Below are 144,179 nucleotides of genomic sequence, written 5' to 3'. Positions count from 1 at the left end.
TAATTTAGAAACATTTAGTATACGATAAAATTTTTTTACTCGTCTAATTACAAATGCAGATTGTTCCATTGAATGAATGAATTATGTTTGAAACTTTAAATGATTGAGAGAAGTTCTACACATTGAATGAACATGTGCAGTTTGTTGCAGTGAATGAATGCGTTCAGCTGGTGGTATTGAATAAATGGCAAAAGATCTACTCATTGAATTAACACATGCCGTGTGTTTCTTTGAAATAAAGTGTGCAGTTTGTTTCACGAACTAAATGAATAAAGTTTGTTTCATTGACTGAATGATTTGTCTCTACTCATTGGAATAGCATGTTCAGTGTGTTTCAGTGAATGAATGATTGCCGGCTGATTCATTGAATGAATGAATGCTGTTGGAGTGAAACTATGAAAACCGTTTGAGCAATTGTTTCAATGATTGAAGATGGATTTATTGACTACATGAATGCAGTTAGTTTGATTGAATGAAAGTATTAATTTCAAGGTTTTGTATAAATGCGAGAAGCTCTTCCCGTTACATTAAAACGTGCAGTTAGTTTCATTGAATGTTTGAGTTAAGCTTGACACTATGAATGAATGAGAGAGCTCTCCTCTTTGAATTAACAAGTGCAGTCATTTTCATTGAATGAATGCATGCAGTTAGTTTCTTTGAATGAATCCGTTTAGCATGTGGCAATGAATGAATGACAAAATCTCCAATCATTGAATTAAAACAAGCAGTGTGTTTCATTGAATGTAAGAGTGCCGTTTGATTCACTAAATAAAGGAGTTAATCAGTATTGTTCGTTAACTAAATGAGTAAAGTTTATTTCATTGACTGAATGAATTATCTCTACTCATTGGAATAGCACGACCAGTGTGTTTCATTGAATGAATGATTGCCGGCTCATTCATTGCATGAATGAATGCTGTTGGATTCATTAAATAAATAAATTACGTTTGCTTCATTGAATCTATGAAAACCGTTTGTTTCACTGAATCAATCATTGAAGTTGGATTTATTGACTATATGAATGCAGTTAGTTTGATTGAATGAAAGCGTAAAGTTCGAGGTTTTGTATAAATTAGAGAAGCTCTTCTCGTTACATTCTAACGTGCAGTTTGTTCATTGAATGAATCTGTTAAGTTTAACACTATGAATGAAGGAGAGACGCTCTACTCTTTGAATTAACAAGTGCAGTTTCTTTCATTGAATGAATGCGTTTAGCATGTGGCGATGAATGAATGGCAAAAGATCTAGTCATTGAATTAACACAAGCAGTGAGTATCGTTGATTCACTAAATAAAAGAGTTAATTTATTTCGTTGAATCAATGAATACCGTTTGATGCATTGAATCAATTATTTGACTTTAATACAACGATGCAGTTTGTCAACTGTTAATTTAGAAACATTTAGTATACGACAGAATGTTTACTCGGCTAATTACAAATGCAGATTGTTCCATTGAATGAATGAATTATGTTTGAAACTTTAAATGATTGAGAGAAGTTCTACACATTGAATGAACATGTGCAGTTTGTTGCAGTGAATGAATGCGTTCAGCTGGTGGTATTGAATAAATGGCAAAAGATCTACTCATTGAATTAACACATGCCGTGTGTTTCTTTGAAATAAAGTGTGCAGTTTGTTTCACGAACTAAATGAATAAAGTTTGTTTCATTGACCGAATGATTTGTCTCTACTCATTGGAATAGCATGTTCAGTGTGTTTCAGTGAATGAATGATTGCCGGCTGATTCATTGAATGAATGAATGCTGTTGGATTCATTAAATAAATAAATTACGTTTGCTTCATTGAAACTATGAAAACCGTTTGAGCAATTGTTTCAATGATTGAAGATGGATGTATTGACTAATGAATGCAGTTAGTTTGATTGAATGAAAGTATTAATTTCAAGGTTTTGTATAAATGCGAGAAGCTCTTCCCGTTACATTAAAACGTGCAGTTAGTTTCATTGAATGTTTGAGTTAAGCTTGACACTATGAATGAATGAGAGAGCTCTCCTCTTTGAATTAACAGGTGCAGTCATTTTCATTGAATGAATGCATGCAGTTTGTTTCTTTGAATGAATCTGGTTAGCATGTGGCAATGAATGAATGACAAAATCTCCAATCATTGAATTAAAACATGCAGTGTGTTTCATTGAATGTAAGAGTGCCGTTTGATTCACTAAATAAAGGAGTTAATCAGTATTGTTCGTTAACTAAATGAGTAAAGTTTGTTTCATTGACTGAATGAATTATCTCTACTCATTGGAATAGCACGACCAGTGTGTTTCATTGAATGAATGATTGCCGGCTCATTCATTGCATGAATGAATGCTGTTGGATTCATTAAATAAATAAATTACGTTTGCTTCATTGAATCTATGAAAACCGTTTGTTTCACTGAATCAATCATTGAAGTTGGATTTATTGACTATATGAATGCAGTTAGTTTGATTGAATGAAAGCGTAAAGTTCGAGGTTTTGTATAAATTAGAGAAGCTCTTCTCGTTACATTCTAACGTGCAGTTTGTTCATTGAATGAATCTGTTAAGTTTAACACTATGAATGAAAGAGAGACGCTCTACTCTTTGAATTAACAAGTGCAGTTTCTTTCATTGAATGAATGCGTTTAGCATGTGGCGATGAATGAATGGCAAAAGATCTAGTCATTGAATTAACACAAGCAGTGAGTATCGTTGATTCACTAAATAAAAGAGTTAATTTATTTCGTTGAATCAATGAATACCGTTTGATGCATTGAATCAATTATTTGACTTTAATACAACGATGCAGTTTGTAAACTGTTAATTTAGAAACATTTAGTATACGACAGAATGTTTACTCGTCTAATTACAAATGCAGATTGTTCCATTGAATGAATGAATTATGTTTGAAACTTTAAATGATTGAGAGAAGTTCTACACATTGAATGAACATGTGCAGTTTGTTGCAGTGAATGAATGCGTTCAGCTGGTGGTATTGAATAAATGGCAAAAGATCTACTCATTGAATTAACACATGCCGTGTGTTTCTTTGAAATAAAGTGTGCAGTTTGTTTCACGAACTAAATGAATAAAGTTTGTTTCATTGACTGAATGATTTGTCTCTACTCATTGGAATAGCATGTTCAGTGTGTTTCAGTGAATGAATGATTGCCGGCTGATTCATTGAATGAATGAATGCTGTTGGATTCATTAAATAAATAAATTACGTTTGCTTCATTGAAACTATGAAAACCGTTTGAGCAATTGTTTCAATGATTGAAGATGGATTTATTGACTACATGAATGCAGTTAGTTTGATTGAATGAAAGTATTAATTTCAAGGTTTTGTATAAATGCGAGAAGCTCTTCCCGTTACATTAAAACGTGCAGTTAGTTTCATTGAATGTTTGAGTTAAGCTTGACACTATGAATGAATGAGAGAGCTCTCCTCTTTGAATTAACAAGTGCAGTCATTTTCATTGAATGAATGCATGCAGTTTGTTTCTTTGAATGAATCCGTTTAGCATGTGGCAATGAATGAATGACAAAATCTCCAATCATTGAATTAAAACATGCAGTGTGTTTCATTGAATGTAAGAGTGCCGTTTGATTCACTAAATAAAGGAGTTAATCAGTATTGTTCGTTAACTAAATGAGTAAAGTTTGTTTCATTGACTGAATGAATTATCTCTACTCATTGGAATAGCACGACCAGTGTGTTTCATTGAATGAATGATTGCCGGCTCATTCATTGCATGAATGAATGCTGTTGGATTCATTAAATAAATAAATTACGTTTGCTTCATTGAATCTATGAAAACCGTTTGTTTCACTGAATCAATCATTGAAGTTGGATTTATTGACTATATGAATGCAGTTAGTTTGATTGAATGAAAGCGTAAAGTTCGAGGTTTTGTATAAATTAGAGAAGCTCTTCTCGTTACATTCTAACGTGCAGTTTGTTCATTGAATGAATCTGTTAAGTTTAACACTATGAATGAAGGAGAGACGCTCTACTCTTTGAATTAACAAGTGCAGTTTCTTTCATTGAATGAATGCGTTTAGCATGTGGCGATGAATGAATGGCAAAAGATCTAGTCATTGAATTAACACAAGCAGTGAGTATCGTTGATTCACTAAATAAAAGAGTTAATTTATTTCGTTGAATAAATGAATACAGTTTGATGCATTGAATCAATTATTTGACTTTAATACAACGATGCAGTTTGTAAACTGTTAATTTAGAAACATTTAGTATACGACAGAATGTTTACTCGTCTAATTACAAATGCAGATTGTTCCATTGAATGAATGAATTATGTTTGAAACTTTAAATGATTGTGAGAAGTTCTACACATTGAATGAACATGTGCAGTTTGTTGCAGTGAATGAATGCGTTTAGCATGTGGCGATGAATGAATGGCAAAAGATCTAGTCATTGAATTAACACAAGCAGTGAGTATCGTTGATTCACTAAATAAAAGAGTTAATTTATTTCGTTGAATCAATGAATACCGTTTGATGCATTGAATCAATTATTTGACTTTAATACAACGATGCAGTTTGTCAACTGTTAATTTAGAAACATTTAGTATACGAGAGAATGTTTACTCGTCTAATTACAAATGCAGATTGTTCCATTGAATGAATGAATTATGTTTGAAACTTTAAATGATTGTGAGAAGTTCTACACATTGAATGAACATGTGCAGTTTGTTGCAGTGAATGAATGCGTTCAGCTGGTGGTATTGAATAAATGGCAAAAGATCTACTCATTGAATTAACACATGCCGTGTGTTTCTTTGAAATAAAGTGTGCAGTTTGTTTCACGAACTAAATGAATAAAGTTTGTTTCATTGACTGAATGATTTGTCTCTACTCATTGGAATAGCATGTTCAGTGTGATTCAGTGAATGAATGATTGCCGGCTGATTCATTGAATGAATGAATGCTGTTGGATTCATTAAATAAATAAATTACGTTTGCTTCATTGAAACTATGAAAACCGTTTGAGCAATTGTTTCAATGATTGAAGATGGATTTATTGACTACATGAATGCAGTTAGTTTGATTGAATGAAAGTATTAATTTCAAGGTTTTGTATAAATGCGAGAAGCTCTTCCCGTTACATTAAAACGTGCAGTTAGTTTCATTGAATGTTTGAGTTAAGCTTGACACTATGAATGAATGAGAGAGCTCTCCTCTTTGAATTAACAAGTGCAGTCATTTTCATTGAATGAATGCATGCAGTTTGTTTCTTTGAATGAATCCGTTTAGCATGTGGCAATGAATGAATGACAAAATCTCCAATCATTGAATTAAAACATGCAGTGTGTTTCATTGAATGTAAGAGTGCCGTTTGATTCACTAAATAAAGGAGTTAATCAGTATTGTTCGTTAACTAAATGAGTAAAGTTTGTTTCATTGACTGAATGAATTATCTCTACTCATTGGAATAGCACGACCAGTGTGTTTCATTGAATGAATGATTGCCGGCTCATTCATTGCATGAATGAATGCTGTTGGATTCATTAAATAAATAAATTACGTTTGCTTCATTGAATCTATGAAAACCGTTTGTTTCACTGAATCAATCATTGAAGTTGGATTTATTGACTATATGAATGCAGTTAGTTTGATTGAATGAAAGCGTAAAGTTCGAGGTTTTGTATAAATTAGAGAAGCTCTTCTCGTTACATTCTAACGTGCAGTTTGTTCATTGAATGAATCTGTTAAGTTTAACACTATGAATGAAGGAGAGACGCTCTACTCTTTGAATTAACAAGTGCAGTTTCTTTCATTGAATGAATGCGTTTAGCATGTGGCGATGAATGAATGGCAAAAGATCTAGTCATTGAATTAACACAAGCAGTGAGTATCGTTGATTCACTAAATAAAAGAGTTAATTTATTTCGTTGAATCAATGAATACCGTTTGATGCATTGAATCAATTATTTGACTTTAATACAACGATGCAGTTTGTAAACTGTTAATTTAGAAACATTTAGTATACGACAGAATGTTTACTCGTCTAATTACAAATGCAGATTGTTCCATTGAATGAATGAATTATGTTTGAAACTTTAAATGATTGTGAGAAGTTCTACACATTGAATGAACATGTGCAGTTTGTTGCAGTGAATGAATGCGTTTAGCATGTGGCGATGAATGAATGGCAAAAGATCTTGTCATTGAATTAACACAAGCAGTGAGTATCGTTGATTCACTAAATAAAAGAGTTAATTTATTTCCTTGAATCAATGGATACCGTTTGATGCATTGAATCAATTATTTGACTTTAATACAACGATGCAGTTTGTAAACTGTTAATTTAGAAACATTTAGTATACGACAGAATGTTTACTCGTCTAATTACAAATGCAGATTGTTCCATTGAATGAATGAATTATGTTTGAAACGTTAAATGATTGAGAGAAGTTCTACACATTGAATGAACGTTAATCAGTATTGTTCGTTAACTAAATGAGTAAAGTTTGTTTCATTGACTGAATGAATTGTCTCTACTCATTGGAATAGCACGACCAGTGTGTTTCATTGAATGAATGCTTGCCGGCTCATTCATTGCATGAATGAATGCTGTTGGATTCATTAAATAAATAAATTACGTTTGCTTCATTGAATCTATGAAAACCGTTTGTTTCACTGAATCAATCATTGAAGTTGGATTTATTGACTATATGAATGCAGTTAGTTTGATTGAATGAAAGCGTAAAGTTCGAGGTTTTGTATAAATTAGAGAAGCTCTTCTCGTTACATTCTAACGTGCAGTTTGTTCATTGAATGAATCTGTTAAGTTTAACACTATGAATGAAGGAGAGACGCTCTACTCTTTGAATTAACAAGTGCAGTTTCTTTCATTGAATGAATGCGTTTAGCATGTGGCGATGAATGAATGGCAAAAGATCTAGTCATTGAATTAACACAAGCAGTGAGTATCGTTGATTCACTGAATAAAAGAGTTAATTTATTTCGTTGAATCAATGAATACCGTTTGATGCATTGAATCAATTATTTGACTTTAATACAACGATGCAGTTTGTCAACTGTTAATTTAGAAACATTTAGTATACGACAGAATGTTTACTCGTCTAATTACAAATGCAGATTGTTCCATTGAATGAATGAATTATGTTTGAAACTTTAAATGATTGAGAGAAGTTCTACACATTGAATGAACATGTGCAGTTTGTTGCAGTGAATGAATGCGTTCAGCTGGTGGTATTGAATAAATGGCAAAAGATCTACTCATTGAATTAACACATGCCGTGTGTTTCTTTGAAATAAAGTGTGCAGTTTGTTTCACGAACTAAATGAATAAAGTTTGTTTCATTGACCGAATGATTTGTCTCTACTCATTGGAATAGCATGTTCAGTGTGTTTCAGTGAATGAATGATTGCCGGCTGATTCATTGAATGAATGAATGCTGTTGGATTCATTAAATAAATAAATTACGTTTGCTTCATTGAAACTATGAAAACCGTTTGAGCAATTGTTTCAATGATTGAAGATGGATGTATTGACTAATGAATGCAGTTAGTTTGATTGAATGAAAGTATTAATTTCAAGGTTTTGTATAAATGCGAGAAGCTCTTCCCGTTACATTAAAACGTGCAGTTAGTTTCATTGAATGTTTGAGTTAAGCTTGACACTATGAATGAATGAGAGAGCTCTCCTCTTTGAATTAACAGGTGCAGTCATTTTCATTGAATGAATGCATGCAGTTTGTTTCTTTGAATGAATCTGGTTAGCATGTGGCAATGAATGAATGACAAAATCTCCAATCATTGAATTAAAACATGCAGTGTGTTTCATTGAATGTAAGAGTGCCGTTTGATTCACTAAATAAAGGAGTTAATCAGTATTGTTCGTTAACTAAATGAGTAAAGTTTGTTTCATTGACTGAATGAATTATCTCTACTCATTGGAATAGCACGACCAGTGTGTTTCATTGAATGAATGATTGCCGGCTCATTCATTGCATGAATGAATGCTGTTGGATTCATTAAATAAATAAATTACGTTTGCTTCATTGAATCTATGAAAACCGTTTGTTTCACTCAATCAATCATTGAAGTTGGATTTATTGACTATATGAATGCAGTTAGTTTGATTGAATGAAAGCGTAAAGTTCGAGGTTTTGTATAAATTAGAGAAGCTCTTCTCGTTACATTCTAACGTGCAGTTTGTTCATTGAATGAATCTGTTAAGTTTAACACTATGAATGAAAGAGAGACGCTCTACTCTTTGAATTAACAAGTGCAGTTTCTTTCATTGAATGAATGCGTTTAGCATGTGGCGATGAATGAATGGCAAAAGATCTAGTCATTGAATTAACACAAGCAGTGAGTATCGTTGATTCACTGAATAAAAGAGTTAATTTATTTCGTTGAATCAATGAATACCGTTTGATGCATTGAATCAATTATTTGACTTTAATACAACGATGCAGTTTGTAAACTGTTAATTTAGAAACATTTAGTATACGACAGAATGTTTACTCGTCTAATTACAAATGCAGATTGTTCCATTGAATGAATGAATTATGTTTGAAACTTTAAATGATTGTGAGAAGTTCTACACATTGAATGAACATGTGCAGTTTGTTGCAGTGAATGAATGCGTTCAGCTGGTGGTATTGAATAAATGGCAAAAGATCTACTCATTGAATTAACACATGCCGTGTGTTTCTTTGAAATAAAGTGTGCAGTTTGTTTCACGAACTAAATGAATAAAGTTTGTTTCATTGACCGAATGATTTGTCTCTACTCATTGGAATAGCATGTTCAGTGTGTTTCAGTGAATGAATGATTGCCGGCTGATTCATTGAATGAATGAATGCTGTTGGATTCATTAAATAAATAAATTACGTTTGCTTCATTGAAACTATGAAAACCGTTTGAGCAATTGTTTCAATGATTGAAGATGGATGTATTGACTAATGAATGCAGTTAGTTTGATTGAATGAAAGTATTAATTTCAAGGTTTTGTATAAATGCGAGAAGCTCTTCCCGTTACATTAAAACGTGCAGTTAGTTTCATTGAATGTTTGAGTTAAGCTTGACACTATGAATGAATGAGAGAGCTCTCCTCTTTGAATTAACAGGTGCAGTCATTTTCATTGAATGAATGCATGCAGTTTGTTTCTTTGAATGAATCTGGTTAGCATGTGGCAATGAATGAATGACAAAATCTCCAATCATTGAATTAAAACATGCAGTGTGTTTCATTGAATGTAAGAGTGCCGTTTGATTCACTAAATAAAGGAGTTAATCAGTATTGTTCGTTAACTAAATGAGTAAAGTTTGTTTCATTGACTGAATGAATTATCTCTACTCATTGGAATAGCACGACCAGTGTGTTTCATTGAATGAATGATTGCCGGCTCATTCATTGCATGAATGAATGCTGTTGGATTCATTAAATAAATAAATTACGTTTGCTTCATTGAATCTATGAAAACCGTTTGTTTCACTCAATCAATCATTGAAGTTGGATTTATTGACTATATGAATGCAGTTAGTTTGATTGAATGAAAGCGTAAAGTTCGAGGTTTTGTATAAATTAGAGAAGCTCTTCTCGTTACATTCTAACGTGCAGTTTGTTCATTGAATGAATCTGTTAAGTTTAACACTATGAATGAAAGAGAGACGCTCTACTCTTTGAATTAACAAGTGCAGTTTCTTTCATTGAATGAATGCGTTTAGCATGTGGCGATGAATGAATGGCAAAAGATCTAGTCATTGAATTAACACAAGCAGTGAGTATCGTTGATTCACTGAATAAAAGAGTTAATTTATTTCGTTGAATCAATGAATACCGTTTGATGCATTGAATCAATTATTTGACTTTAATACAACGATGCAGTTTGTAAACTGTTAATTTAGAAACATTTAGTATACGACAGAATGTTTACTCGTCTAATTACAAATGCAGATTGTTCCATTGAATGAATGAATTATGTTTGAAACTTTAAATGATTGAGAGAAGTTCTACACATTGAATGAACATGTGCAGTTTGTTGCAGTGAATGAATGCGTTCAGCTGGTGGTATTGAATAAATGGCAAAAGATCTACTCATTGAATTAACACATGCCGTGTGTTTCTTTGAAATAAAGTGTGCAGTTTGTTTCACGAACTAAATGAATAAAGTTTGTTTCATTGACTGAATGATTTGTCTCTACTCATTGGAATAGCATGTTCAGTGTGTTTCAGTGAATGAATGATTGCCGGCTGATTCATTGAATGAATGAATGCTGTTGGATTCATTAAATAAATAAATTACGTTTGCTTCATTGAAACTATGAAAACCGTTTGAGCAATTGTTTCAATGATTGAAGATGGATTTATTGACTACAGGAATGCAGTTAGTTTGATTGAATGAAAGTATTAATTTCAAGGTTTTGTATAAATGCGAGAAGCTCTTCCCGTTACATTAAAACGTGCAGTTAGTTTCATTGAATGTTTGAGTTAAGCTTGACACTATGAATGAATGAGAGAGCTCTCCTCTTTGAATTAACAAGTGCAGTCATTTTCATTGAATGAATGCATGCAGTTTGTTTCTTTGAATGAATCCGTTTAGCATGTGGCAATGAATGAATGACAAAATCTCCAATCATTGAATTAAAACATGCAGTGTGTTTCATTGAATGTAAGAGTGCCGTTTGATTCACTAAATAAAATAAAGGAGTTAATCAGTATTGTTCGTTAACTAAATGAGTAAAGTTTGTTTCATTGACTGAATGAATTATCTCTACTCATTGGAATAGCACGACCAGTGTGTTTCATTGAATGAATGATTGCCGGCTCATTCATTGCATGAATGAATGCTGTTGGATTCATTAAATAAATAAATTACGTTTGCTTCATTGAATCTATGAAAACCGTTTGTTTCACTGAATCAATCATTGAAGTTGGATTTATTGACTATATGAATGCAGTTAGTTTGATTGAATGAAAGCGTAAAGTTCGAGGTTTTGTATAAATTAGAGAAGCTCTTCTCGTTACATTCTAACGTGCAGTTTGTTCATTGAATGAATCTGTTAAGTTTAACACTATGAATGAAGGAGAGACGCTCTACTCTTTGAATTAACAAGTGCAGTTTCTTTCATTGAATGAATGCGTTTAGCATGTGGCGATGAATGAATGGCAAAAGATCTAGTCATTGAATTAACACAAGCAGTGAGTATCGTTGATTCACTAAATAAAAGAGTTAATTTATTTCGTTGAATCAATGAATACCGTTTGATGCATTGAATCAATTATTTGACTTTAATACAACGATGCAGTTTGTAAACTGTTAATTTAGAAACATTTAGTATACGACAGAATGTTTACTCGTCTAATTACAAATGCAGATTGTTCCATTGAATGAATGAATTATGTTTGAAACTTTAAATGATTGTGAGAAGTTCTACACATTGAATGAACATGTGCAGTTTGTTGCAGTGAATGAATGCGTTTAGCATGTGGCGATGAATGAATGGCAAAAGATCTAGTCATTGAATTAACACAAGCAGTGAGTATCGTTGATTCACTAAATAAAAGAGTTAATTTATTTCGTTGAATCAATGAATACCGTTTGATGCATTGAATCAATTATTTGACTTTAATACAACGATGCAGTTTGTAAACTGTTAATTTAGAAACATTTAGTATACGACAGAATGTTTACTCGTCTAATTACAAATGCAGATTGTTCCATTGAATGAATGAATTATGTTTGAAACTTTAAATGATTGTGAGAAGTTCTACACATTGAATGAACATGTGCAGTTTGTTGCAGTGAATGAATGCGTTCAGCTGGTGGTATTGAATAAATGGCAAAAGATCTACTCATTGAATTAACACATGCCGTGTGTTTCTTTGAAATAAAGTGTGCAGTTTGTTTCACGAACTAAATGAATAAAGTTTGTTTCATTGACTGAATGATTTGTCTCTACTCATTGGAATAGCATGTTCAGTGTGTTTCAGTGAATGAATGATTGCCGGCTGATTCATTGAATGAATGAATGCTGTTGGATTCATTAAATAAATAAATTACGTTTGCTTCATTGAAACTATGAAAACCGTTTGAGCAATTGTTTCAATGATTGAAGATGGATTTATTGACTACATGAATGCAGTTAGTTTGATTGAATGAAAGTATTAATTTCAAGGTTTTGTATAAATGCGAGAAGCTCTTCCCGTTACATGAAAACGTGCAGTTAGTTTCATTGAATGTTTGAGTTAAGCTTGACACTATGAATGAATGAGAGAGCTCTCCTCTTTGAATTAACAAGTGCAGTCATTTTCATTGAATGAATGCATGCAGTTTGTTTCTTTGAATGAATCCGTTTAGCATGTGGCAATGAATGAATGACAAAATCTCCAATCATTGAATTAAAACATGCAGTGTGTTTCATTGAATGTAAGAGTGCCGTTTGATTCACTAAATAAAGGAGTTAATCAGTATTGTTCGTTAACTAAATGAGTAAAGTTTGTTTCATTGACTGAATGAATTATCTCTACTCATTGGAATAGCACGACCAGTGTGTTTCATTGAATGAATGATTGCCGGCTCATTCATTGCATGAATGAATGCTGTTGGATTCATTAAATAAATAAATTACGTTTGCTTCATTGAATCTATGAAAACCGTTTGTTTCACTGAATCAATCATTGAAGTTGGATTTATTGACTATATGAATGCAGTTAGTTTGATTGAATGAAAGCGTAAAGTTCGAGGTTTTGTATAAATTAGAGAAGCTCTTCTCGTTACATTCTAACGTGCAGTTTGTTCATTGAATGAATCTGTTAAGTTTAACACTATGAATGAAGGAGAGACGCTCTACTCTTTGAATTAACAAGTGCAGTTTCTTTCATTGAATGAATGCGTTTAGCATGTGGCGATGAATGAATGGCAAAAGATCTAGTCATTGAATTAACACAAGCAGTGAGTATCGTTGATTCACTAAATAAAAGAGTTAATTTATTTCGTTGAATCAATGAATACCGTTTGATGCATTGAATCAATTATTTGACTTTAATACAACGATGCAGTTTGTAAACTGTTAATTTAGAAACATTTAGTATACGACAGAATGTTTACTCGTCTAATTACAAATGCAGATTGTTCCATTGAATGAATGAATTATGTTTGAAACTTTAAATGATTGTGAGAAGTTCTACACATTGAATGAACATGTGCAGTTTGTTGCAGTGAATGAATGCGTTTAGCATGTGGCGATGAATGAATGGCAAAAGATCTTGTCTTTGAATTAACACAAGCAGTGAGTATCGTTGATTCACTAAATAAAAGAGTTAATTTATTTCCTTGAATCAATGGATACCGTTTGATGCATTGAATCAATTATTTGACTTTAATACAACGATGCAGTTTGTAAACTGTTAATTTAGAAACATTTAGTATACGACAGAATGTTTACTCGTCTAATTACAAATGCAGATTGTTCCATTGAATGAATGAATTATGTTTGAAACGTTAAATGATTGAGAGAAGTTCTACACATTGAATGAACGTTAATCAGTATTGTTCGTTAACTAAATGAGTAAAGTTTGTTTCATTGACTGAATGAATTGTCTCTACTCATTGGAAGAGCACGACCAGTGTGTTTCATTGAATGAATGCTTGCCGGCTCATTCATTGCATGAATGAATGCTGTTGGATTCATTAAATAAATAAATTACGTTTGCTTCATTGAATCTATGAAAACCGTTTGTTTCACTGAATCAATCATTGAAGTTGGATTTATTGACTATATGAATGCAGTTAGTTTGATTGAATGAAAGCGTCAAGTTCGAGGTTTTGTATAAATTAGAGAAGCTCTTCTCGTTACATTCTAACGTGCAGTTTGTTCATTGAATGAATCTGTTAAGTTTAACACTATGAATGAAGGAGAGACGCTCTACTCTTTGAATTAACAAGTGCAGTTTCTTTCATTGAATGAATGCGTTTAGCATGTGGCGATGAATGAATGGCAAAAGATCTAGTCATTGAATTAACACAAGCAGTGAGTATCGTTGATTCACTAAATAAAAGAGTTAATTTATTTCGTTGAATCAATGAATACCGTTTGATGCATTGAATCAATTATTTGACTTTAATACAACGATGCAGTTTGTCAACTGTTAATTTAGAAACATTTAGTATACGACAGAATGTTTACTCGTCTAATTACAAATGCAGATTGTTCCATTGAATGAATGAATTATGTTTGAAACTTTAAATGATTGAGAGAAGTTCTACACATTGAATGAACATGTGCAGTTTGTTGCAGTGAATGAATGCGTTCAGCTGGTGGTATTGAATAAATGGCAAAAGATCTACTCATTGAATTAACACATGCCGTGTGTTTCTTTGAAATAAAGTGTGCAGTTTGTTTCACGAACTAAATGAATAAAGTTTGTTTCATTGACTGAATGATTTGTCTCTACTCATTGGAATAGCATGTTCAGTGTGTTTCAGTGAATGAATGATTGCCGGCTGATTCATTGAATGAATGAATGCTGTTGGATTCATTAAATAAATAAATTACGTTTGCTTCATTGAAACTATGAAAACCGTTTGAGCAATTGTTTCAATGATTGAAGATGGATGTATTGACTAATGAATGCAGTTAGTTTGATTGAATGAAAGTATTAATTTCAAGGTTTTGTATAAATGCGAGAAGCTCTTCCCGTTACATTAAAACGTGCAGTTAGTTTCATTGAATGTTTGAGTTAAGCTTGACACTATGAATGAATGAGAGAGCTCTCCTCTTTGAATTAACAAGTGCAGTCATTTTCATTGAATGAATGCATGCAGTTTGTTTCTTTGAATGAATCCGTTTAGCATGTGGCAATGAATGAATGACAAAATCTCCAATCATTGAATTAAAACATGCAGTGTGTTTCATTGAATGTAAGAGTGCCGTTTGATTCACTAAATAAAGGAGTTAATCAGTATTGTTCGTTAACTAAATGAGTAAAGTTTGTTTCATTGACTGAATGAATTATCTCTACTCATTGGAATAGCACGACCAGTGTGTTTCATTGAATGAATGATTGCCGGCTCATTCATTGCATGAATGAATGCTGTTGGATTCATTAAATAAATAAATTACGTTTGCTTCATTGAATCTATGAAAACCGTTTGTTTCACTGAATCAATCATTGAAGTTGGATTTATTGACTATATGAATGCAGTTAGTTTGATTGAATGAAAGCGTAAAGTTCGAGGTTTTGTATAAATTAGAGAAGCTCTTCTCGTTACATTCTAACGTGCAGTTTGTTCATTGAATGAATCTGTTAAGTTTAACACTATGAATGAAGGAGAGACGCTCTACTCTTTGAATTAACAAGTGCAGTTTCTTTCATTGAATGAATGCGTTTAGCATGTGGCGATGAATGAATGGCAAAAGATCTAGTCATTGAATTAACACAAGCAGTGAGTATCGTTGATTCACTAAATAAAAGAGTTAATTTATTTCGTTGAATCAATGAATACCGTTTGATGCATTGAATCAATTATTTGACTTTAATACAACGATGCAGTTTGTAAACTGTTAATTTAGAAACATTTAGTATACGACAGAATGTTTACTCGTCTAATTACAAATGCAGATTGTTCCATTGAATGAATGAATTATGTTTGAAACTTTAAATGATTGTGAGAAGTTCTACACATTGAATGAACATGTGCAGTTTGTTGCAGTGAATGAATGCGTTTAGCATGTGGCGATGAATGAATGGCAAAAGATCTTGTCTTTGAATTAACACAAGCAGTGAGTATCGTTGATTCACTAAATAAAAGAGTTAATTTATTTCCTTGAATCAATGGATACCGTTTGATGCATTGAATCAATTATTTGACTTTAATACAACGATGCAGTTTGTAAACTGTTAATTTAGAAACATTTAGTATACGACAGAATGTTTACTCGTCTAATTACAAATGCAGATTGTTCCATTGAATGAATGAATTATGTTTGAAACGTTAAATGATTGAGAGAAGTTCTACACATTGAATGAACGTTAATCAGTATTGTTCGTTAACTAAATGAGTAAAGTTTGTTTCATTGACTGAATGAATTGTCTCTACTCATTGGAAGAGCACGACCAGTGTGTTTCATTGAATGAATGCTTGCCGGCTCATTCATTGCATGAATGAATGCTGTTGGATTCATTAAATAAATAAATTACGTTTGCTTCATTGAATCTATGAAAACCGTTTGTTTCACTGAATCAATCATTGAAGTTGGATTTATTGACTATATGAATGCAGTTAGTTTGATTGAATGAAAGCGTAAAGTTCGAGGTTTTGTATAAATTAGAGAAGCTCTTCTCGTTACATTCTAACGTGCAGTTTGTTCATTGAATGAATCTGTTAAGTTTAACACTATGAATGAAGGAGAGACGCTCTACTCTTTGAATTAACAAGTGCAGTTTCTTTCATTGAATGAATGCGTTTAGCATGTGGCGATGAATGAATGGCAAAAGATCTAGTCATTGAATTAACACAAGCAGTGAGTATCGTTGATTCACTAAATAAAAGAGTTAATTTATTTCGTTGAATCAATGAATACCGTTTGATGCATTGAATCAATTATTTGACTTTAATACAACGATGCAGTTTGTCAACTGTTAATTTAGAAACATTTAGTATACGACAGAATGTTTACTCGTCTAATTACAAATGCAGATTGTTCCATTGAATGAATGAATTATGTTTGAAACTTTAAATGATTGAGAGAAGTTCTACACATTGAATGAACATGTGCAGTTTGTTGCAGTGAATGAATGCGTTCAGCTGGTGGTATTGAATAAATGGCAAAAGATCTACTCATTGAATTAACACATGCCGTGTGTTTCTTTGAAATAAAGTGTGCAGTTTGTTTCACGAACTAAATGAATAAAGTTTGTTTCATTGACTGAATGATTTGTCTCTACTCATTGGAATAGCATGTTCAGTGTGTTTCAGTGAATGAATGATTGCCGGCTGATTCATTGAATGAATGAATGCTGTTGGATTCATTAAATAAATAAATTACGTTTGCTTCATTGAAACTATGAAAACCGTTTGAGCAATTGTTTCAATGATTGAAGATGGATGTATTGACTAATGAATGCAGTTAGTTTGATTGAATGAAAGTATTAATTTCAAGGTTTTGTATAAATGCGAGAAGCTCTTCCCGTTACATTAAAACGTGCAGTTAGTTTCATTGAATGTTTGAGTTAAGCTTGACACTATGAATGAATGAGGGAGCTCTCCTCTTTGAATTAACAAGTGCAGTCATTTTCATTGAATGAATGCATGCAGTTTGTTTCTTTGAATGAATCCGTTTAGCATGTGGCAATGAATGAATGACAAAATCTCCAATCATTGAATTAAAACATGCAGTGTGTTTCATTGAATGTAAGAGTGCCGTTTGATTCACTAAATAAAGGAGTTAATCAGTATTGTTCGTTAACTAAATGAGTAAAGTTTGTTTCATTGACTGAATGAATTATCTCTACTCATTGGAATAGCACGACCAGTGTGTTTCATTGAATGAATGATTGCCGGCTCATTCATTGCATGAATGAATGCTGTTGGATTCATTAAATAAATAAATTACGTTTGCTTCATTGAATCTATGAAAACCGTTTGTTTCACTGAATCAATCATTGAAGTTGGATTTATTGACTATATGAATGCAGTTAGTTTGATTGAATGAAAGCGTAAAGTTCGAGGTTTTGTATAAATTAGAGAAGCTCTTCTCGTTACATTCTAACGTGCAGTTTGTTCATTGAATGAATCTGTTAAGTTTAACACTATGAATGAAGGAGAGACGCTCTACTCTTTGAATTAACAAGTGCAGTTTCTTTCATTGAATGAATGCGTTTAGCATGTGGCGATGAATGAATGGCAAAAGATCTAGTCATTGAATTAACACAAGCAGTGAGTATCGTTGATTCACTAAATAAAAGAGTTAATTTATTTCGTTGAATCAATGAATACCGTTTGATGCATTGAATCAATTATTTGACTTTAATACAACGATGCAGTTTGTCAACTGTTAATTTAGAAACATTTAGTATACGACAGAATGTTTACTCGTCTAATTACAAATGCAGATTGTTCCATTGAATGAATGAATTATGTTTGAAACTTTAAATGATTGTGAGAAGTTCTACACATTGAATGAACATGTGCAGTTTGTTGCAGTGAATGAATGCGTTTAGCATGTGGCGATGAATGAATGGCAAAAGATCTAGTCATTGAATTAACACAAGCAGTGAGTATCGTTGATTCACTAAATAAAAGAGTTAATTTATTTCGTTGAATCAATGAATACCGTTTGATGCATTGAATCAATTATTTGACTTTAATACAACGATGCAGTTTGTAAACTGTTAATTTAGAAACATTTAGTATACGACAGAATGTTTACTCGTCTAATTACAAATGCAGATTGTTCCATTCAATGAATGAATTATGTTTGAAACTTTAAATGATTGTGAGAAGTTCTACACATTGAATGAACATGTGCAGTTTGTTGCAGTGAATGAATGCGTTCAGCTGGTGGTATTGAATAAATGGCAAAAGATCTACTCATTGAATTAACACATGCCGTGTGTTTCTTTGAAATAAAGTGTGCAGTTTGTTTCACGAACTAAATGAATAAAGTTTGTTTCATTGACTGAATGATTTGTCTCTACTCATTGGAATAGCATGTTCAGTGTGTTTCAGTGAATGAATGATTGCCGGCTGATTCATTGAATGAATGAATGCTGTTGGATTCATTAAATAAATAAATTACGTTTGCTTCATTGAAACTATGAAAACCGTTTGAGCAATTGTTTCAATGATTGAAGATGGATTTATTGACTACATGAATGCAGTTAGTTTGATTGAATGAAAGTATTAATTTCAAGGTTTTGTATAAATGCGAGAAGCTCTTCCCGTTACATTAAAACGTGCAGTTAGTTTCATTGAATGTTTGAGTTAAGCTTGACACTATGAATGAATGAGAGAGCTCTCCTCTTTGAATTAACAAGTGCAGTCATTTTCATTGAATGAATGCATGCAGTTTGTTTCTTTGAATGAATCCGTTTAGCATGTGGCAATGAATGAATGACAAAATCTCCAATCATTGAATTAAAACATGCAGTGTGTTTCATTGAATGTAAGAGTGCCGTTTGATTCACTAAATAAAGGAGTTAATCAGTATTGTTCGTTAACTAAATGAGTAAAGTTTGTTTCATTGACTGAATGAATTATCTCTACTCATTGGAATAGCACGACCAGTGTGTTTCATTGAATGAATGATTGCCGGCTCATTCATTGCATGAATGAATGCTGTTGGATTCATTAAATAAATAAATTATGTTTGCTTCATTGAATCTATGAAAACCGTTTGTTTCACTGAATCAATCATTGAAGTTGGATTTATTGACTATATGAATGCAGTTAGTTTGATTGAATGAAAGCGTAAAGTTCGAGGTTTTGTATAAATTAGAGAAGCTCTTCTCGTTACATTCTAACGTGCAGTTTGTTCATTGAATGAATCTGTTAAGTTTAACACTATGAATGAAGGAGAGACGCTCTACTCTTTGAATTAACAAGTGCAGTTTCTTTCATTGAATGAATGCGTTTAGCATGTGGCGATGAATGAATGGCAAAAGATCTAGTCATTGAATTAACACAAGCAGTGAGTATCGTTGATTCACTGAATAAAAGAGTTAATTTATTTCGTTGAATCAATGAATACCGTTTGATGCATTGAATCAATTATTTGACTTTAATACAACGATGCAGTTTGTAAACTGTTAATTTAGAAACATTTAGTATACGACAGAATGTTTACTCGTCTAATTACAAATGCAGATTGTTCCATTGAATGAATGAATTATGTTTGAAACTTTAAATGATTGTGAGAAGTTCTACACATTGAATGAACATGTGCAGTTTGTTGCAGTGAATGAATGCGTTTAGCATGTGGCGATGAATGAATGGCAAAAGATCTTGTCATTGAATTAACACAAGCAGTGAGTATCGTTGATTCACTAAATAAAAGAGTTAATTTATTTCCTTGAATCAATGGATACCGTTTGATGCATTGAATCAATTATTTGACTTTAATACAACGATGCAGTTTGTCAACTGTTTATTTAGAAACATTTAGTAAACGACAGAATGTTTACTCGTCTAATTACAAATGCAGATTGTTCCATTGAATGAATGAATTATGTTTGAAACTTTAAATGATTGAGAGAAGTTCTACACATTGAATGAACATGTGCAGTTTGTTGCAGTGAATGAATGCGTTCAGCTGGTGGTATTGAATAAATGGCAAAAGATCTACTCATTGAATTAACACATGCCGTGTGTTTCTTTGAAATAAAGTGTGCAGTTTGTTTCACGAACTAAATGAATAAGGTTTGTTTCATTGACTGAATGATTTGTCTCTACTCATTGGAATAGCATGTTCAGTGTGTTTCAGTGAATGAATGATTGCCGGCTGATTCATTGAATGAATGAATGCTGTTGGATTCATTAAATAAATAAATTACGTTTGCTTCATTGAAACTATGAAAACCGTTTGAGCAATTGTTTCAATGATTGAAGATGGATTTATTGACTACATGAATGCAGTTAGTTTGATTGAATGAAAGTATTAATTTCAAGGTTTTGTATAAATGCGAGAAGCTCTTCCCGTTACATTAAAACGTGCAGTTAGTTTCATTGAATGTTTGAGTTAAGCTTGACACTATGAATGAATGAGAGAGCTCTCCTCTTTGAATTAACAAGTGCAGTCATTTTCATTGAATGAATGCATGCAGTTTGTTTCTTTGAATGAATCCGGTTAGCATGTGGCAATGAATGAATGACAAAATCTCCAATCATTGAATTAAAACATGCAGTGTGTTTCATTGAATGTAAGAGTGCCGTTTGATTCACTAAATAAAGGAGTTAATCAGTATTGTTCGTTAACTAAATGAGTAAAGTTTGTTTCATTGACTGAATGAATTATCGCTACTCATTGGAATAGCACGACCAGTGTGTTTCATTGAATGAATGATTGCCGGCTCATTCATTGCATGAATGAATGCTGTTGGATTCATTAAATAAATAAATTACGTTTGCTTCATTGAATCTATGAAAACCGTTTGTTTCACTGAATCAATCATTGAAGTTGGATTTATTGACTATATGAATGCAGTTAGTTTGATTGAATGAAAGCGTAAAGTTCGAGGTTTTGTATAAATTAGAGAAGCTCTTCTCGTTACATTCTAACGTGCAGTTTGTTCATTGAATGAATCTGTTAAGTTTAACACTATGAATGAAGGAGAGACGCTCTACTCTTTGAATTAACAAGTGCAGTTTCTTTCATTGAATGAATGCGTTTAGCATGTGGCGATGAATGAATGGCAAAAGATCTAGTCATTGAATTAACACAAGCAGTGAGTATCGTTGATTCACTAAATAAAAGAGTTAATTTATTTCGTTGAATCAATGAATACCGTTTGATGCATTGAATCAATTATTTGACTTTAATACAACGATGCAGTTTGTAAACTGTTAATTTAGAAACATTTAGTATACGACAGAATGTTTACTCGTCTAATTACAAATGCAGATTGTTCCATTCAATGAATGAATTATGTTTGAAACTTTAAATGATTGTGAGAAGTTCTACACATTGAATGAACATGTGCAGTTTGTTGCAGTGAATGAATGCGTTCAGCTGGTGGTATTGAATAAATGGCAAAAGATCTACTCATTGAATTAACACATGCCGTGTGTTTCTTTGAAATAAAGTGTGCAGTTTGTTTCACGAACTAAATGAATAAAGTTTGTTTCATTGACTGAATGATTTGTCTCTACTCATTGGAATAGCATGTTCAGTGTGTTTCAGTGAATGAATGATTGCCGGCTGATTCATTGAATGAATGAATGCTGTTGGATTCATTAAATAAATAAATTACGTTTGCTTCATTGAAACTATGAAAACCGTTTGAGCAATTGTTTCAATGATTGAAGATGGATTTATTGACTACATGAATGCAGTTAGTTTGATTGAATGAAAGTATTAATTTCAAGGTTTTGTATAAATGCGAGAAGCTCTTCCCGTTACATTAAAACGTGCAGTTAGTTTCATTGAATGTTTGAGTTAAGCTTGACACTATGAATGAATGAGAGAGCTCTCCTCTTTGAATTAACAAGTGCAGTCATTTTCATTGAATGAATGCATGCAGTTTGTTTCTTTGAATGAATCCGTTTAGCATGTGGCAATGAATGAATGACAAAATCTCCAATCATTGAATTAAAACATGCAGTGTGTTTCATTGAATGTAAGAGTGCCGTTTGATTCACTAAATAAAGGAGTTAATCAGTATTGTTCGTTAACTAAATGAGTAAAGTTTGTTTCATTGACTGAATGAATTATCTCTACTCATTGGAATAGCACGACCAGTGTGTTTCATTGAATGAATGATTGCCGGCTCATTCATTGCATGAATGAATGCTGTTGGATTCATTAAATAAATAAATTATGTTTGCTTCATTGAATCTATGAAAACCGTTTGTTTCACTGAATCAATCATTGAAGTTGGATTTATTGACTATATGAATGCAGTTAGTTTGATTGAATGAAAGCGTAAAGTTCGAGGTTTTGTATAAATTAGAGAAGCTCTTCTCGTTACATTCTAACGTGCAGTTTGTTCATTGAATGAATCTGTTAAGTTTAACACTATGAATGAAGGAGAGACGCTCTACTCTTTGAATTAACAAGTGCAGTTTCTTTCATTGAATGAATGCGTTTAGCATGTGGCGATGAATGAATGGCAAAAGATCTAGTCATTGAATTAACACAAGCAGTGAGTATCGTTGATTCACTGAATAAAAGAGTTAATTTATTTCGTTGAATCAATGAATACCGTTTGATGCATTGAATCAATTATTTGACTTTAATACAACGATGCAGTTTGTAAACTGTTAATTTAGAAACATTTAGTATACGACAGAATGTTTACTCGTCTAATTACAAATGCAGATTGTTCCATTGAATGAATGAATTATGTTTGAAACTTTAAATGATTGTGAGAAGTTCTACACATTGAATGAACATGTGCAGTTTGTTGCAGTGAATGAATGCGTTTAGCATGTGGCGATGAATGAATGGCAAAAGATCTTGTCATTGAATTAACACAAGCAGTGAGTATCGTTGATTCACTAAATAAAAGAGTTAATTTATTTCCTTGAATCAATGGATACCGTTTGATGCATTGAATCAATTATTTGACTTTAATACAACGATGCAGTTTGTCAACTGTTTATTTAGAAACATTTAGTATACGACAGAATGTTTACTCGTCTAATTACAAATGCAGATTGTTCCATTGAATGAATGAATTATGTTTGAAACTTTAAATGATTGAGAGAAGTTCTACACATTGAATGAACATGTGCAGTTTGTTGCAGTGAATGAATGCGTTCAGCTGGTGGTATTGAATAAATGGCAAAAGATCTACTCATTGAATTAACACATGCCGTGTGTTTCTTTGAAATAAAGTGTGCAGTTTGTTTCACGAACTAAATGAATAAGGTTTGTTTCATTGACTGAATGATTTGTCTCTACTCATTGGAATAGCATGTTCAGTGTGTTTCAGTGAATGAATGATTGCCGGCTGATTCATTGAATGAATGAATGCTGTTGGATTCATTAAATAAATAAATTACGTTTGCTTCATTGAAACTATGAAAACCGTTTGAGCAATTGTTTCAATGATTGAAGATGGATTTATTGACTACATGAATGCAGTTAGTTTGATTGAATGAAAGTATTAATTTCAAGGTTTTGTATAAATGCGAGAAGCTCTTCCCGTTACATTAAAACGTGCAGTTAGTTTCATTGAATGTTTGAGTTAAGCTTGACACTATGAATGAATGAGAGAGCTCTCCTCTTTGAATTAACAAGTGCAGTCATTTTCATTGAATGAATGCATGCAGTTTGTTTCTTTGAATGAATCCGGTTAGCATGTGGCAATGAATGAATGACAAAATCTCCAATCATTGAATTAAAACATGCAGTGTGTTTCATTGAATGTAAGAGTGCCGTTTGATTCACTAAATAAAGGAGTTAATCAGTATTGTTCGTTAACTAAATGAGCAAAGTTTGTTTCATTGACTGAATGAATTATCGCTACTCATTGGAATAGCACGACCAGTGTGTTTCATTGAATGAATGATTGCCGGCTCATTCATTGCATGAATGAATGCTGTTGGATTCATTAAATAAATAAATTACGTTTGCTTCATTGAATCTATGAAAACCGTTTGTTTCACTGAATCAATCATTGAAGTTGGATTTATTGACTATATGAATGCAGTTAGTTTGATTGAATGAAAGCGTAAAGTTCGAGGTTTTGTATAAATTAGAGAAGCTCTTCTCGTTACATTCTAACGTGCAGTTTGTTCATTGAATGAATCTGTTAAGTTTAACACTATGAATGAAGGAGAGACGCTCTACTCTTTGAATTAACAAGTGCAGTTTCTTTCATTGAATGAATGCGTTTAGCATGTGGCGATGAATGAATGGCAAAAGATCTAGTCATTGAATTAACACAAGCAGTGAGTATCGTTGATTCACTAAATAAAAGAGTTAATTTATTTCGTTGAATCAATGAATACCGTTTGATGCATTGAATCAATTATTTGACTTTAATACAACGATGCAGTTTGTAAACTGTTAATTTAGAAACATTTAGTATACGACAGAATGTTTACTCGTCTAATTACAAATGCAGATTGTTCCATTGAATGAATGAATTATGTTTGAAACTTTAAATGATTGTGAGAAGTTCTACACATTGAATGAACATGTGCAGTTTGTTGCAGTGAATGAATGCGTTTAGCATGTGGCGATGAATGAATGGCAAAAGATCTAGTCATTGAATTAACACAAGCAGTGAGTATCGTTGATTCACTAAATAAAAGAGTTAATTTATTTCGTTGAATCAATGAATACCGTTTGATGCATTGAATCAATTATTTGACTTTAATACAACGATGCAGTTTGTAAACTGTTAATTTAGAAACATTTAGTATACGACAGAATGTTTACTCGTCTAATTACAAATGCAGATTGTTCCATTGAATGAATGAATTATGTTTGAAACTTTAAATGATTGTGAGAAGTTCTACACATTGAATGAACATGTGCAGTTTGTTGCAGTGAATGAATGCGTTCAGCTGGTGGTATTGAATAAATGGCAAAAGATCTACTCATTGAATTAACACATGCCGTGTGTTTCTTTGAAATAAAGTGTGCAGTTTGTTTCACGAACTAAATGAATCAAGTTTGTTTCATTGACTGAATGATTTGTCTCTACTCATTGGAATAGCATGTTCAGTGTGTTTCAGTGAATGAATGATTGCCGGCTGATTCATTGAATGAATGAATGCTGTTGGATTCATTAAATAAATAAATTACGTTTGCTTCATTGAAACTATGAAAACCGTTTGAGCAATTGTTTCAATGATTGAAGATGGATTTATTGACTACATGAATGCAGTTAGTTTGATTGAATGAAAGTATTAATTTCAAGGTTTTGTATAAATGCGAGAAGCTCTTCCCGTTACATTAAAACGTGCAGTTAGTTTCATTGAATGTTTGAGTTAAGCTTGACACTATGAATGAATGAGAGAGCTCTCCTCTTTGAATTAACAAGTGCAGTCATTTTCATTGAATGAATGCATGCAGTTTGTTTCTTTGAATGAATCCGTTTAGCATGTGGCAATGAATGAATGACAAAATCTCCAATCATTGAATTAAAACATGCAGTGTGTTTCATTGAATGTAAGAGTGCCGTTTGATTCACTAAATAAAGGAGTTAATCAGTATTGTTCGTTAACTAAATGAGTAAAGTTTGTTTCATTGACTGAATGAATTATCTCTACTCATTGGAATAGCACGACCAGTGTGTTTCATTGAATGAATGATTGCCGGCTCATTCATTGCATGAATGAATGCTGTTGGATTCATTAAATAAATAAATTACGTTTGCTTCATTGAATCTATGAAAACCGTTTGTTTCACTGAATCAATCATTGAAGTTGGATTTATTGACTATATGAATGCAGTTAGTTTGATTGAATGAAAGCGTAAAGTTCGAGGTTTTGTATAAATTAGAGAAGCTCTTCTCGTTACATTCTAACGTGCAGTTTGTTCATTGAATGAATCTGTTAAGTTTAACACTATGAATGAAGGAGAGACGCTCTACTCTTTGAATTAACAAGTGCAGTTTCTTTCATTGAATGAATGCGTTTAGCATGTGGCGATGAATGAATGGCAAAAGATCTAGTCATTGAATTAACACAAGCAGTGAGTATCGTTGATTCACTAAATAAAAGAGTTAATTTATTTCGTTGAATCAATGAATACCGTTTGATGCATTGAATCAATTATTTGACTTTAATACAACGATGCAGTTTGTAAACTGTTAATTTAGAAACATTTAGTATACGACAGAATGTTTACTCGTCTAATTACAAATGCAGATTGTTCCATTGAATGAATGAATTATGTTTGAAACTTTAAATGATTGTGAGAAGTTCTACACATTGAATGAACATGTGCAGTTTGTTGCAGTGAATGAATGCGTTTAGCATGTGGCGATGAATGAATGGCAAAAGATCTTGTCATTGAATTAACACAAGCAGTGAGTATCGTTGATTCACTAAATAAAAGAGTTAATTTATTTCCTTGAATCAATGGATACCGTTTGATGCATTGAATCAATTATTTGACTTTAATACAACGATGCAGTTTGTCAACTGTTTATTTAGAAACATTTAGTATACGACAGAATGTTTACTCGTCTAATTACAAATGCAGATTGTTCCATTGAATGAATGAATTATGTTTGAAACTTTAAATGATTGAGAGAAGTTCTACACATTGAATGAACATGTGCAGTTTGTTGCAGTGAATGAATGCGTTCAGCTGGTGGTAGTGAATAAATGGCAAAAGATCTACTCATTGAATTAACACATGCCGTGTGTTTCTTTGAAATAAAGTGTGCAGTTTGTTTCACGAACTAAATGAATAAGGTTTGTTTCATTGACTGAATGATTTGTCTCTACTCATTGGAATAGCATGTTCAGTGTGTTTCAGTGAATGAATGATTGCCGGCTGATTCATTGAATGAATGAATGCTGTTGGATTCATTAAATAAATAAATTACGTTTGCTTCATTGAAACTATGAAAACCGTTTGAGCAATTGTTTCAATGATTGAAGATGGATTTATTGACTACATGAATGCAGTTAGTTTGATTGAATGAAAGTATTAATTTCAAGGTTTTGTATAAATGCGAGAAGCTCTTCCCGTTACATTAAAACGTGCAGTTAGTTTCATTGAATGTTTGAGTTAAGCTTGACACTATGAATGAATGAGAGAGCTCTCCTCTTTGAATTAACAAGTGCAGTCATTTTCATTGAATGAATGCATGCAGTTTGTTTCTTTGAATGAATCCGGTTAGCATGTGGCAATGAATGAATGACAAAATCTCCAATCATTGAATTAAAACATGCAGTGTGTTTCATTGAATGTAAGAGTGCCGTTTGATTCACTAAATAAAGGAGTTAATCAGTATTGTTCGTTAACTAAATGAGCAAAGTTTGTTTCATTGACTGAATGAATTATCTCTACTCATTGGAATAGCACGACCAGTGTGTTTCATTGAATGAATGATTGCCGGCTCATTCATTGCATGAATGAATGCTGTTGGATTCATTAAATAAATAAATTACGTTTGCTTCATTGAATCTATGAAAACCGTTTGTTTCACTGAATCAATCATTGAAGTTGGATTTATTGACTATATGAATGCAGTTAGTTTGATTGAATGAAAGCGTAAAGTTCGAGGTTTTGTATAAATTAGAGAAGCTCTTCTCGTTACATTCTAACGTGCAGTTTGTTCATTGAATGAATCTGTTAAGTTTAACACTATGAATGAAGGAGAGACGCTCTACTCTTTGAATTAACAAGTGCAGTTTCTTTCATTGAATGAATGCGTTTAGCATGTGGCGATGAATGAATGGCAAAAGATCTAGTCATTGAATTAACACAAGCAGTGAGTATCGTTGATTCACTAAATAAAAGAGTTAATTTATTTCGTTGAATCAATGAATACCGTTTGATGCATTGAATCAATTATTTGACTTTAATACAACGATGCAGTTTGTAAACTGTTAATTTAGAAACATTTAGTATACGACAGAATGTTTACTCGTCTAATTACAAATGCAGATTGTTCCATTCAATGAATGAATTATGTTTGAAACTTTAAATGATTGTGAGAAGTTCTACACATTGAATGAACATGTGCAGTTTGTTGCAGTGAATGAATGCGTTTAGCATGTGGCGATGAATGAATGGCAAAAGATCTTGTCATTGAATTAACACAAGCAGTGAGTATCGTTGATTCACTAAATAAAAGAGTTAATTTATTTCCTTGAATCAATGGATACCGTTTGATGCATTGAATCAATTATTTGACTTTAATACAACGATGCAGTTTGTCAACTGTTTATTTAGAAACATTTAGTATACGACAGAATGTTTACTCGTCTAATTACAAATGCAGATTGTTCCATTGAATGAATGAATTATGTTTGAAACTTTAAATGATTGAGAGAAGTTCTACACATTGAATGAACATGTGCAGTTTGTTGCAGTGAATGAATGCGTTCAGCTGGTGGTATTGAATAAATGGCAAAAGATCTACTCATTGAATTAACACATGCCGTGTGTTTCTTTGAAATAAAGTGTGCAGTTTGTTTCACGAACTAAATGAATAAGGTTTGTTTCATTGACTGAATGATTTGTCTCTACTCATTGGAATAGCATGTTCAGTGTGTTTCAGTGAATGAATGATTGCCGGCTGATTCATTGAATGAATGAATGCTGTTGGATTCATTAAATAAATAAATTACGTTTGCTTCATTGAAACTATGAAAACCGTTTGAGCAATTGTTTCAATGATTGAAGATGGATTTATTGACTACATGAATGCAGTTAGTTTGATTGAATGAAAGTATTAATTTCAAGGTTTTGTATAAATGCGAGAAGCTCTTCCCGTTACATTAAAACGTGCAGTTAGTTTCATTGAATGTTTGAGTTAAGCTTGACACTATGAATGAATGAGAGAGCTCTCCTCTTTGAATTAACAAGTGCAGTCATTTTCATTGAATGAATGCATGCAGTTTGTTTCTTTGAATGAATCCGGTTAGCATGTGGCAATGAATGAATGACAAAATCTCCAATCATTGAATTAAAACATGCAGTGTGTTTCATTGAATGTAAGAGTGCCGTTTGATTCACTAAATAAAGGAGTTAATCAGTATTGTTCGTTAACTAAATGAGCAAAGTTTGTTTCATTGACTGAATGAATTATCTCTACTCATTGGAATAGCACGACCAGTGTGTTTCATTGAATGAATGATTGCCGGCTCATTCATTGCATGAATGAATGCTGTTGGATTCATTAAATAAATAAATTACGTTTGCTTCATTGAATCTATGAAAACCGTTTGTTTCACTGAATCAATCATTGAAGTTGGATTTATTGACTATATGAATGCAGTTAGTTTGATTGAATGAAAGCGTAAAGTTCGAGGTTTTGTATAAATTAGAGAAGCTCTTCTCGTTACATTCTAACGTGCAGTTTGTTCATTGAATGAATCTGTTAAGTTTAACACTATGAATGAAGGAGAGACGCTCTACTCTTTGAATTAACAAGTGCAGTTTCTTTCATTGAATGAATGCGTTTAGCATGTGGCGATGAATGAATGGCAAAAGATCTAGTCATTGAATTAACACAAGCAGTGAGTATCGTTGATTCACTAAATAAAAGAGTTAATTTATTTCGTTGAATCAATGAATACCGTTTGATGCATTGAATCAATTATTTGACTTTAATACAACGATGCAGTTTGTAAACTGTTAATTTAGAAACATTTAGTATACGACAGAATGTTTACTCGTCTAATTACAAATGCAGATTGTTCCATTGAATGAATGAATTATGTTTGAAACTTTAAATGATTGTGAGAAGTTCTACACATTGAATGAACATGTGCAGTTTGTTGCAGTGAATGAATGCGTTTAGCATGTGGCGATGAATGAATGGCAAAAGATCTTGTCATTGAATTAACACAAGCAGTGAGTATCGTTGATTCACTAAATAAAAGAGTTAATTTATTTCCTTGAATCAATGGATACCGTTTGATGCATTGAATCAATTATTTGACTTTAATACAACGATGCAGTTTGTCAACTGTTTATTTAGAAACATTTAGTATACGACAGAATGTTTACTCGTCTAATTACAAATGCAGATTGTTCCATTGAATGAATGAATTATGTTTGAAACTTTAAATGATTGAGAGAAGTTCTACACATTGAATGAACATGTGCAGTTTGTTGCAGTGAATGAATGCGTTCAGCTGGTGGTATTGAATAAATGGCAAAAGATCTACTCATTGAATTAACACATGCCGTGTGTTTCTTTGAAATAAAGTGTGCAGTTTGTTTCACGAACTAAATGAATAAGGTTTGTTTCATTGACTGAATGATTTGTCTCTACTCATTGGAATAGCATGTTCAGTGTGTTTCAGTGAATGAATGATTGCCGGCTGATTCATTGAATGAATGAATGCTGTTGGATTCATTAAATAAATAAATTACGTTTGCTTCATTGAAACTATGAAAACCGTTTGAGCAATTGTTTCAATGATTGAAGATGGATTTATTGACTACATGAATGCAGTTAGTTTGATTGAATGAAAGTATTAATTTCAAGGTTTTGTATAAATGCGAGAAGCTCTTCCCGTTACATTAAAACGTGCAGTTAGTTTCATTGAATGTTTGAGTTAAGCTTGACACTATGAATGAATGAGAGAGCTCTCCTCTTTGAATTAACAAGTGCAGTCATTTTCATTGAATGAATGCATGCAGTTTGTTTCTTTGAATGAATCCGGTTAGCATGTGGCAATGAATGAATGACAAAATCTCCAATCATTGAATTAAAACATGCAGTGTGTTTCATTGAATGTAAGAGTGCCGTTTGATTCACTAAATAAAGGAGTTAATCAGTATTGTTCGTTAACTAAATGAGCAAAGTTTGTTTCATTGACTGAATGAATTATCTCTACTCATTGGAATAGCACGACCAGTGTGTTTCATTGAATGAATGATTGCCGGCTCATTCATTGCATGAATGAATGCTGTTGGATTCATTAAATAAATAAATTACGTTTGCTTCATTGAATCTATGAAAACCGTTTGTTTCACTGAATCAATCATTGAAGTTGGATTTATTGACTATATGAATGCAGTTAGTTTGATTGAATGAAAGCGTAAAGTTCGAGGTTTTGTATAAATTAGAGAAGCTCTTCTCGTTACATTCTAACGTGCAGTTTGTTCATTGAATGAATCTGTTAAGTTTAACACTATGAATGAAGGAGAGACGCTCTACTCTTTGAATTAACAAGTGCAGTTTCTTTCATTGAATGAATGCGTTTAGCATGTGGCGATGAATGAATGGCAAAAGATCTAGTCATTGAATTAACACAAGCAGTGAGTATCGTTGATTCACTAAATAAAAGAGTTAATTTATTTCGTTGAATCAATGAATACCGTTTGATGCATTGAATCAATTATTTGACTTTAATACAACGATGCAGTTTGTAAACTGTTAATTTAGAAACATTTAGTATACGACAGAATGTTTACTCGTCTAATTACAAATGCAGATTGTTCCATTGAATGAATGAATTATGTTTGAAACTTTAAATGATTGTGAGAAGTTCTACACATTGAATGAACATGTGCAGTTTGTTGCAGTGAATGAATGCGTTTAGCATGTGGCGATGAATGAATGGCAAAAGATCTAGTCATTGAATTAACACAAGCAGTGAGTATCGTTGATTCACTAAATAAAAGAGTTAATTTATTTCGTTGAATCAATGAATACCGTTTGATGCATTGAATCAATTATTTGACTTTAATACAACGATGCAGTTTGTAAACTGTTAATTTAGAAACATTTAGTATACGACAGAATGTTTACTCGTCTAATTACAAATGCAGATTGTTCCATTGAATGAATGAATTATGTTTGAAACTTTAAATGATTGTGAGAAGTTCTACACATTGAATGAACATGTGCAGTTTGTTGCAGTGAATGAATGCGTTCAGCTGGTGGTATTGAATAAATGGCAAAAGATCTACTCATTGAATTAACACATGCCGTGTGTTTCTTTGAAATAAAGTGTGCAGTTTGTTTCACGAACTAAATGAATAAAGTTTGTTTCATTGACTGAATGATTTGTCTCTACTCATTGGAATAGCATGTTCAGTGTGTTTCAGTGAATGAATGATTGCCGGCTGATTCATTGAATGAATGAATGCTGTTGGATTCATTAAATAAATAAATTACGTTTGCTTCATTGAAACTATGAAAACCGTTTGAGCAATTGTTTCAATGATTGAAGATGGATTTATTGACTACATGAATGCAGTTAGTTTGATTGAATGAAAGTATTAATTTCAAGGTTTTGTATAAATGCGAGAAGCTCTTCCCGTTACATTAAAACGTGCAGTTAGTTTCATTGAATGTTTGAGTTAAGCTTGACACTATGAATGAATGAGAGAGCTCTCCTCTTTGAATTAACAAGTGCAGTCATTTTCATTGAATGAATGCATGCAGTTTGTTTCTTTGAATGAATCCGTTTAGCATGTGGCAATGAATGAATGACAAAATCTCCAATCATTGAATTAAAACATGCAGTGTGTTTCATTGAATGTAAGAGTGCCGTTTGATTCACTAAATAAAGGAGTTAATCAGTATTGTTCGTTAACTAAATGAGTAAAGTTTGTTTCATTGACTGAATGAATTATCTCTACTCATTGGAATAGCACGACCAGTGTGTTTCATTGAATGAATGATTGCCGGCTCATTCATTGCATGAATGAATGCTGTTGGATTCATTAAATAAATAAATTACGTTTGCTTCATTGAATCTATGAAAACCGTTTGTTTCACTGAATCAATCATTGAAGTTGGATTTATTGACTATATGAATGCAGTTAGTTTGATTGAATGAAAGCGTAAAGTTCGAGGTTTTGTATAAATTAGAGAAGCTCTTCTCGTTACATTCTAACGTGCAGTTTGTTCATTGAATGAATCTGTTAAGTTTAACACTATGAATGAAGGAGAGACGCTCTACTCTTTGAATTAACAAGTGCAGTTTCTTTCATTGAATGAATGCGTTTAGCATGTGGCGATGAATGAATGGCAAAAGATCTAGTCATTGAATTAACACAAGCAGTGAGTATCGTTGATTCACTAAATAAAAGAGTTAATTTATTTCGTTGAATCAATGAATACCGTTTGATGCATTGAATCAATTATTTGACTTTAATACAACGATGCAGTTTGTAAACTGTTAATTTAGAAACATTTAGTATACGACAGAATGTTTACTCGTCTAATTACAAATGCAGATTGTTCCATTGAATGAATGAATTATGTTTGAAACTTTAAATGATTGTGAGAAGTTCTACACATTGAATGAACATGTGCAGTTTGTTGCAGTGAATGAATGCGTTTAGCATGTGGCGATGAATGAATGGCAAAAGATCTTGTCATTGAATTAACACAAGCAGTGAGTATCGTTGATTCACTAAATAAAAGAGTTAATTTATTTCCTTGAATCAATGGATACCGTTTGATGCATTGAATCAATTATTTGACTTTAATACAACGATGCAGTTTGTCAACTGTTTATTTAGAAACATTTAGTATACGACAGAATGTTTACTCGTCTAATTACAAATGCAGATTGTTCCATTGAATGAATGAATTATGTTTGAAACTTTAAATGATTGAGAGAAGTTCTACACATTGAATGAACATGTGCAGTTTGTTGCAGTGAATGAATGCGTTCAGCTGGTGGTAGTGAATAAATGGCAAAAGATCTACTCATTGAATTAACACATGCCGTGTGTTTCTTTGAAATAAAGTGTGCAGTTTGTTTCACGAACTAAATGAATAAGGTTTGTTTCATTGACTGAATGATTTGTCTCTACTCATTGGAATAGCATGTTCAGTGTGTTTCAGTGAATGAATGATTGCCGGCTGATTCATTGAATGAATGAATGCTGTTGGATTCATTAAATAAATAAATTACGTTTGCTTCATTGAAACTATGAAAACCGTTTGAGCAATTGTTTCAATGATTGAAGATGGATTTATTGACTACATGAATGCAGTTAGTTTGATTGAATGAAAGTATTAATTTCAAGGTTTTGTATAAATGCGAGAAGCTCTTCCCGTTACATTAAAACGTGCAGTTAGTTTCATTGAATGTTTGAGTTAAGCTTGACACTATGAATGAATGAGAGAGCTCTCCTCTTTGAATTAACAAGTGCAGTCATTTTCATTGAATGAATGCATGCAGTTTGTTTCTTTGAATGAATCCGGTTAGCATGTGGCAATGAATGAATGACAAAATCTCCAATCATTGAATTAAAACATGCAGTGTGTTTCATTGAATGTAAGAGTGCCGTTTGATTCACTAAATAAAGGAGTTAATCAGTATTGTTCGTTAACTAAATGAGCAAAGTTTGTTTCATTGACTGAATGAATTATCTCTACTCATTGGAATAGCACGACCAGTGTGTTTCATTGAATGAATGATTGCCGGCTCATTCATTGCATGAATGAATGCTGTTGGATTCATTAAATAAATAAATTACGTTTGCTTCATTGAATCTATGAAAACCGTTTGTTTCACTGAATCAATCATTGAAGTTGGATTTATTGACTATATGAATGCAGTTAGTTTGATTGAATGAAAGCGTAAAGTTCGAGGTTTTGTATAAATTAGAGAAGCTCTTCTCGTTACATTCTAACGTGCAGTTTGTTCATTGAATGAATCTGTTAAGTTTAACACTATGAATGAAGGAGAGACGCTCTACTCTTTGAATTAACAAGTGCAGTTTCTTTCATTGAATGAATGCGTTTAGCATGTGGCGATGAATGAATGGCAAAAGATCTAGTCATTGAATTAACACAAGCAGTGAGTATCGTTGATTCACTAAATAAAAGAGTTAATTTATTTCGTTGAATCAATGAATACCGTTTGATGCATTGAATCAATTATTTGACTTTAATACAACGATGCAGTTTGTAAACTGTTAATTTAGAAACATTTAGTATACGACAGAATGTTTACTCGTCTAATTACAAATGCAGATTGTTCCATTGAATGAATGAATTATGTTTGAAACTTTAAATGATTGAGAGAAGTTCTACACATTGAATGAACATGTGCAGTTTGTTGCAGTGAATGAATGCGTTCAGCTGGTGGTATTGAATAAATGGCAAAAGATCTACTCATTGAATTAACACATGCCGTGTGTTTCTTTGAAATAAAGTGTGCAGTTTGTTTCACGAACTAAATGAATAAAGTTTGTTTCATTGACTGAATGATTTGTCTCTACTCATTGGAATAGCATGTTCAGTGTGTTTCAGTGAATGAATGATTGCCGGCTGATTCATTGAATGGATGAATGCTGTTGGATTCATTAAATAAATAAATTACGTTTGCTTCATTGAAACTATGAAAACCGTTTGAGCAATTGTTTCAATGATTGAAGATGGATTTATTGACTACATGAATGCAGTTAGTTTGATTGAATGAAAGTATTAATTTCAAGGTTTTGTATAAATGCGAGAAGCTCTTCCCGTTACATTAAAACGTGCAGTTAGTTTCATTGAATGTTTGAGTTAAGCTTGACACTATGAATGAATGAGAGAGCTCTCCTCTTTGAATTAACAAGTGCAGTCATTTTCATTGAATGAATGCATGCAGTTTGTTTCTTTGAATGAATTCGTTTAGCATGTGGCAATGAATGAATGACAAAATCTCCAATCATTGAATTAAAACATGCAGTGTGTTTCATTGAATGTAAGAGTGCCGTTTGATTCACTAAATAAAGGAGTTAATCAGTATTGTTCGTTAACTAAATGAGTAAAGTTTGTTTCATTGACTGAATGAATTATCTCTACTCATTGGAATAGCACGACCAGTGTGTTTCATTGAATGAATGATTGCCGGATCATTCATTGCATGAATGAATGCTGTTGGATTCATTAAATAAATAAATTACGTTTGCTTCATTGAATCTATGAAAACCGTTTGTTTCACTGAATCAATCATTGAAGTTGGATTTATTGACTATATGAATGCAGTTAGTTTGATTGAATGAAAGCGTAAAGTTCGAGGTTTTGTATAAATTAGAGAAGCTCTTCTCGTTACATTCTAACGTGCAGTTTGTTCATTGAATGAATCTGTTAAGTTTAACACTATGAATGAAGGAGAGACGCTCTACTCTTTGAATTAACAAGTGCAGTTTCTTTCATTGAATGAATGCGTTTAGCATGTGGCGATGAATGAATGGCAAAAGATCTAGTCATTGAATTAACACAAGCAGTGAGTATCGTTGATTCACTAAATAAAAGAGTTAATTTATTTCGTTGAATCAATGAATACCGTTTGATGCATTGAATCAATTATTTGACTTTAATACAACGATGCAGTTTGTCAACTGTTAATTTAGAAACATTTAGTATACGACAGAATGTTTACTCGTCTAATTACAAATGCAGATTGTTCCATTGAATGAATGAATTATGTTTGAAACTTTAAATGATTGAGAGAAGTTCTACACATTGAATGAACATGTGCAGTTTGTTGCAGTGAATGAATGCGTTCAGCTGGTGGTATTGAATAAATGGCAAAAGATCTACTCATTGAATTAACACATGCCGTGTGTTTCTTTGAAATAAAGTGTGCAGTTTGTTTCACGAACTAAATGAATAAAGTTTGTTTCATTGACTGAATGATTTGTCTCTACTCATTGGAATAGCATGTTCAGTGTGTTTCAGTGAATGAATGATTGCCGGCTGATTCATTGAATGAATGAATGCTGTTGGATTCATTAAATAAATAAATTACGTTTGCTTCATTGAAACTATGAAAACCGTTTGAGCAATTGTTTCAATGATTGAAGATGGATTTATTGACTACATGAATGCAGTTAGTTTGATTGAATGAAAGTATTAATTTCAAGGTTTTGTATAAATGCGAGAAGCTCTTCCCGTTACATTAAAACGTGCAGTTAGTTTCATTGAATGTTTGAGTTAAGCTTGACACTATGAATGAATGAGAGAGCTCTCCTCTTTGAATTAACAAGTGCAGTCATTTTCATTGAATGAATGCATGCAGTTTGTTTCTTTGAATGAATCCGTTTAGCATGTGGCAATGAATGAATGACAAAATCTCCAATCATTGAATTAAAACATGCAGTGTGTTTCATTGAATGTAAGAGTGCCGTTTGATTCACTAAATAAAGGAGTTAATCAGTATTGTTCGTTAACTAAATGAGTAAAGTTTGTTTCATTGACTGAATGAATTATCTCTACTCATTGGAATAGCACGACCAGTGTGTTTCATTGAATGAATGATTGCCGGCTCATTCATTGCATGAATGAATGCTGTTGGATTCATTAAATAAATAAATTACGTTTGCTTCATTGAATCTATGAAAACCGTTTGTTTCACTGAATCAATCATTGAAGTTGGATTTATTGACTATATGAATGCAGTTAGTTTGATTGAATGAAAGCGTAAAGTTCGAGGTTTTGTATAAATTAGAGAAGCTCTTCTCGTTACATTCTAACGTGCAGTTTGTTCATTGAATGAATCTGTTAAGTGTAACACTATGAATGAAGGAGAGACGCTCTACTCTTTGAATTAACAAGTGCAGTTTCTTTCATTGAATGAATGCGTTTAGCATGTGGCGATGAATGAATGGCAAAAGATCTAGTCATTGAATTAACACAAGCAGTGAGTATCATTGATTCATTAAATAAAAGAGTTAATTTATTTCGTTGAATCAATGAATACCGTTTGATGCATTGAATCAATTATTTGACTTTAATACAACGATGCAGTTTGTCAACTGTTAATTTAGAAACATTTAGTATACGACAGAATGTTTACTCGTCTAATTACAAATGCAGATTGTTCCATTGAATGAATGAATTATGTTTGAAACTTTAAATGATTGAGAGAAGTTCTACACATTGAATGAACATGTGCAGTTTGTTGCAGTGAATGAATGCGTTCAGCTGGTGGTATTGAATAAATGGCAAAAGATCTACTCATTGAATTAACACATGCCGTGTGTTTCTTTGAAATAAAGTGTGCAGTTTGTTTCACGAACTAAATGAATAAAGTTTGTTTCATTGACTGAATGATTTGTCTCTACTCATTGGAATAGCATGTTCAGTGTGTTTCAGTGAATGAATGATTGCCGGCTGATTCATTGAATGAATGAATGCTGTTGGATTCATTAAATAAATAAATTACGTTTGCTTCATTGAAACTATGAAAACCGTTTGAGCAATTGTTTCAATGATTGAAGATGGATTTATTGACTACATGAATGCAGTTAGTTTGATTGAATGAAAGTATTAATTTCAAGGTTTTGTATAAATGCGAGAAGCTCTTCCCGTTACATTAAAACGTGCAGTTAGTTTCATTGAATGTTTGAGTTAAGCTTGACACTATGAATGAATGAGAGAGCTCTCCTCTTTGAATTAACAAGTGCAGTCATTTTCATTGAATGAATGCATGCAGTTTGTTTCTTTGAATGAATCCGTTTAGCATGTGGCAATGAATGAATGACAAAATCTCCAATCATTGAATTAAAACATGCAGTGTGTTTCATTGAATGTAAGAGTGCCGTTTGATTCACTAAATAAAGGAGTTAATCAGTATTGTTCGTTAACTAAATGAGTAAAGTTTGTTTCATTGACTGAATGAATTATCTCTACTCATTGGAATAGCACGACCAGTGTGTTTCATTGAATGAATGATTGCCGGCTCATTCATTGCATGAATGAATGCTGTTGGATTCATTAAATAAATAAATTACGTTTGCTTCATTGAATCTATGAAAACCATTTGTTTCACTGAATCAATCATTGAAGTTGGATTTATTGACTATATGAATGCAGTTAGTTTGATTGAATGAAAGCGTAAAGTTCGAGTTTTTGTATAAATTAGAGAAGCTCTTCTCGTTACATTCTAACGTGCAGTTTGTTCATTGAATGAATCTGTTAAGTTTAACACTATGAATGAAGGAGAGACGCTCTACTCTTTGAATTAACAAGTGCAGTTTCTTTCATTGAATGAATGCGTTTAGCATGTGGCGATGAATGAATGGCAAAAGATCTAGTCATTGAATTAACACAAGCAGTGAGTATCGTTGATTCACTAAATAAAAGAGTTAATTTATTTCGTTGAATCAATGAATACCGTTTGATGCATTGAATCAATTATTTGACTTTAATACAACGATGCAGTTTGTAAACTGTTAATTTAGAAACATTTAGTATACGACAGAATGTTTACTCGTCTAATTACAAATGCAGATTGTTCCATTGAATGAATGAATTATGTTTGAAACTTTAAATGATTGAGAGAAGTTCTACACATTGAATGAACATGTGCAGTTTGTTGCAGTGAATGAATGCGTTCAGCTGGTGGTATTGAATAAATGGCAAAAGATCTACTCATTGAATTAACACATGCCGTGTGTTTCTTTGAAATAAAGTGTGCAGTTTGTTTCACGAACTAAATGAATAAAGTTTGTTTCATTGACTGAATGATTTGTCTCTACTCATTGGAATAGCTTGTTCAGTGTGTTTCAGTGAATGAATGATTGCCGGCTGATTCATTGAATGGATGAATGCTGTTGGATTCATTAAATAAATAAATTACGTTTGCTTCATTGAAACTATGAAAACCGTTTGAGCAATTGTTTCAATGATTGAAGATGGATTTATTGACTACATGAATGCAGTTAGTTTGATTGAATGAAAGTATTAATTTCAAGGTTTTGTATAAATGCGAGAAGCTCTTCCCGTTACATTAAAACGTGCAGTTAGTTTCATTGAATGTTTGAGTTAAGCTTGACACTATGAATGAATGAGAGAGCTCTCCTCTTTGAATTAACAAGTGCAGTCATTTTCATTGAATGAATGCATGCAGTTTGTTTCTTTGAATGAATCCGTTTAGCATGTGGCAATGAATGAATGACAAAATCTCCAATCATTGAATTAAAACATGCAGTGTGTTTCATTGAATGTAAGAGTGCCGTTTGATTCACTAAATAAAGGAGTTAATCAGTATTGTTCGTTAACTAAATGAGTAAAGTTTGTTTCATTGACTGAATGAATTATCTCTACTCATTGGAATAGCACGTCCAGTGTGTTTCATTGAATGAATGATTGCCGGCTCATTCATTGCATGAATGAATGCTGTTGGATTCATTAAATAAATAAATTACGTTTGCTTCATTGAATCTATGAAAACCGTTTGTTTCACTGAATCAATCATTGAAGTTGGATTTATTGACTATCTGAATGCAGTTAGTTTGATTGAATGAAAGCGTAAAGTTCGAGGTTTTGTATAAATTAGAGAAGCTCTTCTCGTTACATTCTAACGTGCAGTTTGTTCATTGAATGAATCTGTTAAGTTTAACACTATGAATGAAGGAGAGACGCTCTACTCTTTGAATTAACAAGTGCAGTTTCTTTCATTGAATGAATGCGTTTAGCATGTGGCGATGAATGAATGGCAAAAGATCTAGTCATTGAATTAACACAAGCAGTGAGTATTGTTGATTCACTAAATAAAAGAGTTAATTTATTTCGTTGAATCAATGAATACCGTTTGATGCATTGAATCAATTATTTGACTTTAATACAACGATGCAGTTTGTAAACTGTTAATTTAGAAACATTTAGTATACGACAGAATGTTTACTCGTCTAATTACAAATGCAGATTGTTCCATTGAATGAATGAATTATGTTTGAAACTTTAAATGATTGAGAGAAGTTGTACACATTGAATGAACATGTGCAGTTTGTTGCAGTGAATGAATGCGTTCAGCTGGTGGTATTGAATAAATGGCAAAAGATCTACTCATTGAATTAACACATGCCGTGTGTTTCTTTGAAATAAAGTGTGCAGTTTGTTTCACGAACTAAATGAATAAAGTTTGTTTCATTGACTGAATGATTTGTCTCTACTCATTGGAATAGCATGTTCAGTGTGTTTCAGTGAATGAATGATTGCCGGCTGATTCATTGAATGAATGAATGCTGTTGGATTCATTAAATAAATAAATTACGTTTGCTTCATTGAAACTATGAAAACCGTTTGAGCAATTGTTTCAATGATTGAAGATGGATTTATTGACTACATGAATGCAGTTAGTTTGATTGAATGAAAGTATTAATTTCAAGGTTTTGTATAAATGCGAGAAGCTCTTCCCGTTACATTAAAACGTGCAGTTAGTTTCATTGAATGTTTGTGTTAAGCTTGACACTATGAATGAATGAGAGAGCTCTCCTCTTTGAATTAACAAGTGCAGTCATTTTCATTGAATGAATGCATGCAGTTTGTTTCTTTGAATGAATCCGTTTAGCATGTGGCAATGAATGAATGACAAAATCTCCAATCATTGAATTAAAACATGCAGTGTGTTTCATTGAATGTAAGAGTGCCGTTTGATTCACTAAATAAAGGAGTTAATCAGTATTGTTCGTTAACTAAATGAGTAAAGTTTGTTTCATTGACTGAATGAATTATCTCTACTCATTGGAATAGCACGTCCAGTGTGTTTCATTGAATGAATGATTGCCGGCTCATTCATTGCATGAATGAATGCTGTTGGATTCATTAAATAAATAAATTACGTTTGCTTCATTGAATCTATGAAAACCGTTTGTTTCACTGAATCAATCATTGAAGTTGGATTTATTGACTATATGAATGCAGTTAGTTTGATTGAATGAAAGCGTAAAGTTCGAGGTTTTGTATAAATTAGAGAAGCTCTTCTCGTTACATTCTAACGTGCAGTTTGTTCATTGAATGAATCTGTTAAGTTTAACACTATGAATGAAGGAGAGACGCTCTACTCTTTGAATTAACAAGTGCAGTTTCTTTCATTGAATGAATGCGTTTAGCATGTGGCGATGAATGAATGGCAAAAGATCTAGTCATTGAATTAACACAAGCAGTGAGTATCGTTGATTCACTAAATAAAAGAGTTAATTTATTTCGTTGAATCAATGAATACCGTTTGATGCATTGAATCAATTATTTGACTTTAATACAACGATGCAGTTTGTAAACTGTTAATTTAGAAACATTTAGTATACGACAGAATGTTTACTCGTCTAATTACAAATGCAGATTGTTCCATTGAATGAATGAATTATGTTTGAAACTTTAAATGATTGAGAGAAGTTCTACACATTGAATGAACATGTGCAGTTTGTTGCAGTGAATGAATGCGTTCAGCTGGTGGTATTGAATAAATGGCAAAAGATCTACTCATTGAATTAACACATGCCGTGTGTTTCTTTGAAATAAAGTGTGCAGTTTGTTTCACGAACTAAATGAATAAAGTTTGTTTCATTGACTGAATGATTTGTCTCTACTCATTGGAATAGCATGTTCAGTGTGTTTCAGTGAATGAATGATTGCCGGCTGATTCATTGAATGAATGAATGCTGTTGGATTCATTAAATAAATAAATTACGTTTGCTTCATTGAAACTATGAAAACCGTTTGAGCAATTGTTTCAATGATTGAAGATGGATTTATTGACTACATGAATGCAGTTAGTTTGATTGAATGAAAGTATTAATTTCAAGGTTTTGTATAAATGCGAGAAGCTCTTCCCGTTACATTAAAACGTGCAGTTAGTTTCATTGAATGTTTGAGTTAAGCTTGACACTATGAATGAATGAGAGAGCTCTCCTCTTTGAATTAACAAGTGCAGTCATTTTCATTGAATGAATGCATGCAGTTTGTTTCTTTGAATGAATCCGTTTAGCATGTGGCAATGAATGAATGACAAAATCTCCAATCATTGAATTAAAACATGCAGTGTGTTTCATTGAATGTAAGAGTGCCGTTTGATTCACTAAATAAAGGAGTTAATCAGTATTGTTCGTTAACTAAATGAGTAAAGTTTGTTTCATTGACTGAATGAATTATCTCTACTCATTGGAATAGCACGACCAGTGTGTTTCATTGAATGAATGATTGCCGGCTCATTCATTGCATGAATGAATGCTGTTGGATTCATTAAATAAATAAATTAAGTTTGCTTCATTGAATCTATGAAAACCGTTTGTTTCACTGAATCAATCATTGAAGTTGGATTTATTGACTATATGAATGCAGTTAGTTTGATTGAATGAAAGCGTAAAGTTCGAGGTTTTGTATAAATTAGAGAAGCTCTTCTCGTTACATTCTAACGTGCAGTTTGTTCATTGAATGAATCTGTTAAGTTTAACACTATGAATGAAGGAGAGACGCTCTACTCTTTGAATTAACAAGTGCAGTTTCTTTCATTGAATGAATGCGTTTAGCATGTGGCGATGAATGAATGGCAAAAGATCTAGTCATTGAATTAACACAAGCAGTGAGTATCGTTGATTCACTAAATAAAAGAGTTAATTTATTTCGTTGAATCAATGAATACCGTTTGATGCATTGAATCAATTATTTGACTTTAATACAACGATGCAGTTTGTAAACTGTTAATTTAGAAACATTTAGTATACGACAGAATGTTTACTCGTCTAATTACAAATGCAGATTGTTCCATTGAATGAATGAATTATGTTTGAAACTTTAAATGATTGAGAGAAGTTCTACACATTGAATGAACATGTGCAGTTTGTTGCAGTGAATGAATGCGTTCAGCTGGTGGTATTGAATAAATGGCAAAAGATCTACTCATTGAATTAACACATGCCGTGTGTTTCTTTGAAATAAAGTGTGCAGTTTGTTTCACGAACTAAATGAATAAAATTTGTTTCATTGACTGAATGATTTGTCTCTACTCATTGGAATAGCTTGTTCAGTGTGTTTCAGTGAATGAATGATTGCCGGCTGATTCATTGAATGGATGAATGCTGTTGGATTCATTAAATAAATAAATTACGTTTGCTTCATTGAAACTATGAAAACCGTTTGAGCAATTGTTTCAATGATTGAAGATGGATTTATTGACTACATGAATGCAGTTAGTTTGATTGAATGAAAGTATTAATTTCAAGGTTTTGTATAAATGCGAGAAGCTCTTCCCGTTACATTAAAACGTGCAGTTAGTTTCATTGAATGTTTGAGTTAAGCTTGACACTATGAATGAATGAGAGAGCTCTCCTCTTTGAATTAACAAGTGCAGTCATTTTCATTGAATGAATGCATGCAGTTTGTTTCTTTGAATGAATCCGTTTAGCATGTGGCAATGAATGAATGACAAAATCTCCAATCATTGAATTAAAACATGCAGTGTGTTTCATTGAATGTAAGAGTGCCGTTTGATTCACTAAATAAAGGAGTTAATCAGTATTGTTCGTTAACTAAATGAGTAAAGTTTGTTTCATTGACTGAATGAATTATCTCTACTCATTGGAATAGCACGTCCAGTGTGTTTCATTGAATGAATGATTGCCGGCTCATTCATTGCATGAATGAATGCTGTTGGATTCATTAAATAAATAAATTACGTTTGCTTCATTGAATCTATGAAAACCGTTTGTTTCACTGAATCAATCATTGAAGTTGGATTTATTGACTATATGAATGCAGTTAGTTTGATTGAATGAAAGCGTAAAGTTCGAGGTTTTGTATAAATTAGAGAAGCTCTTCTCGTTACATTCTAACGTGCAGTTTGTTCATTGAATGAATCTGTTAAGTTTAACACTATGAATGAAGGAGAGACGCTCTACTCTTTGAATTAACAAGTGCAGTTTCTTTCATTGAATGAATGCGTTTAGCATGTGGCGATGAATGAATGGCAAAAGATCTAGTCATTGAATTAACACAAGCAGTGAGTATCGTTGATTCACTAAATAAAAGAGTTAATTTATTTCGTTGAATCAATGAATACCGTTTGATGCATTGAATCAATTATTTGACTTTAATACAACGATGCAGTTTGTAAACTGTTAATTTAGAAACATTTAGTATACGACAGAATGTTTACTCGTCTAATTACAAATGCAGATTGTTCCATTGAATGAATGAATTATGTTTGAAACTTTAAATGATTGAGAGAAGTTCTACACATTGAATGAACATGTGCAGTTTGTTGCAGTGAATGAATGCGTTCAGCTGGTGGTATTGAATAAATGGCAAAAGATCTACTCATTGAATTAACACATGCCGTGTGTTTCTTTGAAATAAAGTGTGCAGTTTGTTTCACGAACTAAATGAATAAAGTTTGTTTCATTGACTGAATGATTTGTCTCTACTCATTGGAATAGCATGTTCAGTGTGTTTCAGTGAATGAATGATTGCCGGCTGATTCATTGAATGAATGAATGCTGTTGGATTCATTAAATAAATAAATTACGTTTGCTTCATTGAAACTATGAAAACCGTTTGAGCAATTGTTTCAATGATTGAAGATGGATTTATTGACTACATGAATGCAGTTAGTTTGATTGAATGAAAGTATTAATTTCAAGGTTTTGTATAAATGCGAGAAGCTCTTCCCGTTACATTAAAACGTGCAGTTAGTTTCATTGAATGTTTGAGTTAAGCTTGACACTATGAATGAATGAGAGAGCTCTCCTCTTTGAATTAACAAGTGCAGTCATTTTCATTGAATGAATGCATGCAGTTTGTTTCTTTGAATGAATCCGTTTAGCATGTGGCAATGAATGAATGACAAAATCTCCAATCATTGAATTAAAACATGCAGTGTGTTTCATTGAATGTAAGAGTGCCGTTTGATTCACTAAATAAAGGAGTTAATCAGTATTGTTCGTTAACTAAATGAGTAAAGTTTGTTTCATTGACTGAATGAATTATCTCTACTCATTGGAATAGCACGACCAGTGTGTTTCATTGAATGAATGATTGCCGGCTCATTCATTGCATGAATGAATGCTGTTGGATTCATTAAATAAATAAATTACGTTTGCTTCATTGAATCTATGAAAACCGTTTGTTTCACTGAATCAATCATTGAAGTTGGATTTATTGACTATATGAATGCAGTTAGTTTGATTGAATGAAAGCGTAAAGTTCGAGGTTTTGTATAAATTAGAGAAGCTCTTCTCGTTACATTCTAACGTGCAGTTTGTTCATTGAATGAATCTGTTAAGTTTAACACTATGAATGAAGGAGAGACGCTCTACTCTTTGAATTAACAAGTGCAGTTTCTTTCATTGAATGAATGCGTTTAGCATGTGGCGATGAATGAATGGCAAAAGATCTAGTCATTGAATTAACACAAGCAGTGAGTATCGTTGATTCACTAAATAAAAGAGTTAATTTATTTCGTTGAATCAATGAATACCGTTTGATGCATTGAATCAATTATTTGACTTTAATACAACGATGCAGTTTGTAAACTGTTAATTTAGAAACATTTAGTATACGACAGAATGTTTACTCGTCTAATTACAAATGCAGATTGTTCCATTGAATGAATGAATTATGTTTGAAACTTTAAATGATTGAGAGAAGTTCTACACATTGAATGAACATGTGCAGTTTGTTGCAGTGAATGAATGCGTTCAGCTGGTGGTATTGAATAAATGGCAAAAGATCTACTCATTGAATTAACACATGCCGTGTGTTTCTTTGAAATAAAGTGTGCAGTTTGTTTCACGAACTAAATGAATAAAATTTGTTTCATTGACTGAATGATTTGTCTCTACTCATTGGAATAGCTTGTTCAGTGTGTTTCAGTGAATGAATGATTGCCGGCTGATTCATTGAATGGATGAATGCTGTTGGATTCATTAAATAAATAAATTACGTTTGCTTCATTGAAACTATGAAAACCGTTTGAGCAATTGTTTCAATGATTGAAGATGGATTTATTGACTACATGAATGCAGTTAGTTTGATTGAATGAAAGTATTAATTTCAAGGTTTTGTATAAATGCGAGAAGCTCTTCCCGTTACATTAAAACGTGCAGTTAGTTTCATTGAATGTTTGAGTTAAGCTTGACACTATGAATGAATGAGAGAGCTCTCCTCTTTGAATTAACAAGTGCAGTCATTTTCATTGAATGAATGCATGCAGTTTGTTTCTTTGAATGAATCCGTTTAGCATGTGGCAATGAATGAATGACAAAATCTCCAATCATTGAATTAAAACATGCAGTGTGTTTCATTGAATGTAAGAGTGCCGTTTGATTCACTAAATAAAGGAGTTAATCAGTATTGTTCGTTAACTAAATGAGTAAAGTTTGTTTCATTGACTGAATGAATTATCTCTACTCATTGGAATAGCACGTCCAGTGTCTTTCATTGAATGAATGATTGCCGGCTCATTCATTGCATGAATGAATGCTGTTGGATTCATTAAATAAATAAATTACGTTTGCTTCATTGAATCTATGAAAACCGTTTGTTTCACTGAATCAATCATTGAAGTTGGATTTATTGACTATATGAATGCAGTTAGTTTGATTGAATGAAAGCGTAAAGTTCGAGGTTTTGTATAAATTAGAGAAGCTCTTCTCGTTACATTCTAACGTGCAGTTTGTTCATTGAATGAATCTGTTAAGTTTAACACTATGAATGAAGGAGAGACGCTCTACTCTTTGAATTAACAAGTGCAGTTTCTTTCATTGAATGAATGCGTTTAGCATGTGGCGATGAATGAATGGCAAAAGATCTAGTCATTGAATTAACACAAGCAGTGAGTATCGTTGATTCACTAAATAAAAGAGTTAATTTATTTCGTTGAATCAATGAATACCGTTTGATGCATTGAATCAATTATTTGACTTTAATACAACGATGCAGTTTGTCAACTGTTAATTTAGAAACATTTAGTATACGACAGAATGTTTACTCGTCTAATTACAAATGCAGATTGTTCCATTGAATGAATGAATTATGTTTGAAACTTTAAATGATTGAGAGAAGTTCTACACATTGAATGAACATGTGCAGTTTGTTGCAGTGAATGAATGCGTTCAGCTGGTGGTATTGAATAAATGGCAAAAGATCTACTCATTGAATTAACACATGCCGTGTGTTTCTTTGAAATAAAGTGTGCAGTTTGTTTCACGAACTAAATGAATAAAGTTTGTTTCATTGACTGAATGATTTGTCTCTACTCATTGGAATAGCATGTTCAGTGTGTTTCAGTGAATGAATGATTGCCGGCTGATTCATTGAATGAATGAATGCTGTTGGATTCATTAAATAAATAAATTACGTTTGCTTCATTGAAACTATGAAAACCGTTTGAGCAATTGTTTCAATGATTGAAGATGGATTTATTGACTACATGAATGCAGTTAGTTTGATTGAATGAAAGTATTAATTTCAAGGTTTTGTATAAATGCGAGAAGCTCTTCCCGTTACATTAAAACGTGCAGTTAGTTTCATTGAATGTTTGAGTTAAGCTTGACACTATGAATGAATGAGAGAGCTCTCCTCTTTGAATTAACAAGTGCAGTCATTTTCATTGAATGAATGCATGCAGTTTGTTTCTTTGAATGAATCCGTTTAGCATGTGGCAATGAATGAATGACAAAATCTCCAATCATTGAATTAAAACATGCAGTGTGTTTCATTGAATGTAAGAGTGCCGTTTGATTCACTAAATAAAGGAGTTAATCAGTATTGTTCGTTAACTAAATGAGTAAAGTTTGTTTCATTGACTGAATGAATTATCTCTACTCATTGGAATAGCACGACCAGTGTGTTTCATTGAATGAATGATTGCCGGCTCATTCATTGCATGAATGAATGCTGTTGGATTCATTAAATAAATAAATTACGTTTGCTTCATTGAATCTATGAAAACCGTTTGTTTCACTGAATCAATCATTGAAGTTGGATTTATTGACTATATGAATGCAGTTAGTTTGATTGAATGAAAGCGTAAAGTTCGAGGTTTTGTATAAATTAGAGAAGCTCTTCTCGTTACATTCTAACGTGCAGTTTGTTCATTGAATGAATCTGTTAAGTTTAACACTATGAATGAAGGAGAGACGCTCTACTCTTTGAATTAACAAGTGCAGTTTCTTTCATTGAATGAATGCGTTTAGCATGTGGCGATGAATGAATGGCAAAAGATCTAGTCATTGAATTAACACAAGCAGTGAGTATCGTTGATTCACTAAATAAAAGAGTTAATTTATTTCGTTGAATCAATGAATACCGTTTGATGCATTGAATCAATTATTTGACTTTAATACAACGATGCAGTTTGTAAACTGTTAAGTTAGAAACATATTGTATACGACAGAATGTTTACTCGTCTAATTACAAATGCAGATTGTTCCATTGAATGAATGAATTATGTTTGAAACTTTAAATGATTGAGAGAAGTTCTACACATTGAATGAACATGTGCAGTTTGTTGCAGTGAATGAATGCGTTCAGCTGGTGGTATTGAATAAATGGCAAAAGATCTACTCATTGAATTAACACATGCCGTGTGTTTCTTTGAAATAAAGTGTGCAGTTTGTTTCACGAACTAAATGAATAAAATTTGTTTCATTGACTGAATGATTTGTCTCTACTCATTGGAATAGCTTGTTCAGTGTGTTTCAGTGAATGAATGATTGCCGGCTGATTCATTGAATGGATGAATGCTGTTGGATTCATTAAATAAATAAATTACGTTTGCTTCATTGAAACTATGAAAACCGTTTGAGCAATTGTTTCAATGATTGAAGATGGATTTATTGACTACATGAATGCAGTTAGTTTGATTGAATGAAAGTATTAATTTCAAGGTTTTGTATAAATGCGAGAAGCTCTTCCCGTTACATTAAAACGTGCAGTTAGTTTCATTGAATGTTTGAGTTAAGCTTGACACTATGAATGAATGAGAGAGCTCTCCTCTTTGAATTAACAAGTGCAGTCATTTTCATTGAATGAATGCATGCAGTTTGTTTCTTTGAATGAATCCGTTTAGCATGTGGCAATGAATGAATGACAAAATCTCCAATCATTGAATTAAAACATGCAGTGTGTTTCATTGAATGTAAGAGTGCCGTTTGATTCACTAAATAAAGGAGTTAATCAGTATTGTTCGTTAACTAAATGAGTAAAGTTTGTTTCATTGACTGAATGAATTATCTCTACTCATTGGAATAGCACGTCCAGTGTGTTTCATTGAATGAATGATTGCCGGCTCATTCATTGCATGAATGAATGCTGTTGGATTCATTAAATAAATAAATTACGTTTGCTTCATTGAATCTATGAAAACCGTTTGTTTCACTGAATCAATCATTGAAGTTGGATTTATTGACTATATGAATGCAGTTAGTTTGATTGAACGAAAGCGTAAAGTTCGAGGTTTTGTATAAATTAGAGAAGCTCTTCTCGTTACATTCTAACGTGCAGTTTGTTCATTGAATGAATCTGTTAAGTTTAACACTATGAATGAAGGAGAGACGCTCTACTCTTTGAATTAACAAGTGCAGTTTCTTTCATTGAATGAATGCGTTTAGCATGTGGCGATGAATGAATGGCAAAAGATCTAGTCATTGAATTAACACAAGCAGTGAGTATCGTTGATTCACTAAATAAAAGAGTTAATTTATTTCGTTGAATCAATGAATACCGTTTGATGCATTGAATCAATTATTTGACTTTAATACAACGATGCAGTTTGTAAACTGTTAATTTAGAAACATTTAGTATACGACAGAATGTTTACTCGTCTAATTACAAATGCAGATTGTTCCATTGAATGAATGAATTATGTTTGAAACTTTAAATGATTGAGAGAAGTTCTACACATTGAATGAACATGTGCAGTTTGTTGCAGTGAATGAATGCGTTCAGCTGGTGGTATTGAATAAATGGCAAAAGATCTACTCATTGAATTAACACATGCCGTGTGTTTCTTTGAAATAAAGTGTGCAGTTTGTTTCACGAACTAAATGAATAAAATTTGTTTCATTGACTGAATGATTTGTCTCTACTCATTGGAATAGCTTGTTCAGTGTGTTTCAGTGAATGAATGATTGCCGGCTGATTCATTGAATGGATGAATGCTGTTGGATTCATTAAATAAATAAATTACGTTTGCTTCATTGAAACTATGAAAACCGTTTGAGCAATTGTTTCAATGATTGAAGATGGATTTATTGACTACATGAATGCAGTTAGTTTGATTGAATGAAAGTATTAATTTCAAGGTTTTGTATAAATGCGAGAAGCTCTTCCCGTTACATTAAAACGTGCAGTTAGTTTCATTGAATGTTTGAGTTAAGCTTGACACTATGAATGAATGAGAGAGCTCTCCTCTTTGAATTAACAAGTGCAGTCATTTTCATTGAATGAATGCATGCAGTTTGTTTCTTTGAATGAATCCGTTTAGCATGTGGCAATGAATGAATGACAAAATCTCCAATCATTGAATTAAAACATGCAGTGTGTTTCATTGAATGTAAGAGTGCCGTTTGATTCACTAAATAAAGGAGTTAATCAGTATTGTTCGTTAACTAAATGAGTAAAGTTTGTTTCATTGACTGAATGAATTATCTCTACTCATTGGAATAGCACGTCCAGTGTCTTTCATTGAATGAATGATTGCCGGCTCATTCATTGCATGAATGAATGCTGTTGGATTCATTAAATAAATAAATTACGTTTGCTTCATTGAATCTATGAAAACCGTTTGTTTCACTGAATCAATCATTGAAGTTGGATTTATTGACTATATGAATGCAGTTAGTTTGATTGAATGAAAGCGTAAAGTTCGAGGTTTTGTATAAATTAGAGAAGCTCTTCTCGTTACATTCTAACGTGCAGTTTGTTCATTGAATGAATCTGTTAAGTTTAACACTATGAATGAAGGAGAGACGCTCTACTCTTTGAATTAACAAGTGCAGTTTCTTTCATTGAATGAATGCGTTTAGCATGTGGCGATGAATGAATGGCAAAAGATCTAGTCATTGAATTAACACAAGCAGTGAGTATCGTTGATTCACTAAATAAAAGAGTTAATTTATTTCGTTGAATCAATGAATACCGTTTGATGCATTGAATCAATTATTTGACTTTAATACAACGATGCAGTTTGTAAACTGTTAATTTAGAAACATTTAGTATACGACAGAATGTTTACTCGTCTAATTACAAATGCAGATTGTTCCATTGAATGAATGAATTATGTTTGAAACTTTAAATGATTGAGAGAAGTTCTACACATTGAATGAACATGTGCAGTTTGTTGCAGTGAATGAATGCGTTCAGCTGGTGGTATTGAATAAATGGCAAAAGATCTACTCATTGAATTAACACATGCCGTGTGTTTCTTTGAAATAAAGTGTGCAGTTTGTTTCACGAACTAAATGAATAAAGTTTGTTTCATTGACTGAATGATTTGTCTCTACTCATTGGAATAGCATGTTCAGTGTGTTTCAGTGAATGAATGATTGCCGGCTGATTCATTGAATGAATGAATGCTGTTGGATTCATTAAATAAATAAATTACGTTTGCTTCATTGAAACTATGAAAACCGTTTGAGCAATTGTTTCAATGATTGAAGATGGATTTATTGACTACATGAATGCAGTTAGTTTGATTGAATGAAAGTATTAATTTCAAGGTTTTGTATAAATGCGAGAAGCTCTTCCCGTTACATTAAAACGTGCAGTTAGTTTCATTGAATGTTTGAGTTAAGCTTGACACTATGAATGAATGAGAGAGCTCTCCTCTTTGAATTAACAAGTGCAGTCATTTTCATTGAATGAATGCATGCAGTTTGTTTCTTTGAATGAATCCGTTTAGCATGTGGCAATGAATGAATGACAAAATCTCCAATCATTGAATTAAAACATGCAGTGTGTTTCATTGAATGTAAGAGTGCCGTTTGATTCACTAAATAAAGGAGTTAATCAGTATTGTTCGTTAACTAAATGAGTAAAGTTTGTTTCATTGACTGAATGAATTATCTCTACTCATTGGAATAGCACGACCAGTGTGTTTCATTGAATGAATGATTGCCGGCTCATTCATTGCATGAATGAATGCTGTTGGATTCATTAAATAAATAAATTACGTTTGCTTCATTGAATCTATGAAAACCGTTTGTTTCACTGAATCAATCATTGAAGTTGGATTTATTGACTATATGAATGCAGTTAGTTTGATTGAATGAAAGCGTAAAGTTCGAGGTTTTGTATAAATTAGAGAAGCTCTTCTCGTTACATTCTAACGTGCAGTTTGTTCATTGAATGAATCTGTTAAGTTTAACACTATGAATGAAGGAGAGACGCTCTACTCTTTGAATTAACAAGTGCAGTTTCTTTCATTGAATGAATGCGTTTAGCATGTGGCGATGAATGAATGGCAAAAGATCTAGTCATTGAATTAACACAAGCAGTGAGTATCGTTGATTCACTAAATAAAAGAGTTAATTTATTTCGTTGAATCAATGAATACCGTTTGATGCATTGAATCAATTATTTGACTTTAATACAACGATGCAGTTTGTAAACTGTTAAGTTAGAAACATATTGTATACGACAGAATGTTTACTCGTCTAATTACAAATGCAGATTGTTCCATTGAATGAATGAATTATGTTTGAAACTTTAAATGATTGAGAGAAGTTCTACACATTGAATGAACATGTGCAGTTTGTTGCAGTGAATGAATGCGTTCAGCTGGTGGTATTGAATAAATGGCAAAAGATCTACTCATTGAATTAACACATGCCGTGTGTTTCTTTGAAATAAAGTGTGCAGTTTGTTTCACGAACTAAATGAATAAAATTTGTTTCATTGACTGAATGATTTGTCTCTACTCATTGGAATAGCTTGTTCAGTGTGTTTCAGTGAATGAATGATTGCCGGCTGATTCATTGAATGGATGAATGCTGTTGGATTCATTAAATAAATAAATTACGTTTGCTTCATTGAAACTATGAAAACCGTTTGAGCAATTGTTTCAATGATTGAAGATGGATTTATTGACTACATGAATGCAGTTAGTTTGATTGAATGAAAGTATTAATTTCAAGGTTTTGTATAAATGCGAGAAGCTCTTCCCGTTACATTAAAACGTGCAGTTAGTTTCATTGAATGTTTGAGTTAAGCTTGACACTATGAATGAATGAGAGAGCTCTCCTCTTTGAATTAACAAGTGCAGTCATTTTCATTGAATGAATGCATGCAGTTTGTTTCTTTGAATGAATCCGTTTAGCATGTGGCAATGAATGAATGACAAAATCTCCAATCATTGAATTAAAACATGCAGTGTGTTTCATTGAATGTAAGAGTGCCGTTTGATTCACTAAATAAAGGAGTTAATCAGTATTGTTCGTTAACTAAATGAGTAAAGTTTGTTTCATTGACTGAATGAATTATCTCTACTCATTGGAATAGCACGTCCAGTGTCTTTCATTGAATGAATGATTGCCGGCTCATTCATTGCATGAATGAATGCTGTTGGATTCATTAAATAAATAAATTACGTTTGCTTCATTGAATCTATGAAAACCGTTTGTTTCACTGAATCAATCATTGAAGTTGGATTTATTGACTATATGAATGCAGTTAGTTTGATTGAACGAAAGCGTAAAGTTCGAGGTTTTGTATAAATTAGAGAAGCTCTTCTCGTTACATTCTAACGTGCAGTTTGTTCATTGAATGAATCTGTTAAGTTTAACACTATGAATGAAGGAGAGACGCTCTACTCTTTGAATTAACAAGTGCAGTTTCTTTCATTGAATGAATGCGTTTAGCATGTGGCGATGAATGAATGGCAAAAGATCTAGTCATTGAATTAACACAAGCAGTGAGTATCGTTGATTCACTAAATAAAAGAGTTAATTTATTTCGTTGAATCAATGAATACCGTTTGATGCATTGAATCAATTATTTGACTTTAATACAACGATGCAGTTTGTAAACTGTTAATTTAGAAACATTTAGTATACGACAGAATGTTTACTCGTCTAATTACAAATGCAGATTGTTCCATTGAATGAATGAATTATGTTTGAAACTTTAAATGATTGAGAGAAGTTCTACACATTGAATGAACATGTGCAGTTTGTTGCAGTGAATGAATGCGTTCAGCTGGTGGTATTGAATAAATGGCAAAAGATCTACTCATTGAATTAACACATGCCGTGTGTTTCTTTGAAATAAAGTGTGCAGTTTGTTTCACGAACTAAATGAATAAAATTTGTTTCATTGACTGAATGATTTGTCTCTACTCATTGGAATAGCTTGTTCAGTGTGTTTCAGTGAATGAATGATTGCCGGCTGATTCATTGAATGGATGAATGCTGTTGGATTCATTAAATAAATAAATTACGTTTGCTTCATTGAAACTATGAAAACCGTTTGAGCAATTGTTTCAATGATTGAAGATGGATTTATTGACTACATGAATGCAGTTAGTTTGATTGAATGAAAGTATTAATTTCAAGGTTTTGTATAAATGCGAGAAGCTCTTCCCGTTACATTAAAACGTGCAGTTAGTTTCATTGAATGTTTGAGTTAAGCTTGACACTATGAATGAATGAGAGAGCTCTCCTCTTTGAATTAACAAGTGCAGTCATTTTCATTGAATGAATGCATGCAGTTTGTTTCTTTGAATGAATCCGTTTAGCATGTGGCAATGAATGAATGACAAAATCTCCAATCATTGAATTAAAACATGCAGTGTGTTTCATTGAATGTAAGAGTGCCGTTTGATTCACTAAATAAAGGAGTTAATCAGTATTGTTCGTTAACTAAATGAGTAAAGTTTGTTTCATTGACTGAATGAATTATCTCTACTCATTGGAATAGCACGTCCAGTGTGTTTCATTGAATGAATGATTGCCGGCTCATTCATTGCATGAATGAATGCTGTTGGATTCATTAAATAAATAAATTACGTTTGCTTCATTGAATCTATGAAAACCGTTTGTTTCACTGAATCAATCATTGAAGTTGGATTTATTGACTATATGAATGCAGTTAGTTTGATTGAATGAAAGCGTAAAGTTCGAGGTTTTGTATAAATTAGAGAAGCTCTTCTCGTTACATTCTAACGTGCAGTTTGTTCATTGAATGAATCTGTTAAGTTTAACACTATGAATGAAGGAGAGACGCTCTACTCTTTGAATTAACAAGTGCAGTTTCTTTCATTGAATGAATGCGTTTAGCATGTGGCGATGAATGAATGGCAAAAGATCTAGTCATTGAATTAACACAAGCAGTGAGTATCGTTGATTCACTAAATAAAAGAGTTAATTTATTTCGTTGAATCAATGAATACCGTTTGATGCATTGAATCAATTATTTGACTTTAATACAACGATGCAGTTTGTAAACTGTTAATTTAGAAACATTTAGTATACGACAGAATGTTTACTCGTCTAATTACAAATGCAGATTGTTCCATTGAATGAATGAATTATGTTTGAAACTTTAAATGATTGAGAGAAGTTCTACACATTGAATGAACATGTGCAGTTTGTTGCAGTGAATGAATGCGTTCAGCTGGTGGTATTGAATAAATGGCAAAAGATCTACTCATTGAATTAACACATGCCGTGTGTTTCTTTGAAATAAAGTGTGCAGTTTGTTTCACGAACTAAATGAATAAAGTTTGTTTCATTGACTGAATGATTTGTCTCTACTCATTGGAATAGCATGTTCAGTGTGTTTCAGTGAATGAATGATTGCCGGCTGATTCATTGAATGAATGAATGCTGTTGGATTCATTAAATAAGTAAATTACGTTTGCTTCATTGAAACTATGAAAACCGTTTGAGCAATTGTTTCAATGATTGAAGATGGATTTATTGACTACATGAATGCAGTTAGTTTGATTGAATGAAAGTATTAATTTCAAGGTTTTGTATAAATGCGAGAAGCTCTTCCCGTTACATTAAAACGTGCAGTTAGTTTCATTGAATGTTTGAGTTAAGCTTGACACTATGAATGAATGAGAGAGCTCTCCTCTTTGAATTAACAAGTGCAGTCATTTTCATTGAATGAATGCATGCAGTTTGTTTCTTTGAATGAATCCGTTTAGCATGTGGCAATGAATGAATGACAAAATCTCCAATCATTGAATTAAAACATGCAGTGTGTTTCATTGAATGTAAGAGTGCCGTTTGATTCACTAAATAAAGGAGTTAATCAGTATTGTTCGTTAACTAAATGAGTAAAGTTTGTTTCATTGACTGAATGAATTATCTCTACTCATTGGAATAGCACGACCAGTGTGTTTCATTGAATGAATGATTGCCGGCTCATTCATTGCATGAATGAATGCTGTTGGATTCATTAAATAAATAAATTACGTTTGCTTCATTGAATCTATGAAAACCGTTTGTTTCACTGAATCAATCATTGAAGTTGGATTTATTGACTATATGAATGCAGTTAGTTTGATTGAATGAAAGCGTAAAGTTCGAGGTTTTGTATAAATTAGAGAAGCTCTTCTCGTTACATTCTAACGTGCAGTTTGTTCATTGAATGAATCTGTTAAGTTTAACACTATGAATGAAGGAGAGACGCTCTACTCTTTGAATTAACAAGTGCAGTTTCTTTCATTGAATGAATGCGTTTAGCATGTGGCGATGAATGAATGGCAAAAGATCTAGTCATTGAATTAACACAAGCAGTGAGTATCGTTGATTCACTAAATAAAAGAGTTAATTTATTTCGTTGAATCAATGAATACCGTTTGATGCATTGAATCAATTATTTGACTTTAATACAACGATGCAGTTTGTAAACTGTTAAGTTAGAAACATATTGTATACGACAGAATGTTTACTCGTCTAATTACAAATGCAGATTGTTCCATTGAATGAATGAATTATGTTTGAAACTTTAAATGATTGAGAGAAGTTCTACACATTGAATGAACATGTGCAGTTTGTTGCAGTGAATGAATGCGTTCAGCTGGTGGTATTGAATAAATGGCAAAAGATCTACTCATTGAATTAACACATGCCGTGTGTTTCTTTGAAATAAAGTGTGCAGTTTGTTTCACGAACTAAATGAATAAAATTTGTTTCATTGACTGAATGATTTGTCTCTACTCATTGGAATAGCTTGTTCAGTGTGTTTCAGTGAATGAATGATTGCCGGCTGATTCATTGAATGGATGAATGCTGTTGGATTCATTAAATAAATAAATTACGTTTGCTTCATTGAAACTATGAAAACCGTTTGAGCAATTGTTTCAATGATTGAAGATGGATTTATTGACTACATGAATGCAGTTAGTTTGATTGAATGAAAGTATTAATTTCAAGGTTTTGTATAAATGCGAGAAGCTCTTCCCGTTACATTAAAACGTGCAGTTAGTTTCATTGAATGTTTGAGTTAAGCTTGACACTATGAATGAATGAGAGAGCTCTCCTCTTTGAATTAACAAGTGCAGTCATTTTCATTGAATGAATGCATGCAGTTTGTTTCTTTGAATGAATCCGTTTAGCATGTGGCAATGAATGAATGACAAAATCTCCAATCATTGAATTAAAACATGCAGTGTGTTTCATTGAATGTAAGAGTGCCGTTTGATTCACTAAATAAAGGAGTTAATCAGTATTGTTCGTTAACTAAATGAGTAAAGTTTGTTTCATTGACTGAATGAATTATCTCTACTCATTGGAATAGCACGTCCAGTGTGTTTCATTGAATGAATGATTGCCGGCTCATTCATTGCATGAATGAATGCTGTTGGATTCATTAAATAAATAAATTACGTTTGCTTCATTGAATCTATGAAAACCGTTTGTTTCACTGAATCAATCATTGAAGTTGGATTTATTGACTATATGAATGCAGTTAGTTTGATTGAACGAAAGCGTAAAGTTCGAGGTTTTGTATAAATTAGAGAAGCTCTTCTCGTTACATTCTAACGTGCAGTTTGTTCATTGAATGAATCTGTTAAGTTTAACACTATGAATGAAGGAGAGACGCTCTACTCTTTGAATTAACAAGTGCAGTTTCTTTCATTGAATGAATGCGTTTAGCATGTGGCGATGAATGAATGGCAAAAGATCTAGTCATTGAATTAACACAAGCAGTGAGTATCGTTGATTCACTAAATAAAAGAGTTAATTTATTTCGTTGAATCAATGAATACCGTTTGATGCATTGAATCAATTATTTGACTTTAATACAACGATGCAGTTTGTAAACTGTTAATTTAGAAACATTTAGTATACGACAGAATGTTTACTCGTCTAATTACAAATGCAGATTGTTCCATTGAATGAATGAATTATGTTTGAAACTTTAAATGATTGAGAGAAGTTGTACACATTGAATGAACATGTGCAGTTTGTTGCAGTGAATGAATGCGTTCAGCTGGTGGTATTGAATAAATGGCAAAAGATCTACTCATTGAATTAACACATGCCGTGTGTTTCTTTGAAATAAAGTGTGCAGTTTGTTTCACGAACTAAATGAATAAAGTTTGTTTCATTGACTGAATGATTTGTCTCTACTCATTGGAATAGCATGTTCAGTGTGTTTCAGTGAATGAATGATTGCCGGCTGATTCATTGAATGAATGAATGCTGTTGGATTCATTAAATAAATAAATTACGTTTGCTTCATTGAAACTATGAAAACCGTTTGAGCAATTGTTTCAATGATTGAAGATGGATTTATTGACTACATGAATGCAGTTAGTTTGATTGAATGAAAGTATTAATTTCAAGGTTTTGTATAAATGCGAGAAGCTCTTCCCGTTACATTAAAACGTGCAGTTAGTTTCATTGAATGTTTGAGTTAAGCTTGACACTATGAATGAATGAGAGAGCTCTCCTCTTTGAATTAACAAGTGCAGTCATTTTCATTGAATGAATGCATGCAGTTTGTTTCTTTGAATGAATCCGTTTAGCATGTGGCAATGAATGAATGACAAAATCTCCAATCATTGAATTAAAACATGCAGTGTGTTTCATTGAATGTAAGAGTGCCGTTTGATTCACTAAATAAAGGAGTTAATCAGTATTGTTCGTTAACTAAATGAGTAAAGTTTGTTTCATTGACTGAATGAATTATCTCTACTCATTGGAATAGCACGACCAGTGTGTTTCATTGAATGAATGATTGCCAGCTCATTCATTGCATGAATGAATGCTGTTGGATTCATTAAATAAATAAATTACGTTTGCTTCATTGAATCTATGAAAACCGTTTGTTTCACTGAATCAATCATTGAAGTTGGATTTATTGACTATATGAATGCAGTTAGTTTGATTGAATGAAAGCGTAAAGTTCGAGGTTTTGTATAAATTAGAGAAGCTCTTCTCGTTACATTCTAACGTGCAGTTTGTTCATTGAATGAATCTGTTAAGTTTAACACTATGAATGAAGGAGAGACGCTCTACTCTTTGAATTAACAAGTGCAGTTTCTTTCATTGAATGAATGCGTTTAGCATGTGGCGATGAATGAATGGCAAAAGATCTAGTCATTGAATTAACACAAGCAGTGAGTATCGTTGATTCACTAAATAAAAGAGTTAATTTATTTCGTTGAATCAATGAATACCGTTTGATGCATTGAATCAATTATTTGACTTTAATACAACGATGCAGTTTGTCAACTGTTAATTTAGAAACATTTAGTATACGACAGAATGTTTACTCGTCTAATTACAAATGCAGATTGTTCCATTGAATGAATGAATTATGTTTGAAACTTTAAATGATTGAGAGAAGTTCTACACATTGAATGAACATGTGCAGTTTGTTGCAGTGAATGAATGCGTTCAGCTGGTGGTATTGAATAAATGGCAAAAGATCTACTCATTGAATTAATACATGCCGTGTGTTTCTTTGAAACAAAGTGTGCAGTTTGTTTCACGAACTAAATGAATAAAGTTTGTTTCATTGACTGAATGATTTGTCTCTACTCATTGGAATAGCATGTTCAGTGTGTTTCAGTGAATGAATGATTGCCGGCTGATTCATTGAATGAATGAATGCTGTTGGATTCATTAAATAAATAAATTACGTTTGCTTCATTGAAACTATGAAAACCGTTTGAGCAATTGTTTCAATGATTGAAGATGGATTTATTGACTACATGAATGCAGTTAGTTTGATTGAATGAAAGTATTAATTTCAAGGTTTTGTATAAATGCGAGAAGCTCTTCCCGTTACATTAAAACGTGCAGTTAGTTTCATTGAATGTTTGAGTTAAGCTTGACACTATGAATGAATGAGAGAGCTCTCCTCTTTGAATTAACAAGTGCAGTCATTTTATTTGAATGAATGCATGCAGTTTGTTTCTTTGAATGAATCCGTTTAGCATGTGGCAATGAATGAATGACAAAATCTCCAATCATTGAATTAAAACATGCAGTGTGTTTCATTGAATGTAAGAGTGCCGTTTGATTCACTAAATAAAGGAGTTAATCAGTATTGTTCGTTAACTAAATGAGTAAAGTTTGTTTCATTGACTGAATGAATTATCTCTACTCATTGGAATAGCACGACCAGTGTGTTTCATTGAATGAATGATTGCCGGCTCATTCATTGCATGAATGAATGCTGTTGGATTCATTAAATAAATAAATTACGTTTGCTTCATTGAATCTATGAAAACCGTTTGTTTCACTGAATCAATCATTGAAGTTGGATTTATTGACTATATGAATGCAGTTAGTTTGATTGAATGAAAGCGTAAAGTTCGAGGTTTTGTATAAATTAGAGAAGCTCTTCTCGTTACATTCTAACGTGCAGTTTGTTCATTGAATGAATCTGTTAAGTTTAACACTATGAATGAAGGAGAGACGCTCTACTCTTTGAATTAACAAGTGCAGTTTCTTTCATTGAATGAATGCGTTTAGCATGTGGCGATGAATGAATGGCAAAAGATCTAGTCATTGAATTAACACAAGCAGTGAGTATCGTTGATTCACTAAATAAAAGAGTTAATTTATTTCGTTGAATCAATGAATACCGTTTGATGCATTGAATCAATTATTTGACTTTAATACAACGATGCAGTTTGTAAACTGTTAATTTAGAAACATTTAGTATACGACAGAATGTTTACTCGTCTAATTACAAATGCAGATTGTTCCATTGAATGAATGAATTATGTTTGAAACTTTAAATGATTGAGAGAAGTTCTACACATTGAATGAACATGTGCAGTTTGTTGCAGTGAATGAATGCGTTCAGCTGGTGGTATTGAATAAATGGCAAAAGATCTACTCATTGAATTAACACATGCCGTGTGTTTCTTTGAAATAAAGTGTGCAGTTTGTTTCACGAACTAAATGAATAAAATTTGTTTCATTGACTGAATGATTTGTCTCTACTCATTGGAATAGCTTGTTCAGTGTGTTTCAGTGAATGAATGATTGCCGGCTGATTCATTGAATGGATGAATGCTGTTGGATTCATTAAATAAATAAATTACGTTTGCTTCATTGAAACTATGAAAACCGTTTGAGCAATTGTTTCAATGATTGAAGATGGATTTATTGACTACATGAATGCAGTTAGTTTGATTGAATGAAAGTATTAATTTCAAGGTTTTGTATAAATGCGAGAAGCTCTTCCCGTTACATTAAAACGTGCAGTTAGTTTCATTGAATGTTTGAGTTAAGCTTGACACTATGAATGAATGAGAGAGCTCTCCTCTTTGAATTAACAAGTGCAGTCATTTTCATTGAATGAATGCATGCAGTTTGTTTCTTTGAATGAATCCGTTTAGCATGTGGCAATGAATGAATGACAAAATCTCCAATCATTGAATTAAAACATGCAGTGTGTTTCATTGAATGTAAGAGTGCCGTTTGATTCACTAAATAAAGGAGTTAATCAGTATTGTTCGTTAACTAAATGAGTAAAGTTTGTTTCATTGACTGAATGAATTATCTCTACTCATTGGAATAGCACGTCCAGTGTCTTTCATTGAATGAATGATTGCCGGCTCATTCATTGCATGAATGAATGCTGTTGGATTCATTAAATAAATAAATTACGTTTGCTTCATTGAATCTATGAAAACCGTTTGTTTCACTGAATCAATCATTGAAGTTGGATTTATTGACTATATGAATGCAGTTAGTTTGATTGAATGAAAGCGTAAAGTTCGAGGTTTTGTATAAATTAGAGAAGCTCTTCTCGTTACATTCTAACGTGCAGTTTGTTCATTGAATGAATCTGTTAAGTTTAACACTATGAATGAAGGAGAGACGCTCTACTCTTTGAATTAACAAGTGCAGTTTCTTTCATTGAATGAATGCGTTTAGCATGTGGCGATGAATGAATGGCAAAAGATCTAGTCATTGAATTAACACAAGCAGTGAGTATCGTTGATTCACTAAATAAAAGAGTTAATTTATTTCGTTGAATCAATGAATACCGTTTGATGCATTGAATCAATTATTTGACTTTAATACAACGATGCAGTTTGTAAACTGTTAATTTAGAAACATTTAGTATACGACAGAATGTTTACTCGTCTAATTACAAATGCAGATTGTTCCATTGAATGAATGAATTATGTTTGAAACTTTAAATGATTGAGAGAAGTTCTACACATTGAATGAACATGTGCAGTTTGTTGCAGTGAATGAATGCGTTCAGCTGGTGGTATTGAATAAATGGCAAAAGATCTACTCATTGAATTAACACATGCCGTGTGTTTCTTTGAAATAAAGTGTGCAGTTTGTTTCACGAACTAAATGAATAAAGTTTGTTTCATTGACTGAATGATTTGTCTCTACTCATTGGAATAGCATGTTCAGTGTGTTTCAGTGAATGAATGATTGCCGGCTGATTCATTGAATGAATGAATGCTGTTGGATTCATTAAATAAATAAATTACGTTTGCTTCATTGAAACTATGAAAACCGTTTGAGCAATTGTTTCAATGATTGAAGATGGATTTATTGACTACATGAATGCAGTTAGTTTGATTGAATGAAAGTATTAATTTCAAGGTTTTGTATAAATGCGAGAAGCTCTTCCCGTTACATTAAAACGTGCAGTTAGTTTCATTGAATGTTTGAGTTAAGCTTGACACTATGAATGAATGAGAGAGCTCTCCTCTTTGAATTAACAAGTGCAGTCATTTTCATTGAATGAATGCATGCAGTTTGTTTCTTTGAATGAATCCGTTTAGCATGTGGCAATGAATGAATGACAAAATCTCCAATCATTGAATTAAAACATGCAGTGTGTTTCATTGAATGTAAGAGTGCCGTTTGATTCACTAAATAAAGGAGTTAATCAGTATTGTTCGTTAACTAAATGAGTAAAGTTTGTTTCATTGACTGAATGAATTATCTCTACTCATTGGAATAGCACGACCAGTGTGTTTCATTGAATGAATGATTGCCGGCTCATTCATTGCATGAATGAATGCTGTTGGATTCATTAAATAAATAAATTACGTTTGCTTCATTGAATCTATGAAAACCGTTTGTTTCACTGAATCAATCATTGAAGTTGGATTTATTGACTATATGAATGCAGTTAGTTTGATTGAATGAAAGCGTAAAGTTCGAGGTTTTGTATAAATTAGAGAAGCTCTTCTCGTTACATTCTAACGTGCAGTTTGTTCATTGAATGAATCTGTTAAGTTTAACACTATGAATGAAGGAGAGACGCTCTACTCTTTGAATTAACAAGTGCAGTTTCTTTCATTGAATGAATGCGTTTAGCATGTGGCGATGAATGAATGGCAAAAGATCTAGTCATTGAATTAACACAAGCAGTGAGTATCGTTGATTCACTAAATAAAAGAGTTAATTTATTTCGTTGAATCAATGAATACCGTTTGATGCATTGAATCAATTATTTGACTTTAATACAACGATGCAGTTTGTAAACTGTTAATTTAGAAACATTTAGTATACGACAGAATGTTTACTCGTCTAATTACAAATGCAGATTGTTCCATTGAATGAATGAATTATGTTTGAAACTTTAAATGATTGAGAGAAGTTCTACACATTGAATGAACATGTGCAGTTTGTTGCAGTGAATGAATGCGTTCAGCTGGTGGTATTGAATAAATGGCAAAAGATCTACTCATTGAATTAACACATGCCGTGTGTTTCTTTGAAATAAAGTGTGCAGTTTGTTTCACGAACTAAATGAATAAAATTTGTTTCATTGACTGAATGATTTGTCTCTACTCATTGGAATAGCTTGTTCAGTGTGTTTCAGTGAATGAATGATTGCCGGCTGATTCATTGAATGGATGAATGCTGTTGGATTCATTAAATAAATAAATTACGTTTGCTTCATTGAAACTATGAAAACCGTTTGAGCAATTGTTTCAATGATTGAAGATGGATTTATTGACTACATGAATGCAGTTAGTTTGATTGAATGAAAGTATTAATTTCAAGGTTTTGTATAAATGCGAGAAGCTCTTCCCGTTACATTAAAACGTGCAGTTAGTTTCATTGAATGTTTGAGTTAAGCTTGACACTATGAATGAATGAGAGAGCTCTCCTCTTTGAATTAACAAGTGCAGTCATTTTCATTGAATGAATGCATGCAGTTTGTTTCTTTGAATGAATCCGTTTAGCATGTGGCAATGAATGAATGACAAAATCTCCAATCATTGAATTAAAACATGCAGTGTGTTTCATTGAATGTAAGAGTGCCGTTTGATTCACTAAATAAAGGAGTTAATCAGTATTGTTCGTTAACTAAATGAGTAAAGTTTGTTTCATTGACTGAATGAATTATCTCTACTCATTGGAATAGCACGTCCAGTGTCTTTCATTGAATGAATGATTGCCGGCTCATTCATTGCATGAATGAATGCTGTTGGATTCATTAAATAAATAAATTACGTTTGCTTCATTGAATCTATGAAAACCGTTTGTTTCACTGAATCAATCATTGAAGTTGGATTTATTGACTATATGAATGCAGTTAGTTTGATTGAATGAAAGCGTAAAGTTCGAGGTTTTGTATAAATTAGAGAAGCTCTTCTCGTTACATTCTAACGTGCAGTTTGTTCATTGAATGAATCTGTTAAGTTTAACACTATGAATGAAGGAGAGACGCTCTACTCTTTGAATTAACAAGTGCAGTTTCTTTCATTGAATGAATGCGTTTAGCATGTGGCGATGAATGAATGGCAAAAGATCTAGTCATTGAATTAACACAAGCAGTGAGTATCGTTGATTCACTAAATAAAAGAGTTAATTTATTTCGTTGAATCAATGAATACCGTTTGATGCATTGAATCAATTATTTGACTTTAATACAACGATGCAGTTTGTAAACTGTTAATTTAGAAACATTTAGTATACGACAGAATGTTTACTCGTCTAATTACAAATGCAGATTGTTCCATTGAATGAATGAATTATGTTTGAAACTTTAAATGATTGAGAGAAGTTCTACACATTGAATGAACATGTGCAGTTTGTTGCAGTGAATGAATGCGTTCAGCTGGTGGTATTGAATAAATGGCAAAAGATCTACTCATTGAATTAACACATGCCGTGTGTTTCTTTGAAATAAAGTGTGCAGTTTGTTTCACGAACTAAATGAATAAAGTTTGTTTCATTGACTGAATGATTTGTCTCTACTCATTGGAATAGCATGTTCAGTGTGTTTCAGTGAATGAATGATTGCCGGCTGATTCATTGAATGAATGAATGCTGTTGGATTCATTAAATAAATAAATTACGTTTGCTTCATTGAAACTATGAAAACCGTTTGAGCAATTGTTTCAATGATTGAAGATGGATTTATTGACTACATGAATGCAGTTAGTTTGATTGAATGAAAGTATTAATTTCAAGGTTTTGTATAAATGCGAGAAGCTCTTCCCGTTACATTAAAACGTGCAGTTAGTTTCATTGAATGTTTGAGTTAAGCTTGACACTATGAATGAATGAGAGAGCTCTCCTCTTTGAATTAACAAGTGCAGTCATTTTCATTGAATGAATGCATGCAGTTTGTTTCTTTGAATGAATCCGTTTAGCATGTGGCAATGAATGAATGACAAAATCTCCAATCATTGAATTAAAACATGCAGTGTGTTTCATTGAATGTAAGAGTGCCGTTTGATTCACTAAATAAAGGAGTTAATCAGTATTGTTCGTTAACTAAATGAGTAAAGTTTGTTTCATTGACTGAATGAATTATCTCTACTCATTGGAATAGCACGACCAGTGTGTTTCATTGAATGAATGATTGCCGGCTCATTCATTGCATGAATGAATGCTGTTGGATTCATTAAATAAATAAATTACGTTTGCTTCATTGAATCTATGAAAACCGTTTGTTTCACTGAATCAATCATTGAAGTTGGATTTATTGACTATATGAATGCAGTTAGTTTGATTGAATGAAAGCGTAAAGTTCGAGGTTTTGTATAAATTAGAGAAGCTCTTCTCGTTACATTCTAACGTGCAGTTTGTTCATTGAATGAATCTGTTAAGTTTAACACTATGAATGAAGGAGAGACGCTCTACTCTTTGAATTAACAAGTGCAGTTTCTTTCATTGAATGAATGCGTTTAGCATGTGGCGATGAATGAATGGCAAAAGATCTAGTCATTGAATTAACACAAGCAGTGAGTATCGTTGATTCACTAAATAAAAGAGTTAATTTATTTCGTTGAATCAATGAATACCGTTTGATGCATTGAATCAATTATTTGACTTTAATACAACGATGCAGTTTGTAAACTGTTAAGTTAGAAACATATTGTATACGACAGAATGTTTACTCGTCTAATTACAAATGCAGATTGTTCCATTGAATGAATGAATTATGTTTGAAACTTTAAATGATTGAGAGAAGTTCTACACATTGAATGAACATGTGCAGTTTGTTGCAGTGAATGAATGCGTTCAGCTGGTGGTATTGAATAAATGGCAAAAGATCTACTCATTGAATTAACACATGCCGTGTGTTTCTTTGAAATAAAGTGTGCAGTTTGTTTCACGAACTAAATGAATAAAATTTGTTTCATTGACTGAATGATTTGTCTCTACTCATTGGAATAGCTTGTTCAGTGTGTTTCAGTGAATGAATGATTGCCGGCTGATTCATTGAATGGATGAATGCTGTTGGATTCATTAAATAAATAAATTACGTTTGCTTCATTGAAACTATGAAAACCGTTTGAGCAATTGTTTCAATGATTGAAGATGGATTTATTGACTACATGAATGCAGTTAGTTTGATTGAATGAAAGTATTAATTTCAAGGTTTTGTATAAATGCGAGAAGCTCTTCCCGTTACATTAAAACGTGCAGTTAGTTTCATTGAATGTTTGAGTTAAGCTTGACACTATGAATGAATGAGAGAGCTCTCCTCTTTGAATTAACAAGTGCAGTCATTTTCATTGAATGAATGCATGCAGTTTGTTTCTTTGAATGAATCCGTTTAGCATGTGGCAATGAATGAATGACAAAATCTCCAATCATTGAATTAAAACATGCAGTGTGTTTCATTGAATGTAAGAGTGCCGTTTGATTCACTAAATAAAGGAGTTAATCAGTATTGTTCGTTAACTAAATGAGTAAAGTTTGTTTCATTGACTGAATGAATTATCTCTACTCATTGGAATAGCACGTCCAGTGTGTTTCATTGAATGAATGATTGCCGGCTCATTCATTGCATGAATGAATGCTGTTGGATTCATTAAATAAATAAATTACGTTTGCTTCATTGAATCTATGAAAACCGTTTGTTTCACTGAATCAATCATTGAAGTTGGATTTATTGACTATATGAATGCAGTTAGTTTGATTGAACGAAAGCGTAAAGTTCGAGGTTTTGTATAAATTAGAGAAGCTCTTCTCGTTACATTCTAACGTGCAGTTTGTTCATTGAATGAATCTGTTAAGTTTAACACTATGAATGAAGGAGAGACGCTCTACTCTTTGAATTAACAAGTGCAGTTTCTTTCATTGAATGAATGCGTTTAGCATGTGGCGATGAATGAATGGCAAAAGATCTAGTCATTGAATTAACACAAGCAGTGAGTATCGTTGATTCACTAAATAAAAGAGTTAATTTATTTCGTTGAATCAATGAATACCGTTTGATGCATTGAATCAATTATTTGACTTTAATACAACGATGCAGTTTGTAAACTGTTAATTTAGAAACATTTAGTATACGACAGAATGTTTACTCGTCTAATTACAAATGCAGATTGTTCCATTGAATGAATGAATTATGTTTGAAACTTTAAATGATTGAGAGAAGTTGTACACATTGAATGAACATGTGCAGTTTGTTGCAGTGAATGAATGCGTTCAGCTGGTGGTATTGAATAAATGGCAAAAGATCTACTCATTGAATTAACACATGCCGTGTGTTTCTTTGAAATAAAGTGTGCAGTTTGTTTCACGAACTAAATGAATAAAGTTTGTTTCATTGACTGAATGATTTGTCTCTACTCATTGGAATAGCATGTTCAGTGTGTTTCAGTGAATGAATGATTGCCGGCTGATTCATTGAATGAATGAATGCTGTTGGATTCATTAAATAAATAAATTACGTTTGCTTCATTGAAACTATGAAAACCGTTTGAGCAATTGTTTCAATGATTGAAGATGGATTTATTGACTACATGAATGCAGTTAGTTTGATTGAATGAAAGTATTAATTTCAAGGTTTTGTATAAATGCGAGAAGCTCTTCCCGTTACATTAAAACGTGCAGTTAGTTTCATTGAATGTTTGAGTTAAGCTTGACACTATGAATGAATGAGAGAGCTCTCCTCTTTGAATTAACAAGTGCAGTCATTTTCATTGAATGAATGCATGCAGTTTGTTTCTTTGAATGAATCCGTTTAGCATGTGGCAATGAATGAATGACAAAATCTCCAATCATTGAATTAAAACATGCAGTGTGTTTCATTGAATGTAAGAGTGCCGTTTGATTCACTAAATAAAGGAGTTAATCAGTATTGTTCGTTAACTAAATGAGTAAAGTTTGTTTCATTGACTGAATGAATTATCTCTACTCATTGGAATAGCACGACCAGTGTGTTTCATTGAATGAATGATTGCCAGCTCATTCATTGCATGAATGAATGCTGTTGGATTCATTAAATAAATAAATTACGTTTGCTTCATTGAATCTATGAAAACCGTTTGTTTCACTGAATCAATCATTGAAGTTGGATTTATTGACTATATGAATGCAGTTAGTTTGATTGAATGAAAGCGTAAAGTTCGAGGTTTTGTATAAATTAGAGAAGCTCTTCTCGTTACATTCTAACGTGCAGTTTGTTCATTGAATGAATCTGTTAAGTTTAACACTATGAATGAAGGAGAGACGCTCTACTCTTTGAATTAACAAGTGCAGTTTCTTTCATTGAATGAATGCGTTTAGCATGTGGCGATGAATGAATGGCAAAAGATCTAGTCATTGAATTAACACAAGCAGTGAGTATCGTTGATTCACTAAATAAAAGAGTTAATTTATTTCGTTGAATCAATGAATACCGTTTGATGCATTGAATCAATTATTTGACTTTAATACAACGATGCAGTTTGTCAACTGTTAATTTAGAAACATTTAGTATACGACAGAATGTTTACTCGTCTAATTACAAATGCAGATTGTTCCATTGAATGAATGAATTATGTTTGAAACTTTAAATGATTGAGAGAAGTTCTACACATTGAATGAACATGTGCAGTTTGTTGCAGTGAATGAATGCGTTCAGCTGGTGGTATTGAATAAATGGCAAAAGATCTACTCATTGAATTAATACATGCCGTGTGTTTCTTTGAAACAAAGTGTGCAGTTTGTTTCACGAACTAAATGAATAAAGTTTGTTTCATTGACTGAATGATTTGTCTCTACTCATTGGAATAGCATGTTCAGTGTGTTTCAGTGAATGAATGATTGCCGGCTGATTCATTGAATGAATGAATGCTGTTGGATTCATTAAATAAATAAATTACGTTTGCTTCATTGAAACTATGAAAACCGTTTGAGCAATTGTTTCAATGATTGAAGATGGATTTATTGACTACATGAATGCAGTTAGTTTGATTGAATGAAAGTATTAATTTCAAGGTTTTGTATAAATGCGAGAAGCTCTTCCCGTTACATTAAAACGTGCAGTTAGTTTCATTGAATGTTTGAGTTAAGCTTGACACTATGAATGAATGAGAGAGCTCTCCTCTTTGAATTAACAAGTGCAGTCATTTTATTTGAATGAATGCATGCAGTTTGTTTCTTTGAATGAATCCGTTTAGCATGTGGCAATGAATGAATGACAAAATCTCCAATCATTGAATTAAAACATGCAGTGTGTTTCATTGAATGTAAGAGTGCCGTTTGATTCACTAAATAAAGGAGTTAATCAGTATTGTTCGTTAACTAAATGAGTAAAGTTTGTTTCATTGACTGAATGAATTATCTCTACTCATTGGAATAGCACGACCAGTGTGTTTCATTGAATGAATGATTGCCGGCTCATTCATTGCATGAATGAATGCTGTTGGATTCATTAAATAAATAAATTACGTTTGCTTCATTGAATCTATGAAAACCGTTTGTTTCACTGAATCAATCATTGAAGTTGGATTTATTGACTATATGAATGCAGTTAGTTTGATTGAATGAAAGCGTAAAGTTCGAGGTTTTGTATAAATTAGAGAAGCTCTTCTCGTTACATTCTAACGTGCAGTTTGTTCATTGAATGAATCTGTTAAGTTTAACACTATGAATGAAGGAGAGACGCTCTACTCTTTGAATTAACAAGTGCAGTTTCTTTCATTGAATGAATGCGTTTAGCATGTGGCGATGAATGAATGGCAAAAGATCTAGTCATTGAATTAACACAAGCAGTGAGTATCGTTGATTCACTAAATAAAAGAGTTAATTTATTTCGTTGAATCAATGAATACCGTTTGATGCATTGAATCAATTATTTGACTTTAATACAACGATGCAGTTTGTCAACTGTTAATTTAGAAACATTTAGTATACGACAGAATGTTTACTCGTCTAATTACAAATGCAGATTGTTCCATTGAATGAATGAATTATGTTTGAAACTTTAAATGATTGTGAGAAGTTCCACACATTGAATGAACATGTGCAGTTTGTTGCAGTGAATGAATGCGTTCAGCTGGTGGTATTGAATAAATGGCAAAAGATCTACTCATTGAATTAACACATGCCGTGTGTTTCTTTGAAATAAAGTGTGCAGTTTGTTTCACGAACTAAATGAATAAAGTTTGTTTCATTGACTGAATGATTTGTCTCTACTCATTGGAATAGCATGTTCAGTGTGTTTCAGTGAATGAATGATTGCCGGCTGATTCATTGAATGAATGAATGCTGTTGGATTCATTAAATAAATAAATTACGTTTGCTTCATTGAAACTATGAAAACCGTTTGAGCAATTGTTTCAATGATTGAAGATGGATTTATTGACTACATGAATGCAGTTAGTTTGATTGAATGAAAGTATTAATTTCAAGGTTTTGTATAATTGCGAGAAGCTCTTCCCGTTACATTAAAACGTACAGTTAGTTTCATTGAATGTTTGAGTTAAGCTTGACACTATGAATGAATGAGAGAGCTCTCCTCTTTGAATTAACAAGTGCAGTCATTTTCATTGAATGAATGCATGCAGTTTGTTTCTTTGAATGAATCCGGTTAGCATGTGGCAATGAATGAATGACAAAATCTCCAATCATTGAATTAAAACATGCAGTGTGTTTCATTGAATGTAAGAGTGCCGTTTGATTCACTAAATAAAGGAGTTAATCAGTATTGTTCGTTAACTAAATGAGTAAAGTTTGTTTCATTGACTGAATGAATTATCTCTACTCATTGGAATAGCACGACTAGTGTGTTTCATTGAATGAATGATTGCCGGCTCATTCATTGCATGAATGAATGCTGTTGGATACATTAAATAAATAAATTACGTTTGCTTCATTGAATCTATGAAAACCGTTTGTTTCACTGAATCAATCATTGAAGTTGGATTTATTGACTATATGAATGCAGTTAGTTTGATTGAATGAAAGCGTAAAGTTCGAGGTTTTGTATAAATTAGAGAAGCTCTTCTCGTTACATTCTAACGTGCAGTTTGTTCATTGAATGAATCTGTTAAGTTTAACACTATGAATGAAGGAGAGACGCTCTACTCTTTGAATTAACAAGTGCAGTTTCTTTCATTGAATGAATGCGTTTAGCATGTGGCGATGAATGAATGGCAAAAGATCTAGTCATTGAATTAACACAAGCAGTGAGTATCGTTGATTCACTAAATAAAAGAGTTAATTTATTTCGTTGAATCAATGAATACCGTTTGATGCATTGAATCAATTATTTGACTTTAATACAACGATGCAGTTTGTAAACTGTTAATTTAGAAACATTTAGTATACGACAGAATGTTTACTCGTCTAATTACAAATGCAGATTGTTCCATTGAATGAATGAATTATGTTTGAAACTTTAAATGATTGAGAGAAGTTCTACACATTGAATGAACATGTGCAGTTTGTTGCAGTGAATGAATGCGTTCAGCTGGTGGTATTAAATAAATGGCAAAAGATCTACTCATTGAATTAACACATGCCGTGTGTTTCTTTGAAATAAAGTGTGCAGTTTGTTTCACGAACTAAATGAATAAAGTTTGTTTCATTGACTGAATGATTTGTCTCTACTCATTGGAATAGCTTGTTCAGTGTGTTTCAGTGAATGAATGATTGCCGGCTGATTCATTGAATGAATGAATGCTGTTGGATTCATTAAATAAATAAATTACGTTTGCTTCATTGAAACTATGAAAACCGTTTGAGCAATTGTTTCAATGATTGAAGATGGATTTATTGACTACATGAATGCAGTTAGTTTGATTGAATGAAAGTATTAATTTCAAGGTTTTGTATAATTGCGAGAAGCTCTTCCCGTAACATTAAAACGTACAGTTAGTTTCATTGAATGTTTGAGTTAAGCTTGACACTATGAATGAATGAGAGAGCTCTCCTCTTTGAATTAACAAGTGCAGTCATTTTCATTGAATGAATGCATGCAGTTTGTTTCTTTGAATGAATCCGGTTAGCATGTGGCAATGAATGAATGACAAAATCTCCAATCATTGAATTAAAACATGCAGTGTGTTTCATTGAATGTAAGAGTGCCGTTTGATTCACTAAATAAAGGAGTTAATCAGTATTGTTCGTTAACTAAATGAGTAAAGTTTGTTTCATTGACTGAATGAATTATCTCTACTCATTGGAATAGCACGACCAGTGTGTTTCATTGAAGGAATGATTGCCGGCTCATTCATTGCATGAATGAATGCTGTTGGATTCATTAAATAAATAAATTACGTTTGCTTCATTGAATCTATGAAAACCGTTTGTTTCACTGAATCAATCATTGAAGTTGGATTTATTGACTATATGAATGCAGTTAGTTTGATTGAATGAAAGCGTAAAGTTCGAGGTTTTGTATAAATTAGAGAAGCTCTTCTCGTTACATTCTAACGTGCAGTTTGTTCATTGAATGAATCTGTTAAGTTTAACACTATGAATGAAGGAGAGACGCTCTACTCTTTGAATTAACAAGTGCAGTTTCTTTCATTGAATGAATGCGTTTAGCATGTGGCGATGAATGAATGGCAAAAGATCTAGTCATTGAATTAACACAAGCAGTGAGTATCGTTGATTCACTAAATAAAAGAGTTAATTTATTTCGTTGAATCAATGAATACCGTTTGATGCATTGAATCAATTATTTGACTTTAATACAACGATGCAGTTTGTCAACTGTTAATTTAGAAACATTTAGTATACGACAGAATGTTTACTCGTCTAATTACAAATGCAGATTGTTCCATTGAATGAAGGAATTATGTTTGAAACTTTAAATGATTGAGAGAAGTTCTACACATTGAATGAACATGTGCAGTTTGTTGCAGTGAATGAATGCGTTCAGCTGGTGGTATTGAATAAATGGCAAAAGATCTACTCATTGAATTAACACATGCCGTGTGTTTCTTTGAAATAAAGTGTGCAGTTTGTTTCACGAACTAAATGAATAAAGTTTGTTTCATTGACTGAATGATTTGTCTCTACTCATTGGAATAGCATGTTCAGTGTGTTTCAGTGAATGAATGATTGCCGGCTGATTCATTGAATGAATGAATGCTGTTGGATTCATTAAATAAATAAATTACGTTTGCTTCATTGAAACTATGAAAACCGTTTGAGCAATTGTTTCAATGATTGAAGATGGATTTATTGACTACATGAATGCAGTTAGTTTGATTGAATGAAAGTATTAATTTCAAGGTTTTGTATAAATGCGAGAAGCTCTTCCCGTTACATTAAAACGTGCAGTTAGTTTCATTGAATGTTTGAGTTAAGCTTGACACTATGAATGAATGAGAGAGCTCTCCTCTTTGAATTAACATTTTCATTGAATGAATGCATGCAGTTTGTTTCTTTGAATGAATCCGTTTAGCATGTGGCAATGAATGAATGACAAAATCTCCAATCATTGAATTAAAACATGCAGTGTGTTTCATTGAATGTAAGAGTGCCGTTTGATTCACTAAATAAAGGAGTTAATCAGTATTGTTCGTTAACTAAATGAGTAAAGTTTGTTTCATTGACTGAATGAATTATCTCTACTCATTGGAATAGCACGACCAGTGTGTTTCATTGAATGAATGATTGCCGGCTCATTCATTGCATGAATGAATGCTGTTGGATTCATTAAATAAATAAATTACGTTTGCTTCATTGAATCTATGAAAACCGTTTGTTTCACTGAATCAATCATTGAAGTTGGATTTATTGACTATATGAATGCAGTTAGTTTGATTGAATGAAAGCGTAAAGTTCGAGGTTTTGTATAAATTAGAGAAGCTCTTCTCGTTACATTCTAACGTGCAGTTTGTTCATTGAATGAATCTGTTAAGTGTAACACTATGAATGAAGGAGAGACGCTCTACTCTTTGAATTAACAAGTGCAGTTTCTTTCATTGAATGAATGCGTTTAGCATGTGGCGATGAATGAATGGCAAAAGATCTAGTCATTGAATTAACACAAGCAGTGAGTATCATTGATTCATTAAATAAAAGAGTTAATTTATTTCGTTGAATCAATGAATACCGTTTGATGCATTGAATCAATTATTTGACTTTAATACAACGATGCAGTTTGTCAACTGTTAATTTAGAAACATTTAGTATACGACAGAATGTTTACTCGTCTAATTACAAATGCAGATTGTTCCATTGAATGAATGAATTATGTTTGAAACTTTAAATGATTGAGAGAAGTTCTACACATTGAATGAACATGTGCAGTTTGTTGCAGTGAATGAATGCGTTCAGCTGGTGGTATTGAATAAATGGCAAAAGATCTACTCATTGAATTAACACATGCCGTGTGTTTCTTTGAAATAAAGTGTGCAGTTTGTTTCACGAACTAAATGAATAAAGTTTGTTTCATTGACTGAATGATTTGTCTCTACTCATTGGAATAGCATGTTCAGTGTGTTTCAGTGAATGAATGATTGCCGGCTGATTCATTGAATGAATGAATGCTGTTGGATTCATTAAATAAATAAATTACGTTTGCTTCATTGAAACTATGAAAACCGTTTGAGCAATTGTTTCAATGATTGAAGATGGATTTATTGACTACATGAATGCAGTTAGTTTGATTGAATGAAAGTATTAATTTCAAGGTTTTGTATAAATGCGAGAAGCTCTTCCCGTTACATTAAAACGTGCAGTTAGTTTCATTGAATGTTTGAGTTAAGCTTGACACTATGAATGAATGAGAGAGCTCTCCTCTTTGAATTAACAAGTGCAGTCATTTTCATTGAATGAATGCATGCAGTTTGTTTCTTTGAATGAATCCGTTTAGCATGTGGCAATGAATGAATGACAAAATCTCCAATCATTGAATTAAAACATGCAGTGTGTTTCATTGAATGTAAGAGTGCCGTTTGATTCACTAAATAAAGGAGTTAATCAGTATTGTTCGTTAACTAAATGAGTAAAGTTTGTTTCATTGACTGAATGAATTATCTCTACTCATTGGAATAGCACGTCCAGTGTGTTTCATTGAATGAATGATTGCCGGCTCATTCATTGCATGAATGAATGCTGTTGGATTCATTAAATAAATAAATTACGTTTGCTTCATTGAATCTATGAAAACCGTTTGTTTCACTGAATCAATCATTGAAGTTGGATTTATTGACTATATGAATGCAGTTAGTTTGATTGAATGAAAGCGTAAAGTTCGAGGTTTTGTATAAATTAGAGAAGCTCTTCTCGTTACATTCTAACGTGCAGTTTGTTCATTGAATGAATCTGTTAAGTTTAACACTATGAATGAAGGAGAGACGCTCTACTCTTTGAATTAACAAGTGCAGTTTCTTTCATTGAATGAATGCGTTTAGCATGTGGCGATGAATGAATGGCAAAAGATCTAGTCATTGAATTAACACAAGCAGTGAGTATCGTTGATTCACTAAATAAAAGAGTTAATTTATTTCGTTGAATCAATGAATACCGTTTGATGCATTGAATCAATTATTTGACTTTAATACAACGATGCAGTTTGTAAACTGTTAATTTAGAAACATTTAGTATACGACAGAATGTTTACTCGTCTAATTACAAATGCAGATTGTTCCATTGAATGAATGAATTATGTTTGAAACTTTAAATGATTGAGAGAAGTTCTACACATTGAATGAACATGTGCAGTTTGTTGCAGTGAATGAATGCGTTCAGCTGGTGGTATTGAATAAATGGCAAAAGATCTACTCATTGAATTAACACATGCCGTGTGTTTCTTTGAAATAAAGTGTGCAGTTTGTTTCACGAACTAAATGAATAAAGTTTGTTTCATTGACTGAATGATTTGTCTCTACTCATTGGAATAGCATGTTCAGTGTGTTTCAGTGAATGAATGATTGCCGGCTGATTCATTGAATGAATGAATGCTGTTGGATTCATTAAATAAATAAATTACGTTTGCTTCATTGAAACTATGAAAACCGTTTGAGCAATTGTTTCAATGATTGAAGATGGATTTATTGACTACATGAATGCAGTTAGTTTGATTGAATGAAAGTATTAATTTCAAGGTTTTGTATAAATGCGAGAAGCTCTTCCCGTTACATTAAAACGTGCAGTTAGTTTCATTGAATGTTTGAGTTAAGCTTGACACTATGAATGAATGAGAGAGCTCTCCTCTTTGAATTAACAAGTGCAGTCATTTTCATTGAATGAATGCATGCAGTTTGTTTCTTTGAATGAATCCGTTTAGCATGTGGCAATGAATGAATGACAAAATCTCCAATCATTGAATTAAAACATGCAGTGTGTTTCATTGAATGTAAGAGTGCCGTTTGATTCACTAAATAAAGGAGTTAATCAGTATTGTTCGTTAACTAAATGAGTAAAGTTTGTTTCATTGACTGAATGAATTATCTCTACTCATTGGAATAGCACGACCAGTGTGTTTCATTGAATGAATGATTGCCGGCTCATTCATTGCATGAATGAATGCTGTTGGATTCATTAAATAAATAAATTACGTTTGCTTCATTGAATCTATGAAAACCGTTTGTTTCACTGAATCAATCATTGAAGTTGGATTTATTGACTATATGAATGCAGTTAGTTTGATTGAATGAAAGCGTAAAGTTCGAGGTTTTGTATAAATTAGAGAAGCTCTTCTCGTTACATTCTAACGTGCAGTTTGTTCATTGAATGAATCTGTTAAGTTTAACACTATGAATGAAGGAGAGACGCTCTACTCTTTGAATTAACAAGTGCAGTTTCTTTCATTGAATGAATGCGTTTAGCATGTGGCGATGAATGAATGGCAAAAGATCTAGTCATTGAATTAACACAAGCAGTGAGTATCGTTGATTCACTAAATAAAAGAGTTAATTTATTTCGTTGAATCAATGAATACCGTTTGATGCATTGAATCAATTATTTGACTTTAATACAACGATGCAGTTTGTAAACTGTTAATTTAGAAACATTTAGTATACGACAGAATGTTTACTCGTCTAATTACAAATGCAGATTGTTCCATTGAATGAATGAATTATGTTTGAAACTTTAAATGATTGAGAGAAGTTCTACACATTGAATGAACATGTGCAGTTTGTTGCAGTGAATGAATGCGTTCAGCTGGTGGTATTGAATAAATGGCAAAAGATCTACTCATTGAATTAACACATGCCGTGTGTTTCTTTGAAATAAAGTGTGCAGTTTGTTTCACGAACTAAATGAATAAAATTTGTTTCATTGACTGAATGATTTGTCTCTACTCATTGGAATAGCTTGTTCAGTGTGTTTCAGTGAATGAATGATTGCCGGCTGATTCATTGAATGGATGAATGCTGTTGGATTCATTAAATAAATAAATTACGTTTGCTTCATTGAAACTATGAAAACCGTTTGAGCAATTGTTTCAATGATTGAAGATGGATTTATTGACTACATGAATGCAGTTAGTTTGATTGAATGAAAGTATTAATTTCAAGGTTTTGTATAAATGCGAGAAGCTCTTCCCGTTACATTAAAACGTGCAGTTAGTTTCATTGAATGTTTGAGTTAAGCTTGACACTATGAATGAATGAGAGAGCTCTCCTCTTTGAATTAACAAGTGCAGTCATTTTCATTGAATGAATGCATGCAGTTTGTTTCTTTGAATGAATCCGTTTAGCATGTGGCAATGAATGAATGACAAAATCTCCAATCATTGAATTAAAACATGCAGTGTGTTTCATTGAATGTAAGAGTGCCGTTTGATTCACTAAATAAAGGAGTTAATCAGTATTGTTCGTTAACTAAATGAGTAAAGTTTGTTTCATTGACTGAATGAATTATCTCTACTCATTGGAATAGCACGTCCAGTGTCTTTCATTGAATGAATGATTGCCGGCTCATTCATTGCATGAATGAATGCTGTTGGATTCATTAAATAAATAAATTACGTTTGCTTCATTGAATCTATGAAAACCGTTTGTTTCACTGAATCAATCATTGAAGTTGGATTTATTGACTATATGAATGCAGTTAGTTTGATTGAATGAAAGCGTAAAGTTCGAGGTTTTGTATAAATTAGAGAAGCTCTTCTCGTTACATTCTAACGTGCAGTTTGTTCATTGAATGAATCTGTTAAGTTTAACACTATGAATGAAGGAGAGACGCTCTACTCTTTGAATTAACAAGTGCAGTTTCTTTCATTGAATGAATGCGTTTAGCATGTGGCGATGAATGAATGGCAAAAGATCTAGTCATTGAATTAACACAAGCAGTGAGTATCGTTGATTCACTAAATAAAAGAGTTAATTTATTTCGTTGAATCAATGAATACCGTTTGATGCATTGAATCAATTATTTGACTTTAATACAACGATGCAGTTTGTAAACTGTTAATTTAGAAACATTTAGTATACGACAGAATGTTTACTCGTCTAATTACAAATGCAGATTGTTCCATTGAATGAATGAATTATGTTTGAAACTTTAAATGATTGAGAGAAGTTCTACACATTGAATGAACATGTGCAGTTTGTTGCAGTGAATGAATGCGTTCAGCTGGTGGTATTGAATAAATGGCAAAAGATCTACTCATTGAATTAACACATGCCGTGTGTTTCTTTGAAATAAAGTGTGCAGTTTGTTTCACGAACTAAATGAATAAAGTTTGTTTCATTGACTGAATGATTTGTCTCTACTCATTGGAATAGCATGTTCAGTGTGTTTCAGTGAATGAATGATTGCCGGCTGATTCATTGAATGAATGAATGCTGTTGGATTCATTAAATAAATAAATTACGTTTGCTTCATTGAAACTATGAAAACCGTTTGAGCAATTGTTTCAATGATTGAAGATGGATTTATTGACTACATGAATGCAGTTAGTTTGATTGAATGAAAGTATTAATTTCAAGGTTTTGTATAAATGCGAGAAGCTCTTCCCGTTACATTAAAACGTGCAGTTAGTTTCATTGAATGTTTGAGTTAAGCTTGACACTATGAATGAATGAGAGAGCTCTCCTCTTTGAATTAACAAGTGCAGTCATTTTCATTGAATGAATGCATGCAGTTTGTTTCTTTGAATGAATCCGTTTAGCATGTGGCAATGAATGAATGACAAAATCTCCAATCATTGAATTAAAACATGCAGTGTGTTTCATTGAATGTAAGAGTGCCGTTTGATTCACTAAATAAAGGAGTTAATCAGTATTGTTCGTTAACTAAATGAGTAAAGTTTGTTTCATTGACTGAATGAATTATCTCTACTCATTGGAATAGCACGACCAGTGTGTTTCATTGAATGAATGATTGCCGGCTCATTCATTGCATGAATGAATGCTGTTGGATTCATTAAATAAATAAATTACGTTTGCTTCATTGAATCTATGAAAACCGTTTGTTTCACTGAATCAATCATTGAAGTTGGATTTATTGACTATATGAATGCAGTTAGTTTGATTGAATGAAAGCGTAAAGTTCGAGGTTTTGTATAAATTAGAGAAGCTCTTCTCGTTACATTCTAACGTGCAGTTTGTTCATTGAATGAATCTGTTAAGTTTAACACTATGAATGAAGGAGAGACGCTCTACTCTTTGAATTAACAAGTGCAGTTTCTTTCATTGAATGAATGCGTTTAGCATGTGGCGATGAATGAATGGCAAAAGATCTAGTCATTGAATTAACACAAGCAGTGAGTATCGTTGATTCACTAAATAAAAGAGTTAATTTATTTCGTTGAATCAATGAATACCGTTTGATGCATTGAATCAATTATTTGACTTTAATACAACGATGCAGTTTGTAAACTGTTAAGTTAGAAACATATTGTATACGACAGAATGTTTACTCGTCTAATTACAAATGCAGATTGTTCCATTGAATGAATGAATTATGTTTGAAACTTTAAATGATTGAGAGAAGTTCTACACATTGAATGAACATGTGCAGTTTGTTGCAGTGAATGAATGCGTTCAGCTGGTGGTATTGAATAAATGGCAAAAGATCTACTCATTGAATTAACACATGCCGTGTGTTTCTTTGAAATAAAGTGTGCAGTTTGTTTCACGAACTAAATGAATAAAATTTGTTTCATTGACTGAATGATTTGTCTCTACTCATTGGAATAGCTTGTTCAGTGTGTTTCAGTGAATGAATGATTGCCGGCTGATTCATTGAATGGATGAATGCTGTTGGATTCATTAAATAAATAAATTACGTTTGCTTCATTGAAACTATGAAAACCGTTTGAGCAATTGTTTCAATGATTGAAGATGGATTTATTGACTACATGAATGCAGTTAGTTTGATTGAATGAAAGTATTAATTTCAAGGTTTTGTATAAATGCGAGAAGCTCTTCCCGTTACATTAAAACGTGCAGTTAGTTTCATTGAATGTTTGAGTTAAGCTTGACACTATGAATGAATGAGAGAGCTCTCCTCTTTGAATTAACAAGTGCAGTCATTTTCATTGAATGAATGCATGCAGTTTGTTTCTTTGAATGAATCCGTTTAGCATGTGGCAATGAATGAATGACAAAATCTCCAATCATTGAATTAAAACATGCAGTGTGTTTCATTGAATGTAAGAGTGCCGTTTGATTCACTAAATAAAGGAGTTAATCAGTATTGTTCGTTAACTAAATGAGTAAAGTTTGTTTCATTGACTGAATGAATTATCTCTACTCATTGGAATAGCACGTCCAGTGTGTTTCATTGAATGAATGATTGCCGGCTCATTCATTGCATGAATGAATGCTGTTGGATTCATTAAATAAATAAATTACGTTTGCTTCATTGAATCTATGAAAACCGTTTGTTTCACTGAATCAATCATTGAAGTTGGATTTATTGACTATATGAATGCAGTTAGTTTGATTGAACGAAAGCGTAAAGTTCGAGGTTTTGTATAAATTAGAGAAGCTCTTCTCGTTACATTCTAACGTGCAGTTTGTTCATTGAATGAATCTGTTAAGTTTAACACTATGAATGAAGGAGAGACGCTCTACTCTTTGAATTAACAAGTGCAGTTTCTTTCATTGAATGAATGCGTTTAGCATGTGGCGATGAATGAATGGCAAAAGATCTAGTCATTGAATTAACACAAGCAGTGAGTATCGTTGATTCACTAAATAAAAGAGTTAATTTATTTCGTTGAATCAATGAATACCGTTTGATGCATTGAATCAATTATTTGACTTTAATACAACGATGCAGTTTGTAAACTGTTAATTTAGAAACATTTAGTATACGACAGAATGTTTACTCGTCTAATTACAAATGCAGATTGTTCCATTGAATGAATGAATTATGTTTGAAACTTTAAATGATTGAGAGAAGTTGTACACATTGAATGAACATGTGCAGTTTGTTGCAGTGAATGAATGCGTTCAGCTGGTGGTATTGAATAAATGGCAAAAGATCTACTCATTGAATTAACACATGCCGTGTGTTTCTTTGAAATAAAGTGTGCAGTTTGTTTCACGAACTAAATGAATAAAGTTTGTTTCATTGACTGAATGATTTGTCTCTACTCATTGGAATAGCATGTTCAGTGTGTTTCAGTGAATGAATGATTGCCGGCTGATTCATTGAATGAATGAATGCTGTTGGATTCATTAAATAAATAAATTACGTTTGCTTCATTGAAACTATGAAAACCGTTTGAGCAATTGTTTCAATGATTGAAGATGGATTTATTGACTACATGAATGCAGTTAGTTTGATTGAATGAAAGTATTAATTTCAAGGTTTTGTATAAATGCGAGAAGCTCTTCCCGTTACATTAAAACGTGCAGTTAGTTTCATTGAATGTTTGAGTTAAGCTTGACACTATGAATGAATGAGAGAGCTCTCCTCTTTGAATTAACAAGTGCAGTCATTTTCATTGAATGAATGCATGCAGTTTGTTTCTTTGAATGAATCCGTTTAGCATGTGGCAATGAATGAATGACAAAATCTCCAATCATTGAATTAAAACATGCAGTGTGTTTCATTGAATGTAAGAGTGCCGTTTGATTCACTAAATAAAGGAGTTAATCAGTATTGTTCGTTAACTAAATGAGTAAAGTTTGTTTCATTGACTGAATGAATTATCTCTACTCATTGGAATAGCACGACCAGTGTGTTTCATTGAATGAATGATTGCCAGCTCATTCATTGCATGAATGAATGCTGTTGGATTCATTAAATAAATAAATTACGTTTGCTTCATTGAATCTATGAAAACCGTTTGTTTCACTGAATCAATCATTGAAGTTGGATTTATTGACTATATGAATGCAGTTAGTTTGATTGAATGAAAGCGTAAAGTTCGAGGTTTTGTATAAATTAGAGAAGCTCTTCTCGTTACATTCTAACGTGCAGTTTGTTCATTGAATGAATCTGTTAAGTTTAACACTATGAATGAAGGAGAGACGCTCTACTCTTTGAATTAACAAGTGCAGTTTCTTTCATTGAATGAATGCGTTTAGCATGTGGCGATGAATGAATGGCAAAAGATCTAGTCATTGAATTAACACAAGCAGTGAGTATCGTTGATTCACTAAATAAAAGAGTTAATTTATTTCGTTGAATCAATGAATACCGTTTGATGCATTGAATCAATTATTTGACTTTAATACAACGATGCAGTTTGTCAACTGTTAATTTAGAAACATTTAGTATACGACAGAATGTTTACTCGTCTAATTACAAATGCAGATTGTTCCATTGAATGAATGAATTATGTTTGAAACTTTAAATGATTGAGAGAAGTTCTACACATTGAATGAACATGTGCAGTTTGTTGCAGTGAATGAATGCGTTCAGCTGGTGGTATTGAATAAATGGCAAAAGATCTACTCATTGAATTAATACATGCCGTGTGTTTCTTTGAAACAAAGTGTGCAGTTTGTTTCACGAACTAAATGAATAAAGTTTGTTTCATTGACTGAATGATTTGTCTCTACTCATTGGAATAGCATGTTCAGTGTGTTTCAGTGAATGAATGATTGCCGGCTGATTCATTGAATGAATGAATGCTGTTGGATTCATTAAATAAATAAATTACGTTTGCTTCATTGAAACTATGAAAACCGTTTGAGCAATTGTTTCAATGATTGAAGATGGATTTATTGACTACATGAATGCAGTTAGTTTGATTGAATGAAAGTATTAATTTCAAGGTTTTGTATAAATGCGAGAAGCTCTTCCCGTTACATTAAAACGTGCAGTTAGTTTCATTGAATGTTTGAGTTAAGCTTGACACTATGAATGAATGAGAGAGCTCTCCTCTTTGAATTAACAAGTGCAGTCATTTTCATTGAATGAATGCATGCAGTTTGTTTCTTTGAATGAATCCGTTTAGCATGTGGCAATGAATGAATGACAAAATCTCCAATCATTGAATTAAAACATGCAGTGTGTTTCATTGAATGTAAGAGTGCCGTTTGATTCACTAAATAAAGGAGTTAATCAGTATTGTTCGTTAACTAAATGAGTAAAGTTTGTTTCATTGACTGAATGAATTATCTCTACTCATTGGAATAGCACGACCAGTGTGTTTCATTGAATGAATGATTGCCGGCTCATTCATTGCATGAATGAATGCTGTTGGATTCATTAAATAAATAAATTACGTTTGCTTCATTGAATCTATGAAAACCGTTTGTTTCACTGAATCAATCATTGAAGTTGGATTTATTGACTATATGAATGCAGTTAGTTTGATTGAATGAAAGCGTAAAGTTCGAGGTTTTGTATAAATTAGAGAAGCTCTTCTCGTTACATTCTAACGTGCAGTTTGTTCATTGAATGAATCTGTTAAGTTTAACACTATGAATGAAGGAGAGACGCTCTACTCTTTGAATTAACAAGTGCAGTTTCTTTCATTGAATGAATGCGTTTAGCATGTGGCGATGAATGAATGGCAAAAGATCTAGTCATTGAATTAACACAAGCAGTGAGTATCGTTGATTCACTAAATAAAAGAGTTAATTTATTTCGTTGAATCAATGAATACCGTTTGATGCATTGAATCAATTATTTGACTTTAATACAACGATGCAGTTTGTCAACTGTTAATTTAGAAACATTTAGTATACGACAGAATGTTTACTCGTCTAATTACAAATGCAGATTGTTCCATTGAATGAATGAATTATGTTTGAAACTTTAAATGATTGTGAGAAGTTCCACACATTGAATGAACATGTGCAGTTTGTTGCAGTGAATGAATGCGTTCAGCTGGTGGTATTGAATAAATGGCAAAAGATCTACTCATTGAATTAACACATGCCGTGTGTTTCTTTGAAATAAAGTGTGCAGTTTGTTTCACGAACTAAATGAATAAAGTTTGTTTCATTGACTGAATGATTTGTCTCTACTCATTGGAATAGCATGTTCAGTGTGTTTCAGTGAATGAATGATTGCCGGCTGATTCATTGAATGAATGAATGCTGTTGGATTCATTAAATAAATAAATTACGTTTGCTTCATTGAAACTATGAAAACCGTTTGAGCAATTGTTTCAATGATTGAAGATGGATTTATTGACTACATGAATGCAGTTAGTTTGATTGAATGAAAGTATTAATTTCAAGGTTTTGTATAATTGCGAGAAGCTCTTCCCGTTACATTAAAACGTACAGTTAGTTTCATTGAATGTTTGAGTTAAGCTTGACACTATGAATGAATGAGAGAGCTCTCCTCTTTGAATTAACAAGTGCAGTCATTTTCATTGAATGAATGCATGCAGTTTGTTTCTTTGAATGAATCCGGTTAGCATGTGGCAATGAATGAATGACAAAATCTCCAATCATTGAATTAAAACATGCAGTGTGTTTCATTGAATGTAAGAGTGCCGTTTGATTCACTAAATAAAGGAGTTAATCAGTATTGTTCGTTAACTAAATGAGTAAAGTTTGTTTCATTGACTGAATGAATTATCTCTACTCATTGGAATAGCACGACTAGTGTGTTTCATTGAATGAATGATTGCCGGCTCATTCATTGCATGAATGAATGCTGTTGGATACATTAAATAAATAAATTACGTTTGCTTCATTGAATCTATGAAAACCGTTTGTTTCACTGAATCAATCATTGAAGTTGGATTTATTGACTATATGAATGCAGTTAGTTTGATTGAATGAAAGCGTAAAGTTCGAGGTTTTGTATAAATTAGAGAAGCTCTTCTCGTTACATTCTAACGTGCAGTTTGTTCATTGAATGAATCTGTTAAGTTTAACACTATGAATGAAGGAGAGACGCTCTACTCTTTGAATTAACAAGTGCAGTTTCTTTCATTGAATGAATGCGTTTAGCATGTGGCGATGAATGAATGGCAAAAGATCTAGTCATTGAATTAACACAAGCAGTGAGTATCGTTGATTCACTAAATAAAAGAGTTAATTTATTTCGTTGAATCAATGAATACCGTTTGATGCATTGAATCAATTATTTGACTTTAATACAACGATGCAGTTTGTCAACTGTTAATTTAGAAACATTTAGTATACGACAGAATGTTTACTCGTCTAATTACAAATGCAGATTGTTCCATTGAATGAATGAATTATGTTTGAAACTTTAAATGATTGAGAGAAGTTCTACACATTGAATGAACATGTGCAGTTTGTTGCAGTGAATGAATGCGTTCAGCTGGTGGTATTAAATAAATGGCAAAAGATCTACTCATTGAATTAACACATGCCGTGTGTTTCTTTGAAATAAAGTGTGCAGTTTGTTTCACGAACTAAATGAATAAAGTTTGTTTCATTGACTGAATGATTTGTCTCTACTCATTGGAATAGCTTGTTCAGTGTGTTTCAGTGAATGAATGATTGCCGGCTGATTCATTGAATGAATGAATGCTGTTGGATTCATTAAATAAATAAATTACGTTTGCTTCATTGAAACTATGAAAACCGTTTGAGCAATTGTTTCAATGATTGAAGATGGATTTATTGACTACATGAATGCAGTTAGTTTGATTGAATGAAAGTATTAATTTCAAGGTTTTGTATAATTGCGAGAAGCTCTTCCCGTAACATTAAAACGTACAGTTAGTTTCATTGAATGTTTGAGTTAAGCTTGACACTATGAATGAATGAGAGAGCTCTCCTCTTTGAATTAACAAGTGCAGTCATTTTCATTGAATGAATGCATGCAGTTTGTTTCTTTGAATGAATCCGGTTAGCATGTGGCAATGAATGAATGACAAAATCTCCAATCATTGAATTAAAACATGCAGTGTGTTTCATTGAATGTAAGAGTGCCGTTTGATTCACTAAATAAAGGAGTTAATCAGTATTGTTCGTTAACTAAATGAGTAAAGTTTGTTTCATTGACTGAATGAATTATCTCTACTCATTGGAATAGCACGACCAGTGTGTTTCATTGAAGGAATGATTGCCGGCTCATTCATTGCATGAATGAATGCTGTTGGATTCATTAAATAAATAAATTACGTTTGCTTCATTGAATCTATGAAAACCGTTTGTTTCACTGAATCAATCATTGAAGTTGGATTTATTGACTATATGAATGCAGTTAGTTTGATTGAATGAAAGCGTAAAGTTCGAGGTTTTGTATAAATTAGAGAAGCTCTTTTCGTTACATTCTAACGTGCAGTTTGTTCATTGAATGAATCTGTTAAGTTTAACACTATGAATGAAGGAGAGACGCTCTACTCTTTGAATTAACAAGTGCAGTTTCTTTCATTGAATGAATGCGTTTAGCATGTGGCGATGAATGAATGGCAAAAGATCTAGTCATTGAATTAACACAAGCAGTGAGTATCGTTGATTCACTAAATAAAAGAGTTAATTTATTTCGTTGAATCAATGAATACCGTTTGATGCATTGAATCAATTATTTGACTTTTATACAACGATGCAGTTTGTCAACTGTTAATTTAGAAACATTTAGTATACGACAGAATGTTTACTCGTCTAATTACAAATGCAGATTGTTCCATTGAATGAATGAATTATGTTTGAAACTTTAAATGATTGAGAGAAGTTGTACACATTGAATGAACATGTGCAGTTTGTTGCAGTGAATGAATGCGTTCAGCTGGTGGTATTGAATAAATGGCAAAAGATCTACTCATTGAATTAACACATGCCGTGTGTTTCTTTGAAATAAAGTGTGCAGTTTGTTTCACGAACTAAATGAATAAAGTTTGTTTCATTGACTGAATGATTTGTCTCTACTCATTGGAATAGCATGTTCAGTGTGTTTCAGTGAATGAATGATTGCCGGCTGATTCATTGAATGAATGAATGCTGTTGGATTCATTAAATAAATAAATTACGTTTGCTTCATTGAAACTATGAAAACCGTTTGAGCAATTGTTTCAATGATTGAAGATGGATTTATTTACTACATGAATGCAGTTAGTTTGATTGAATGAAAGTATTAATTTCAAGGTTTTGTATAAATGCGAGAAGCTCTTCCCGTTACATTAAAACGTGCAGTTAGTTTCATTGAATGTTTGAGTTAAGCTTGACACTATGAATGAATGAGAGAGCTCTCCTCTTTGAATTAACAAGTGCAGTCATTTTCATTGAATGAATGCATGCAGTTTGTTTCTTTGAATGAATCCGTTTAGCATGTGGCAATGAATGAATGACAAAATCTCCAATCATTGAATTAAAACATGCAGTGTGTTTCATTGAATGTAAGAGTGCCGTTTGATTCACTAAATAAAGGAGTTAATCAGTATTGTTCGTTAACTAAATGAGTAAAGTTTGTTTCATTGACTGAATGAATTATCTCTACTCATTGGAATAGCACGACCAGTGTGTTTCATTGAATGAATGATTGCCGGCTCATTCATTGCATGAATGAATGCTGTTGGATTCATTAAATAAATAAATTACGTTTGCTTCATTGAATCTATGAAAACCGTTTGTTTCACTGAATCAATCATTGAAGTTGGATTTATTGACTATATGAATGCAGTTAGTTTGATTGAATGAAAGCGTAAAGTTCGAGGTTTTGTATAAATTAGAGAAGCTCTTCTCGTTACATTCTAACGTGCAGTTTGTTCATTGAATGAATCTGTTAAGTTTAACACTATGAATGAAGGAGAGACGCTCTACTCTTTGAATTAACAAGTGCAGTTTCTTTCATTGAATGAATGCGTTTAGCATGTGGCGATGAATGAATGGCAAAAGATCTAGTCATTGAATTAACACAAGCAGTGAGTATCGTTGATTCACTAAATAAAAGAGTTAATTTATTTCGTTGAATCAATGAATACCGTTTGATGCATTGAATCAATTATTTGACTTTAATACAACGATGCAGTTTGTAAACTGTTAATTTAGAAACATTTAGTATACAACAGAATGTTTACTCGTCTAATTACAAATGCAGATTGTTCCATTGAATGAATGAATTATGTTTGAAACTTTAAATGATTGAGAGAAGTTCTACACTTTGAATGAACATGTGCAGTTTGTTGCAGTGAATGAATGCGTTCAGCTGGTGGTATTGAATAAATGGCAAAAGATCTACTCATTGAATTAACACATGCCGTGTGTTTCTTTGAAATAAAGTGTGCAGTTTGTTTCACGAACTAAATGAATAAAGTTTGTTTCATTGACTGAATGATTTGTCTCTACTCATTGGAATAGCATGTTCAGTGTGTTTCAGTGAATGAATGATTGCCGGCTGATTCATTGAATGAATGAATGCTGTTGGATTCATTAAATAAATAAATTACGTTTGCTTCATTGAAACTATGAAAACCGTTTGAGCAATTGTTTCAATGATTGAAGATGGATTTATTTACTACATGAATGCAGTTAGTTTGATTGAATGAAAGTATTAATTTCAAGGTTTTGTATAAATGCGAGAAGCTCTTCCCGTTACATTAAAACGTGCAGTTAGTTTCATTGAATGTTTGAGTTAAGCTTGACACTATGAATGAATGAGAGAGCTCTCCTCTTTGAATTAACAAGTGCAGTCATTTTCATTGAATGAATGCATGCAGTTTGTTTCTTTGAATGAATCCGTTTAGCATGTGGCAATGAATGAATGACAAAATCTCCAATCATTGAATTAAAACATGCAGTGTGTTTCATTGAATGTAAGAGTGCCGTTTGATTCACTAAATAAAGGAGTTAATCAGTATTGTTCGTTAACTAAATGAGTAAAGTTTGTTTCATTGACTGAATGAATTATCTCTACTCATTGGAATAGCACGACCAGTGTGTTTCATTGAATGAATGATTGCCGGCTCATTCATTGCATGAATGAATGCTGTTGGATTCATTAAATAAATAAATTACGTTTGCTTCATTGAATCTATGAAAACCGTTTGTTTCACTGAATCAATCATTGAAGTTGGATTTATTGACTATATGAATGCAGTTAGTTTGATTGAATGAAAGCGTAAAGTTCGAGGTTTTGTATAAATTAGAGAAGCTCTTCTCGTTACATTCTAACGTGCAGTTTGTTCATTGAATGAATCTGTTAAGTTTAACACTATGAATGAAGGAGAGACGCTCTACTCTTTGAATTAACAAGTGCAGTTTCTTTCATTGAATGAATGCGTTTAGCATGTGGCGATGAATGAATGGCAAAAGATCTAGTCATTGAATTAACACAAGCAGTGAGTATCGTTGATTCACTAAATAAAAGAGTTAATTTATTTCGTTGAATCAATGAATACCGTTTGATGCATTGAATCAATTATTTGACTTTAATACAACGATGCAGTTTGTAAACTGTTAATTTAGAAACATTTAGTATACGACAGAATGTTTACTCGTCTAATTACAAATGCAGATTGTTCCATTGAATGAATGAATTATGTTTGAAACTTTAAATGATTGAGAGAAGTTCTACACATTGAATGAACATGTGCAGTTTGTTGCAGTGAATGAATGCGTTCAGCTGGTGGTATTGAATAAATGGCAAAAGATCTACTCATTGAATTAACACATGCCGTGTGTTTCTTTGAAATAAAGTGTGCAGTTTGTTTCACGAACTAAATGAATAAAGTTTGTTTCATTGACTGAATGATTTGTCTCTACTCATTGGAATAGCTTGTTCAGTGTGTTTCAGTGAATGAATGATTGCCGGCTGATTCATTGAATGGATGAATGCTGTTGGATTCATTAAATAAATAAATTACGTTTGCTTCATTGAAACTATGAAAACCGTTTGAGCAATTGTTTCAATGATTGAAGATGGATTTATTGACTACATGAATGCAGTTAGTTTGATTGAATGAAAGTATTAATTTCAAGGTTTTGTATAAATGCGAGAAGCTCTTCCCGTTACATTAAAACGTACAGTTAGTTTCATTGAATGTTTGAGTTAAGCTTGACACTATGAATGAATGAGAGAGCTCTCCTCTTTGAATTAACAAGTGCAGTCATTTTCATTGAATGAATGCATGCAGTTTGTTTCTTTGAATGAATCCGTTTAGCATGTGGCAATGAATGAATGACAAAATCTCCAATCATTGAATTAAAACATGCAGTGTGTTTCATTGAATGTAAGAGTGCCGTTTGATTCACTAAATAAAGGAGTTAATCAGTATTGTTCGTTAACTAAATGAGTAAAGTTTGTTTCATTGACTGAATGAATTATCTCTACTCATTGGAATAGCACGTCCAGTGTGTTTCATTGAATGAATGATTGCCGGCTCATTCATTGCATGAATGAATGCTGTTGGATTCATTAAATAAATAAATTACGTTTGCTTCATTGAATCTATGAAAACCGTTTGTTTCACTGAATCAATCATTGAAGTTGGATTTATTGACTATATGAATGCAGTTAGTTTGATTGAATGAAAGCGTAAAGTTCGAGGTTTTGTATAAATTAGAGAAGCTCTTCTCGTTACATTCTAACGTGCAGTTTGTTCATTGAATGAATCTGTTAAGTTTAACACTATGAATGAAGGAGAGACGCTCTACTCTTTGAATTAACAAGTGCAGTTTCTTTCATTGAATGAATGCGTTTAGCATGTGGCGATGAATGAATGGCAAAAGATCTAGTCATTGAATTAACACAAGCAGTGAGTATCGTTGATTCACTAAATAAAAGAGTTAATTTATTTCGTTGAATCAATGAATACCGTTTGATGCATTGAATCAATTATTTGACTTTAATACAACGATGCAGTTTGTCAACTGTTAATTTAGAAACATTTAGTATACGACAGAATGTTTACTCGTCTAATTACAAATGCAGATTGTTCCATTGAATGAATGAATTATGTTTGAAACTTTAAATGATTGAGAGAAGTTCTACACATTGAATGAACATGTGCAGTTTGTTGCAGTGAATGAATGCGTTCAGCTGGTGGTATTGAATAAATGGCAAAAGATCTACTCATTGAATTAACACATGCCGTGTGTTTCTTTGAAATAAAGTGTGCAGTTTGTTTCACGAACTAAATGAATAAAGTTTGTTTCATTGACTGAATGATTTGTCTCTACTCATTGGAATAGCTTGTTCAGTGTGTTTCAGTGAATGAATGATTGCCGGCTGATTCATTGAATGAATGAATGCTGTTGGATTCATTAAATAAATAAATTACGTTTGCTTCATTGAAACTATGAAAACCGTTTGAGCAATTGTTTCAATGATTGAAGATGGATTTATTGACTACATGAATGCAGTTAGTTTGATTGAATGAAAGTATTAATTTCAAGGTTTTGTATAATTGCGAGAAGCTCTTCCCGTAACATTAAAACGTACAGTTAGTTTCATTGAATGTTTGAGTTAAGCTTGACACTATGAATGAATGAGAGAGCTCTCCTCTTTGAATTAACAAGTGCAGTCATTTTCATTGAATGAATGCATGCAGTTTGTTTCTTTGAATGAATCCGGTTAGCATGTGGCAATGAATGAATGACAAAATCTCCAATCATTGAATTAAAACATGCAGTGTGTTTCATTGAATGTAAGAGTGCCGTTTGATTCACTAAATAAAGGAGTTAATCAGTATTGTTCGTTAACTAAATGAGTAAAGTTTGTTTCATTGACTGAATGAATTATCTCTACTCATTGGAATAGCACGACCAGTGTGTTTCATTGAAGGAATGATTGCCGGCTCATTCATTGCATGAATGAATGCTGTTGGATTCATTAAATAAATAAATTACGTTTGCTTCATTGAATCTATGAAAACCGTTTGTTTCACTGAATCAATCATTGAAGTTGGATTTATTGACTATATGAATGCAGTTAGTTTGATTGAATGAAAGCGTAAAGTTCGAGGTTTTGTATAAATTAGAGAAGCTCTTTTCGTTACATTCTAACGTGCAGTTTGTTCATTGAATGAATCTGTTAAGTTTAACACTATGAATGAAGGAGAGACGCTCTACTCTTTGAATTAACAAGTGCAGTTTCTTTCATTGAATGAATGCGTTTAGCATGTGGCGATGAATGAATGGCAAAAGATCTAGTCATTGAATTAACACAAGCAGTGAGTATCGTTGATTCACTAAATAAAAGAGTTAATTTATTTCGTTGAATCAATGAATACCGTTTGATGCATTGAATCAATTATTTGACTTTTATACAACGATGCAGTTTGTCAACTGTTAATTTAGAAACATTTAGTATACGACAGAATGTTTACTCGTCTAATTACAAATGCAGATTGTTCCATTGAATGAATGAATTATGTTTGAAACTTTAAATGATTGAGAGAAGTTGTACACATTGAATGAACATGTGCAGTTTGTTGCAGTGAATGAATGCGTTCAGCTGGTGGTATTGAATAAATGGCAAAAGATCTACTCATTGAATTAACACATGCCGTGTGTTTCTTTGAAATAAAGTGTGCAGTTTGTTTCACGAACTAAATGAATAAAGTTTGTTTCATTGACTGAATGATTTGTCTCTACTCATTGGAATAGCATGTTCAGTGTGTTTCAGTGAATGAATGATTGCCGGCTGATTCATTGAATGAATGAATGCTGTTGGATTCATTAAATAAATAAATTACGTTTGCTTCATTGAAACTATGAAAACCGTTTGAGCAATTGTTTCAATGATTGAAGATGGATTTATTTACTACATGAATGCAGTTAGTTTGATTGAATGAAAGTATTAATTTCAAGGTTTTGTATAAATGCGAGAAGCTCTTCCCGTTACATTAAAACGTGCAGTTAGTTTCATTGAATGTTTGAGTTAAGCTTGACACTATGAATGAATGAGAGAGCTCTCCTCTTTGAATTAACAAGTGCAGTCATTTTCATTGAATGAATGCATGCAGTTTGTTTCTTTGAATGAATCCGTTTAGCATGTGGCAATGAATGAATGACAAAATCTCCAATCATTGAATTAAAACATGCAGTGTGTTTCATTGAATGTAAGAGTGCCGTTTGATTCACTAAATAAAGGAGTTAATCAGTATTGTTCGTTAACTAAATGAGTAAAGTTTGTTTCATTGACTGAATGAATTATCTCTACTCATTGGAATAGCACGACCAGTGTGTTTCATTGAATGAATGATTGCCGGCTCATTCATTGCATGAATGAATGCTGTTGGATTCATTAAATAAATAAATTACGTTTGCTTCATTGAATCTATGAAAACCGTTTGTTTCACTGAATCAATCATTGAAGTTGGATTTATTGACTATATGAATGCAGTTAGTTTGATTGAATGAAAGCGTAAAGTTCGAGGTTTTGTATAAATTAGAGAAGCTCTTCTCGTTACATTCTAACGTGCAGTTTGTTCATTGAATGAATCTGTTAAGTTTAACACTATGAATGAAGGAGAGACGCTCTACTCTTTGAATTAACAAGTGCAGTTTCTTTCATTGAATGAATGCGTTTAGCATGTGGCGATGAATGAATGGCAAAAGATCTAGTCATTGAATTAACACAAGCAGTGAGTATCGTTGATTCACTAAATAAAAGAGTTAATTTATTTCGTTGAATCAATGAATACCGTTTGATGCATTGAATCAATTATTTGACTTTAATACAACGATGCAGTTTGTAAACTGTTAATTTAGAAACATTTAGTATACAACAGAATGTTTACTCGTCTAATTACAAATGCAGATTGTTCCATTGAATGAATGAATTATGTTTGAAACTTTAAATGATTGAGAGAAGTTCTACACTTTGAATGAACATGTGCAGTTTGTTGCAGTGAATGAATGCGTTCAGCTGGTGGTATTGAATAAATGGCAAAAGATCTACTCATTGAATTAACACATGCCGTGTGTTTCTTTGAAATAAAGTGTGCAGTTTGTTTCACGAACTAAATGAATAAAGTTTGTTTCATTGACTGAATGATTTGTCTCTACTCATTGGAATAGCATGTTCAGTGTGTTTCAGTGAATGAATGATTGCCGGCTGATTCATTGAATGAATGAATGCTGTTGGATTCATTAAATAAATAAATTACGTTTGCTTCATTGAAACTATGAAAACCGTTTGAGCAATTGTTTCAATGATTGAAGATGGATTTATTGACTACATGAATGCAGTTAGTTTGATTGAATGAAAGTATTAATTTCAAGGTTTTGTATAAATGCGAGAAGCTCTTCCCGTTACATTAAAACGTGCAGTTAGTTTCATTGAATGTTTGAGTTAAGCTTGACACTATGAATGAATGAGAGAGCTCTCCTCTTTGAATTAACAAGTGCAGTCATTTTCATTGAATGAATGCATGCAGTTTGTTTCTTTGAATGAATCCGTTTAGCATGTGGCAATGAATGAATGACAAAATCTCCAATCATTGAATTAAAACATGCAGTGTGTTTCATTGAATGTAAGAGTGCCGTTTGATTCACTAAATAAAGGAGTTAATCAGTATTGTTCGTTAACTAAATGAGTAAAGTTTGTTTCATTGACTGAATGAATTATCTCTACTCATTGGAATAGCACGTCCAGTGTGTTTCATTGAATGAATGATTGCCGGCTCATTCATTGCATGAATGAATGCTGTTGGATTCATTAAATAAATAAATTACGTTTGCTTCATTGAATCTATGAAAACCGTTTGTTTCACTGAATCAATCATTGAAGTTGGATTTATTGACTATATGAATGCAGTTAGTTTGATTGAATGAAAGCGTAAAGTTCGAGGTTTTGTATAAATTAGAGAAGCTCTTCTCGTTACATTCTAACGTGCAGTTTGTTCATTGAATGAATCTGTTAAGTTTAACACTATGAATGAAGGAGAGACGCTCTACTCTTTGAATTAACAAGTGCAGTTTCTTTCATTGAATGAATGCGTTTAGCATGTAGCGATGAATGAATGGCAAAAGATCTAGTCATTGAATTAACACAAGCAGTGAGTATCGTTGATTCACTAAATAAAAGAGTTAATTTATTTCGTTGAATCAATGAATACCGTTTGATGCATTGAATCAATTATTTGACTTTAATACAACGATGCAGTTTGTAAACTGTTAATTTAGAAACATTTAGTATACGACAGAATGTTTACTCGTCTAATTACAAATGCAGATTGTTCCATTGAATGAATGAATTATGTTTGAAACTTTAAATGATTGAGAGAAGTTCTACACATTGAATGAACATGTGCAGTTTGTTGCAGTGAATGAATGCGTTCAGCTGGTGGTATTGAATAAATGGCAAAAGATCTACTCATTGAATTAACACATGCCGTGTGTTTCTTTGAAATAAAGTGTGCAGTTTGTTTCACGAACTAAATGAATAAAGTTTGTTTCATTGACTGAATGATTTGTCTCTACTCATTGGAATAGCATGTTCAGTGTGTTTCAGTGAATGAATGATTGCCGGCTGATTCATTGAATGAATGAATGCTGTTGGATTCATTAAATAAATAAATTACGTTTGCTTCATTGAAACTATGAAAACCGTTTGAGCAATTGTTTCAATGATTGAAGATGGATTTATTGACTACATGAATGCAGTTAGTTTGATTGAATGAAAGTATTAATTTCAAGGTTTTGTATAAATGCGAGAAGCTCTTCCCATTACATTAAAACGTGCAGTTAGTTTCATTGAATGTTTGAGTTAAGCTTGACACTATGAATGAATGAGAGAGCTCTCCTCTTTGAATTAACAAGTGCAGTCATTTTCATTGAATGAATGCATGCAGTTTGTTTCTTTGAATGAATCCGTTTAGCATGTGGCAATGAATGAATGACAAAATCTCCAATCATTGAATTAAAACATGCAGTGTGTTTCATTGAATGTAAGAGTGCCGTTTGATTCACTAAATAAAGGAGTTAATCAGTATTGTTCGTTAACTAAATGAGTAAAGTTTGTTTCATTGACTGAATGAATTATCTCTACTCATTGGAATAGCACGACCAGTGTGTTTCATTGAATGAATGATTTCCGGCTCATTCATTGCATGAATGAATGCTGTTGGATTCATTAAATAAATAAATTACGTTTGCTTCATTGAATCTATGAAAACCGTTTGTTTCACTGAATCAATCATTGAAGTTGGATTTATTGACTATATGAATGCAGTTAGTTTGATTGAATGAAAGCGTAAAGTTCGAGGTTTTGTATAAATTAGAGAAGCTCTTCTCGTTACATTCTAACGTGCAGTTTGTTCATTGAATGAATCTGTTAAGTTTAACACTATGAATGAAGGAGAGACGCTCTACTCTTTGAATTAACAAGTGCAGTTTCTTTCATTGAATGAATGCGTTTAGCATGTGGCGGTGAATGAATGGCAAAAGATCTAGTCATTGAATTAACACAAGCAGTGAGTATCGTTGATTCACTAAATAAAAGAGTTAATTTATTTCGTTGAATCAATGAATACCGTTTGATGCATTGAATCAATTATTTGACTTTAATACAACGATGCAGTTTGTAAACTGTTAATTTAGAAACATTTAGTATACGACAGAATGTTTACTCGTCTAATTACAAATGCAGATTGTTCCATTGAATGAATGAATTATGTTTGAAACTTTAAATGATTGAGAGAAGTTCTACACATTGAATGAACATGTGCAGTTTGTTGCAGTGAATGAATGCGTTCAGCTGGTGGTATTGAATAAATGGCAAAAGATCTACTCATTGAATTAACACATGCCGTGTGTTTCTTTGAAATAAAGTGTGCAGTTTGTTTCACGAACTAAATGAATAAAGTTTGTTTCATTGACTGAATGATTTGTCTCTACTCATTGGAATAGCATGTTCAGTGTGTTTCAGTGAATGAATGATTGCCGGCTGATTCATTGAATGGATGAATGCTGTTGGATTCATTAAATAAATAAATTACGCTTGCTTCATTGAAACTATGAAAACCGTTTGATCAATTGTTTCAATGATTGAAGATGGATTTATTGACTACATGAATGCAGTTAGTTTGATTGAATGAAAGTATTAATTTCAAGGTTTTGTATAAATGCGAGAAGCTCTTCCCGTTACATTAAAACGTGCAGTTAGTTTCATTGAATGTTTGAGTTAAACTTGACACTATGAATGAATGAGAGAGCTCTCCTCTTTGAATTAACAAGTGCAGTCATTTTCATTGAATGAATGCATGCAGTTTGTTTCTTTGAATGAATCCGGTTAGCATGTGGCAATGAATGAATGACAAAATCTCCAATCATTGAATTAAAACATGCAGTGTGTTTCATTGAATGTAAGAGTGCCGTTTGATTCACTAAATAAAGGAGTTAATCAGTATTGTTCGTTAACTAAATGAGTAAAGTTTGTTTCATTGACTGAATGAATTATCTCTACTCATTGGAATAGCACGACCAGTGTGTTTCATTGAATGAATGATTGCCGGCTCATTCATTGCATGAATGAATGCTGTTGGATTCATTAAATAAATAAATTACGTTTGCTTCATTGAATCTATGAAAACCGTTTGTTTCACTGAATCAATCATTGAAGTTGGATTTATTGACTATATGAATGCAGTTAGTTTGATTGAATGAAAGCGTAAAGTTCGAGGTTTTGTATAAATTAGAGAAGCTCTTCTCGTTACATTCTAACGTGCAGTTTGTTCATTGAATGAATCTGTTAAGTTTAACACTATGAATGAAGGAGAGACGCTCTACTCTTTGAATTAACAAGTGCAGTTTCTTTCATTGAATGAATGCGTTTAGCATGTGGCGATGAATGAATGGCAAAAGATCTAGTCATTGAATTAACACAAGCAGTGAGTATCGTTGATTCACTAAATAAAAGAGTTAATTTATTTCGTTGAATCAATGAATACCGTTTGATGCATTGAATCAATTATTTGACTTTAATACAACGATGCAGTTTGTCAACTGTTAATTTAGAAACATTTAGTATACGACAGAATGTTTACTCGTCTAATTACAAATGCAGATTGTTCCATTGAATGAATGAATTATGTTTGAAACTTTAAATGATTGAGAGAAGTTCTACACATTGAATGAACATGTGCAGTTTGTTGCAGTGAATGAATGCGTTCAGCTGGTGGTATTGAATAAATGGCAAAAGATCTACTCATTGAATTAACACATGCCGTGTGTTTCTTTGAAATAAAGTGTGCAGTTTGTTTCACGAACTAAATGAATAAAGTTTGTTTCATTGACTGAATGATTTGTCTCTACTCATTGGAATAGCATGTTCAGTGTGTTTCAGTGAATGAATGATTGCCGGCTGATTCATTGAATGAATGAATGCTGTTGGATTCATTAAATAAATAAATTACGTTTGCTTCATTGAAACTATGAAAACCGTTTGAGCAATTGTTTCAATGATTGAAGATGGATTTATTGACTACATGAATGCAGTTAGTTTGATTGAATGAAAGTATTAATTTCAAGGTTTTGTATAAATGCGAGAAGCTCTTCCCGTTACATTAAAACGTGCAGTTAGTTTCATTGAATGTTTGAGTTAAGCTTGACACTATGAATGAATGAGAGAGCTCTCCTCTTTGAATTAACAAGTGCAGTCATTTTCATTGAATGAATGCATGCAGTTTGTTTCTTTGAATGAATCCGTTTAGCATGTGGCAATGAATGAATGACAAAATCTCCAATCATTGAATTAAAACATGCAGTGTGTTTCATTGAATGTAAGAGTGCCGTTTGATTCACTAAATAAAGGAGTTAATCAGTATTGTTCGTTAACTAAATGAGTAAAGTTTGTTTCATTGACTGAATGAATTATCTCTACTCATTGGAATAGCACGACCAGTGTGTTTCATTGAATGAATGATTGCCGGCTCATTCATTGCATGAATGAATGCTGTTGGATTCATTAAATAAATAAATTACGTTTGCTTCATTGAATCTATGAAAACCGTTTGTTTCACTGAATCAATCATTGAAGTTGGATTTATTGACTATATGAATGCAGTTAGTTTGATTGAATGAAAGCGTAAAGTTCGAGGTTTTGTATAAATTAGAGAAGCTCTTCTCGTTACATTCTAACGTGCAGTTTGTTCATTGAATGAATCTGTTAAGTTTAACACTATGAATGAAGGAGAGACGCTCTACTCTTTGAATTAACAAGTGCAGTTTCTTTCATTGAATGAATGCGTTTAGCATGTGGCGATGAATGAATGGCAAAAGATCTAGTCATTGAATTAACACAAGCAGTGAGTATCGTTGATTCACTAAATAAAAGAGTTAATTTATTTCGTTGAATCAATGAATACCGTTTGATGCATTGAATCAATTATTTGACTTTAATACAACGATGCAGTTTGTCAACTGTTAATTTAGAAACATTTAGTATACGACAGAATGTTTACTCGTCTAATTACAAATGCAGATTGTTCCATTGAATGAATGAATTATGTTTGAAACTTTAAATGATTGAGAGAAGTTCTACACATTGAATGAACATGTGCAGTTTGTTGCAGTGAATGAATGCGTTCAGCTGGTGGTATTGAATAAATGGCAAAAGATCTACTCATTGAATTAACACATGCCGTGTGTTTCTTTGAAATAAAGTGTGCAGTTTGTTTCACGAACGAAATGAATAAAGTTTGTTTCATTGACTGAATGATTTGTCTCTACTCATTGGAATAGCATGTTCAGTGTGTTTCAGTGAATGAATGATTGCCGGCTGATTCATTGAATGAATGAATGCTGTTGGATTCATTAAATAAATAAATTACGTTTGCTTCATTGAAACTATGAAAACCGTTTGAGCAATTGTTTCAATGATTGAAGATGGATTTATTGACTACATGAATGTAGTTAGTTTGATTGAATGAAAGTATTAATTTCAAGGTTTTGTATAAATGCGAGAAGCTCTTCCCGTTACATTAAAACGTGCAGTTAGTTTCATTGAATGTTTGAGTTAAGCTTGACACTATGAATGAATGAGAGAGCTCTCCTCTTTGAATTAACAAGTGCAGTCATTTTCATTGAATGAATGCATGCAGTTTGTTTCTTTGAATGAATCCGTTTAGCATGTGGCAATGAATGAATGACAAAATCTCCAATCATTGAATTAAAACATGCAGTGTGTTTCATTGAATGTAAGAGTGCCGTTTGATTCACTAAATAAAGGAGTTAATCAGTATTGTTCGTTAACTAAATGAGTAAAGTTTGTTTCATTGACTGAATGAATTATCTCTACTCATTGGAATAGCACGACCAGTGTGTTTCATTGAATGAATGATTGCCGGCTCATTCATTGCATGAATGAATGCTGTTGGATTCATTAAATAAATAAATTACGTTTGCTTCATTGAATCTATGAAAACCGTTTGTTTCACTGAATCAATCATTGAAGTTGGATTTATTGACTATATGAATGCAGTTAGTTTGATTGAATGAAAGCGTAAAGTTCGAGGTTTTGTATAAATTAGAGAAGCTCTTCTCGTTACATTCTAACGTGCAGTTTGTTCATTGAATGAATCTAAGTTTAACACTATGAATGAAGGAGAGACGCTCTACTCTTTGAATTAACAAGTGCAGTTTCTTTCATTGAATGAATGCGTTTCGCATGTGGCGATGAATGAATGGCAAAAGATCTAGTCATTGAATTAACACAAGCAGTGAGTATCGTTGATTCACTAAATAAAAGAGTTAATTTATTTCGTTGAATCAATGAATACCGTTTGATGCATTGAATCAATTATTTGACTTTAATACAACGATGCAGTTTGTAAACTGTTAATTTAGAAACATTTAGTATACGACAGAATGTTTACTCGTCTAATTACAAATGCAGATTGTTCCATTGAATGAATGAATTATGTTTGAAACTTTAAATGATTGTGAGAAGTTCTACACATTGAATGAACGTTAATCAGTATTGTTCGTTAACTAAATGAGTAAAGTTTGTTTCATTCACTGAATGAATTGTCTCTACTCATTGGAAGAGCACGACCAGTGTGTTTCATTGAATGAATGCTTGCCGGCTCATTCATTGCATGAATGAATGCTGTTGGATTCATTAAATAAATAAATTACGTTTGCTTCATTGAATCTATGAAAACCGTTTGTTTCACTGAATCAATCATTGAAGTTGGATTTATTGACTATATGAATGCAGTTAGTTTGATTGAATGAAAGCGTAAAGTTCGAGGTTTTGTATAAATTAGAGAAGCTCTTCTCGTTACATTCTAACGTGCAGTTTGTTCATTGAATGAATCTGTTAAGTTTAACACTATGAATGAAGGAGAGACGCTCTACTCTTTGAATTAACAAGTGCAGTTTCTTTCATTGAATGAATGCGTTTAGCATGTGGCGATGAATGAATGGCAAAAGATCTAGTCATTGAATTAACACAAGCAGTGAGTATCGTTGATTCACTAAATAAAAGAGTTAATTTATTTCGTTGAATCAATGAATACCGTTTGATGCATTGAATCAATTATTTGACTTTAATACAACGATGCAGTTTGTCAACTGTTAATTTAGAAACATTTAGTATACGACAGAATGTTTACTCGTCTAATTACAAATGCAGATTGTTCCATTGAATGAATGAATTATGTTTGAAACTTTAAATGATTGAGAGAAGTTCTACACATTGAATGAACATGTGCAGTTTGTTGCAGTGAATGAATGCGTTCAGCTGGTGGTATTGAATAAATGGCAAAAGATCTACTCATTGAATTAACACATGCCGTGTGTTTCTTTGAAATAAAGTGTGCAGTTTGTTTCACGAACTAAATGAATAAAGTTTGTTTCATTGACCGAATGATTTGTCTCTACTCATTGGAATAGCATGTTCAGTGTGTTTCAGTGAATGAATGATTGCCGGCTGATTCATTGAATGAATGAATGCTGTTGGATTCATTAAATAAATAAATTACGTTTGCTTCATTGAAACTATGAAAACCGTTTGAGCAATTGTTTCAATGATTGAAGATGGATGTATTGACTAATGAATGCAGTTAGTTTGATTGAATGAAAGTATTAATTTCAAGGTTTTGTATAAATGCGAGAAGCTCTTCCCGTTACATTAAAACGTGCAGTTAGTTTCATTGAATGTTTGAGTTAAGCTTGACACTATGAATGAATGAGAGAGCTCTCCTCTTTGAATTAACAGGTGCAGTCATTTTCATTGAATGAATGCATGCAGTTTGTTTCTTTGAATGAATCTGGTTAGCATGTGGCAATGAATGAATGACAAAATCTCCAATCATTGAATTAAAACATGCAGTGTGTTTCATTGAATGTAAGAGTGCCGTTTGATTCACTAAATAAAGGAGTTAATCAGTATTGTTCGTTAACTAAATGAGTAAAGTTTGTTTCATTGACTGAATGAATTATCTCTACTCATTGGAATAGCACGACCAGTGTGTTTCATTGAATGAATGATTGCCGGCTCATTCATTGCATGAATGAATGCTGTTGGATTCATTAAATAAATAAATTACGTTTGCTTCATTGAATCTATGAAAACCGTTTGTTTCACTGAATCAATCATTGAAGTTGGATTTATTGACTATATGAATGCAGTTAGTTTGATTGAATGAAAGCGTAAAGTTCGAGGTTTTGTATAAATTAGAGAAGCTCTTCTCGTTACATTCTAACGTGCAGTTTGTTCATTGAATGAATCTGTTAAGTTTAACACTATGAATGAAAGAGAGACGCTCTACTCTGTGAATTAACAAGTGCAGTTTCTTTCATTGAATGAATGCGTTTAGCATGTGGCGATGAATGAATGGCAAAAGATCTAGTCATTGAATTAACACAAGCAGTGAGTATCGTTGATTCACTGAATAAAAGAGTTAATTTATTTCGTTGAATCAATGAATACCGTTTGATGCATTGAATCAATTATTTGACTTTAATACAACGATGCAGTTTGTAAACTGTTAATTTAGAAACATTTAGTATACGACAGAATGTTTACTCGTCTAATTACAAATGCAGATTGTTCCATTGAATGAATGAATTATGTTTGAAACTTTAAATGATTGAGAGAAGTTCTACACATTGAATGAACATGTGCAGTTTGTTGCAGTGAATGAATGCGTTCAGCTGGTGGTATTGAATAAATGGCAAAAGATCTCCTCATTGAATTAACACATGCCGTGTGTTTCTTTGAAATAAAGTGTGCAGTTTGTTTCACGAACTAAATGAATAAAGTTTGTTTCATTGACTGAATGATTTGTCTCTACTCATTGGAATAGCATGTTCAGTGTGTTTCAGTGAATGAATGATTGCCGGCTGATTCATTGAATGAATGAATGCTGTTGGATTCATTAAATAAATAAATTACGTTTGCTTCATTGAAACTATGAAAACCGTTTGAGCAATTGTTTCAATGATTGAAGATGGATGTATTGACTACATGAATGCAGTTAGTTTGATTGAATGAAAGTATTAATTTCAAGGTTTTGTATAAATGCGAGAAGCTCTTCCCGTTACATTAAAACGTGCAGTTAGTTTCATTGAATGTTTGAGTTAAGCTTGACACTATGAATGAATGAGAGAGCTCTCCTCTTTGAATTAACAGGTGCAGTCATTTTCATTGAATGAATGCATGCAGTTTGTTTCTTTGAATGAATCTGGTTAGCATGTGGCAATGAATGAATGACAAAATCTCCAATCATTGAATTAAAACATGCAGTGTGTTTCATTGAATGTAAGAGTGCCGTTTGATTCACTAAATAAAGGAGTTAATCAGTATTGTTCGTTAACTAAATGAGTAAAGTTTGTTTCATTGACTGAATGAATTATCTCTACTCATTGGAATAGCACGACCAGTGTGTTTCATTGAATGAATGATTGCCGGCTCATTCATTGCATGAATGAATGCTGTTGGATTCATTAAATAAATAAATTACGTTTGCTTCATTGAATCTATGAAAACCGTTTGTTTCACTGAATCAATCATTGAAGTTGGATTTATTGACTATATGAATGCAGTTAGTTTGATTGAATGAAAGCGTAAAGTTCGAGGTTTTGTATAAATTAGAGAAGCTCTTCTCGTTACATTCTAACGTGCAGTTTGTTCATTGAATGAATCTGTTAAGTTTAACACTATGAATGAAAGAGAGACGCTCTACTCTTTGAATTAACAAGTGCAGTTTCTTTCATTGAATGAATGCGTTTAGCATGTGGCGATGAATGAATGGCAAAAGATCTAGTCATTGAATTAACACAAGCAGTGAGTATCGTTGATTCACTGAATAAAAGAGTTAATTTATTTCGTTGAATCAATGAATACCATTTGATGCATTGAATCAATTATTTGACTTTAATACAACGATGCAGTTTGTAAACTGTTAATTTAGAAACATTTAGTATACGACAGAATGTTTACTCGTCTAATTACAAATGCAGATTGTTCCATTGAATGAATGAATTATGTTTGAAACTTTAAATGATTGTGAGAAGTTCTACACATTGAATGAACATGTGCAGTTTGTTGCAGTGAATGAATGCGTTCAGCTGGTGGTATTGAATAAATGGCAAAAGATCTACTCATTGAATTAACACATGCCGTGTGTTTCTTTGAAATAAAGTGTGCAGTTTGTTTCACGAACTAAATGAATAAAGTTTGTTTCATTGACTGAATGATTTGTCTCTACTCATTGGAATAGCATGTTCAGTGTGTTTCAGTGAATGAATGATTGCCGGCTGATTCATTGAATGAATGAATGCTGTTGGATTCATTAAATAAATAAATTACGTTTGCTTCATTGAAACTATGAAAACCGTTTGAGCAATTGTTTCAATGATTGAAGATGGATTTATTGACTACATGAATGCAGTTAGTTTGATTGAATGAAAGTATTAATTTCAAGGTTTTGTATAAATGCGAGAAGCTCTTCCCGTTACATTAAAACGTGCAGTTAGTTTCATTGAATGTTTGAGTTAAGCTTGACACTATGAATGAATGAGAGAGCTCTCCTCTTTGAATTAACAAGTGCAGTCATTTTCATTGAATGAATGCATGCAGTTTGTTTCTTTGAATGAATCCGTTTAGCATGTGGCAATGAATGAATGACAAAATCTCCAATCATTGAATTAAAACATGCAGTGTGTTTCATTGAATGTAAGAGTGCCGTTTGATTCACTAAATAAAGGAGTTAATCAGTATTGTTCGTTAACTAAATGAGTAAAGTTTGTTTCATTGACTGAATGAATTATCTCTACTCATTGGAATAGCACGACCAGTGTGTTTCATTGAATGAATGATTGCCGGCTCATTCATTGCATGAATGAATGCTGTTGGATTCATTAAATAAATAAATTACGTTTGCTTCATTGAATCTATGAAAACCGTTTGTTTCACTGAATCAATCATTGAAGTTGGATTTATTGACTATATGAATGCAGTTAGTTTGATTGAATGAAAGCATAAAGTTCGAGGTTTTTTATAAATTAGAGAAGCTCTTCTCGTTACATTCTAACGTGCAGTTTGTTCATTGAATGAATCTGTTAAGTTTAACACTATGAATGAAGGAGAGACGCTCTACTCTTTGAATTAACAAGTGCAGTTTCTTTCATTGAATGAATGCGTTTAGCATGTGGCGATGAATGAATGGCAAAAGATCTCGTCATTGAATTAACACAAGCAGTGAGTATCGTTGATTCACTAAATAAAAGAGTTAATTTATTTCGTTGAATCAATGAATACCGTTTGATGCATTGAATCAATTATTTGACTTTAATACAACGATGCAGTTTGTAAACTGTTAATTTAGAAACATTTAGTATACGACAGAATGTTTACTCGTCTAATTACAAATGCAGATTGTTCCATTGAATGAATGAATTATGTTTGAAACTTTAAATGATTGTGAGAAGTTCTACACATTGAATGAACATGTGCAGTTTGTTGCAGTGAATGAATGCGTTTAGCATGTGGCGATGAATGAATGGCAAAAGATCTAGTCATTGAATTAACACAAGCAGTGAGTATCGTTGATTCACTAAATAAAAGAGTTAATTTATTTCGTTGAATCAATGAATACCGTTTGATGCATTGAATCAATTATTTGACTTTAATACAACGATGCAGTTTGTAAACTGTTAATTTAGAAACATTTAGTATACGACAGAATGTTTACTCGTCTAATTACAAATGCAGATTGTTCCATTGAATGAATGAATTATGTTTGAAACTTTAAATGATTGTGAGAAGTTCTACACATTGAATGAACATGTGCAGTTTGTTGCAGTGAATGAATGCGTTCAGCTGGTGGTATTGAATAAATGGCAAAAGATCTACTCATTGAATTAACACATGCCGTGTGTTTCTTTGAAATAAAGTGTGCAGTTTGTTTCACGAACTAAATGAATAAAGTTTGTTTCATTGACTGAATGATTTGTCTCTACTCATTGGAATAGCATGTTCAGTGTGTTTCAGTGAATGAATGATTGCCGGCTGATTCATTGAATGAATGAATGCTGTTGGATTCATTAAATAAATAAATTACGTTTGCTTCATTGAAACTATGAAAACCGTTTGAGCAATTGTTTCAATGATTGAAGATGGATTTATTGACTACATGAATGCAGTTAGTTTGATTGAATGAAAGTATTAATTTCAAGGTTTTGTATAAATGCGAGAAGCTCTTCCCGTTACATTAAAACGTGCAGTTAGTTTCATTGAATGTTTGAGTTAAGCTTGACACTATGAATGAATGAGAGAGCTCTCCTCTTTGAATTAACAAGTGCAGTCATTTTCATTGAATGAATGCATGCAGTTTGTTTCTTTGAATGAATCCGTTTAGCATGTGGCAATGAATGAATGACAAAATCTCCAATCATTGAATTAAAACATGCAGTGTGTTTCATTGAATGTAAGAGTGCCGTTTGATTCACTAAATAAAGGAGTTAATCAGTATTGTTCGTTAACTAAATGAGTAAAGTTTGTTTCATTGACTGAATGAATTATCTCTACTCATTGGAATAGCACGACCAGTGTGTTTCATTGAATGAATGATTGCCGGCTCATTCATTGCATGAATGAATGCTGTTGGATTCATTAAATAAATAAATTACGTTTGCTTCATTGAATCTATGAAAACCGTTTGTTTCACTGAATCAATCATTGAAGTTGGATTTATTGACTATATGAATGCAGTTAGTTTGATTGAATGAAAGCGTAAAGTTCGAGGTTTTGTATAAATTAGAGAAGCTCTTCTCGTTACATTCTAACGTGCAGTTTGTTCATTGAATGAATCTGTTAAGTTTAACACTATGAATGAAGGAGAGACGCTCTACTCTTTGAATTAACAAGTGCAGTTTCTTTCATTGAATGAATGCGTTTAGCATGTGGCGATGAATGAATGGCAAAAGATCTAGTCATTGAATTAACACAAGCAGTGAGTATCGTTGATTCACTAAATAAAAGAGTTAATTTATTTCGTTGAATCAATGAATACCGTTTGATGCATTGAATCAATTATTTGACTTTAATACAACGATGCAGTTTGTAAACTGTTAATTTAGAAACATTTAGTATACGACAGAATGTTTACTCGTCTAATTACAAATGCAGATTGTTCCATTGAATGAATGAATTATGTTTGAAACTTTAAATGATTGTGAGAAGTTCTACACATTGAATGAACATGTGCAGTTTGTTGCAGTGAATGAATGCGTTTAGCATGTGGCGATGAATGAATGGCAAAAGATCTTGTCATTGAATTAACACAAGCAGTGAGTATCGTTGATTCACTAAATAAAAGAGTTAATTTATTTCCTTGAATCAATGGATACCGTTTGATGCATTGAATCAATTATTTGACTTTAATACAACGATGCAGTTTGTAAACTGTTAATTTAGAAACATTTAGTATACGACAGAATGTTTACTCGTCTAATTACAAATGCAGATTGTTCCATTGAATGAATGAATTATGTTTGAAACGTTAAATGATTGAGAGAAGTTCTACACATTGAATGAACGTTAATCAGTATTGTTCGTTAACTAAATGAGTAAAGTTTGTTTCATTGACTGAATGAATTGTCTCTACTCATTGGAAGAGCACGACCAGTGTGTTTCATTGAATGAATGCTTGCCGGCTCATTCATTGCATGAATGAATGCTGTTGGATTCATTAAATAAATAAATTACGTTTGCTTCATTGAATCTATGAAAACCGTTTGTTTCACTGAATCAATCATTGAAGTTGGATTTATTGACTATATGAATGCAGTTAGTTTGATTGAATGAAAGCGTAAAGTTCGAGGTTTTGTATAAATTAGAGAAGCTCTTCTCGTTACATTCTAACGTGCAGTTTGTTCATTGAATGAATCTGTTAAGTTTAACACTATGAATGAAGGAGAGACGCTCTACTCTTTGAATTAACAAGTGCAGTTTCTTTAATTGAATGAATGCGTTTAGCATGTGGCGATGAATGAATGGCAAAAGATCTAGTCATTGAATTAACACAAGCAGTGAGTATCGTTGATTCACTAAATAAAAGAGTTAATTTATTTCGTTGAATCAATGAATACCGTTTGATGCATTGAATCAATTATTTGACTTTAATACAATGATGCAGTTTGTCAACTGTTTATTTAGAAACATTTAGTATACGACAGAATGTTTACTCGTCTAATTACAAATGCAGATTGTTCCATTGAATGAATGAATTATGTTTGAAACTTTAAATGATTGAGAGAAGTTCTACACATTGAATGAACATGTGCAGTTTGTTGCAGTGAATGAATGCGTTCAGCTGGTGGTATTGAATAAATGGCAAAAGATCTACTCATTGAATTAACACATGCCGTGTGTTTCTTTGAAATAAAGTGTGCAGTTTGTTTCACGAACTAAATGAATAAGGTTTGTTTCATTGACTGAATGATTTGTCTCTACTCATTGGAATAGCATGTTCAGTGTGTTTCAGTGAATGAATGATTGCCGGCTGATTCATTGAATGAATGAATGCTGTTGGATTCATTAAATAAATAAATTACGTTTGCTTCATTGAAACTATGAAAACCGTTTGAGCAATTGTTTCAATGATTGAAGATGGATTTATTGACTACATGAATGCAGTTAGTTTGATTGAATGAAAGTATTAATTTCAAGGTTTTGTATAAATGCGAGAAGCTCTTCCCGTTACATTAAAACGTGCAGTTAGTTTCATTGAATGTTTGAGTTAAGCTTGACACTATGAATGAATGAGAGAGCTCTCCTCTTTGAATTAACAAGTGCAGTCATTTTCATTGAATGAATGCATGCAGTTTGTTTCTTTGAATGAATCCGGTTAGCATGTGGCAATGAATGAATGACAAAATCTCCAATCATTGAATTAAAACATGCAGTGTGTTTCATTGAATGTAAGAGTGCCGTTTGATTCACTAAATAAAGGAGTTAATCAGTATTGTTCGTTAACTAAATGAGCAAAGTTTGTTTCATTGACTGAATGAATTATCTCTACTCATTGGAATAGCACGACCAGTGTGTTTCATTGAATGAATGATTGCCGGCTCATTCATTGCATGAATGAATGCTGTTGGATTCATTAAATAAATAAATTACGTTTGCTTCATTGAATCTATGAAAACCGTTTGTTTCACTGAATCAATCATTGAAGTTGGATTTATTGACTATATGAATGCAGTTAGTTTGATTGAATGAAAGCGTAAAGTTCGAGGTTTTGTATAAATTAGAGAAGCTCTTCTCGTTACATTCTAACGTGCAGTTTGTTCATTGAATGAATCTGTTCAGTTTAACACTATGAATGAAGGAGAGACGCTCTACTCTTTGAATTAACAAGTGCAGTTTCTTTCATTGAATGAATGCGTTTAGCATGTGGCGATGAATGAATGGCAAAAGATCTAGTCATTGAATTAACACAAGCAGTGAGTATCGTTGATTCACTAAATAAAAGAGTTAATTTATTTCGTTGAATAAATGAATACCGTTTGATGCATTGAATCAATTATTTGACTTTAATACAACGATGCAGTTTGTAAACTGTTAATTTAGAAACATTTAGTATACGACAGAATGTTTACTCGTCTAATTACAAATGCAGATTGTTCCATTGAATGAATGAATTATGTTTGAAACTTTAAATGATTGTGAGAAGTTCTACACATTGAATGAACATGTGCAGTTTGTTGCAGTGAATGAATGCGTTTAGCATGTGGCGATGAATGAATGGCAAAAGATCTAGTCATTGAATTAACACAAGCAGTGAGTATCGTTGATTCACTAAATAAAAGAGTTAATTTATTTCGTTGAATCAATGAATACCGTTTGATGCATTGAATCAATTATTTGACTTTAATACAACGATGCAGTTTGTAAACTGTTAATTTAGAAACATTTAGTATACGACAGAATGTTTACTCGTCTAATTACAAATGCAGATTGTTCCATTGAATGAATGAATTATGTTTGAAACTTTAAATGATTGTGAGAAGTTCTACACATTGAATGAACATGTGCAGTTTGTTGCAGTGAATGAATGCGTTTAGCATGTGGCGATGAATGAATGGCAAAAGATCTTGTCATTGAATTAACACAAGCAGTGAGTATCGTTGATTCACTAAATAAAAGAGTTAATTTATTTCCTTGAATCAATGGATACCGTTTGATGCATTGAATCAATTATTTGACTTTAATACAACGATGCAGTTTGTAAACTGTTAATTTAGAAACATTTAGTATACGACAGAATGTTTACTCGTCTAATTACAAATGCAGATTGTTCCATTGAATGAATGAATTATGTTTGAAACGTTAAATGATTGAGAGAAGTTCTACACATTGAATGAACGTTAATCAGTATTGTTCGTTAACTAAATGAGTAAAGTTTGTTTCATTGACTGAATGAATTGTCTCTACTCATTGGAGGAGCACGACCAGTGTGTTTCATTGAATGAATGCTTGCCGGCTCATTCATTGCATGAATGAATGCTGTTGGATTCATTAAATAAATAAATTACGTTTGCTTCATTGAATCTATGAAAACCGTTTGTTTCACTGAATCAATCATTGAAGTTGGATTTATTGACTATATGAATGCAGTTAGTTTGATTGAATGAAAGCGTAAAGTTCGAGGTTTTGTATAAATTAGAGAAGCTCTTCTCGTTACATTCTAACGTGCAGTTTGTTCATTGAATGAATCTGTTAAGTTTAACACTATGAATGAAGGAGAGACGCTCTACTCTTTGAATTAACAAGTGCAGTTTCTTTAATTGAATGAATGCGTTTAGCATGTGGCGATGAATGAATGGCAAAAGATCTAGTCATTGAATTAACACAAGCAGTGAGTATCGTTGATTCACTAAATAAAAGAGTTAATTTATTTCGTTGAATCAATGAATACCGTTTGATGCATTGAATCAATTATTTGACTTTAATACAATGATGCAGTTTGTCAACTGTTTATTTAGAAACATTTAGTATACGACAGAATGTTTACTCGTCTAATTACAAATGCAGATTGTTCCATTGAATGAATGAATTATGTTTGAAACTTTAAATGATTGAGAGAAGTTCTACACATTGAATGAACATGTGCAGTTTGTTGCAGTGAATGAATGCGTTCAGCTGGTGGTATTGAATAAATGGCAAAAGATCTACTCATTGAATTAACACATGCCGTGTGTTTCTTTGAAATAAAGTGTGCAGTTTGTTTCACGAACTAAATGAATAAGGTTTGTTTCATTGACTGAATGATTTGTCTCTACTCATTGGAATAGCATGTTCAGTGTGTTTCAGTGAATGAATGATTGCCGGCTGATTCATTGAATGAATGAATGCTGTTGGATTCATTAAATAAATAAATTACGTTTGCTTCATTGAAACTATGAAAACCGTTTGAGCAATTGTTTCAATGATTGAAGATGGATTTATTGACTACATGAATGCAGTTAGTTTGATTGAATGAAAGTATTAATTTCAAGGTTTTGTATAAATGCGAGAAGCTCTTCCCGTTACATTAAAACGTGCAGTTAGTTTCATTGAATGTTTGAGTTAAGCTTGACACTATGAATGAATGAGAGAGCTCTCCTCTTTGAATTAACAAGTGCAGTCATTTTCATTGAATGAATGCATGCAGTTTGTTTCTTTGAATGAATCCAGTTAGCATGTGGCAATGAATGAATGACAAAATCTCCAATCATTGAATTAAAACATGCAGTGTGTTTCATTGAATGTAAGAGTGCCGTTTGATTCACTAAATAAAGGAGTTAATCAGTATTGTTCGTTAACTAAATGAGCAAAGTTTGTTTCATTGACTGAATGAATTATCTCTACTCATTGGAATAGCACGACCAGTGTGTTTCATTGAATGAATGATTGCCGGCTCATTCATTGCATGAATGAATGCTGTTGGATTCATTAAATAAATAAATTACGTTTGCTTCATTGAATCTATGAAAACCGTTTGTTTCACTGAATCAATCATTGAAGTTGGATTTATTGACTATATGAATGCAGTTAGTTTGATTGAATGAAAGCGTAAAGTTCGAGGTTTTGTATAAATTAGAGAAGCTCTTCTCGTTACATTCTAACGTGCAGTTTGTTCATTGAATGAATCTGTTCAGTTTAACACTATGAATGAAGGAGAGACGCTCTACTCTTTGAATTAACAAGTGCAGTTTCTTTCATTGAATGAATGCGTTTAGCATGTGGCGATGAATGAATGGCAAAAGATCTAGTCATTGAATTAACACAAGCAGTGAGTATCGTTGATTCACTAAATAAAAGAGTTAATTTATTTCGTTGAATAAATGAATACCGTTTGATGCATTGAATCAATTATTTGACTTTAATACAACGATGCAGTTTGTAAACTGTTAATTTAGAAACATTTAGTATACGACAGAATGTTTACTCGTCTAATTACAAATGCAGATTGTTCCATTGAATGAATGAATTATGTTTGAAACTTTAAATGATTGTGAGAAGTTCTACACATTGAATGAACATGTGCAGTTTGTTGCAGTGAATGAATGCGTTTAGCATGTGGCGATGAATGAATGGCAAAAGATCTAGTCATTGAATTAACACAAGCAGTGAGTATCGTTGATTCACTAAATAAAAGAGTTAATTTATTTCGTTGAATCAATGAATACCGTTTGATGCATTGAATCAATTATTTGACTTTAATACAACGATGCAGTTTGTAAACTGTTAATTTAGAAACATTTAGTATACGACAGAATGTTTACTCGTCTAATTACAAATGCAGATTGTTCCATTGAATGAATGAATTATGTTTGAAACTTTAAATGATTGTGAGAAGTTCTACACATTGAATGAACATGTGCAGTTTGTTGCAGTGAATGAATGCGTTCAGCTGGTGGTATTGAATAAATGGCAAAAGATCTACTCATTGAATTAACACATGCCGTGTGTTTCTTTGAAATAAAGTGTGCAGTTTGTTTCACGAACTAAATGAATAAAGTTTGTTTCATTGACTGAATGATTTGTCTCTACTCATTGGAATAGCATGTTCAGTGTGTTTCAGTGAATGAATGATTGCCGGCTGATTCATTGAATGAATGAATGCTGTTGGATTCATTAAATAAATAAATTACGTTTGCTTCATTGAAACTATGAAAACCGTTTGAGCAATTGTTTCAATGATTGAAGATGGATTTATTGACTACATGAATGCAGTTAGTTTGATTGAATGAAAGTATTAATTTCAAGGTTTTGTATAAATGCGAGAAGCTCTTCCCGTTACATGAAAACGTGCAGTTAGTTTCATTGAATGTTTGAGTTAAGCTTGACACTATGAATGAATGAGAGAGCTCTCCTCTTTGAATTAACAAGTGCAGTCATTTTCATTGAATGAATGCATGCAGTTTGTTTCTTTGAATGAATCCGTTTAGCATGTGGCAATGAATGAATGACAAAATCTCCAATCATTGAATTAAAACATGCAGTGTGTTTCATTGAATGTAAGAGTGCCGTTTGATTCACTAAATAAAGGAGTTAATCAGTATTGTTCGTTAACTAAATGAGTAAAGTTTGTTTCATTGACTGAATGAATTATCTCTACTCATTGGAATAGCACGACCAGTGTGTTTCATTGAATGAATGATTGCCGGCTCATTCATTGCATGAATGAATGCTGTTGGATTCATTAAATAAATAAATTACGTTTGCTTCATTGAATCTATGAAAACCGTTTGTTTCACTGAATCAATCATTGAAGTTGGATTTATTGACTATATGAATGCAGTTAGTTTGATTGAATGAAAGCGTAAAGTTCGAGGTTTTGTATAAATTAGAGAAGCTCTTCTCGTTACATTCTAACGTGCAGTTTGTTCATTGAATGAATCTGTTCAGTTTAACACTATGAATGAAGGAGAGACGCTCTACTCTTTGAATTAACAAGTGCAGTTTCTTTCATTGAATGAATGCGTTTAGCATGTGGCGATGAATGAATGGCAAAAGATCTAGTCATTGAATTAACACAAGCAGTGAGTATCGTTGATTCACTAAATAAAAGAGTTAATTTATTTCGTTGAATAAATGAATACCGTTTGATGCATTGAATCAATTATTTGACTTTAATACAACGATGCAGTTTGTAAACTGTTAATTTAGAAACATTTAGTATACGACAGAATGTTTACTCGTCTAATTACAAATGCAGATTGTTCCATTGAATGAATGAATTATGTTTGAAACTTTAAATGATTGTGAGAAGTTCTACACATTGAATGAACATGTGCAGTTTGTTGCAGTGAATGAATGCGTTTAGCATGTGGCGATGAATGAATGGCAAAAGATCTAGTCATTGAATTAACACAAGCAGTGAGTATCGTTGATTCACTAAATAAAAGAGTTAATTTATTTCGTTGAATCAATGAATACCGTTTGATGCATTGAATCAATTATTTGACTTTAATACAACGATGCAGTTTGTAAACTGTTAATTTAGAAACATTTAGTATACGACAGAATGTTTACTCGTCTAATTACAAATGCAGATTGTTCCATTGAATGAATGAATTATGTTTGAAACTTTAAATGATTGTGAGAAGTTCTACACATTGAATGAACATGTGCAGTTTGTTGCAGTGAATGAATGCGTTCAGCTGGTGGTATTGAATAAATGGCAAAAGATCTACTCATTGAATTAACACATGCCGTGTGTTTCTTTGAAATAAAGTGTGCAGTTTGTTTCACGAACTAAATGAATAAAGTTTGTTTCATTGACTGAATGATTTGTCTCTACTCATTGGAATAGCATGTTCAGTGTGTTTCAGTGAATGAATGATTGCCGGCTGATTCATTGAATGAATGAATGCTGTTGGATTCATTAAATAAATAAATTACGTTTGCTTCATTGAAACTATGAAAACCGTTTGAGCAATTGTTTCAATGATTGAAGATGGATTTATTGACTACATGAATGCAGTTAGTTTGATTGAATGAAAGTATTAATTTCAAGGTTTTGTATAAATGCGAGAAGCTCTTCCCGTTACATTAAAACGTGCAGTTAGTTTCATTGAATGTTTGAGTTAAGCTTGACACTATGAATGAATGAGAGAGCTCTCCTCTTTGAATTAACAAGTGCAGTCATTTTATTTGAATGAATGCATGCAGTTTGTTTCTTTGAATGAATCCGTTTAGCATGTGGCAATGAATGAATGACAAAATCTCCAATCATTGAATTAAAACATGCAGTGTGTTTCATTGAATGTAAGAGTGCCGTTTGATTCACTAAATAAAGGAGTTAATCAGTATTGTTCGTTAACTAAATGAGTAAAGTTTGTTTCATTGACTGAATGAATTATCTCTACTCATTGGAATAGCACGACCAGTGTGTTTCATTGAATGAATGATTGCCGGCTCATTCATTGCATGAATGAATGCTGTTGGATTCATTAAATAAATAAATTACGTTTGCTTCATTGAATCTATGAAAACCGTTTGTTTCACTGAATCAATCATTGAAGTTGGATTTATTGACTATATGAATGCAGTTAGTTTGATTGAATGAAAGCGTAAAGTTCGAGGTTTTGTATAAATTAGAGAAGCTCTTCTCGTTACATTCTAACGTGCAGTTTGTTCATTGAATGAATCTGTTAAGTTTAACACTATGAATGAAGGAGAGACGCTCTACTCTTTGAATTAACAAGTGCAGTTTCTTTCATTGAATGAATGCGTTTAGCATGTGGCGATGAATGAATGGCAAAAGATCTAGTCATTGAATTAACACAAGCAGTGAGTATCGTTGATTCACTAAATAAAAGAGTTAATTTATTTCGTTGAATCAATGAATACCGTTTGATGCATTGAATCAATTATTTGACTTTAATACAACGATGCAGTTTGTCAACTGTTAATTTAGAAACATTTAGTATACGACAGAATGTTTACTCGTCTAATTACAAATGCAGATTGTTCCATTGAATGAATGAATTATGTTTGAAACTTTAAATGATTGTGAGAAGTTCCACACATTGAATGAACATGTGCAGTTTGTTGCAGTGAATGAATGCGTTCAGCTGGTGGTATTGAATAAATGGCAAAAGATCTACTCATTGAATTAACACATGCCGTGTGTTTCTTTGAAATAAAGTGTGCAGTTTGTTTCACGAACTAAATGAATAAAGTTTGTTTCATTGACTGAATGATTTGTCTCTACTCATTGGAATAGCATGTTCAGTGTGTTTCAGTGAATGAATGATTGCCGGCTGATTCATTGAATGAATGAATGCTGTTGGATTCATTAAATAAATAAATTACGTTTGCTTCATTGAAACTATGAAAACCGTTTGAGCAATTGTTTCAATGATTGAAGATGGATTTATTGACTACATGAATGCAGTTAGTTTGATTGAATGAAAGTATTAATTTCAAGGTTTTGTATAATTGCGAGAAGCTCTTCCCGTTACATTAAAACGTACAGTTAGTTTCATTGAATGTTTGAGTTAAGCTTGACACTATGAATGAATGAGAGAGCTCTCCTCTTTGAATTAACAAGTGCAGTCATTTTCATTGAATGAATGCATGCAGTTTGTTTCTTTGAATGAATCCGGTTAGCATGTGGCAATGAATGAATGACAAAATCTCCAATCATTGAATTAAAACATGCAGTGTGTTTCATTGAATGTAAGAGTGCCGTTTGATTCACTAAATAAAGGAGTTAATCAGTATTGTTCGTTAACTAAATGAGTAAAGTTTGTTTCATTGACTGAATGAATTATCTCTACTCATTGGAATAGCACGACTAGTGTGTTTCATTGAATGAATGATTGCCGGCTCATTCATTGCATGAATGAATGCTGTTGGATACATTAAATAAATAAATTACGTTTGCTTCATTGAATCTATGAAAACCGTTTGTTTCACTGAATCAATCATTGAAGTTGGATTTATTGACTATATGAATGCAGTTAGTTTGATTGAATGAAAGCGTAAAGTTCGAGGTTTTGTATAAATTAGAGAAGCTCTTCTCGTTACATTCTAACGTGCAGTTTGTTCATTGAATGAATCTGTTAAGTTTAACACTATGAATGAAGGAGAGACGCTCTACTCTTTGAATTAACAAGTGCAGTTTCTTTCATTGAATGAATGCGTTTAGCATGTGGCGATGAATGAATGGCAAAAGATCTAGTCATTGAATTAACACAAGCAGTGAGTATCGTTGATTCACTAAATAAAAGAGTTAATTTATTTCGTTGAATCAATGAATACCGTTTGATGCATTGAATCAATTATTTGACTTTAATACAACGATGCAGTTTGTAAACTGTTAATTTAGAAACATTTAGTATACGACAGAATGTTTACTCGTCTAATTACAAATGCAGATTGTTCCATTGAATGAATGAATTATGTTTGAAACTTTAAATGATTGAGAGAAGTTCTACACATTGAATGAACATGTGCAGTTTGTTGCAGTGAATGAATGCGTTCAGCTGGTGGTATTAAATAAATGGCAAAAGATCTACTCATTGAATTAACACATGCCGTGTGTTTCTTTGAAATAAAGTGTGCAGTTTGTTTCACGAACTAAATGAATAAAGTTTGTTTCATTGACTGAATGATTTGTCTCTACTCATTGGAATAGCTTGTTCAGTGTGTTTCAGTGAATGAATGATTGCCGGCTGATTCATTGAATGAATGAATGCTGTTGGATTCATTAAATAAATAAATTACGTTTGCTTCATTGAAACTATGAAAACCGTTTGAGCAATTGTTTCAATGATTGAAGATGGATTTATTGACTACATGAATGCAGTTAGTTTGATTGAATGAAAGTATTAATTTCAAGGTTTTGTATAATTGCGAGAAGCTCTTCCCGTAACATTAAAACGTACAGTTAGTTTCATTGAATGTTTGAGTTAAGCTTGACACTATGAATGAATGAGAGAGCTCTCCTCTTTGAATTAACAAGTGCAGTCATTTTCATTGAATGAATGCATGCAGTTTGTTTCTTTGAATGAATCCGGTTAGCATGTGGCAATGAATGAATGACAAAATCTCCAATCATTGAATTAAAACATGCAGTGTGTTTCATTGAATGTAAGAGTGCCGTTTGATTCACTAAATAAAGGAGTTAATCAGTATTGTTCGTTAACTAAATGAGTAAAGTTTGTTTCATTGACTGAATGAATTATCTCTACTCATTGGAATAGCACGACCAGTGTGTTTCATTGAAGGAATGATTGCCGGCTCATTCATTGCATGAATGAATGCTGTTGGATTCATTAAATAAATAAATTACGTTTGCTTCATTGAATCTATGAAAACCGTTTGTTTCACTGAATCAATCATTGAAGTTGGATTTATTGACTATATGAATGCAGTTAGTTTGATTGAATGAAAGCGTAAAGTTCGAGGTTTTGTATAAATTAGAGAAGCTCTTCTCGTTACATTCTAACGTGCAGTTTGTTCATTGAATGAATCTGTTAAGTTTAACACTATGAATGAAGGAGAGACGCTCTACTCTTTGAATTAACAAGTGCAGTTTCTTTCATTGAATGAATGCGTTTAGCATGTGGCGATGAATGAATGGCAAAAGATCTAGTCATTGAATTAACACAAGCAGTGAGTATCGTTGATTCACTAAATAAAAGAGTTAATTTATTTCGTTGAATCAATGAATACCGTTTGATGCATTGAATCAATTATTTGACTTTAATACAACGATGCAGTTTGTCAACTGTTAATTTAGAAACATTTAGTATACGACAGAATGTTTACTCGTCTAATTACAAATGCAGATTGTTCCATTGAATGAAGGAATTATGTTTGAAACTTTAAATGATTGAGAGAAGTTCTACACATTGAATGAACATGTGCAGTTTGTTGCAGTGAATGAATGCGTTCAGCTGGTGGTATTGAATAAATGGCAAAAGATCTACTCATTGAATTAACACATGCCGTGTGTTTCTTTGAAATAAAGTGTGCAGTTTGTTTCACGAACTAAATGAATAAAGTTTGTTTCATTGACTGAATGATTTGTCTCTACTCATTGGAATAGCATGTTCAGTGTGTTTCAGTGAATGAATGATTGCCGGCTGATTCATTGAATGAATGAATGCTGTTGGATTCATTAAATAAATAAATTACGTTTGCTTCATTGAAACTATGAAAACCGTTTGAGCAATTGTTTCAATGATTGAAGATGGATTTATTGACTACATGAATGCAGTTAGTTTGATTGAATGAAAGTATTAATTTCAAGGTTTTGTATAAATGCGAGAAGCTCTTCCCGTTACATTAAAACGTGCAGTTAGTTTCATTGAATGTTTGAGTTAAGCTTGACACTATGAATGAATGAGAGAGCTCTCCTCTTTGAATTAACATTTTCATTGAATGAATGCATGCAGTTTGTTTCTTTGAATGAATCCGTTTAGCATGTGGCAATGAATGAATGACAAAATCTCCAATCATTGAATTAAAACATGCAGTGTGTTTCATTGAATGTAAGAGTGCCGTTTGATTCACTAAATAAAGGAGTTAATCAGTATTGTTCGTTAACTAAATGAGTAAAGTTTGTTTCATTGACTGAATGAATTATCTCTACTCATTGGAATAGCACGACCAGTGTGTTTCATTGAATGAATGATTGCCGGCTCATTCATTGCATGAATGAATGCTGTTGGATTCATTAAATAAATAAATTACGTTTGCTTCATTGAATCTATGAAAACCGTTTGTTTCACTGAATCAATCATTGAAGTTGGATTTATTGACTATATGAATGCAGTTAGTTTGATTGAATGAAAGCGTAAAGTTCGAGGTTTTGTATAAATTAGAGAAGCTCTTCTCGTTACATTCTAACGTGCAGTTTGTTCATTGAATGAATCTGTTAAGTGTAACACTATGAATGAAGGAGAGACGCTCTACTCTTTGAATTAACAAGTGCAGTTTCTTTCATTGAATGAATGCGTTTAGCATGTGGCGATGAATGAATGGCAAAAGATCTAGTCATTGAATTAACACAAGCAGTGAGTATCATTGATTCATTAAATAAAAGAGTTAATTTATTTCGTTGAATCAATGAATACCGTTTGATGCATTGAATCAATTATTTGACTTTAATACAACGATGCAGTTTGTCAACTGTTAATTTAGAAACATTTAGTATACGACAGAATGTTTACTCGTCTAATTACAAATGCAGATTGTTCCATTGAATGAATGAATTATGTTTGAAACTTTAAATGATTGAGAGAAGTTCTACACATTGAATGAACATGTGCAGTTTGTTGCAGTGAATGAATGCGTTCAGCTGGTGGTATTGAATAAATGGCAAAAGATCTACTCATTGAATTAACACATGCCGTGTGTTTCTTTGAAATAAAGTGTGCAGTTTGTTTCACGAACTAAATGAATAAAGTTTGTTTCATTGACTGAATGATTTGTCTCTACTCATTGGAATAGCATGTTCAGTGTGTTTCAGTGAATGAATGATTGCCGGCTGATTCATTGAATGAATGAATGCTGTTGGATTCATTAAATAAATAAATTACGTTTGCTTCATTGAAACTATGAAAACCGTTTGAGCAATTGTTTCAATGATTGAAGATGGATTTATTGACTACATGAATGCAGTTAGTTTGATTGAATGAAAGTATTAATTTCAAGGTTTTGTATAAATGCGAGAAGCTCTTCCCGTTACATTAAAACGTGCAGTTAGTTTCATTGAATGTTTGAGTTAAGCTTGACACTATGAATGAATGAGAGAGCTCTCCTCTTTGAATTAACAAGTGCAGTCATTTTCATTGAATGAATGCATGCAGTTTGTTTCTTTGAATGAATCCGTTTAGCATGTGGCAATGAATGAATGACAAAATCTCCAATCATTGAATTAAAACATGCAGTGTGTTTCATTGAATGTAAGAGTGCCGTTTGATTCACTAAATAAAGGAGTTAATCAGTATTGTTCGTTAACTAAATGAGTAAAGTTTGTTTCATTGACTGAATGAATTATCTCTACTCATTGGAATAGCACGTCCAGTGTGTTTCATTGAATGAATGATTGCCGGCTCATTCATTGCATGAATGAATGCTGTTGGATTCATTAAATAAATAAATTACGTTTGCTTCATTGAATCTATGAAAACCGTTTGTTTCACTGAATCAATCATTGAAGTTGGATTTATTGACTATATGAATGCAGTTAGTTTGATTGAATGAAAGCGTAAAGTTCGAGGTTTTGTATAAATTAGAGAAGCTCTTCTCGTTACATTCTAACGTGCAGTTTGTTCATTGAATGAATCTGTTAAGTTTAACACTATGAATGAAGGAGAGACGCTCTACTCTTTGAATTAACAAGTGCAGTTTCTTTCATTGAATGAATGCGTTTAGCATGTGGCGATGAATGAATGGCAAAAGATCTAGTCATTGAATTAACACAAGCAGTGAGTATCGTTGATTCACTAAATAAAAGAGTTAATTTATTTCGTTGAATCAATGAATACCGTTTGATGCATTGAATCAATTATTTGACTTTAATACAACGATGCAGTTTGTAAACTGTTAATTTAGAAACATTTAGTATACGACAGAATGTTTACTCGTCTAATTACAAATGCAGATTGTTCCATTGAATGAATGAATTATGTTTGAAACTTTAAATGATTGAGAGAAGTTCTACACATTGAATGAACATGTGCAGTTTGTTGCAGTGAATGAATGCGTTCAGCTGGTGGTATTGAATAAATGGCAAAAGATCTACTCATTGAATTAACACATGCCGTGTGTTTCTTTGAAATAAAGTGTGCAGTTTGTTTCACGAACTAAATGAATAAAGTTTGTTTCATTGACTGAATGATTTGTCTCTACTCATTGGAATAGCATGTTCAGTGTGTTTCAGTGAATGAATGATTGCCGGCTGATTCATTGAATGAATGAATGCTGTTGGATTCATTAAATAAATAAATTACGTTTGCTTCATTGAAACTATGAAAACCGTTTGAGCAATTGTTTCAATGATTGAAGATGGATTTATTGACTACATGAATGCAGTTAGTTTGATTGAATGAAAGTATTAATTTCAAGGTTTTGTATAAATGCGAGAAGCTCTTCCCGTTACATTAAAACGTGCAGTTAGTTTCATTGAATGTTTGAGTTAAGCTTGACACTATGAATGAATGAGAGAGCTCTCCTCTTTGAATTAACAAGTGCAGTCATTTTCATTGAATGAATGCATGCAGTTTGTTTCTTTGAATGAATCCGTTTAGCATGTGGCAATGAATGAATGACAAAATCTCCAATCATTGAATTAAAACATGCAGTGTGTTTCATTGAATGTAAGAGTGCCGTTTGATTCACTAAATAAAGGAGTTAATCAGTATTGTTCGTTAACTAAATGAGTAAAGTTTGTTTCATTGACTGAATGAATTATCTCTACTCATTGGAATAGCACGACCAGTGTGTTTCATTGAATGAATGATTGCCGGCTCATTCATTGCATGAATGAATGCTGTTGGATTCATTAAATAAATAAATTACGTTTGCTTCATTGAATCTATGAAAACCGTTTGTTTCACTGAATCAATCATTGAAGTTGGATTTATTGACTATATGAATGCAGTTAGTTTGATTGAATGAAAGCGTAAAGTTCGAGGTTTTGTATAAATTAGAGAAGCTCTTCTCGTTACATTCTAACGTGCAGTTTGTTCATTGAATGAATCTGTTAAGTTTAACACTATGAATGAAGGAGAGACGCTCTACTCTTTGAATTAACAAGTGCAGTTTCTTTCATTGAATGAATGCGTTTAGCATGTGGCGATGAATGAATGGCAAAAGATCTAGTCATTGAATTAACACAAGCAGTGAGTATCGTTGATTCACTAAATAAAAGAGTTAATTTATTTCGTTGAATCAATGAATACCGTTTGATGCATTGAATCAATTATTTGACTTTAATACAACGATGCAGTTTGTAAACTGTTAATTTAGAAACATTTAGTATACGACAGAATGTTTACTCGTCTAATTACAAATGCAGATTGTTCCATTGAATGAATGAATTATGTTTGAAACTTTAAATGATTGAGAGAAGTTCTACACATTGAATGAACATGTGCAGTTTGTTGCAGTGAATGAATGCGTTCAGCTGGTGGTATTGAATAAATGGCAAAAGATCTACTCATTGAATTAACACATGCCGTGTGTTTCTTTGAAATAAAGTGTGCAGTTTGTTTCACGAACTAAATGAATAAAATTTGTTTCATTGACTGAATGATTTGTCTCTACTCATTGGAATAGCTTGTTCAGTGTGTTTCAGTGAATGAATGATTGCCGGCTGATTCATTGAATGGATGAATGCTGTTGGATTCATTAAATAAATAAATTACGTTTGCTTCATTGAAACTATGAAAACCGTTTGAGCAATTGTTTCAATGATTGAAGATGGATTTATTGACTACATGAATGCAGTTAGTTTGATTGAATGAAAGTATTAATTTCAAGGTTTTGTATAAATGCGAGAAGCTCTTCCCGTTACATTAAAACGTGCAGTTAGTTTCATTGAATGTTTGAGTTAAGCTTGACACTATGAATGAATGAGAGAGCTCTCCTCTTTGAATTAACAAGTGCAGTCATTTTCATTGAATGAATGCATGCAGTTTGTTTCTTTGAATGAATCCGTTTAGCATGTGGCAATGAATGAATGACAAAATCTCCAATCATTGAATTAAAACATGCAGTGTGTTTCATTGAATGTAAGAGTGCCGTTTGATTCACTAAATAAAGGAGTTAATCAGTATTGTTCGTTAACTAAATGAGTAAAGTTTGTTTCATTGACTGAATGAATTATCTCTACTCATTGGAATAGCACGTCCAGTGTCTTTCATTGAATGAATGATTGCCGGCTCATTCATTGCATGAATGAATGCTGTTGGATTCATTAAATAAATAAATTACGTTTGCTTCATTGAATCTATGAAAACCGTTTGTTTCACTGAATCAATCATTGAAGTTGGATTTATTGACTATATGAATGCAGTTAGTTTGATTGAATGAAAGCGTAAAGTTCGAGGTTTTGTATAAATTAGAGAAGCTCTTCTCGTTACATTCTAACGTGCAGTTTGTTCATTGAATGAATCTGTTAAGTTTAACACTATGAATGAAGGAGAGACGCTCTACTCTTTGAATTAACAAGTGCAGTTTCTTTCATTGAATGAATGCGTTTAGCATGTGGCGATGAATGAATGGCAAAAGATCTAGTCATTGAATTAACACAAGCAGTGAGTATCGTTGATTCACTAAATAAAAGAGTTAATTTATTTCGTTGAATCAATGAATACCGTTTGATGCATTGAATCAATTATTTGACTTTAATACAACGATGCAGTTTGTAAACTGTTAATTTAGAAACATTTAGTATACGACAGAATGTTTACTCGTCTAATTACAAATGCAGATTGTTCCATTGAATGAATGAATTATGTTTGAAACTTTAAATGATTGAGAGAAGTTCTACACATTGAATGAACATGTGCAGTTTGTTGCAGTGAATGAATGCGTTCAGCTGGTGGTATTGAATAAATGGCAAAAGATCTACTCATTGAATTAACACATGCCGTGTGTTTCTTTGAAATAAAGTGTGCAGTTTGTTTCACGAACTAAATGAATAAAGTTTGTTTCATTGACTGAATGATTTGTCTCTACTCATTGGAATAGCATGTTCAGTGTGTTTCAGTGAATGAATGATTGCCGGCTGATTCATTGAATGAATGAATGCTGTTGGATTCATTAAATAAATAAATTACGTTTGCTTCATTGAAACTATGAAAACCGTTTGAGCAATTGTTTCAATGATTGAAGATGGATTTATTGACTACATGAATGCAGTTAGTTTGATTGAATGAAAGTATTAATTTCAAGGTTTTGTATAAATGCGAGAAGCTCTTCCCGTTACATTAAAACGTGCAGTTAGTTTCATTGAATGTTTGAGTTAAGCTTGACACTATGAATGAATGAGAGAGCTCTCCTCTTTGAATTAACAAGTGCAGTCATTTTCATTGAATGAATGCATGCAGTTTGTTTCTTTGAATGAATCCGTTTAGCATGTGGCAATGAATGAATGACAAAATCTCCAATCATTGAATTAAAACATGCAGTGTGTTTCATTGAATGTAAGAGTGCCGTTTGATTCACTAAATAAAGGAGTTAATCAGTATTGTTCGTTAACTAAATGAGTAAAGTTTGTTTCATTGACTGAATGAATTATCTCTACTCATTGGAATAGCACGACCAGTGTGTTTCATTGAATGAATGATTGCCGGCTCATTCATTGCATGAATGAATGCTGTTGGATTCATTAAATAAATAAATTACGTTTGCTTCATTGAATCTATGAAAACCGTTTGTTTCACTGAATCAATCATTGAAGTTGGATTTATTGACTATATGAATGCAGTTAGTTTGATTGAATGAAAGCGTAAAGTTCGAGGTTTTGTATAAATTAGAGAAGCTCTTCTCGTTACATTCTAACGTGCAGTTTGTTCATTGAATGAATCTGTTAAGTTTAACACTATGAATGAAGGAGAGACGCTCTACTCTTTGAATTAACAAGTGCAGTTTCTTTCATTGAATGAATGCGTTTAGCATGTGGCGATGAATGAATGGCAAAAGATCTAGTCATTGAATTAACACAAGCAGTGAGTATCGTTGATTCACTAAATAAAAGAGTTAATTTATTTCGTTGAATCAATGAATACCGTTTGATGCATTGAATCAATTATTTGACTTTAATACAACGATGCAGTTTGTAAACTGTTAAGTTAGAAACATATTGTATACGACAGAATGTTTACTCGTCTAATTACAAATGCAGATTGTTCCATTGAATGAATGAATTATGTTTGAAACTTTAAATGATTGAGAGAAGTTCTACACATTGAATGAACATGTGCAGTTTGTTGCAGTGAATGAATGCGTTCAGCTGGTGGTATTGAATAAATGGCAAAAGATCTACTCATTGAATTAACACATGCCGTGTGTTTCTTTGAAATAAAGTGTGCAGTTTGTTTCACGAACTAAATGAATAAAATTTGTTTCATTGACTGAATGATTTGTCTCTACTCATTGGAATAGCTTGTTCAGTGTGTTTCAGTGAATGAATGATTGCCGGCTGATTCATTGAATGGATGAATGCTGTTGGATTCATTAAATAAATAAATTACGTTTGCTTCATTGAAACTATGAAAACCGTTTGAGCAATTGTTTCAATGATTGAAGATGGATTTATTGACTACATGAATGCAGTTAGTTTGATTGAATGAAAGTATTAATTTCAAGGTTTTGTATAAATGCGAGAAGCTCTTCCCGTTACATTAAAACGTGCAGTTAGTTTCATTGAATGTTTGAGTTAAGCTTGACACTATGAATGAATGAGAGAGCTCTCCTCTTTGAATTAACAAGTGCAGTCATTTTCATTGAATGAATGCATGCAGTTTGTTTCTTTGAATGAATCCGTTTAGCATGTGGCAATGAATGAATGACAAAATCTCCAATCATTGAATTAAAACATGCAGTGTGTTTCATTGAATGTAAGAGTGCCGTTTGATTCACTAAATAAAGGAGTTAATCAGTATTGTTCGTTAACTAAATGAGTAAAGTTTGTTTCATTGACTGAATGAATTATCTCTACTCATTGGAATAGCACGTCCAGTGTGTTTCATTGAATGAATGATTGCCGGCTCATTCATTGCATGAATGAATGCTGTTGGATTCATTAAATAAATAAATTACGTTTGCTTCATTGAATCTATGAAAACCGTTTGTTTCACTGAATCAATCATTGAAGTTGGATTTATTGACTATATGAATGCAGTTAGTTTGATTGAACGAAAGCGTAAAGTTCGAGGTTTTGTATAAATTAGAGAAGCTCTTCTCGTTACATTCTAACGTGCAGTTTGTTCATTGAATGAATCTGTTAAGTTTAACACTATGAATGAAGGAGAGACGCTCTACTCTTTGAATTAACAAGTGCAGTTTCTTTCATTGAATGAATGCGTTTAGCATGTGGCGATGAATGAATGGCAAAAGATCTAGTCATTGAATTAACACAAGCAGTGAGTATCGTTGATTCACTAAATAAAAGAGTTAATTTATTTCGTTGAATCAATGAATACCGTTTGATGCATTGAATCAATTATTTGACTTTAATACAACGATGCAGTTTGTAAACTGTTAATTTAGAAACATTTAGTATACGACAGAATGTTTACTCGTCTAATTACAAATGCAGATTGTTCCATTGAATGAATGAATTATGTTTGAAACTTTAAATGATTGAGAGAAGTTGTACACATTGAATGAACATGTGCAGTTTGTTGCAGTGAATGAATGCGTTCAGCTGGTGGTATTGAATAAATGGCAAAAGATCTACTCATTGAATTAACACATGCCGTGTGTTTCTTTGAAATAAAGTGTGCAGTTTGTTTCACGAACTAAATGAATAAAGTTTGTTTCATTGACTGAATGATTTGTCTCTACTCATTGGAATAGCATGTTCAGTGTGTTTCAGTGAATGAATGATTGCCGGCTGATTCATTGAATGAATGAATGCTGTTGGATTCATTAAATAAATAAATTACGTTTGCTTCATTGAAACTATGAAAACCGTTTGAGCAATTGTTTCAATGATTGAAGATGGATTTATTGACTACATGAATGCAGTTAGTTTGATTGAATGAAAGTATTAATTTCAAGGTTTTGTATAAATGCGAGAAGCTCTTCCCGTTACATTAAAACGTGCAGTTAGTTTCATTGAATGTTTGAGTTAAGCTTGACACTATGAATGAATGAGAGAGCTCTCCTCTTTGAATTAACAAGTGCAGTCATTTTCATTGAATGAATGCATGCAGTTTGTTTCTTTGAATGAATCCGTTTAGCATGTGGCAATGAATGAATGACAAAATCTCCAATCATTGAATTAAAACATGCAGTGTGTTTCATTGAATGTAAGAGTGCCGTTTGATTCACTAAATAAAGGAGTTAATCAGTATTGTTCGTTAACTAAATGAGTAAAGTTTGTTTCATTGACTGAATGAATTATCTCTACTCATTGGAATAGCACGACCAGTGTGTTTCATTGAATGAATGATTGCCAGCTCATTCATTGCATGAATGAATGCTGTTGGATTCATTAAATAAATAAATTACGTTTGCTTCATTGAATCTATGAAAACCGTTTGTTTCACTGAATCAATCATTGAAGTTGGATTTATTGACTATATGAATGCAGTTAGTTTGATTGAATGAAAGCGTAAAGTTCGAGGTTTTGTATAAATTAGAGAAGCTCTTCTCGTTACATTCTAACGTGCAGTTTGTTCATTGAATGAATCTGTTAAGTTTAACACTATGAATGAAGGAGAGACGCTCTACTCTTTGAATTAACAAGTGCAGTTTCTTTCATTGAATGAATGCGTTTAGCATGTGGCGATGAATGAATGGCAAAAGATCTAGTCATTGAATTAACACAAGCAGTGAGTATCGTTGATTCACTAAATAAAAGAGTTAATTTATTTCGTTGAATCAATGAATACCGTTTGATGCATTGAATCAATTATTTGACTTTAATACAACGATGCAGTTTGTCAACTGTTAATTTAGAAACATTTAGTATACGACAGAATGTTTACTCGTCTAATTACAAATGCAGATTGTTCCATTGAATGAATGAATTATGTTTGAAACTTTAAATGATTGAGAGAAGTTCTACACATTGAATGAACATGTGCAGTTTGTTGCAGTGAATGAATGCGTTCAGCTGGTGGTATTGAATAAATGGCAAAAGATCTACTCATTGAATTAATACATGCCGTGTGTTTCTTTGAAACAAAGTGTGCAGTTTGTTTCACGAACTAAATGAATAAAGTTTGTTTCATTGACTGAATGATTTGTCTCTACTCATTGGAATAGCATGTTCAGTGTGTTTCAGTGAATGAATGATTGCCGGCTGATTCATTGAATGAATGAATGCTGTTGGATTCATTAAATAAATAAATTACGTTTGCTTCATTGAAACTATGAAAACCGTTTGAGCAATTGTTTCAATGATTGAAGATGGATTTATTGACTACATGAATGCAGTTAGTTTGATTGAATGAAAGTATTAATTTCAAGGTTTTGTATAAATGCGAGAAGCTCTTCCCGTTACATTAAAACGTGCAGTTAGTTTCATTGAATGTTTGAGTTAAGCTTGACACTATGAATGAATGAGAGAGCTCTCCTCTTTGAATTAACAAGTGCAGTCATTTTCATTGAATGAATGCATGCAGTTTGTTTCTTTGAATGAATCCGTTTAGCATGTGGCAATGAATGAATGACAAAATCTCCAATCATTGAATTAAAACATGCAGTGTGTTTCATTGAATGTAAGAGTGCCGTTTGATTCACTAAATAAAGGAGTTAATCAGTATTGTTCGTTAACTAAATGAGTAAAGTTTGTTTCATTGACTGAATGAATTATCTCTACTCATTGGAATAGCACGACCAGTGTGTTTCATTGAATGAATGATTGCCGGCTCATTCATTGCATGAATGAATGCTGTTGGATTCATTAAATAAATAAATTACGTTTGCTTCATTGAATCTATGAAAACCGTTTGTTTCACTGAATCAATCATTGAAGTTGGATTTATTGACTATATGAATGCAGTTAGTTTGATTGAATGAAAGCGTAAAGTTCGAGGTTTTGTATAAATTAGAGAAGCTCTTCTCGTTACATTCTAACGTGCAGTTTGTTCATTGAATGAATCTGTTAAGTTTAACACTATGAATGAAGGAGAGACGCTCTACTCTTTGAATTAACAAGTGCAGTTTCTTTCATTGAATGAATGCGTTTAGCATGTGGCGATGAATGAATGGCAAAAGATCTAGTCATTGAATTAACACAAGCAGTGAGTATCGTTGATTCACTAAATAAAAGAGTTAATTTATTTCGTTGAATCAATGAATACCGTTTGATGCATTGAATCAATTATTTGACTTTAATACAACGATGCAGTTTGTCAACTGTTAATTTAGAAACATTTAGTATACGACAGAATGTTTACTCGTCTAATTACAAATGCAGATTGTTCCATTGAATGAATGAATTATGTTTGAAACTTTAAATGATTGTGAGAAGTTCCACACATTGAATGAACATGTGCAGTTTGTTGCAGTGAATGAATGCGTTCAGCTGGTGGTATTGAATAAATGGCAAAAGATCTACTCATTGAATTAACACATGCCGTGTGTTTCTTTGAAATAAAGTGTGCAGTTTGTTTCACGAACTAAATGAATAAAGTTTGTTTCATTGACTGAATGATTTGTCTCTACTCATTGGAATAGCATGTTCAGTGTGTTTCAGTGAATGAATGATTGCCGGCTGATTCATTGAATGAATGAATGCTGTTGGATTCATTAAATAAATAAATTACGTTTGCTTCATTGAAACTATGAAAACCGTTTGAGCAATTGTTTCAATGATTGAAGATGGATTTATTGACTACATGAATGCAGTTAGTTTGATTGAATGAAAGTATTAATTTCAAGGTTTTGTATAATTGCGAGAAGCTCTTCCCGTTACATTAAAACGTACAGTTAGTTTCATTGAATGTTTGAGTTAAGCTTGACACTATGAATGAATGAGAGAGCTCTCCTCTTTGAATTAACAAGTGCAGTCATTTTCATTGAATGAATGCATGCAGTTTGTTTCTTTGAATGAATCCGGTTAGCATGTGGCAATGAATGAATGACAAAATCTCCAATCATTGAATTAAAACATGCAGTGTGTTTCATTGAATGTAAGAGTGCCGTTTGATTCACTAAATAAAGGAGTTAATCAGTATTGTTCGTTAACTAAATGAGTAAAGTTTGTTTCATTGACTGAATGAATTATCTCTACTCATTGGAATAGCACGACTAGTGTGTTTCATTGAATGAATGATTGCCGGCTCATTCATTGCATGAATGAATGCTGTTGGATACATTAAATAAATAAATTACGTTTGCTTCATTGAATCTATGAAAACCGTTTGTTTCACTGAATCAATCATTGAAGTTGGATTTATTGACTATATGAATGCAGTTAGTTTGATTGAATGAAAGCGTAAAGTTCGAGGTTTTGTATAAATTAGAGAAGCTCTTCTCGTTACATTCTAACGTGCAGTTTGTTCATTGAATGAATCTGTTAAGTTTAACACTATGAATGAAGGAGAGACGCTCTACTCTTTGAATTAACAAGTGCAGTTTCTTTCATTGAATGAATGCGTTTAGCATGTGGCGATGAATGAATGGCAAAAGATCTAGTCATTGAATTAACACAAGCAGTGAGTATCGTTGATTCACTAAATAAAAGAGTTAATTTATTTCGTTGAATCAATGAATACCGTTTGATGCATTGAATCAATTATTTGACTTTAATACAACGATGCAGTTTGTCAACTGTTAATTTAGAAACATTTAGTATACGACAGAATGTTTACTCGTCTAATTACAAATGCAGATTGTTCCATTGAATGAATGAATTATGTTTGAAACTTTAAATGATTGAGAGAAGTTCTACACATTGAATGAACATGTGCAGTTTGTTGCAGTGAATGAATGCGTTCAGCTGGTGGTATTAAATAAATGGCAAAAGATCTACTCATTGAATTAACACATGCCGTGTGTTTCTTTGAAATAAAGTGTGCAGTTTGTTTCACGAACTAAATGAATAAAGTTTGTTTCATTGACTGAATGATTTGTCTCTACTCATTGGAATAGCTTGTTCAGTGTGTTTCAGTGAATGAATGATTGCCGGCTGATTCATTGAATGAATGAATGCTGTTGGATTCATTAAATAAATAAATTACGTTTGCTTCATTGAAACTATGAAAACCGTTTGAGCAATTGTTTCAATGATTGAAGATGGATTTATTGACTACATGAATGCAGTTAGTTTGATTGAATGAAAGTATTAATTTCAAGGTTTTGTATAATTGCGAGAAGCTCTTCCCGTAACATTAAAACGTACAGTTAGTTTCATTGAATGTTTGAGTTAAGCTTGACACTATGAATGAATGAGAGAGCTCTCCTCTTTGAATTAACAAGTGCAGTCATTTTCATTGAATGAATGCATGCAGTTTGTTTCTTTGAATGAATCCGGTTAGCATGTGGCAATGAATGAATGACAAAATCTCCAATCATTGAATTAAAACATGCAGTGTGTTTCATTGAATGTAAGAGTGCCGTTTGATTCACTAAATAAAGGAGTTAATCAGTATTGTTCGTTAACTAAATGAGTAAAGTTTGTTTCATTGACTGAATGAATTATCTCTACTCATTGGAATAGCACGACCAGTGTGTTTCATTGAAGGAATGATTGCCGGCTCATTCATTGCATGAATGAATGCTGTTGGATTCATTAAATAAATAAATTACGTTTGCTTCATTGAATCTATGAAAACCGTTTGTTTCACTGAATCAATCATTGAAGTTGGATTTATTGACTATATGAATGCAGTTAGTTTGATTGAATGAAAGCGTAAAGTTCGAGGTTTTGTATAAATTAGAGAAGCTCTTTTCGTTACATTCTAACGTGCAGTTTGTTCATTGAATGAATCTGTTAAGTTTAACACTATGAATGAAGGAGAGACGCTCTACTCTTTGAATTAACAAGTGCAGTTTCTTTCATTGAATGAATGCGTTTAGCATGTGGCGATGAATGAATGGCAAAAGATCTAGTCATTGAATTAACACAAGCAGTGAGTATCGTTGATTCACTAAATAAAAGAGTTAATTTATTTCGTTGAATCAATGAATACCGTTTGATGCATTGAATCAATTATTTGACTTTTATACAACGATGCAGTTTGTCAACTGTTAATTTAGAAACATTTAGTATACGACAGAATGTTTACTCGTCTAATTACAAATGCAGATTGTTCCATTGAATGAATGAATTATGTTTGAAACTTTAAATGATTGAGAGAAGTTGTACACATTGAATGAACATGTGCAGTTTGTTGCAGTGAATGAATGCGTTCAGCTGGTGGTATTGAATAAATGGCAAAAGATCTACTCATTGAATTAACACATGCCGTGTGTTTCTTTGAAATAAAGTGTGCAGTTTGTTTCACGAACTAAATGAATAAAGTTTGTTTCATTGACTGAATGATTTGTCTCTACTCATTGGAATAGCATGTTCAGTGTGTTTCAGTGAATGAATGATTGCCGGCTGATTCATTGAATGAATGAATGCTGTTGGATTCATTAAATAAATAAATTACGTTTGCTTCATTGAAACTATGAAAACCGTTTGAGCAATTGTTTCAATGATTGAAGATGGATTTATTTACTACATGAATGCAGTTAGTTTGATTGAATGAAAGTATTAATTTCAAGGTTTTGTATAAATGCGAGAAGCTCTTCCCGTTACATTAAAACGTGCAGTTAGTTTCATTGAATGTTTGAGTTAAGCTTGACACTATGAATGAATGAGAGAGCTCTCCTCTTTGAATTAACAAGTGCAGTCATTTTCATTGAATGAATGCATGCAGTTTGTTTCTTTGAATGAATCCGTTTAGCATGTGGCAATGAATGAATGACAAAATCTCCAATCATTGAATTAAAACATGCAGTGTGTTTCATTGAATGTAAGAGTGCCGTTTGATTCACTAAATAAAGGAGTTAATCAGTATTGTTCGTTAACTAAATGAGTAAAGTTTGTTTCATTGACTGAATGAATTATCTCTACTCATTGGAATAGCACGACCAGTGTGTTTCATTGAATGAATGATTGCCGGCTCATTCATTGCATGAATGAATGCTGTTGGATTCATTAAATAAATAAATTACGTTTGCTTCATTGAATCTATGAAAACCGTTTGTTTCACTGAATCAATCATTGAAGTTGGATTTATTGACTATATGAATGCAGTTAGTTTGATTGAATGAAAGCGTAAAGTTCGAGGTTTTGTATAAATTAGAGAAGCTCTTCTCGTTACATTCTAACGTGCAGTTTGTTCATTGAATGAATCTGTTAAGTTTAACACTATGAATGAAGGAGAGACGCTCTACTCTTTGAATTAACAAGTGCAGTTTCTTTCATTGAATGAATGCGTTTAGCATGTGGCGATGAATGAATGGCAAAAGATCTAGTCATTGAATTAACACAAGCAGTGAGTATCGTTGATTCACTAAATAAAAGAGTTAATTTATTTCGTTGAATCAATGAATACCGTTTGATGCATTGAATCAATTATTTGACTTTAATACAACGATGCAGTTTGTAAACTGTTAATTTAGAAACATTTAGTATACAACAGAATGTTTACTCGTCTAATTACAAATGCAGATTGTTCCATTGAATGAATGAATTATGTTTGAAACTTTAAATGATTGAGAGAAGTTCTACACTTTGAATGAACATGTGCAGTTTGTTGCAGTGAATGAATGCGTTCAGCTGGTGGTATTGAATAAATGGCAAAAGATCTACTCATTGAATTAACACATGCCGTGTGTTTCTTTGAAATAAAGTGTGCAGTTTGTTTCACGAACTAAATGAATAAAGTTTGTTTCATTGACTGAATGATTTGTCTCTACTCATTGGAATAGCATGTTCAGTGTGTTTCAGTGAATGAATGATTGCCGGCTGATTCATTGAATGAATGAATGCTGTTGGATTCATTAAATAAATAAATTACGTTTGCTTCATTGAAACTATGAAAACCGTTTGAGCAATTGTTTCAATGATTGAAGATGGATTTATTTACTACATGAATGCAGTTAGTTTGATTGAATGAAAGTATTAATTTCAAGGTTTTGTATAAATGCGAGAAGCTCTTCCCGTTACATTAAAACGTGCAGTTAGTTTCATTGAATGTTTGAGTTAAGCTTGACACTATGAATGAATGAGAGAGCTCTCCTCTTTGAATTAACAAGTGCAGTCATTTTCATTGAATGAATGCATGCAGTTTGTTTCTTTGAATGAATCCGTTTAGCATGTGGCAATGAATGAATGACAAAATCTCCAATCATTGAATTAAAACATGCAGTGTGTTTCATTGAATGTAAGAGTGCCGTTTGATTCACTAAATAAAGGAGTTAATCAGTATTGTTCGTTAACTAAATGAGTAAAGTTTGTTTCATTGACTGAATGAATTATCTCTACTCATTGGAATAGCACGACCAGTGTGTTTCATTGAATGAATGATTGCCGGCTCATTCATTGCATGAATGAATGCTGTTGGATTCATTAAATAAATAAATTACGTTTGCTTCATTGAATCTATGAAAACCGTTTGTTTCACTGAATCAATCATTGAAGTTGGATTTATTGACTATATGAATGCAGTTAGTTTGATTGAATGAAAGCGTAAAGTTCGAGGTTTTGTATAAATTAGAGAAGCTCTTCTCGTTACATTCTAACGTGCAGTTTGTTCATTGAATGAATCTGTTAAGTTTAACACTATGAATGAAGGAGAGACGCTCTACTCTTTGAATTAACAAGTGCAGTTTCTTTCATTGAATGAATGCGTTTAGCATGTGGCGATGAATGAATGGCAAAAGATCTAGTCATTGAATTAACACAAGCAGTGAGTATCGTTGATTCACTAAATAAAAGAGTTAATTTATTTCGTTGAATCAATGAATACCGTTTGATGCATTGAATCAATTATTTGACTTTAATACAACGATGCAGTTTGTAAACTGTTAATTTAGAAACATTTAGTATACGACAGAATGTTTACTCGTCTAATTACAAATGCAGATTGTTCCATTGAATGAATGAATTATGTTTGAAACTTTAAATGATTGAGAGAAGTTCTACACATTGAATGAACATGTGCAGTTTGTTGCAGTGAATGAATGCGTTCAGCTGGTGGTATTGAATAAATGGCAAAAGATCTACTCATTGAATTAACACATGCCGTGTGTTTCTTTGAAATAAAGTGTGCAGTTTGTTTCACGAACTAAATGAATAAAGTTTGTTTCATTGACTGAATGATTTGTCTCTACTCATTGGAATAGCTTGTTCAGTGTGTTTCAGTGAATGAATGATTGCCGGCTGATTCATTGAATGGATGAATGCTGTTGGATTCATTAAATAAATAAATTACGTTTGCTTCATTGAAACTATGAAAACCGTTTGAGCAATTGTTTCAATGATTGAAGATGGATTTATTGACTACATGAATGCAGTTAGTTTGATTGAATGAAAGTATTAATTTCAAGGTTTTGTATAAATGCGAGAAGCTCTTCCCGTTACATTAAAACGTACAGTTAGTTTCATTGAATGTTTGAGTTAAGCTTGACACTATGAATGAATGAGAGAGCTCTCCTCTTTGAATTAACAAGTGCAGTCATTTTCATTGAATGAATGCATGCAGTTTGTTTCTTTGAATGAATCCGTTTAGCATGTGGCAATGAATGAATGACAAAATCTCCAATCATTGAATTAAAACATGCAGTGTGTTTCATTGAATGTAAGAGTGCCGTTTGATTCACTAAATAAAGGAGTTAATCAGTATTGTTCGTTAACTAAATGAGTAAAGTTTGTTTCATTGACTGAATGAATTATCTCTACTCATTGGAATAGCACGTCCAGTGTGTTTCATTGAATGAATGATTGCCGGCTCATTCATTGCATGAATGAATGCTGTTGGATTCATTAAATAAATAAATTACGTTTGCTTCATTGAATCTATGAAAACCGTTTGTTTCACTGAATCAATCATTGAAGTTGGATTTATTGACTATATGAATGCAGTTAGTTTGATTGAATGAAAGCGTAAAGTTCGAGGTTTTGTATAAATTAGAGAAGCTCTTCTCGTTACATTCTAACGTGCAGTTTGTTCATTGAATGAATCTGTTAAGTTTAACACTATGAATGAAGGAGAGACGCTCTACTCTTTGAATTAACAAGTGCAGTTTCTTTCATTGAATGAATGCGTTTAGCATGTGGCGATGAATGAATGGCAAAAGATCTAGTCATTGAATTAACACAAGCAGTGAGTATCGTTGATTCACTAAATAAAAGAGTTAATTTATTTCGTTGAATCAATGAATACCGTTTGATGCATTGAATCAATTATTTGACTTTAATACAACGATGCAGTTTGTCAACTGTTAATTTAGAAACATTTAGTATACGACAGAATGTTTACTCGTCTAATTACAAATGCAGATTGTTCCATTGAATGAATGAATTATGTTTGAAACTTTAAATGATTGAGAGAAGTTCTACACATTGAATGAACATGTGCAGTTTGTTGCAGTGAATGAATGCGTTCAGCTGGTGGTATTGAATAAATGGCAAAAGATCTACTCATTGAATTAACACATGCCGTGTGTTTCTTTGAAATAAAGTGTGCAGTTTGTTTCACGAACTAAATGAATAAAGTTTGTTTCATTGACTGAATGATTTGTCTCTACTCATTGGAATAGCTTGTTCAGTGTGTTTCAGTGAATGAATGATTGCCGGCTGATTCATTGAATGAATGAATGCTGTTGGATTCATTAAATAAATAAATTACGTTTGCTTCATTGAAACTATGAAAACCGTTTGAGCAATTGTTTCAATGATTGAAGATGGATTTATTGACTACATGAATGCAGTTAGTTTGATTGAATGAAAGTATTAATTTCAAGGTTTTGTATAATTGCGAGAAGCTCTTCCCGTAACATTAAAACGTACAGTTAGTTTCATTGAATGTTTGAGTTAAGCTTGACACTATGAATGAATGAGAGAGCTCTCCTCTTTGAATTAACAAGTGCAGTCATTTTCATTGAATGAATGCATGCAGTTTGTTTCTTTGAATGAATCCGGTTAGCATGTGGCAATGAATGAATGACAAAATCTCCAATCATTGAATTAAAACATGCAGTGTGTTTCATTGAATGTAAGAGTGCCGTTTGATTCACTAAATAAAGGAGTTAATCAGTATTGTTCGTTAACTAAATGAGTAAAGTTTGTTTCATTGACTGAATGAATTATCTCTACTCATTGGAATAGCACGACCAGTGTGTTTCATTGAAGGAATGATTGCCGGCTCATTCATTGCATGAATGAATGCTGTTGGATTCATTAAATAAATAAATTACGTTTGCTTCATTGAATCTATGAAAACCGTTTGTTTCACTGAATCAATCATTGAAGTTGGATTTATTGACTATATGAATGCAGTTAGTTTGATTGAATGAAAGCGTAAAGTTCGAGGTTTTGTATAAATTAGAGAAGCTCTTTTCGTTACATTCTAACGTGCAGTTTGTTCATTGAATGAATCTGTTAAGTTTAACACTATGAATGAAGGAGAGACGCTCTACTCTTTGAATTAACAAGTGCAGTTTCTTTCATTGAATGAATGCGTTTAGCATGTGGCGATGAATGAATGGCAAAAGATCTAGTCATTGAATTAACACAAGCAGTGAGTATCGTTGATTCACTAAATAAAAGAGTTAATTTATTTCGTTGAATCAATGAATACCGTTTGATGCATTGAATCAATTATTTGACTTTTATACAACGATGCAGTTTGTCAACTGTTAATTTAGAAACATTTAGTATACGACAGAATGTTTACTCGTCTAATTACAAATGCAGATTGTTCCATTGAATGAATGAATTATGTTTGAAACTTTAAATGATTGAGAGAAGTTGTACACATTGAATGAACATGTGCAGTTTGTTGCAGTGAATGAATGCGTTCAGCTGGTGGTATTGAATAAATGGCAAAAGATCTACTCATTGAATTAACACATGCCGTGTGTTTCTTTGAAATAAAGTGTGCAGTTTGTTTCACGAACTAAATGAATAAAGTTTGTTTCATTGACTGAATGATTTGTCTCTACTCATTGGAATAGCATGTTCAGTGTGTTTCAGTGAATGAATGATTGCCGGCTGATTCATTGAATGAATGAATGCTGTTGGATTCATTAAATAAATAAATTACGTTTGCTTCATTGAAACTATGAAAACCGTTTGAGCAATTGTTTCAATGATTGAAGATGGATTTATTTACTACATGAATGCAGTTAGTTTGATTGAATGAAAGTATTAATTTCAAGGTTTTGTATAAATGCGAGAAGCTCTTCCCGTTACATTAAAACGTGCAGTTAGTTTCATTGAATGTTTGAGTTAAGCTTGACACTATGAATGAATGAGAGAGCTCTCCTCTTTGAATTAACAAGTGCAGTCATTTTCATTGAATGAATGCATGCAGTTTGTTTCTTTGAATGAATCCGTTTAGCATGTGGCAATGAATGAATGACAAAATCTCCAATCATTGAATTAAAACATGCAGTGTGTTTCATTGAATGTAAGAGTGCCGTTTGATTCACTAAATAAAGGAGTTAATCAGTATTGTTCGTTAACTAAATGAGTAAAGTTTGTTTCATTGACTGAATGAATTATCTCTACTCATTGGAATAGCACGACCAGTGTGTTTCATTGAATGAATGATTGCCGGCTCATTCATTGCATGAATGAATGCTGTTGGATTCATTAAATAAATAAATTACGTTTGCTTCATTGAATCTATGAAAACCGTTTGTTTCACTGAATCAATCATTGAAGTTGGATTTATTGACTATATGAATGCAGTTAGTTTGATTGAATGAAAGCGTAAAGTTCGAGGTTTTGTATAAATTAGAGAAGCTCTTCTCGTTACATTCTAACGTGCAGTTTGTTCATTGAATGAATCTGTTAAGTTTAACACTATGAATGAAGGAGAGACGCTCTACTCTTTGAATTAACAAGTGCAGTTTCTTTCATTGAATGAATGCGTTTAGCATGTGGCGATGAATGAATGGCAAAAGATCTAGTCATTGAATTAACACAAGCAGTGAGTATCGTTGATTCACTAAATAAAAGAGTTAATTTATTTCGTTGAATCAATGAATACCGTTTGATGCATTGAATCAATTATTTGACTTTAATACAACGATGCAGTTTGTAAACTGTTAATTTAGAAACATTTAGTATACAACAGAATGTTTACTCGTCTAATTACAAATGCAGATTGTTCCATTGAATGAATGAATTATGTTTGAAACTTTAAATGATTGAGAGAAGTTCTACACTTTGAATGAACATGTGCAGTTTGTTGCAGTGAATGAATGCGTTCAGCTGGTGGTATTGAATAAATGGCAAAAGATCTACTCATTGAATTAACACATGCCGTGTGTTTCTTTGAAATAAAGTGTGCAGTTTGTTTCACGAACTAAATGAATAAAGTTTGTTTCATTGACTGAATGATTTGTCTCTACTCATTGGAATAGCATGTTCAGTGTGTTTCAGTGAATGAATGATTGCCGGCTGATTCATTGAATGAATGAATGCTGTTGGATTCATTAAATAAATAAATTACGTTTGCTTCATTGAAACTATGAAAACCGTTTGAGCAATTGTTTCAATGATTGAAGATGGATTTATTGACTACATGAATGCAGTTAGTTTGATTGAATGAAAGTATTAATTTCAAGGTTTTGTATAAATGCGAGAAGCTCTTCCCGTTACATTAAAACGTGCAGTTAGTTTCATTGAATGTTTGAGTTAAGCTTGACACTATGAATGAATGAGAGAGCTCTCCTCTTTGAATTAACAAGTGCAGTCATTTTCATTGAATGAATGCATGCAGTTTGTTTCTTTGAATGAATCCGTTTAGCATGTGGCAATGAATGAATGACAAAATCTCCAATCATTGAATTAAAACATGCAGTGTGTTTCATTGAATGTAAGAGTGCCGTTTGATTCACTAAATAAAGGAGTTAATCAGTATTGTTCGTTAACTAAATGAGTAAAGTTTGTTTCATTGACTGAATGAATTATCTCTACTCATTGGAATAGCACGTCCAGTGTGTTTCATTGAATGAATGATTGCCGGCTCATTCATTGCATGAATGAATGCTGTTGGATTCATTAAATAAATAAATTACGTTTGCTTCATTGAATCTATGAAAACCGTTTGTTTCACTGAATCAATCATTGAAGTTGGATTTATTGACTATATGAATGCAGTTAGTTTGATTGAATGAAAGCGTAAAGTTCGAGGTTTTGTATAAATTAGAGAAGCTCTTCTCGTTACATTCTAACGTGCAGTTTGTTCATTGAATGAATCTGTTAAGTTTAACACTATGAATGAAGGAGAGACGCTCTACTCTTTGAATTAACAAGTGCAGTTTCTTTCATTGAATGAATGCGTTTAGCATGTAGCGATGAATGAATGGCAAAAGATCTAGTCATTGAATTAACACAAGCAGTGAGTATCGTTGATTCACTAAATAAAAGAGTTAATTTATTTCGTTGAATCAATGAATACC

Source organism: Chiloscyllium plagiosum, unplaced genomic scaffold (assembly GCF_037043375.1).
Source record: "Chiloscyllium plagiosum isolate Xiang-an unplaced genomic scaffold, Cpla_swu_hap1 HiC_scaffold_18, whole genome shotgun sequence".
In the NCBI taxonomy this organism is placed as follows: Eukaryota; Metazoa; Chordata; class Chondrichthyes; order Orectolobiformes; family Hemiscylliidae; genus Chiloscyllium; species Chiloscyllium plagiosum.
Note: the sequence above shows the minus strand (reverse complement) of the source record.